A 144,179-nucleotide genomic window follows, 5' to 3' on the forward strand; every position below is an offset into this window, starting at 1 on the left:
CACCGAATTCGCCTGATGTGCAGCCGATGGAACATATGTGAGACGCTGTCTGGAGCCCGCTCCGCGTCCACAAGCACCCGGCCAGTGATTTACAGTAGCTGCATGTCCTGTGAGTAGGCTCTTATGGCACATCCCTCAGGATTCCTGACACGCAGAATAGCAGCTATATTGCTCTCCAAAGGTAGATCAACTCGGTATTAAGTAGGTGATTATTACGTTTCGGATCCTCAGTGTGTAACATAATTATTTCTAAGTGTTGGATTCCCGTTTGATGTATGACCTCGTATGTCGTGGGTGATGAATATAAATAAGGTCCAGTGACTGGTTATATGGAAGAGATGTCCATAAGCTTCCCAGAATAAATAAATTTAACTGCCGAGAAACCACTTTGATGGGAAGATTGCATGTGTAGGTCCATACGATCATGTTTCGTTCTGTGCGGGTTCTCCATTGTTGTTGCTGTTGCTGCTGTCGTCGTCTTCGTCTTAAGGGGTAACACCACTGGAGATTTTTCGAAAAATCATTTTTATTGGCTTAAAACGTGCTTTGGATCTTCCAAAACATGAGGCAAAAAGTCTAATTCCTGAAAAATTTGTTCTATAGAATTTTGAGGTCCTCCTCTAGTGCCTTACATGACCCGACGCGGCCTTCCTGCACCAACTCGATACCCCTGTAGTGTCTGGGTATAGTTAGAAGCATTTCAAAACAATAATTAGTTACCTCGGCGTCAGCAAGCATCAGTACCTGTACGAAAAAGACAATTCTTTCGCTTCGAATCTTGATTTTTGTGTGCAGTATTGATTTTGGATACAATTTTTGTGATTTTATAGCTTACAGTTTTGTCTCTCAAGTATTAGTGAGTAGTAAGGAAATGTTCTAGGGCAGAAAAGGTACGAACACTCGGCGTCGATGTAGTATGTCATCACAGCATGCAAAAAAAGAAATGAAGTAATTGTAGACAACACAACACCCAGTCCACGGGCGGAGAAAATCTCCAACCCGGCCGGGAATCGAACACGGGACCGCTGCATGGGAGGAAAGCACGTTTTTGTTCTATATTGTTAGTTGAATTTGTCCAGGGCGGACGTCCGATGACACCCGTTCAGGTAGTTCGTTGATCCGTTCCCTCAGTTTTTTTATTACAGAGCTAATCCAATCAGCAAAGCAGGCGGACGTAGCATGCAAAGAATAGATATGAGACTGAGAGCAGTTCAGAAGGAGTCAGTTGCCTCTGCTAAGAAACTGAAAGACAGTGACCAAAATTTTGATATGAATTATGAGTTGAGCTAAAGGACTACAAATTTTCTTGCCGTTCACTCTGTTATTTCGCAACACCTGGAATGTAAAACGTGCAATGCGGACATCACATTGCAAGAAGGATGTCCTCAAGGCTTAGGCTTCATAGTAACTGCTGCTTGTCCATACAGTCCAGTGTCCAGAAGTTGGTATACCAAGTAGTAAGTTTGTACGGAGCGCATATTAAATCAACAGTCGAATCGTCCTAGCAGTGTGCCTGCTTGGAATAGGGCTAAATGGAATTGTTAAGCTATGTGCGTTCACGGAATTGCCACGACCGATACTTCAATCGTTCTGTGATAAACTCTTCAATATGATTTCGATCGCAACGGCAACAGTACGACAGATCAGCCCTGGTAAGAGTTTTCTAAAAGTAGAATTTTTTTCATCTGTTCATGTCTATAACACATTTCAAAACTTCAGGCGCGTTTTTCTTGGAATATGATCTTTCAAAACGGCATGCACCATGATTCCAACAATTTTCAGACTTTTTTATGAAAATTTAACCAAAACTTTGAAATAACATTTTAAAGAACCACTTACTGATTTTCAATTACTTAATTTAAACAATTTTTATTAAGAAATGACTTTTTTTTGAAAATTGAACGACTTCTTTCAATCACTCGCCAGTTGCACAAAAATCAATATTTTTGAGATCCCCTATGTGGTTTCCTAGCTACACTCAAGTAGATTAGATACATCTTTTGCATTTTCCAGATTCAAATTGGCACCACTTATAGTGTCTGTCGCAAATCACCACAAATTCAATGTGCCTCGGGTGAGTTTCTACAGGCTCACCATTTTGTAATATTTTTCGACATTCTGTTTCCCTTTCACACAAGACTATTCTCCAGACCAATATCTTCAGAAAAGACTTCCTGCCAATTTGACTTACGTTCGATGTTACCAAATTTCTCTTTTTCAACAATGCTTTTCAAACTATTGGGAGTCTGAATTTCATACTCTTTCTATTTCAGCCGTCACAAATGTCATATACCAATTTTAGTGTTTCATTTGATAATCTTCATCCCTCAGCGTTAACTGACTTGAGTTCGACCTTATTACGTTACCCTGGTTCTACCGTTGTTGACGTTAATCTTACAACCGCTTTCCAACACACTATCCAAATCCTTTGCCTTCTCTGATAGAATTACAGTGTTATCGGCTTAGTTTTAATTTCTTCCCCCTGGACTTTAACTCCATTCCAAAAGTCCTCCTTTGTTTCATTTGCTGCTTACTCAGTCAATGATAGGCTACAACCCTGTTTCACTCCCTTCTCAAATTCTGTTTTCCTTTCATGCCCTTCGACTTTCACGATTGCAGTCTAGCTTCTGTACTAGTTGCATACAACCTTTCACTTCCTGTGTTTTATCCCTCCTACGCTCATAATTTCAGCGTATTCCCGTCAACACTGTTTAAAATATTCTTGAAATCTACAAACGTTCTAGACGTAGGTTCGCCTTTCCTCAGTCAGTCTTCTAATATCACGCATAAAGTCAGTATTGCCTCTCGAGTTCGTACATCTTTCTGGACCTCAATACGATATTCCTCTATGTCGGATTCTGCATGTTTTCCTTTCTTCTGTGCGTAATTCGTATCACTATATCGCAATCATAACTTACTAAACAGATAGTACGGTAATATTCACATCTTTCAGCACCTCACTATTTTGAAGTTTGAGTTATTACATTTATCTCAAAGTATGGGGATATTTTGCCTGTTCATAACTCTTGCACACCAGGTGGAATAATTCTGTCATGGCTGGCTCTGGCGTGAGTATCAGTAGCTGTGAGGGAACGTTCTCCACTCCAGGGGACCTATTTCGGCTTTGGCCGTTCAGTGCTGTCAAATTATTCTCGCAGTATTATATCCCCATCTCATCTTCATCTAATTTGGCTTTCCTATCCATAATATTGTCTACAAGTTCGCTTCTCTTGTACAGCTCCCCTGTGTATGGGGTGGTTATAATTAAATTTCCGCTACCAGAGCCAGTGTAGACGGGAAACTATTTACCGTACATGTACCCAGCTTTACAGGAAAGTTTTTGTTTTTACTGACACTCAGCCATCTCACTATTGGAATGTCAATTATGACGATACAAACGTAAGGGAAACACAATACCCAGTCCCATAGCGAAGGAAATCTCCGACAAGGAATGTTGTTCAGACTAGGGACGGGACGGCGAGGCGCGGTGACTCGACTGCACTGGGAATTCTTCAAGTTTCCAGTTCTCAAGCTATTATTCAGAAGTTCACAGGAAGCCGCGCCGCGGCACGTGTCGACTACATGCGCCGGGGTTGTTATCTGAAGTGAATGCTGACACTACACAAACACGCTCGCGGCTGGCTGTGCTCGTAACTCATATGTCTCCGGTTTCATTCGAATGAAGTTGTGATTCAAATCAACATGCAAACACGAAAACGAACGTCACGGGACTGGCAATACTTTACGGAGAACGGAGGTAACGCTTGTTGCAACATCTCTTTTAAAAAGCTCCGTAATGTTTCAAAAAATATAACAGGCATGATTAGAGAGCTTAAATTACCCAATTTATCGAGCAATAAAACACCGACGTCCATGCGTATAGAGGCTCGTTATTCTAGAAAAGCGAGTCAGACAAAATATCCGGGTATCTATGTTATACATTTAAATCGCACAAAAATGAATTCCGTCAAAAAGGTTGGATAGTGCGCCAAGCAGTCCGCCAAAATCAGATTTTTTATATCGGAGTCCGATAACATACAAAATACCCCAAAATCAAAGGCATCCAAGCTTTTACACGGTACGATAGGTTATATTACTGGACTAATTTTCGAGAAAAACTTAGATCCTTCCAGGAACACTGATCTAAATCTTACGTTTCGCTTCATAGAGGGAAGTAAACGGCAACAAGAACTAGATGTAGCACTAGTGGCCATAGTAAAGCACTATTTTCAAACACTCTTAACGGTAGAGGGGACTGGTTTTCACGTTTTGTTACACTGCTGGACCCAAAATTTTCCCTACATAATCGAAAAAAATTATACCACATGACTGAAGAAAATTATCAGAAAGAGACTGTAAACTTGAAAGTGAGAGACTAACCTGTTTCTTTAACGATCGATATTTGGACCTCACTGAATTGTGAGGCACGTATGGCTATAACTTGTCATTTCGTTAACGGTAATTGGGCCCTGAAAGCTTTAGTCCTGTAGACAGTCTGTTCCCCAGAAAAGCATACAACGCTAAATACCGAATGGTTATAATTGGAGTGCAGTTACCCACGGGGGTCCAGTGTGAACTGTAATTATTGTATGGCAGTGACAGTTGGTAGATACGCTAATGCGTTAATGCTGAACCGATTTACCGCCGGAAAAATATGAGTTTCAGTTTTGGCCACCAGGTGCAAATCTGGCGCTGTAAACTGCATGCATGATGGTATAGCATCCACGCTGATATTTGACAAGCCTTAACGTGTGTGAACAGATTGGCTATCGAGAAGAGAGATTGTGTTTTATTAGTGAAACTGTTTTATGTGAACGGCAGCAATTACAGTGCAGCACAGAGTATCGCAGAATGAAAGGTCTGAGGAGACGCCAGATTTCATTAAACGCTTAATGATGGTAGTGAAGTTAATAAACGTTAGAGAGCTTGCTGTGGCACCTGGAAGAGGATGGCGCCCTATTCTTGTGGAAGTTATTGACGATATTGCTGTTGCTTTAACAGACCATGTAGCACGTGCCTTCGGGAGTGCTAGTGCTGGTACAGTATCACGAGAGTTGTCTATCCCGTACTCAGCAATATGTAAAGTTTTGCGGTCTGTTCTACAATGGTGACCGGACAACATTAAGACGGTGCAGCAACTGAAAACTCTCGATCGGCAGCAGTGCTCTGAATTTGCTCTTCGGTTTCTGGCATGGAAGCTTATGACATGTGATCCGGTAACATTCTTTGAAGTGACGAGGCACATTTTACACGACAAGGTGCAGTAAATACACAGATGTGCCGAATCTGGGGTACTGTTAAAATCCGCTTGTTCCACTCGCCATATGTGACTGTAATGTGGATTCGTAAGCTCCTTTCTTCTCGATTCGTTATTTTTTTGGAGAATATACCCAGAGGCCTGTGAGGTGTACCACGACGTCTGCACGTTATCGACACCTCCTTGTGCACCATATGGTTAATGCTTCGGAAGAGCGCAGCTGGTGTTTAATGCAGTAGGAGGCTCACCTAACGAAAGATTTGTTTAATGCAATCTTCCGCGAACCTGTTATCTACAGCGGTTTCCAAACGCATGGGCTGCTGGATCACTAGATGTGTCCACGTGAATTTTTACTCTGGATCTATCTAAAATAGACGCGTTTACCGGGGAAATGTTCGGTCTCTACCTGATCTGAAGGCCAGTATAAAGGAACACATTTCTCAGATTCCACCAGAACCGTTGCGACGACCTGTTTATCACGTCGTTTTACGGATGCACCATCTAGTCGACGTCTCCGGGCTCATACTGAACCAATTGTATAGGGGATGGTTAATCATAAACCAACATTAAGAGTCTCTCACTTGTTTAACGTTTCGCCGGCAGATGTGGCCGTGCGGTTCTAGGCGCTTCAGTCCGGAACCGCGCTGCTGCTACGGTCGCAGGTTCGAATCCTGCCTCGGGCATGGACGTGTGTGATGTCCTTAGGTTAGTTAGGTTTAAGTAGCTATAAGTCTAGGGGACTGATGACCTCAGATGTTAAGTTCCATAGTGCTCAGAGCCTTTTGAACCATTTTCTTTAACGTTTCCAGCCCACGTCTCGTTCCTAATCCATATGTAAACATTTCTGTATGTCTTTCTTGCATTCACAGCGCCAGATTTGCGCTTGGTAGACAAAAATGAAACTATTTTCTTTAGGATAACTCGATTCCACATTAACGCATTATAATATTTACCAAGTTTCGGTGCCATACTATAATTACAGCACACACTGGACTTCTGTGCGTCACTGCACTTCAGTTATAACCACTAAGTACTAGGGAGGCGTTAGATAACGTGGTTTCAAAATGGAGCATCGAAAACAAAATGGTATGCATCACAACTGACAATGCCAGTAACATGACGGCAGCCGTAAAGCTTATTCACAGTGGTAGCAGAGATATGCAACAGGTGTCTTGTTAAGCAGTGTGAAAAGTTCTTTCAATAGTAACGGTGAGCTCGGCATTGTGTGGGAAAATTCCAGAAGGATGGTCAGTTACTTTAAAACTTTCTAATGAAGAAACCTGTACATCAGTTAATTCAGGAAACCGAAACCCGAAGAAATTGTACGTTTTATGTACTACAACGCCCACTGGAGCAACAGGAACGCTTTGCACCCGTTCGTCATCTTTGTAGTCAGGTGTTCAGAACGTCATACTGGACGAGTGGCGAATTTTGTACGAATGTTTACGTGTGCTGGAGCCTTTTGAATTGATAACACGTAATATCTCAACTGAAAACTATACCTCTCTTTCGAAAATTCTTCGAATAATCAGATAGCTAATACGAATTTTTTTGCAAAGTAAAGTGCGTTACCATAACATCTATATCTACATCTACATTCATACTCCGCAAGCCACCTGACGGTGTGTGGCGGAGGGTACCCTGAGTACCTCTATCGGTCCTCCCTTATATTTCGGTCTCGTATTGTTCGTGGAAAGAAGCGCAAGAGTTACAGCAGCATCTACACAACTCACTACTAGCCAGGTTAGTATGCAGAGTATATGTAGTTGCTACCGTGCTCGACACAAGATTCAAAAATTTGCCATTTACGAATCCCATTCATTAAAACAAATCCGTTGCAGGCCTAATTGCAGAGTGCACGCACGTGACGGTGACCTCAAGACCTACTCATTCACCCTTTAGCGACATTAGCAACGAGTGTCATTTGGAGCGAAACGCCAGTAATTCCTTATTGACTTCTTACGATGAAGAACTTTCCAGTAAAAATCTAGAAAAATAGCGGCTGTGGTAATGTAGACCTGTAGGTCTACCGATATGTGCAGGAACCGTACCTACAACGCAAAAAAATACTATACAGTTTTGGAAGGAAAATGAGAATAGTTACTCAGGTCCAGCTGTTGTGACAAAAAAAAAAATATTTCGCAATACCTGCAACTTCTGTTACCAGTGAGAGAATATTTTGTAAAACAGGACTACTTATAAACAAACACTGAAGCAGTCTAAAAGGCTAATTGGTTAATAGATATATATTTATAAACAAAAATCGATGGCAGTAACGGGAAGTAAAAATGCGCTATGAAGAACTATAGTTTTTTTTATTTCTGCAATAAGTAATTGTTTGCCAGCAGTTTCTGGGTATAACAGCTTATAGCAACGGCTCCCAACCCATGGGCCGCGGCGCACTTGTGGGTCGTATGGTCACCGGGCTGTGAGCACCGGCCGAAACCGAAGACAAGATAAAAATTTTCGGGAGCTTTTTTCTTTTGAAACATGGTTGCTTAGTTCAGTGGCCGTTTACAGATTAAAGTTAAAGCAATTACAGCCCTCGGTCAAAAAATTTAAGTCTTACATTTTGTGACCGAGGGCTGTTATTGCTTTAACTTTAATTATACGGAGCTTCAGGTGTTTCAGTTATCAGTCGTCAAGGTCAGAGAGTAGAGAATGAAAAAAGAGCTGAAACACCCTCCCGCAAGGGTATGGTCCATTCTGTCATGTCGAACCTACGCAGTTTTCTTGGATCAAAAGAAGCTGCTAAGAAGGACTTCCAGTATTTTATTTATTAATGTTGAAAATTACCAATGACGTGTGCCACCAGAAGTGTACCTCCCTGCAGACTGCGCTACGGAGCTGGCGCGCGACCTTGGCTGGCTGCTCGTGGCGTACACTCGTAACGTGCCACAATCCGATCGTAATTTGTCGCTTTGGTATTTTCTCGGACACAAGCGTCCACAAGAACGACTCAATTTAATTTTGATCTTTTAATATCCTCACGCAAGAAGAAGGAAGGGCGGTTGGTGTTTGACCACGGCTAAGATTATGATAGATGGAACTTTGCTCGGATTTCTTACTGCTGGAGGGGAAGGAAGCGACCATGGCCATTTCGAGCAATCGTCCCATAATTTGCATTGGAGTGACCTGCGTGACCGCAGAAAACCGGTATGTGGTTAGTCGACCCGAGAATTGAACCCAGGTCTCTCGAATGCACTACACCACTTCTCCCAGTCCCTGTGGTGATATTACTGAATTAATAGTCACTGAGACACTTGGTGGACTTTTCGAGAAACTAACTATCTGAACAGGCCTTTTCATCTTTACTTTTTTTGGAATATGAGTACAGGATTAGATTAAATGTATTCATTTTTCAATCTTTCTTGCACAGTATGTTTTACTAATGAAGCCTACTGATACACGCTCGCGCACAAGCGCATATTACATGTACAGGGTGATTTTTTCCACAGTGTGCTAACTCTAGGATTTGATCGATCAGAGGATAAGGAACAAAAGCCTCTAATGAACATATCTCTGGAAATGCATGATTTCCATTCTAGAGACCATTTATTCAATCGTACAGTGTTACAGAGACTGCGGTTTAATACGTGCTGCACCATGCAGCCACAGTTATAGTATGTATTAAATATGGTTTCCATGTGCCTCAACGCATGCGTGTACGCGCCGTAGAATGGTCTGTCTCACACGTTCACATCGGCCAGTGTCAAAGGCAGCATGAATACGCTACTCCAGTGTTTCACATCAGGAATGGGCTCTGCATCCACGATACTTTTGAGACTGCCCCATAACCAGAAATCGCATGGGTTGAGATCTGGTGAACGAGCAGGCCATGCAACTGGACCCCACGTCCGATCCATCGACCAAGGAAGACACGACTGAGATGCGTCCGGACGTTAACGGCGAAGTGGGCTGGAGCACCATCATGTAGCAGCCACATAACCCTTCGGACCGTCAATTGCACACCTACCAGCAGGAGAGGCAAATTCACCCGCAAGAAACGCCGATAGTTCCGGCCTGTTAAGCGACGCGGAAGGAAGACTGGTCCCAAAATACGGTCGCCAATTATCCTGGCCCACACATTCTGGCTGCACCGATGCTGATGATTCGCTGCCACCATACCATGGGGTTTGGCTCTGACCACTATGGGACTTAACATCTATGGTCATCAGTCCCCTAGAACTTAGAACTACTTAAACCTAACTAACCTAAGGACAGCACACAACACCCAGTCATCACGAGTCAGAGAAAATCCCTGACCCCGCCGGGAATCGAACCCGGGAACCCGGGCGTGGGAAGCGAGAACGCTACCGCACGACCACGAGCTGCGGACACCATGGGGTTTCTCCATACTATCCCACAGATGACTCAAATGAAAGCTGAAGAATCACTCAGCGTAAACGGGGCCACATTTGTGAATAGGATGGATGACACAAATCCTTGAACCGTGGTTGTCTGGTGAAGAAACCAGTGGCAAAACTTTGTCGCTAGTGAGCCCTGCACAAGCTATAAGTGATAAAGGTAGTAATAATTGTCATGGAGAATGTTCCACACGGCCATCTGGGTTATCCTGCACTGACGGGCAAGCTGCCCGGTACTGACACATCTTTCGCCTTCCTCAGTGTTAATCACATTTTCCTCCAAGTCTGATGTCCGAATATCTCGGGTACGTCCTTCACGATTCTGTCTCAGACAAATGGCGAAACACTGTTGCAAGCATTGAATGCTGTGTTTGTTGTCGGCGGGGATAGGTCTCCTGCCCGCTGCCCGTTGCCATTTGCCTTTCCGTAAAGCTACGTTTTCCTAGCTGCAGGAATCTGTCGCAGCGTGCTGCGGAATACGCTCGTGTCTTCCGCTGTGGGATGCTGGTCACATGGTGCTGCGTGAAACGTTGTGCGTCACAGAACCTAAAAAAACGAAAAAAAATTTTTTTAGAAATTGGCAACTGCACCTGATAGAGTGATACGAGAAATACCTCCTGATAACTTTTTTTAACTCAATGAAAATTTTGTGCTATTGGAATAGATACATATTTATGATTTTAAGAAAAGTTGATTTTTCGCGCTACTCGATATTTATCACGCCATATCTCCTAAACTAAGTGTCGTACAACAGCACAATTTTATAGTTGCCTTCAGTAGCATATGTCGATAACATCTGAAAAAATTCTCGCACATTGAGTCGGTAATAGTGAAGTAATAAATTAAAATGTAACGTCTGACGCGGAACTTTTACCAAACCAACGTCCAAAATTTAGTAAATAACAAACTGTTTCCCGTTACATTTTTTGTGGAGGGTGAAAGCGAGAAAAAGTTTCAGAAAGGTTCGAAATAGTTTAGACGACAGCAGTTTCGTGCGGTTCGCTGGCGCGACGCTATTTCCAGCTCACTGCGAGGAGCTTTCTGCTAGGCCCGGGGCAGTGCAACACGACAGTAGCAGCGGAGACAGTAAAGGATAAACACATAGCGCACTGCTCGCGCTAAAAACTTCATTTTGGCACTCCGAAAGTACATGGAAGTTAGGGAAGAGGAGGAGGACTCTATGTCATATGAAAGAGTACTCAGGAAGCACAATGTAGTGAGACGTATGTTCTTGCATCGTGAAGAAGAAGCATATAAATTTTTAGTTACAAAACATTTGTTCGACGATGCGTAGAAGTTTATGGCATTTTTCAGATTCACACTCAACCAGTTTCATTATTTTCTTTCGTTAACTGAAGACAAACTGAGAAGTAATTCCTGTAACAGAGTGGCAAAATGTTTTATATTGGACATAATAAAAAACATTTACATCATCATCATACTCCACAATCCACCTAATGGCGTGTGGCGGAGGGTACGTTCTCTACCACTATCTCATTCCTCCAACCCTGTTGCACTCGCGAATAGTTTTATTCATTTTTCTTCCGATTTCTGACAAAATTAAGTCTTTTTCCACTCGACGTCGACCATATTCCACAAAATTTGCTTTTCGAAAACCAGTTCGATAAGTTGTTTATCTTCTGAGGCAGAGAAGCGGTCAGCTGACATTTGTGGTGATTGTTTCTATAACAACTCTGTTAAAATTTGTCTGTTGCTGCCTGTGCGCTCGAATAAAACAGTGGAGCTGTCGTTTCGCTGCTGCCCAATTCAACTACACCCGTTCCTCTGGCCTAGTAAACCGATGAGACGTGCGGGACAGACTCCTCCTGAAGTACGCAAACGTTTCTCTCAGGTGGAGCCCGCTGCTCCTCCACATTGTCCGCACCGTAGGAAAACGGTCTCATATGTTTGCATTGTAGAGGGGATGTTGGACGAGGATGGAAACTGTCAGGATGCGCCGTATTAAAACTCGTCCGAGTTTCCCAAGTGATTTATTATTTCCAGCTAAAGAGCCCCCGTTCCTCTCGGTCTGCATCACTGGATCCTGCAATGCTGAGGACACCACTTTGCTGTCTGCGAAATGGCTTGGTGAGGAATGGCTGCCTCAGCGACGTGTGCATTGCCCTGCAGTATGTCAGCCTTGTATGGCTGCGCAGTTGTGACGACGTCAGGATGCGTCTGCAGTCGACTCAGTGGTCTTCGTCCCTACCGCCAAAACGACCTGCTGAGAAGCGGCAAGGCGGCCCACGGCGTGATTCCTTGCCAGCGTGGCTAAGATCACGGTGACAACAAGCGCCTGCGATCCGGAGTCCGAATCTGCGGCCCTCGCCTCGGGATGCCTCCAGCGTGTGTTGGGAGCCAAAACGACTGCCCGCACTAGCGAGCCATCGCGTGGTCTGCCGCTGGCTGCCTGCGGACCACGCATTGGCCTGAGAGGGTCGAACCAGAGACGTGCCGTGGACTGGAATGCTGGTGCCCCATCTGCTGCTGCGCGTAGCCGGTGGTGTGACACGCCCCGCCGTCCAGGAGACCTTTCACACTTGAATGCCTTATTAGTGAACTGGCGCCTATTTTTACATGGCTGTCCGTCTCTGTTTTGCTAACGCGCCGCTCCAAGTCACGTACCCATAACACCTAGGTTGGGCCACTGGGCCCCTTCTAAAATGGTTCAAATGGCTCTGAGCACTATGGGACTCAACTGCTGAGGTCATTAGTCCCCTAGAACTTAGAACTAGTTAAACCTAACTAACCTAAGGACATCACAAACATCCATGCCCGAGGCAGGATTCGAACCTGCGACCGTAGCGGTCTTGCGGTTCCAGACTGCAGCGCCTTTAGCCGCACGGCCACTTCGGCCGGCGGGCCCCTTCTGCCTGTAACATGCGCCATGCAAACCTCTGCATTTACTGTTTTCAGCAGGTCTACGTCCCTGTGGCTTCCATTCTACTTCGCAACCGCTGGAAGCGTAACTTACTGTCAACAGGCCCGCGCCTGGCTGTAACTTGTGCACTCCGAAATATTGCACCGAAGCTAACCTTCTCCCATCTTAAACGGTATTGCTACAGCATTGTGCGAGTCAGCAGCGGGGTTTCGCACGCATTTTACACAGCATTCTGTGGGAAATTCCCGCATCTAGGAAATCGTAGCTTAAGTAAACACTATGTCGGCAAGCTCCCGATTCGAATAGGGAACCATTGTTACTGGGTCTAAGCTTTTTCTTACAAAATCTTGACCACCCTAAATAACTGTTCGTCCAGATGCAAATTACAAAATGTTTCAAGCAAATATTCTTTAGCAGTCAGGGGGACATCAGTCAGCATCATTGCCTTCGTTGTAGCTTTGTATTTTTACAAAATATTAACAGCGGTATAACTTTTTTAAATGGCACCCTGTATTTTTCATTCGGTAATTCATTTCCTCTCCTAAAGACTTATTCAAAACTGTATCGTAGTGTACCATTCACTGAAACACAACGTTATTAATTGTATAACACAACATTGATCTTGAAACTCCCAATGCTTTACTGCAGGTACATCAATGTACTGATATTGACGGAGAACAAATGTAAACATAAGTAGAATGCACACCCATCACTCTGTCAACCATCATCATTTGCAGAATTGTGAGAGTAGAATGTACACCAACGAAGAGAAGGTAGAAATGCTGCTCATCTATAGGTAATGTAAGTTGGCAGCATAGTACTTGCAATTTTGTTTTCTTATGTACAGATACATTTAGTACAATAGTTTAGTCCTTTTAAATACTGTTGTGTAGAGTATGTAAAGGCTGTCTTTCCTGCAAACTGCATCGACTTAACGTTTCTTTTATTATTGTTGTTGTTGTTGAAGGTAGGCGAAATGCTACGCAAGCAGTGGAACTGTACAGAGAGCGATATCCTGACAAGAACCCACCTTCCGGATGGATGGTTTTTCGTCTTGTTGCGACGTTTCAGGAAACAGGAAGTTTCAACCCACGACAACGCAATCGCCGTAGCACTCGCACCGAAGTTACTGTTCTCGGATCCGTTGCAATGAATCCACATGTGAGCACACGACAGCTTGAACACGAGATTGGCATTCCTAAAACCAGTGTACATCGTATTCTTACAAATCACTTGTTCCATCCTTACCATGTGCACCTACATCAAGAATTGCATGGGAATGCTTTCCAGAATCGTGTACAGTTCTGTCAGTGGGCACGGCGGCAAATCCTCGCCAACCCGAACTTATACTCCAATGTTCTACTTAGCGATGATTGTTCCTTCTCAAACAAAGGACAGGTAAATACAAGGAACATGCATTATTGGTCCGCGACAACCCACGATGGCTTAGACAGGTGGAACATCAGCGTCAATGGAGAGTTAACGTATGGTCTGGGATGTTTGGTACTACAATTATTGGCCCTTATTTCATCTGTGGTAGTCTAAACTTCACAGCGTATGCCAAATTCCTCAGACGAATTCTTCCTCCTCTTCTGGATAAAAAAAAAAAATCGTGTGACTGGGGCCTCCCGTCGTGTAGACTATTCGTCGGGCCGGCCAGAGTGGCCGAACGGTTAAAGGCGCTACAGTCTGGAACCGCACGACCGCTACGGTCGCAGGTTCGAATCCTGCCTCGGGCATGGATGTGTGTGATGTCCTTAGGTTAGTTAGGTTTAAGTAGTTCTGAGTTCTAGGGGACTTATGACCACAGCAGTTGAGTCCCATAGTGCTCACAGCCATTTGAACCATTTTGAACCATTCGTCTGGTGCAAGTCTTTCGATTTGACGCCACTTCGGCGATTTGCGTGTCGATGGGGATGAAACGATGATGATTAGGACAACACAACACCCAGCCCTTGAGCGGAGAAAATCTCCGACTGAGCCGGGAATCTCGCCCTGGCCCCTTAGGATTGACATTCTGTAGCGCTGACCACTCAGCTACTGGGGTGGACCTCTTCTGGATGAAGTACCGCTAAAAATGCTTATGTGGTATCAACACGATGGATGTCCAGCACATAATGCCTTGCGTGCACGTCGTGTTCTGAACCGAAAGTATCCTGCCAGATGGATTGGTCGAGGAGGAACAGTAACTTGGCCTGCTGGGTTTCCTGATTTAAATCCTCTCGCTGCATTAAAGACGTTGTCTATCGCGATATTCCAACAAGTCCAGAGGACATGCAGGAACATATCGTGCTTGCTTGTAATTCTCTTCAGTAGGCAGCACTGGAAGCAGTAATTCTTTCATTCAACGAGTGCACCAGTGTATCGGTGTCCAGGGTCACACCTCTGAGTACCTTTGAATGTTCTACTCCTTGGCAATGATACAGATGAGTGAAAGTCAAATTTGTGTTATGTTTTTACTTGGTTTTGATTTGTTTTCTGAAACTCCAGCAAGTGGACGAGTTTGTGATCCCAGGCTCAAAGTCAGTGTTGTGTTATGTAATTAATAACGTGGCGTTTCAGTGAATGGTACACTGATCCATTTTTGAATAGGTCTTTAGGAGAGAAAATCAATTACTTAATAAAGAATACAGGGTGCCATTTAAAAAAGTCATACCGTTGTTCGTATCTTTGTAAAAATAAAGCTACAACGAAGGGAATCTTCTTGATTGATGTGTCCCTGACGGCTAAAGAACATTTGCTTGAAACATTTTGTAATTTGCATGTGGGTGATCAAGATAAATGGGACACCCGGTATAATCATAGTTACTGGGGTCTAACCATTTTTACAAAGTAGGTGGTCCGCAGATCTAAAAAATTTTGGAACTGCTGAGTTACAGCATCTCTCTTTTTAGAAAGTGTAGATACGTGCAGAATGCGTGATTGTTTTGAAGTAAAAATTGTATGATTTTTGTTTCTGGGATACATACTTCTAGTTCAGTAAAAATTACTAAAGGTAATACACTTAGAGCCAATGCAGGAATTGCAATTTCGAATTCTTCCTTGCACTTATGAAGATAACGATTACGACTGCTCTAGCTCAACGCTTCGTTGTTCAGCAGTTCGTGCAGTCTGTCAGTGTGTAGCAACGTCGTTAATTTCTCGACAGTGCCCGAGAAATTCGCGAGAATTTACCTTAACGTCGTGCGTTTCTCGAGTGCGATCACAGCGCATCCCTAGTTCAGACTGTGCGCTTCAGTATTTGCATTGTTAGTGGTAGTAGTGTCATGACTTGCCGTTAGGCGTCGGTACTGTTGTGGCGATATGGGGTTGAAACACAAGCATCAATGTGCGTTACAGTTGCTGACAGCCAACGTGGGTCTGGACAAGGCGAGCTAGTCTCTACTCGTAAAGCTGTTTTATCAAAGCTCTTCGCAAATATCGACGCACGAAAGAAATACAGGGAGTTCCTCTTCTGCACCGGTGTTGAAGAACCTGATTCGGAAGTTCGCATGAACTGGCGATTTTCGAATTGCTCCTGGGAAAAGCCGACGTCAAATTAAGCCATAGGCTGTTGAAAAAAGTTCAAATGGCTCTGAGCACTATGGGACTTTACTTCTAAGGTCATCAGTCCCCTTGAACTTAGAACTACTTAAACCTAACTAACCTAAGGACATCACACACATCCACACCCGAGGCAGGATTAGAACCTGCGACCGTAGCGGTCGCGCGGTTCCAGACTGTAGCGCGTAGAACCGCTCGGCCACCCCGTTCGGCAGGCTGTTGAAGTTATTATTGCTGTAACTGAGAATGCTGGACGCAATATGCGACCTTCAAGCAGTGCACGAGCTGTGTCACGACAGTTGCACATTTCATGACCCACCGTTGTGTCGGGCAGTATGAGAGCAATCTGAAGCTCAAGGTTGTCGCGGATGCAGATGGTTGTCACACTGAGTAACGTTTGTAACCTGGAACGTAAACATGGTACTCAATTAAAGAATGTTGAAATGTGTTTCTTTCAGTGATTTATTGGTTATTCTCTTCTGCTTGTCCATAAAAATGTTTCCACAAAGTTTAATTGTCGTACGATCACTCGGTTTTTCATGGGGGTCCTCTCAAGTAGCGAAAGTTTAATTATAACCACCCCTACTCTTCCACTTTTCAGCCCCCCTCCTTTCCTGTCAACCTGAGCTCTTGATATTTTTACATTCGCTTCTCTGCTTTCCGAAGGTCGTCTTTAGTTTCCTATATGCTGTATCTTTCACTTTGTCATACATGCTTCTACATACTAGCGTTTCTTCTCCGACGTTTTATACCGCAATGAAATAAAGCTTATCTTTCCACAGTGTATGAAATCTCGTGTGACACCCGATTATATATTATGACAAAACTGAAATGAATTCAGTATTAACAAGGAAAGGGTGGTACAGGCAGGTGAGAAAATACGATCAGGCTTCGTTAATGTTGTAGGGAAGAAGTTTATTATTTGTACAGTACGCTACACAGAGAGTTAGACGTCGCGCACAGCGTTGTACTGCGCACGGCCCTTCACGCCGAGCCCGGTGACTCGCCAGGTGCAGCCGGCCAGCGGCTGCTGCGCCACTTCCTCGTCGCTAAGGCCAGAGCGGGATGACGTCACGTACAGCTGGTCGAGGTCGGGGCCGCCCCACGACACGGACGTGGGCCGCTGCACCGGCAGGTCCAGCTTGAACTCTACTTTCCCAGTCCGCGGGTCCATTCGGATCACCTACACAAGCACCCAAAGGATTAGTCAATACGGGGGATGGCCACAGAGGGCACTCCTACTGCACTATGTATATTGAATTCGCTAGCAACCGTTTAGCGGCTTTATTAAAAATAAATACGACCGAAGGAAGTTCAAATGGCTCTGAGCACCATGGGACTTAACATCTGAGGTCATCAGTCCCCTAGAACTTAGAAGTACTTAAACCTAACTAACCTAAGGACATCACACACATCCATGCCTGAGGCAGGATTCGAACCTGCGACCGTAGCGGTCGCGTGGTTCCAGACTGAAGCGCCTAGAACCGCTCGGCCACACCGGCCGGCCGATAACTCTTTCTACCAGCAATATCAACGTCTTTGCAACTGCGTTGTGTTACGATGAAGAATGAATAAAAGCAAATGAGGGTCACGATGAACTTCTAAAGTCACACTAACCAATGGGATACATATAATGGGTCCGATAAATTTCCATCCTCGTTTAAAGCATAGTGACAAACATGAGGGTAAGACAGTGCTGGAACTAATTTCTGGCGACAGATTATTGTCTACATTTCAACCACTAACTACAAGAATACCTATCTTGTTACCGCAAAGCTATCTTTCGAGACACAGCAGGTTCATCCTCAGACGATGAGGTACAATACGTTTTATACAATGTGCAGCTAGTCGCTGGGATCGCAGATATACTGGGCAGTTAGTGTAGTTGTAAGTACGGCGCTTAAAAGCTCTCCAATACACACCAGCGTGGAAAAAAGTAATGGCTCCGAGCACTATGGGACTTAACATCTTAGGTCATCAGTCCCCTAGAACTTAGAATTACTTAAACCTAACTAACCTAAGGACATCACACACATCCATGCCCGAGGCAGGATTAGAACCTGCGACCGTAGCAGCAGCGCGGTTCCGGAGTGAAGCGCCTAGAACCGCTCGGCCACAACGGCCGGCGATTTAGGTGAGTCTTAGGTATGATGCAGAGGGACCTGTCTTGAGTACCTGGCCAACAGCTTTTTCGTGCGACTGCCCCGAGTTTCCGCCAGAATCTGAAGTTTTATGCGTATCTCCTTTACCTGTAACATTAGTCACGCCAGCGGGTGTAGTGCTGCGAATAAGGTTCACGACTGCCGCAATGATGATCCAGGTTCAGACTGTTGTGTACGACTTCGTACACAACGGTAAGGAGAGGTGAGCAACAGAGAGGGGGGGGAGCAGTCGTCGTAGGAAAGCTGGACATGAAGAGAAATGATTAGCGAACAAGCTAACACAGTTAACAGAAGATTTACGTAACTTGTATTTTTCCAAGTGTACGAAGACGTATTACAAATAATCCAGCAAGAAACAGAGTCAACCTGATACCATAGCAACAAGGATAAGGCTCTCTGACCTAAAGTACGAACGATGGTGTCGGAGTTGCGAATAGTGTTACGTGTACGAGTGGGTTGTGTAGCTGCCACCTCATATGTCGTGGTGACAGACGAAACTCGCAGTCCAGGGCCGCTGCAGCGGGCTTGCACCATCACGTCCGCCGGATCCCGCACGACCGTTATCGGCGTCTGACGGAAACTTGCTGTTCCGTTGCCAAATTTGAGACGCCCATACATTGGTATAAACACATGGTACCACACAGACCGTGCCCGTGTATTTTTTTTCTTCAATTTCATTGTACAGAATATCATTAAATAGCGTAGCAAAATTACTCAAAAATAGTCATTTTCGCCGTAGTAATTTCATTATCAAATCAGTCATTACGGCAGATTTTCTTCAAATGTTTAGTCCGCAGATGATTAAGAGATTGAAAGAATTGATTATGAGGTACAAGAAATTAATGAGGAAGTTAAAGAGGATGATACATTTATTGTGAAGGGTAACTAGAGCTCGATATTACGAGAAGAAAGAACAGGAGAACAAGGAAAAATAGGAGAATACGGACAGGGTAAAACGAGTGAAAGAGGAAGCCACATGGGAGAATTTTGTACAGAGCATAATTAAATCATCGCTAACACTTGGTTCAAGTATCAAGACGTAGGGTTGTGAACGTGATGGAAGAGGCCTGCAAATACTGCAGAGTTACAGATTGATTATTAAATGGCGAGAGATGTATTGAAACCAAATTTTCAACCGTAAGACAGATTTAGGGGAAACGTGAGCTCTGACCATAGTTTGTTGTTTATAAACTGTAGACTGAAATTGAAATTGCAAAAAGATTGGAAATTAATGAGATGATAAATGGATAAAGTGAAGAACAAGAGGTTGTTGAAGGTTTCAGTAGGAGCGTTAGGCAACGACTGACTGAAATTGGGAACAAGAACTTAATAGAAGGCAAATGAGTAACTTCGAGAGATGAAATAGAAAAGGCAGCAGAGGATCACAATGGCAAAAAAAACTAGGTCTAGTAAAAATCCTTTGATAACAAAGATATTGAATTCAATTTAAGAAAGGATAAGTTATAAAAATGCAGTAAATGAGTCAAGCGAAAGGGAATACAGATGTCTAAACTATGAGGTTAATAGAAAGTACACGGTGGCTAATCATGAATGAGTAGAGAGCAAATGCAAGACTGTAGAAGCATGCAGAATTATCAGAAGATGGGTGCTGCCTATAGTAAAAGATACCTTTGGAGAAAAGAGAAGCAACCGTATGAATATTGAGAGCTCAGATGCAAAGCCAGTACTAAGCAAAGATGGGAGATGTGAAAGGTAGAAGGAATATGCAATGGTTGTCAGAAACAGTCTGAAAACCTTAGGTTGTTTCACGGGAAGTTGTGCTAAGAAGTAACCGTTAAGGAAAAATTCGATACACTGCCCCGTTTCCGAGTTATATAGCATTGAAGTTAGCCAATGAGGTCGCTGCGCGCGTAAATTCAAGGAGTTGCACGAACAAAATGCGGCAATGCGCAGAAATCTTTGGTCCATGAGTCACCAATTATTCAAATGCTCATGCTTTTAATAGCTTCCATTTTCGGGAGTGGTAAGTTAGGTTTGAGGAAATCAAACGAAGAACAAGTTTGGCAACACTGTCTGGCAGGTTGCTTGAAATTCGCCCGCGCGACAATCTGATTGGTTAACTTCATTGCTAAATAATTCGGTAACGGAGCGAAGTATCGAATTTTTTTTTCTTAACAATTATGTCCCATCACTAACTCCCCTGAAACATCCTTACAAGCTTTTCAGACTGTTCTGACTAGCCTGTATAGATGGTTTACGTATGGGGAACAGACCTGAGGACAATGTTGTAAAAACAGAAGTCCAAGCAGGTTTGCATGGAATGCGAGAAGACTGACAGGGCACTCAAATGCCTAACTGGAAACAAGGCCCCTGGAGTAGACGACATTATATCAGAATTATTAAGATCATTAGAAGATTATTCCACCTAGTGTGCAAGATTCATGAGACAGGCGAAACGGCTTCACACTTCAGGAAGAATACAAGAACTCCAATTCCAAGAAAGACAGGTACTGACAGGTGTGAATACTACCGAACCACCAGTGCAATAAGACAATACTGGCACTACAACTTACATAAGAAGTTAGGTTGAAGGTGGGCAAAGAAACCTGGCTGCAGTTACAATGATGACACAATACATTATGACTACCTGCTTAATAGCTTGTTTGTCCGTCTTTCCAACAAAATACATCACTGATTCTGCGTATCAGGACTCCGACAGTTAATTTGTGGGTCATGTAATTCAGTAAATAACGGGACGCTCACATGCGTATGTGGTGATGGCGCCCGATAGAGACGCAGATGGAATCCGGAGAATTTGCATCAGGCAAATTCGGTCTGCAACACATCAACGTGAGTTCACTATTGCTCCTCAAACCACTGTAGCACGGTTCTGGCTCCGAGACACGGACAATTATACTGCTGAAAAATGTCATCGCCGTCGGGGAAGACATCAAGCACGATTGGATGCAGGTCCCACGCAAGCGGAGGAGATCGTCCCTCACAACGTAACACTGCTCCCACCATCCTGCGTCCGTGGCGCGCTGCACGCCTCGAGCCGCCATTCACCTCGATGGCTGTGTATGTGGAGGCGACCATCGACCTAGTGTAGCAAAAATTTGATTCACCCGAAGAGCCGACGCGTTCCCATTGTTCGACGGTAGAAATCCGATGGTCCTGTGCCCACTGCAGTCGTAATTGGCGATGCCGTTGGGTCAACATGTGAATACGTAGGGGTGGCCTGCCGCGGACCTACGTGTTCAACAATGAACGATACACCCGAAGAGCCGACACGTTTCCATTGACCGACGGACGAATCCTGATGGTCCTGTGCCCACTGCAATAGTGATTTAAGATGTCCTTGGGCCTTGTTCGACGATGTACGATGAACGGTGTGATCCGAAACACTTGTGCATGCACACCAGCACAATGGTCTTTCGGCAGAGATGCCACAGATCACCATTCATCCTGCTTTACAGAGCAAACAAGTCTCCGTACCTCACGTTCCTTGGAGTGGTTCAGAAGGGAATGAGGCAGTGTCGTAGCGTTCCATAGCCATATTTTGGGAGTTCAGCACAGTGAATTTTGTGTACAACATAACCACATATAAACTGCAAGCATGGGGACGCGTAGGGGAGTAATTTTCTGACCTTCAGAACATTATGACTTTAGGCTGAGCTGTGGAACTCGCTTTCGATCTATCTAACTTCTACCACAGATCTCGACCATTTCTACTTCTCTTAAGGAACTTACTGTTTCATGCAAATATTGGCAAGGTAAACAGGCATGTACAACTAAAAAATTATAACAATTCTTTATTTTTTCTGTTTAATAACTGACGCCCTACAAGTAATCAAAGTAGTACAAAGGGTTGCGTGAGGTGAGACTTGGTGCAGTATATGCTCCAGTCTATAGCTCACACCTATGATAAAATGTCATATATTAATGGATTTTAATTTGTTTAGGATACGTTATGTAATATATAAATTCGACGGGAGTTACTTATATCCCAGGCATTTGACTACTGCCATGACAGGTAGTTCTTACAGCCCAAGCTTCAACATCTACTTGTAATAATTTCTGTGGCGCTGAAGAGTCCAACTGGAAATGTTCTTGATAGAATATCCAAACTAATTTAATCCATGTGTATGTGCTACCAAAATATGGCTGTAGCCACCGTCTTTAGGTCACCAGGAAGAGAACTATTCATTGTACACGTACGAAGGATGTCTGTGTAGGTTAGAAGTGGGTACCGTAAGATTTTCGTTTAACGAAGCCTTTCGGGAAATGATTCCCATTTTCAAGTTTGTTTTCTTTTTCAAATGGTTCAAATGGCTCTGAGCACTATGGGACTCAACTGCTGTGGTTATAAGTCCCCTAGAACTTAGAACTACTTAAACCTAACTAACCTAAGGACAGCACACAACACCCAGCCATCACGAGGCAGAGAAAATCCCTGACCCCGCCGGGAATCGAACCCGGGAACCCGGGCGTGGGAAGCGAGAACGCTACCGCACGACCACGAGATGCGGGCTGTTTTCTTTTTGTACCATGCCGTTTTTACATAATGTGTTCGATATATGCATTACGTAAAAATCGCGTAGTACAAAGAGAAAAAACCCTGAAAATGGGAACCATTTTCTCAAATGCGTTGTGTAAAATATGAAGAAAAGAAAATCGTGAAAGGTAGCAGAAAAAATATTTATAAACAAAACCCATGTTTTCACAGTGGGAAGCTTTCAAAAAAACATTTATAATGGACTAAATCAATAACTTACAGTGTGCCATACTATTCTGTTCACCTCACATTTCCCATGACCTATGGAGCTTGGAAACAGTTTTCAGCAGCTAGGGGCCTAAGGAATAAATGCATATCGCTTTCTGAAAACAAGTAGTTATAACTGTCAGTGTATGATTCTTAGAGACGCTGAGATCTTTCTTTATGTGTTAGGTTCAGTTTCTGTGACACTCTCATTGCAGTCTAAAAAACCAGATCCTTTTAAAAACGTCCTTCCTTACGTCCTTCGATGTCCGTTTACACACACTGCATATATCAAAACAATTTTCCAGTATCTATCACTCAGCTGTGCTGCAAGTTATCGTATTGTGCAATGAAGCAGGTTGCTAGTACTTTAGCAACGAACGTAAGCTGTGCACTTTATACATTGACAGCTGAAAACGCGTTATTTTACGATTTTTTTTTGCTATAACACATTTTTCTCCCAGGATGCCTATCCTTATCACTGTTTCTGAACTGCAAATTTCACAGCGAAAATTGTGCGGTGATTCTACAGTTTTGAACTTTGAACTTCACTTGCAAAATGGTTCAAATGGCTCTGAGCACTATGGGACTCAACGTCTGAGGCCATTAGTCCTCTCGAACTTAGAACTAGTTAAACCTAACTAACCTAAGGACATCACACACATCCATGCCCGAGGCAGGATTAAACCTACGACCGTAGCGGTCTAACCGCACGGCGACTTCGGCCGGCCTTCACTTGCACCTCTAATCAGATTGGTCTATTGTCTTTAACTGCAATCGCGTGTGATTTATGACTCCAGAGTGGACAAAGTGGTACAGTATGATCACACAATTACTTGTGAGGTACAGAGCACAAATCCAAGCCCCGGAACTTCAATTTTTTTCCTAGTTTCTTAAATAGTTCGTTCAATGAGGCCCTAGTAGTTTTCATTTTCCATACCTGACAGGATTTAAACTTTCTTACCAATTTGCTAACGACGCGAACAAAAGCTGAGTTTGGTTACCTACATTTAAACAATACGCCAAGCACCTGTCGTTAATATGATTTCTTCGACCTTAAAACTTAGCCGCCCCCCCCCCCCCAAAAAAAAGTGCAGTAAAATAATCAGTGCTATTATTATCAGTTTCCCTTCAACTCTTCTCGTACGCCGTGATGAACGTAACTGGTTTCTATTCGAAGGATAGGAATAGAGTTTTAAGAATATTATTTTTCTAAGTACTATGCCCCTGAGAAAGCCGTCAAGACATGCGTTGACAAAAGTTTTGCAACAAAAATCAGTCTGTCATGGTCAGTGGTTGATATTCTGTGATACGAAGTGATAAAACGAATATATCTATAAAACACTGGGATATCCATGCTTAGAAATTTCTACGGATATTCACAAGCACTTATGTGGATAATATTCGTGCCAAAGCATTTTACGAAATTTATCTGAAGTAAATATAAAATTTTATCTTAGCATGCATTTCAAAGTCAATACAGTATTGACTCCAAATTAAAAAATGTACCCAGCTGCTGCTCTTACCAACAGTTGAATATAAATATACTCTCCCTGAAGAAGGAGAGGGTCATACGAGAGACAGAATGTGGTCCTACGAAATATTTTCATTCAGTTAAGGTACTCACGCGCCAGCCATTGAAGAGTGCGATCCACAGTTTCCCTTCACTGTCAATGGTCATGCCGTCCATTACACCCTCAATTCCGGCTTCGGTTATGTTGAAAACAATCCTCCTGTTACCTGCAACATTAATGAAAAATAAATTTATTATCCATCCCAACGTATTCGGCATATGAACGAATGAAACAATTGGAGTAAAAATAACATTACATACCGCCTACAAAAAAGGAACAGAAAATTTAGGGAGAGAACTGAAGACATTTAAGGTTTTTCCGTCTTCAGTTTATTCTAACCCATGATGGAAAAGAAACTCTAGGTTTGTCTTAAGTTGTTTTAAAATAATTAATATGATTTATGTAAATTTGGCGTAAAATATTTGAAACTTATGAAGACACACGTAACGGCACAGAAACTTCTCAAACGTCAAATGCACACATTTCCAGCGTGGAACAATATAGCTAAAATTATTAATACATTTATTTTACTGACCGCCGCTAACAAGGAACTCCTTGAGTGTGAAGTCGCAAAAGGCCAATGATGTTTATGGCAACATTGGCTGCTAATGGCAACAGGGCACGTGACTGGAGATATTCAAATGTGAGCACAGCACGAGGATATGGAGCGTAGTCGTTCTGCTTAATCGAATAATAGCTCACAACAGTGTTACAGTGGTAGTGGTGTTAATACAAAGCAGAGCAATGGCAGCGATATAAAAAGCAAATATTGCTTTATATCTATAACAAAAGTTTCGAAAGTTGACATTTCGTCAGAAAGGAATTCGATGAATTTCGCAGAGTTAGAAAGAAGTGGCAGATGAAATATTAGGGTTTCTGTAAGATGAGTCAGTGGAATGTGTGGTGTCATATACGCTGGACTGTGCGGACAATATACATGAGTAGTACAATGATGACGAACGTGCTTACACACACACACACACACACACACACACACACACACACACACACACACACACAAAACAACAACACAACGTCTTTGGAAGGGAATACGCAATAAAATAAGAACTAGCATTTTTCACGTAAGCATGGACATGTAGTGGTTCATGGTATTATTAATTGTCTCTTTTACTATAAACATGGTAGACTGTCAAAATTAGGCAGCCTACACTCGATGTTTATTACGCACGAGATTTATTACTTTTCCACGTCGATTTCACACATTTCAGAGAATTTTTCTTTTCTAGGGTTCCGTACCTGACGAAATCGTAACCCTTATACACTGAAGCGCCAAAGAAACTGGTATAGGCATGCGGATTAAAATAAAGAGCTATGTAAACAGGTAGAATACTGCGCTGTGGTCGGCACCGCCTATATAGTACAAGTGCCTGGCGCAGTTGTTAGATCGGTTACTGCTGCTGCAATGGCAGGTTATCAAGATTTAAGTGAGTTTGAAGGTGGTGTTATAGTCGGTGCACGAGCGATGGGACACAGCATGCCGAGACACCGATGAAGTGGGGATTTTCCTGTACGACCACTTCAAGAGTGTACCTTGTGTATCAGGAGTCAGGTACAACATCAAATCTCCGACATTGCTGCGGCCGGGAAAGATCTTACAAGAACGGAACCAATGACGAATGAAGAGAATCGTTCAACGAGACAGAAGTGCAAGCATTCCGCAAATTGCTGCAGATTTCAATGCTGGGTCATCAACAAGTGTCAGCGTGCGAACTTTTCAACGAAACATCATCGATATGGGCTTTCGGAGCCCAATGCCCACTCGTGTACCATTGATGACTGCAAAGCTCTACGCCTCGCCTGGGTCCATCAATACCGACATTGGACTCTTGATGACTGGAAACATGTTGCCTGATCGGGCGAGACTCGTTTCAACACGTATCGAGCGGATGGTCGTGTATGGGTATGGAGACAACTTCATGAATCCATGGACCATGCATATCAGCAGGGGACTGTTCAAGCAGGTGGAGACTTATGGTGTGGGGCGTGTGCAAATGGTTCAAATGGCTCTGAGCACTATGGGACTTAACTTCTGAGGTCATCAGTCCCCTAGAACTTAGAACTACTTAAACCCAACTAACCTAAGGGCATCGCACACATCCATGCTCGAGGCAGGATTCGAACCTGCGACCGTAGCGGTCACGCGGTTCCAGACTGTAGCGCTTAGAACCGCTCGGCCACACCGGCCGGAGGACGTGTGCAGTTGGAGTGATATGGGACCTCTGATACGTCCAGATACGACTCTGACAGGTGACAGGTAAGTAAGCATTCTGTCTGATCACCTGCATCCATTCATGTCCATTGTGCATTCCGAAGGACTTGGGCAATTCCAGCAGGACAATGCGACACCCCACAGGTCCAGAATTGCTACAGAGTGACTCCAGGAACACTCTTCTGAGTTTAAACACTTGTGCTTGCCACCAAACTCCCCAGAGATGAACATTATTGAGCGTATCTGGCATGCCTTGCAAGGTGCTGTTCAGAAGAGTTCTCAGTCCCTCGTACTCTTACGGATTTATGGACATCCCAGCAGGATAAATGGTATCAATTCCCTCCAGCACTACTTCGGACATTAGTCGAGTCCATGGCGCGTCGTGTTGCGGCACTTCTGCGTGCTAGCGGGGGCCCTACACGATATTAGGCAGGTTTTCCAATTTCTTTGGCTCTTCTCTGTATTATCACTTTGCTGTCCGTCCGTCCGTCTGTATCTGTCCATCTGTCTGTCCGTCCGTCTGTTAAGATCTATTTATGTCAGAAACCGGCAGAGTTATCAAGTTAAAATTTATGCCAAATAGAAAGGTCTGCGGTCCCTTGGCGGTATAAAAGATTCAAGATCCTAAGTACATGGAAACAAAAAATAAGGCCGTCTGTTAAGGCCCCTTTTTCTCAGGAACGAGCAGAGGTATTAAGCTGAAATTCATATATAACACTATGGTCTACGGTTCCTTGGCAGTATAAAAAATTTAACCCTTATCAGTGCAATCAAAGAATATGGCCATGTATGTCTCATATTTTGATACTCGAAAACTCACTCATCAAAACCTACAGTTGAACTAAATATATACATAATTAAGTTTGTATAGAACCCTCAGACCCCGAGTACTACTCGCATATGTCCGGTTCTTGATGAAGCGAGGAATCCGTGAATAATCAGTGTAAAGCCGGGAAACAACGGTTCTTGGTCATAGGATCCTATGTACAGTAATAGTCTACAGCTGTTCACCGTCATTACTGTGATTCGAGAATGCCCCACATGTCTGCGACTTGAGAAAAATTCTGATTATTGTCCACTTATGCATAGAAGAATTATTAAATTACGAAGGACTTCTAATTAAGTATCACTTACTGATGTTGCCAGTATCGACGTCGTAGTCGTACGCAGCAATGACGTAGCTGGAAGTGTCTGAGTAGTACATGACGTTGCCGTCCCAGGCAATCCCGTTGGACACAGAGACGGGTGACACCTTTGGGACAGCTGTGCGGGAGTCTGTGTCCAGCAGGTAGAGGGTAGCCTGATCCGGCGTCACTTCGCCAACAACCGGCTCTGGGCCCATCGTGCCTGTGGTAAGAAAATCATCATCGCAGTGGGAGCAAAAGAGTACCAACAGTATCTGTAGTATAACACGCAGTACAGTTTTCGGGTTGAACACTTGCAAAAAAGTCTTATGCGCTAATATGTTAAAGGAAAGTTTCAACCACTAGTTTCATTACAGCATAAATTTGACACACAATAGAAAGAATTAAAGTCTGTTACCATCTGGACGGAAACTTAGCTGCAGATTTAATTCCACATTTTTCGAAAGCGTTAAGTACCATGGATCAGTCTATCATCTTCATAACTGAGTGGCGAATGCCACAGCATTCTGATAGTTTCGTCGAATCTAGACGATTTCAGAGTTGCAAAAAAGAACCAACTGAAGATATGTTTACTTGATTCTAACAACAGTCGTATTATTGAAGTGCAGCCCTGGAGCCCTCTATTCACAGTTAACACATACCTGCTGTGGTAGAATGGACGGCTAATGGGTACACAACACGATCACCTCAGTTGGCATAGTTGGTAATTTAGACAGCACTGCTACATTCCTTACGTGTTGAGACCGGTCTCTTTGGCCTATCCACGACGTCTCCGTGACGTTATCTCTCAGCAAAATAACGCAAAACCACGTTTTGCCCATGAAAGAACTCCGCACCACGATACAAAAGGTGTTCTACTGCTGCCCTGACCAGCACGTTTGCCAGATCTGTCTCCCACTGAAAACATTTTATCATAGGTTGCCGAGAAACTGCCACGCCACTATTCGCCAGCGGCTGCAGTTGGTTACATCTGTTATAGAGTTGAAACAACATGAAATGGCGTACCCCTATTTGTCATTCAAGCTCAGAACGACTTGATGACAAGCAGGGCTAGAGTCATAGTCGTTTGCAGAGATCACAGCTGTGTGTAGTAAATTTATCACGCTGTGTACCCCAAATCCCCTACAGAATTACACTGTCCAGTCACATTAATATGACCTCTTATCAAATGCCTGAATAATCACCTTTTGCAGCGCTTACCGCTAAGAAGCGTTATGGAAGGTACCGACAGCGATGTGGAGCCCTGCCGACTCCAGGGCCGTGGCCAGCTGCGCTAGGTTCCTCGGTTGCATTGCCCAGCTGGTAGATGTCATCGTGCTGGGAAGAGTCGAACTGCATGTAGGGGTGGGCGTGGTCACCTAGGATAGATCCATGCTTGCGTTGATCACTTGTGCCTTCCAGAGTGACATCACTGAGGGAATGCCGCGACAACATTCCTCAGACAACAACGCTCTCTCATCCAGCCTGGTATGCTTTCTAACGTTTCACGCCGTACACGCCAACGACCATCTGTCCGATGGAGTATAAAACGTGATTGAGTGAAAAGGCCACCTGTCGCCACTCAGTGGACGTCCAGTTGCGTTCGTTCCAGTGAACAGCAGTCAGCAGTCTACATGGTTCCTTGACCAGGCGCCTGATGTGGAGGCCCATTCGCCGCAATGATCCGGAACAGTTGTTGAGGTGACACTGTTGGTAGCTGCTTGGTTCATCTGGACGGTCAGTTGCTCAACAGCTGCTCGTCTGTTCGCCGGTACTCGTCTCCGCAGCGGTCTTTCACCCCTGTCATCTATGCTCCGTGGTGCACCACAAGTAGCCTTGGCGCATGTTTTGAATAGCACCATTTTGCCATACACAATATATTTTAACCACAGCGGCACGCAAACAGTTTACAAACTTAGCCGTTTCGGAAATGTTTGCACCCTTGGCCCGAAAGTCAATGATCACCCCTTCGGGGCGTCAGATAAATCGCTTCGTCTCCGCATTACGACACCGACTGCTCTGTTCGTCGCGTCCCGCCGACACGCTTTATACACCCTACGCTGCTAATACTGCTACCTTACAACTGTGAGTAATTATTGCACGTCGACGTCGGACATATGCGATGGTCATATTAATGTGATTGGACCGTGTAATAATGCATTCTTACTGATATAATGTATACAAACAATTAGTAAACTTCCTAGTACTGCAGTTTTAGCTGCCAGCAGTATAGTTATGTCGAAACTGAAAACAAGCGTCGAAGATAATCATTGTACTTGCTGCCAGTTACATGAAACAGGTAAGTCATTGGAATAGCTGTTATATTAATGTCCGCTAATGGGGGAAGACTATCGTAGTACTTCCTAAAAAGACTAATTTTTATTTTGGAAGTATATTCAGACACTTCTTGACTACTTATGTTTTAGAGAAGTTTGCAAAACTTCTAAAGACGATTGCGGGCTGTCAATAGCACCAAGCTGAGAGTCGCTACTACGGTGTAACCCGCCATAAAAGAACAGGCAGGTAGCGAGGTTCTCGCTGTCAGCCGCCCATCGAATCATACTCACCTGCCCAGACGCGCCCACGGATGTCAGCCTTGCCGTCGTTGAAGCGGTTTCCCGGCTTGTCCTCTTCCACGGTGTCTATCTCCTCCAGGCTAGAGGGCGTCTCGCTGACTCCATCCCAAGTCATCACTGCCAGCGTGTGCGACACAGTAACCAGGAACTTGTCATTCGAGTCACGCAATGGTATAACCAGCGTTACGCTGTTTGCTGTAATACATACGATCAGACATTTAATGATGCGCTACTTCAATAACGAGAGTTCATTTCAGGGAAATTGTTACTGAGTTAAGAACGTAAATGCTCCTGAAACAGACGAAATTGTAGGCAACCTGCCTGACGACATTTTTAATTTTTACTTTATATCTTTTAAGATTTTTCGGTTTCCATGAGGCCATTGAGCCAAATCCACTGGTTCATATAACACTTACGGCATCACATAAGCAACAGCATAAAAATAGGACGATTTTCATGCGATAAAGTGAAAATGAAACTCTACAGACTATCTCCTATTCTAGGTAAGAGATGTAGCCATGTTTCGGATCTAGTCTTTCGAGATTTATTCCATACGCACAATTTAAAATATTTATTCGAAACGCATAAATCATTTCTGTATCATCTTCGCTACGGCTATCATTTGATTACCTTATTCTTACTAATATTCTAAACACTGTTCGAATTCTACGAAACGCTTGACTAACTCCATCTCTCAGATTACCCGCATTGCTCACTGAAGTGGTATAAACGCAAAATCTTGTCTTTCCCTGGCAGAGACGGTCATGAGTGATACGTAGAAACAAAGATTAGAGTCATTCTTCTGTTTGTGGATGTGAAGTGCTACGTAAGTAGTGTGGGATGGTGTAATTTAGCGCAGAAAGAAACAGGACGTACCCAACGACATGTAATCATCAAAAATGGTTCAAATGGCTCTGAGCACTATGGGACTTAATTTCTGAAGTCACCAGTCCCCTAGAACTTAGAACTACTTAAACCGAACTAACCTAAGGACATCACACACATCCATGCCCGAGGCAGGAGTCGAACCTGCGACCGTAGCGGTCACGCTGTTCCAAATTGTAGCACCTAGAACCGCTCGGCGACTCCGGCCGGCATATAATCATCAACAGAGCCGTGAATATGGACTGAAATAACAGAATTAAAACAATAATATACTGTACATTTACTGGAAAGTGACTTTCAATAGTGTTCATCCAATGGATAGTTTACTTTGGTAAAGATCTGGTTCTCCGGAACATTTTCCAAGCTACACAAAGTGTGGATAATGCAGTGCAGTGTTTCGCACAGACTGTCTCATACTGAGATTTAATAGTCTTAATATAGATTTAGAATAGATAATTCTAGATAGATAAATCTTAAAAATAGATTTAATAGAGATATTAATTGTCTGTTAAAGTATCAACAGAGAGCCACATTAACTGCGTTTATTTGAACAGTCAATTAGTTTTCCTTTAAATTGGGCACGTAGCTTTGCATCATGTCTACAGCCAGTCCTAGCGCCTATGTGCCAGTTATATTGAAATGTACATCCAGGGTGACTGGAAAGAGCAACATGATCACATGCCGCAGACAAGTGTAATTTAAGCACCGGTCATAACATCTTCATCGTGATACTTACTGCGGGGCAGCACGCTACTATTTGGTGAACTAACTTCCCGCAAAAACCTTAATAAACAGTGTGTGAACACCCACCGAGTGAAATCCTGTCTGCTTACACACATCACATAGTAATTTATACGACGGCGAGCTGAAAAGTGATGTCTAGGGATTTTTTATGCCAAAACTCTCAAAGGCTTTTCAATAGAACAACCTTTGTTAGTATTCTACATATTTATGCTACATGTCTACTGATTTATTTCTCAACATAATCACGCTGGCGACGAACAAGATTCTCCCAGTGTGAGTCCAGTTGTTGATATCTTCACTGTAGAATGTTTGACTTTTTGACGGAGCCACAACCTCATCTCTTCTTGTACCGCTTCATCACTATCAAAGGTAAGTCCTCGAATGTTTTCTTTAAGTTTCGGATACAGATGAAACTTGAATGGGTCCAAGTCGGGACTGTATGGAGGTTGATCAATGACAGTGAATCCAAGGCGTCGGACTGTTTCAGGTGTCGCAGCGCTTGTGTGTGTTCTGGTATTGTCATGTTGAAGGAGAGGGTGCTCCTTGTGTGGACAAGTTATTTGAATTCGAAACCCTATTACAGCACGCTACTTCTAACACACAGACAGCCGGCCGCGGTGGCCGTGCGGTTCTAGGCGCTGCAGTCCAGAACCGCGGGACTGCTACGGTCGCAGGTTCGAATCCTGCCTCGGGCATGGATGTGTGTGATGTCCTTAGGTTAGTTAGGTTTAAGTAGTTCTAAGTTATAGGGGACTGATGACCTAAGATGTTAAGTCCCATAGTGCTCAGAGCCATTTGAACCATTTGAACACACAGACACAGTTAGATTACACACCGCGCTAGAATTCAGAGCCCTCTAACGGTAGAGGGTTGCAAATATGAAGACATGAAGAATAAAGATGTAGAATGTGGATAACGTATAATTTATTTAAAAATCTTAAGACTTTTCACATACAAAATTCTGAGGCATTACGTTTCAGCACGCCTTGTGTGCAGGCTGCACAAACTGCACATGTTATTCATACTAGATGTGTTTCCACTGTCCGCCTGCTTAGCTGGATGGTAACGTGCTCGCTTCCTATGCGAGCGGGCTCGGGTTCGATTTCCAGCCGGAGATTTTCTCGTGGACTGGGTGTTGTGTTCTCCTCATCACCGGCGCGCAAGTCGCCCAATGTGACGTCGAATTAAGACTTGCCCTTGGCGGTCGAACTTCCCCGAATAGCCCCATCCAGGCCAAAGATACGATACGCTTATTTCATTTTTTTTCTTTTTGTGAGTTTCCACTGACTGTCTACTACGTTCTTCCTATTCTGCTTTCAAACAAGCATATGAGCAATGAGCAATGAGACAGCTTTAGGCCAGTACTCTTACGGGTTTGTGCACTTACTGTTTTAGGGAAACAGGTGTTCCTAACGTTGACCATGAAGGCTGCGTGTGTAAGGTATCATTTCAGGATATTTGTGCTCACGTTCGATAAGTGTGAAATCCAAGCAAGTATATACACACAGAGTTTGTCGTTATATCTCAGTATGAAGTACAAATATGATTCTTATCTGACACAGAAGTTGGCTATGGAATAGGTTAGCTATAAAAGATCTTTGATCAAACTGTGCCTGATAACTGTGGTGTTACACTACTCAGTTAAAATAATATTAATTTGCAAATTAATGTTGTCACATGGTACAGTATTTCTAAGCAGAATCTTTGGAGATAAGTCACGAGGAGAACACGGCAAGTGCCATAACCCGATTTCCCAGTAACTTCGCTCAGTGAAAGAGGAGTCAGATCAAGCGAAAATGTCTCTCGGTATATTCGCAGATACTCGACCGCTTCTGAGAGGACGAAGGACAAAGTTTTCAAGGTACTTTATGTGCCTTTCAGCTAGCGATAGAAACGGCCGAAATCGTGGGACAGTGGGTAGCGTTGGGGCTGCGCAGTTTTGCGCTCCGTGTTCGAAAACCGATTATTGTATTTATTTATTTTCTTTTATTTATTAACTTCATTTATCTGCTCACGTCTGCAGAAGATTACTACAAGAATGTTTCTTATCAAGTTAGGGTATGCAAAGTAGTTACATTAAGTGAAAAATTACTACTGAGTTTCACAATGTGTCATTATATGGTTATTTGCGGGGGTTACAATCTTTTTAAATTTTCATGCCCTTATGTTTCATTCTTATATAAATTCTTATATTAGTTCTTATATTTTATTCTTCAGGAAGATTTGGTGTATTCGCTTGGGAGCTACCGATTGTAGAAACCTCGGAAACACAGGAATTCGAAACACCACAAGCATCGCGCGAAGGCAGATTTGCCAAAGTGACATTTCAGCGTACGAATGCCACTAAGATTACTGATGACTTTCCGCGCTGTCAACAGTTCCTCAGCAAACCACTCATAATAGGTCACTTTACCGAAAATTGGCGCATTCAATTGATTATGACTCAAGATATACTGCAGGAATGTCACCGAAAACAATTTCTAATAATTTTATCATTTGTATATTTATTTATTTTTTAAATTCAGTCACCGGACGTACAATTAGCAGATGAGTAACGAGAGCGTTACTCCAATGTACATCGGAAATACTTGTGTATTAATCTTCTATGAACATGGGTAGATAAATGAAAAAAATAAAAATAGGGTTTCGAAGACGGGTCGCAAAACTGTGAAACCGCGACGCTAGCCACTGTGACAACGCTTTGTTGAAATATGTACTCGCTAAAAGGTAGATAAAGCACCTCGAACACTTCGAACATCGTTTTCTCAGAAATGGTTGATTGTCTACGAATAACTCGAGGCACGTGTTCCTTATTTTAAGCCCTCTTCCAGCTAGCGAAGTTTCTGGGAAATCAGGTTGTGGCATTTGCCGTGTTCTCCTCGTCAGTGATAGAAGTAAAGTGATAGGAAGTTTGATTTTAAATTATCTTACTGACTGGCAGGCCCTTAACAGATGAAGAGTCGTTTCGTCTGCTATCATTCCCTACGACAGTGCTGAAAACCGGGAAAGAAGACGGACAATTTGTCAAGGCGTGCATAGCACTACGTCTTCTTAATTCTCGCTACATAAAATGGATACATACAGGCCTAGACATTTCTGGTCATCATCATCGTCATTATTTATTGCATTAACGGGTCTTTAAGGTCTACAGCAAGAAACAAAAGAAATAACCTCTCTACCAAAGGAGAATATATATATATATATATATATATATATATATATATATATATATATATATATATATATTATGAAAGAACATATTACAGTAAAAAGGAGGCATGTCAGTCACAACAGAGGAAATACCTACTGCAGATGATAACCCATTTTTGCCAGTCTCCAGCTTCATCTTCCACTGTTGTCGGCCTCACTTCTTTAATGATTGTTAACAGTCGATCCTTCCATCGCGTACTTGGACGTCCTCTTGGGCGCTTTCTTGCAGGCTGAGAAGAGAGGACTCGGCATGGGAGAGCTCTATCAGCTCGACGGATATGCTCAAATCACTGTAGCCTCTTATGCCCTAATAATCGGCCAATGTGTCACTTTCCAAACCGTTGGTATAGGTCTTCTTTCGTTCTTGATTTCCATTTACCTTCCATGATACTGTATCACCCAGGTTTCATAACTATATAAAATTACCCGGCGTACTAGTGTCATGCACAGCTGGATCTTATACTTCTTTCATATCTGTGGAATAATACATGATACCTAATTGTTGTCGTCTGATAACACTATCCACTACACTACCCGGGCCGTCAGTGGCACACGTTTCCTTATGGTAGGTTAATTTGTAGCGGTATCTAACGGAGCAAATGTCATAATATTTTATGCTTTACCTGTGACATTTTTTATCCGCAGAGGACGTTATTATTTCAGAATCGTTCAGAATTCAGCGCTCAGCACTCGTCGCTTAAAGTCTCTACGCCTTGCAGCTGTTTCTTTAATCGTCAAGACGAGTGGTTCAAATGGCTCGAAGCACTATGGGACTTAACATCTGAGGTCATCAGTCCCCTAGACTTAGACCTACTTAAACCTAACTAACCTAAGGCCATCACACACATCCATGCCCGAAGCAGGATTCGAACCTGCGACCGTAGCAGTAGCACGGTTCCGGACTGAAGCGCCTAGAACCGCTCTGTCACAGCGGCTGGCCAAGTCGAGTGCAGATTCACTCCCTAGATTATGTTTTTTTAAAGATATATGCAAATATTACGCGTGATAGAACTCAAGCTTACCAGACCATTTATCTGCGGCATGACAACAGCTGGAACCAAATTTGTGATCACGATGTTTAGATGGGTTTCTTGAGAGATGAACTCGATAATGATTGAGGCATCACCACGTGACACTCAATGGAAGAATTATTGTGCGGAGGACGATCTCATTTTCCATAGTACTAAGTTGTTGGCTAAACGCTAATGAAGTTGCCGTGATCTATTTGTGAAAACTGCGATTCCGTCCAGTCCAGAAGTGTTACAGAAAGGGATTCAGCTGAGCAGTTCATCTCAAATATTTCCGGAACAGTTTACGATATCTTAGTTTTTTTTTCACCCACATGAATTGTGAGGAAGTCCTAATCAAACCGTGGTCAGGGGTTTTCTCTGCCTCGTGATGACTGGTTGTTGTGTGATGTCCTTAGGTTAGTTAGGTTTAAGTAGTTCTAAGTTCTAGGGGACTGATGACCATAGATGTTAAGTCCCATAGTGCTCAGAGCCATTTTGAACCTAATCAAACAAGGTATAGGGTCTGTTCATAGCTATTGTAATTACAGAAATATCTATACTCTAATGATTTCTGATATTAGTATTGTAGAATTCAATGGCGTTTCACTCTTTACATTCCGTTTACTAGTTTCGGGATATTTACAGCTTAGAATTTATCTGTTTTAAACTCGAGCTGCTGCTCATAATGCACCTGTTAGTTTTCGAGAAATTGCGAGTGCCTCTGGAATAAGGTAGCGCAACGTTGTTCGCTCTTTGCGCGCAAACAATTTCAATACACGTCATGTGTCACTTCTCCGACACGTACGAGAAAGACAGACCGCAGCGCGTACGACACGTAGGTAGGCCTGAGCTCGCTCGGTTGCTCATCTCAGCAGAGAAACTACGTTTCTACACTTGTTAACTCTTAACTCGGTGTGTACGTACAAACGATAATTGCATCTTCTACTGGAATCTGCTAATACGGAGTCTTACTGTCATTAGTCCTACAATGATCGGAAGTCCATAGGCCTACTTATAATTTGTTACGGTTGTACTGGGGCGCGATAAAATTAAAATCATGCCAAAATCATTGTTAGTTGCATAAGGCACCAGCCCTTGTATGAAATGAGGACTGTTAAGCACCGGCCGGTGTGGCCGAGCGGTTCTAGGCGCTACAGTCTGAAACCGCGCGACCGCTACGGTCGCATGTTCGAATCCTGCCTCGGGCATGGATGTGTGTGATGTCCTTTGGTTAGTTACGTTTAAGTAGTTCTAATTCTAGGGGACTGATGACCTCAGAAGTTGAGTCCCATAGTGCTCAGAGCCATTTGAACCATTTTGAACTGTTAAGCAGAAGAGACTAAACGCTGTAAACAAGCTATTATACCATTTATATCGAGTCTTCTGTTGTACTACCGTTAGTCAGAAAGACTCCATAACCGCAGGTTCCAGAATAAAATGCAATTATTGTTAGTACGTACAAGCCCAGCTGCGAGGTAAAATGTTTAGAAACACATTTCGTCTGCTGAACTGAGCGAGCGAGAGATTGTAATGGGATCCTTATATTAGGAGAGGAAATTTTACTGTGCAGGTGAAGGTCACTGGTGAGAATTATAAACTGTAAAGCAAAACGAGTTTCCGGCTCGAAATTTAAATCTCTCACAATTTTTGCCTTCGGCCAGGAGTCTCGAATGCGCCCGGGTACAGTCTTTTGAGGTACTGAACCATATGTTTTGTGGGAGTCACTAGTATTGAAGATCCTTTTGGATCACAATGAAGTCCTTAGGCAGACGGCATATAATGAATCTCTAAAGTTTGCTGTGCGCTGCCCTGTTCCTGAATGAAGGAAATTGGCGTACATCGGCAGCACTCACGTTTATCAAAAGTAATGTGCAAGTGTACTCAGTGGTCAATACGTCAAACGCAGGTTGAGGAATCTTGCCAACAAGTGCACTGTAGTATGACTAACGTGGGTTCCAAACGGACTGGCTCAGAGCATGGTGTAACCGGGACTAAACTCCCCCTCAAATCGAAAACCTGACAATTGACCGAATGATCACCGACTGACAGAAGGCTACGATATGCGTAGCTTTCAGCTGCAGCGTGGAAATAACCAAGCGCGCAGAAACACATATTAGAAATAGGTTACTTCTGGTAGACGCCACAGGAGAACCACATCAGGCGTATGATGCCTTACGTCCCAAGTACCAGTTAAGCTATAAACCGACGTGGAAATTTTCTGTATGGAAAGCGTACGCGGTTTTGGAAGCCAAGGATGCTGGAGGGCTTCAGATCCGGAGACGTGGAATGTGACTAAAGGATTGCCTCCATGATCTGAATATTTAGTTAAGCAGTATGAGTCTGTTTTACGTATTAAGGGTTGTGTTGTTATTACAGCGTAAATGAACTGGATGGTAGCAGTTGAGTATATTTTGATAGCGATTCGTATCTATCTGGTGACTGCTCACGCGTGCCCCTAGCCACAAAACGCCTGTAATTTTATATCAGCTGCTGCTAGCACGCATTATCTGTACACTGAAAGTTATTGCAGACAGCGATGCTGCTCTTCTTTTCCCGTACCGCACTTCAGAATACTCTCAATGCGGAAGGATATGGACACATTTTACAGTATTGTGTACTGCGTACAGTAGAAGAATAATTCGGAAACAATGATTATATCGGTATGATAACGCAACCTGTCCAAAAAGAGCATCAGTGAGGCAATAATCGTCGACAGTAACATTCCTGAAATGGACTGGCCTACAGAGAGTCCCACCTTGAATCCTACGGGACACCTTTGGGTTGAGTTAGAGTATCAAATTCTATCCATTCCCCAGCATCCACCATCACTATGTTCTCTGGTTTCAGCGCTTGAGGAGGAATGGACTTATATTCCTCCACAAACACAAAGACATATCACCGGAAGTGTCTTCAGCAAAGTTCAACCCGTCATAGACTGTACACATCGCATATTGAGAGGAGTAGGACGTTAAACGGGCCGACTTGGAGCAGGGGAGGCACCACATGGCATTTTAATTTCCACTGGCTACACTTTTACAAATAAATTCATAAAACTTTTTCAGCATGACCTGGAAGAATTTAGGATTCACATTCATAGGAACGGAAGTTCAAAAAAATAGCAAAATAATTTTTTTTACATGCGAAATTTCATCATTTTTTCACTAACTATTGGCTGCATTTGTTGCTGTAGGTACACTTTTCTTCAATAGTAAGAGAGATTCTTCGACGAATTTTGCACATTATACAAACCATACCTACAGGTGTGTGAAACTCTAGAATTTATTAAGTAATGAAAAAATGCATAAGCTGTTACATTTTAAACATCATGTTTACAAAAAACTCAAATTTTATAATGAATTATCTCAATTTTCACCACAGTTTTTATTAGATTTGGAAAATTCTAGAGTTTTGCATTAAGGAGATTGTGTTTAATAAGCATACCACGTTTGAAAGTAATAGGATATCAACCCGCCCTGCTAGCCGCTCGGTCTAACGCGCTGCTTCCCGAGTGGGAAGGCGTGCCGGTACCCTGCACGAATCCGCCCGGCGGATTAGTGTCGAGGTCCGGTGTGCCGGCCAGCCTGCGGATGGCTTTTAAGGCGGTTTTCCATCTACCTCGGTGAATGCGGGCCGGTTCCCCTCATTCCACCTCAGCTACACTGTTTCGGCGATTGCTGCACAAACACCGTTTCCACGTACGCGTACACTATAATTATTTTACTACACGAACATTTGGGGCTACACTAGTCTGGTGTTAGACGTTCCCGGAGGGGTCCACTGGGAGCCGAACCGCACAATATCCCTGGGTTCGGTGTGGGACGGCGGTGGGGTGGGTGGACTGATGTGGCCTATTGTGGGGCTGTGAACCACTGAGGGTTACGGTGGAACGAAGCCTCTCCGTCGTTCCTAGGTCCACTCTTTAATATATACATACAATAGAATATTTATTTTGGATGATACATATACGTAAGTACAGAAATTTGTGTTTTGCGGAAAATGGCCATTAAAGTTTCTGCTGTTGGCATTAATTTAGAACTGTCCAGCAACATAAGCAGGTTCTTTTTCATTTTCTAAATCAGTTTTCTTACTTTTTACAGTCATATGATGCGCTCTTATTGATTTTATCACCTCCAAAAATGATTTATCTGCTTGCACTACACGCTCTCTGTCTACCGCATACAAAGCTTTGGCGCAGTTCACTCTGGGCTCAGTTCCCATTTTCTCGAAAACATATTTCATGCTTTGCACACCATCATTAAAACATGAAACTGCATCATAAACACCAATAGCAAATGCATTTTGTCCCACAAAAATGGTTTCTGGCAGTCTTTCCCACACACACATTGGTTAAAACTTTCATTTGGGTTTTGGGTACCATAACATTTCCAATTTTAACTGAGACAGTATGTTAACATCAACAGTAATATTAGACGAACCTTCAGATTCACAGCCTCCATTTTCATTAGCACCAAAAACAAGTCTCCTTCTTGAAGAACTCGGCGGTGGTTTGTTTACCGGCTCTGAGAGGTGGCAGTCTTGAGCCGCTGGTGTAACATTTGTCGTAGCACCCTTTAATGTGTGTCTGTTGCCCTGGTGACGTTGTTTACGGTTGAAGCAACGAATTCTAGGCATACTGTGCGATAATATTGCACAAACGAACACAAAACAACACAGCCAAATGAAAATCCTTTCTAAATTCACAACACCAAACTTCAAGCCTTTCAAAACAGAGAACAAACAGAATCGGCGATTTAAACAATGCACGTCGATAGCAGCAGAGAAAGTATCGATATCAATAGTCCTTTATTTCACGTATAACAATCTCTGGTGCAAATATAAATATTCGAATTCTACAGAGCGAAATACACTTACGTATGACAGAAGAATGCTGTGCAAAGGGGTGTGGCGCTGCATCTTCATACACTTAAGACCAAATAACGTACCTTATAATATCTCAAATATGTATGTTCTATACATCGAACTATTCAGGAATATGTGCGCTACTAAATAGGCATATTTCGGAAAAACCGATTTTTTTTTTAATTTTTGACGTCCTGCCCTCGTTAATGTCCGGTTATAGGTGCCAGGATACTTTTGACCACATAGTGTGTCGACAATCTCTCTTCTCTCCAAACACAAATAGAATTTAAAAAAGGCAGCATCCTGGTACAAAGTAACGTTCACTTTTCGCTGTGAGGTGTCTTATAGAGTATCTGTTGATGTAAATGTCATTAAATTTATATAAAATTAGCTTACTTATCACGAGATGGGTACTCACGAAGCTCGACTTTGTAGTCCTTGCCGGATTCGGGATCGTAGCGGTGGACGTATTTCCCGGCGATATCGACGAAGTAGAGCTGCTGATTTTCGACGTTCCAGTGCGGACCCTCGCCGTGTGTGGCGGGGCTGGTCACCGTCGTGGCAACGACTCCCTCCTTCGTGGGCTCGTGATGGTGGCCTCTCTGATGCTGCGACCGGCGAACGTGTTGCGGCCGCGGGAGGTGAGCCGCGCCACTAAAAACAGCCATCACACGCTTCTCACAGTATCTGCCCGTCATTTAACGTGTAATCCATTCCAAAGTCATTAACGACCAATTTCTCTAAATTACTAAGACTGATTTACACACTTAGACTAAGGTGGCAGAAGTCATGGGATTTCGTGTAGGATCTCCTTTTGCCCGGCGTAGTACAGAAACTCCACGTGGCAGGCATGGACTCAGCAAGTCGTTGGAAGTCCTCTGCAGAAATACTGAGCCATTCTACCTCTACAGCCGTCCATAATTGCGAAAGTGTTGCCGGTTTAGGATTTTGTGCACGAACTGACCTCTCGATTATGTCCCATAAATGTTCGATGGGATTCATGTCGGGCGATCTGGGTGGCCAAATCATTAGCTCGAACTATCGAGAACGTTCTTCAAACCAGTCGCGAACAACTGTGGTGCGGTGACATAGCACATTGTCATCCATAAAAATTCCACCGTTGTTTGGGAACATGAAGTCCACGAGTGGCTGCGAATGGTCTCCAAGCAGCCGAACATCCAGAGGACCCAGTTAATTCCATGCAAACACAGCCTACACTATTACGGAACCACCACCACCTTGCACAGTGCCTTTTTGATAAAGCAGCTCTTACCAACTGAAATCGGGACTCATCATACCAGGCGACGGTTTTCCAGTCGCGTAGCGTCCAACCGATGTGACATTGTCACAAGACAAAAAAGGCGCTGCGTTCCATTTCGTGCTGTTATCAAGGGCACTCGCGTCGGTCATCTGCTGCCGTAGCCCACTAATGCCAAATTTCGCAGCGCTGTACTAAAGGATGTGTATGTCTTACGTCCCACATTGATTTCTGCAGTTATTTCGAGCAGTGTTGTTTGTACGTTAGTACTGACATTTCTACGTAAACGCCGAGGCTGTAGTTGGTCGTTAAGTGAAGGCCGTCGGCCACTGCGTTGTCCGCGCTGAGAGGTAAAGCTAGAAATTTGGTATTCTCGGAATACTGAATTTTCTGACGATTTCCTAAACTGAATGTCACATGCGTCTAGCTCCGACTACCATTCCGCGTTCGAAGTCTGTCGACTCCCTTCGTGCGGCCAACGTAGATCCCGCAGAGTGGTTGGAGGATCACGTCGTTCATAAACAGCACTTTTCAATCTATCCCAGGCATGTTTGACATATCAGGTCTGGAGAACATGCTGGCCACTCTAGTCGAGCGATGTCATTATCCTGAAGGAAGCCATTCGCAAGATACGCACAATGTGGGCGCGAATTGTCGTCCATGAAGACGAGTGCCTCGCCAATATGCTGCCCATATGGTTGCACTATCGGTCGGAGGATGGAATTCACGTATCGTACAGCTCTTACGGCGGCTTCCGTGACCACCAGAGGCGTACGTCGGCCCCACACAATGTAATCCCAAAACAGCAGGGAACCTCCACCTTGCTGCACTCGCTGGACAGTGTATCTAAGGCGTTCAGCCTGATCGAGTTGCCTCCAAACACGTCTCCGACAATTGTCTCGTTGAAGGCACATGCGACACTCATCGGTGAAGAGAACGTGATGCCAATCCTGAGCGGTCCATTCGGCCTGTTGTTGGGCCCATCTGTACCGTGCTTCATGGTGTATTGGTTGCAAAGATGGACCTCGCCACGGACGTCAGGAGTGAAGTTGCGCATCATGCAGCTTCTTGCGCACAGTTTGAGTCGTAGCACGACGTTCTGTGACTGCACGAAAAACATTGTTCAATATGGTGGCGTTGCTGTCAGGGTTCCTCCGAGCCTTAATCCGTTGGTAGTGCTCATCCACTGCAGTAGTAGCCCTTGGGAGGCCTGAGCGATTCATGTCATCGACAGTTCCTGTCTCTCTGTATCTCCTCCATGTCCGAACAACATCGCTTTGGTTCACTCCTAGATGCCTGGACACTTCCCTTGTTGAGAGCCCTTCCTGGCACAAAGTAACAATGCGGACGTGATCGACACGCAGTATTGACCGTCTGGGCATGGTTGTACTACAAACAACACGAGCCATGTACCTCCTTCCTGGTGGAATGACAGGAACTGATTGGCTGTAGGAACCCCTCTGTCTAATAGGCGCTGCTCATGCATGGTTGTTTACATCATTGGGCGGGTTTAGTGACATCTCTGAACAGTCAAAGGGACTGCGTCTGTGATACAATATCCACAGTCAACGTCTATCTTCAGGAGTTCTGGGAACTGGGGTGATGCAAAACTTTTTTCGATGTGTGTATTAGGCCTGAGGCAGATAATTGCTCCTTGAACGGAGAAGAAATCCAACCGCTGTTAGTGGAGTACAGTTGTTGAGATACCAGTTGTTAGTCAACATAGGTCTTGTTTCACACCTTCGTAAACTGGTTAAATAGGCGCAACGATGCGTGAGATGAAACAGATTAAGACACTAAGTCAGGTTACTATGAAATAACTGTTTAATGCACTATGATGATCTAGCACACCATAATTAGCTGCAGTGAAAACAAACTGATGTGTAATCACTGTACACAAAACGTACAGAATTATTCTATTCCTCTATGTCAACAACAGCGGGTATGATTGGAAATTGTAGTAACACTCAATAGTTAATTTCAAAGGGTAGTTATTACCACAGTCAGAGTAAGTTAATGTCCCTATTGAACATATCAGTCGCAGGAGAGCGAAACACTTATCTGAAGCCTTTTAAATTTCCAGATATGGTTTCCTAATCAAAGTAATACCTACCAACCGTTATGTACAAGACCTTGGAGGATTTAGCAACAACTTCTATACATCATAACAAAACTTATAATTCGGTACGCCGAAACAAAATTCAAATCTTCCCGCTTACTGATAAATCACTTCAGCAGTGAAGTCAACAAATGAAACAACTATTAATACACGAATGACACTACGACAGTAATTTTTAATGAACGAACACAATTGCAGAAATACCTGTTTATTTTTTGTGGTATTGGACAACTCCGACCAACAACGTATTAGTGAGCGAACTACCTCTTTCCGCAGTGGTTCAAATGGTTCAAATGGCTCTGAGCACTATGGGACTTAACAGCTATGGTCATCCGTCCCCTAGAACTTAGAACTACTTAAACCTAACTAACCTAAGGACATCACACACAACCATGCCCGAGGCAGGATTCGAACCTGCGACCGTCCGCAGTGGTGGTACGCAGCCTGGCAGCAATGTCCGTCTCAGTTTTTTCCTCAAGCGGTCTAGGAACCTAAATCTGGATGGTCAGATGGGGATTTTAACTGATGCCCTTCCGAATGCGAAGGAAGAAAGAAAGGAAGGAAAATGAGACTTTAACATACCATCGACGAAGTCATGAGAGACGGAGCAAAAGGAAGGATGTGGAAGGAAACTGGCCATGTCCTTTCGTAGTAACCATATCAGCAATTCGGATGACTAATTCAATTTTGTATCTTTGTGGTTCTGTGGGCGCTATGGAAAACATAACGAAAGCTGAATGTTTGCCTGTGAATCACTGTGGGAACAATTTTTCGGCAAATGATTAACGAATTAACGGGATAGAATTAAACATAAGTTATTTTTGAGGGAAGGGGGAGGAAATAACACTTTGTAATATTTCGAACACGTGAGTTTTCATGTTGCTGGCTTCTGATTCTGGAACACTGATGCATTTTAAAATTCACCGAAATTTTTTTTGTAACTTGTAGCACAATTTGTATTGAATACTGATCCTGGGGAATAGTGTTGGATGCTAGAACTGAGTACTCAGCGAGACGTAAAACATGAAGTATGGTAATTATAGTACAAATCACAGTCGGGCACTATAACATAAATGCCCATTATCCATTTTCCACAAAGTTCATTAGCGCTCTTTGCGTGGCGCGATATTAATCTTGATCTCTGAATTTACGAATGTGTTGTTAACCATTAGGTCAAAGCTAAATATTTGTGACAAGCAAGAATATGAACATCATTGCTGCTCGATTTCGTCGTAGCAATGTAAATTGTGCTCTTAGGTTCCTGCCTGAGCACACCCTTGGAAATCGCGACATATCTGAATAAACACCAAAGTATTTCTAACAAACTAGGATACAAACAACTTGGTTGTCGTTTCATCACGACGTATTCGGAATGAACAGCAAAGTATTTGTAACAAGCTAGAATACAAACACCATTGCTTGTCGTTTCACTTGCAGAAGTTTCATGCTTCGTTTTTTAATCTGACTGAAGTGACAAAATCGAAGAAACTCGTTCCTGAGGGACCACGCCCTTGTAAGGAAATAACGAGCATACTTCTATTACATGAATAAGAACGAACCAAACCTGTTAAAAACGCGAAAAAGTGAACGTACTTTCTATGATACCATAACCACATTACTCTAGCCACAAGACTGTCATTCGCAACCAAATTTTTTCCTAAAGACTGTTTATGTTTGGATTTCGTAGACGCTCTTTATGGCCGATGTGTCGTTACCTGACATTTAATTGCAATAAATCGCACCAAGAGTGACGTTCGTGATAAATTTTCGATGGACCAGTCCACTTATTGCTATAATACGCAAGTTTTAATACAGAACCAATAGAATATGATGACATCAAACACGGAGTGTCCGAAATAGCAAGCGAACTAGGTCACGTCACCCGACCTGAACGCCGTGAATTGTTATTAATTATTCTTGTTTGGGGACGAGTTAACTGTAACTATAACTGTTACATCAATACACAGTGTACGCCCCTCTGGTGGCAACACAGGCGAATACTCTCGCATGCTAACGATCGTAAAGATGCCGAATGGTATCCTGGAGAATAAATAAGTTCCCGCTTTATCATATACCATAGGTGTTCAATTGGCGAGAAATGTGGTGATCTTACTGGCGATGGCAGTAATTGTACTCCGCGAAGAACACGTTAAGTCGCAGCAACTGTATGTGAATGTGAACTGTCCTGTTGCAAAAGCACGTCATCTTCATGTCGAAGAAATGGCAGTATATGGGGCTAATAGCCCGCGAAATGTAGTGGGTACTCGTTACTGCAGCGTAAGGAGCAACAGCAAATGTGACCGCGAGTAGTAACTGGTGGCCACCCGACCTGAAGCCTGGGATGGGGCCTGTGTGTAATGGGTGAATGCACTGTGGAATAGGCAGCTCAACAGTTCGACACCGTACACGTGTACGTCCATAACTCGCTTATAGATAGAACCAACTGTCATCACTGAAGACAACAGAGCGCCATTCCACTCTCCATCAACTCTGTCACGACACCAGAGTAGGCATGATCGTCGGTTTCGTGGTGGCGGTGGTACCCTGGCCAGAGCCACAGGTGATTTTAATCCAGCTGCAAGCATATGATTCCCAGTGGTCTCTGATGACACGGCAGGTGCAACATGTGCTCAGATTTCGTCCCTGCATAATGTTCGGTCGGTCACCGCTGCCAGCACAATGCGTCACTCTTAACGTGTTTCTGTACTACACCGCAGTTCAGCGCCTGGTGTGCGGGTGTGGAAATCTTCCACAGTTCACTGAAAGCAGCGACACACCACCGATACGTTGTGCCCAAAACCTGGAACAATCCGTCCATACGTCCATCCAGCGATACCTTTCATTGGCTGAAGTCCTCTAACTGGAGTACGTACTCGTAGGTGTTACATGATTATACCCTACAATGAATGTTTCACACGTTGCTCACCTCTAATCTCAGCTTACACAGTCACAACAGAAGGTGTTCATTCAAGCCTCCTGAGCGCCATCTGATTGCCGATGAGCGTGGCAAACTACAATCTCGCAGTATGCACATATAAGGGGCGATCAAAAAGTTTCCGTCTGCGGGTTTGCTGCGCCGTAGACGCAACGGAGTGAGACTCCACTGCTGGTATACGAGCACCGACATACAGGCAAGGGATTAGTGTGGCACTCTTGTCTCTCCAGCATGCGTGTGGTAAATGTGGATATGTGAACTAAGGCGACGGTATTACCAAATGCAGTTCTCTGTGACAGGTTATACGGCCACCAGAACGCAGAGTGTCGCTAGCGTTTAATGTTGTTACCAGGCCTGCTAGTGTAAATAAGGCGTGTGGACAGTGTCTCACTGAGTGACCCCTGAAGGACACCGAGATGCCGCGTACTCATGAGGGGCTGTGTTATCAGCACTTGACACAGTTTCAAAAGTGCCTCATTGTGGGTCTCCATTTGGGTCACTGATCGAATCATGCAATATCCATATCTGTGTGGCATTCGAATGTGACAGTGGCCCAGTGTTGGCCTGCATGGGATCATGAGCCCAGGAATATTCGTCGTCAAGGTTCCGGTCGACTACGACTGACTACGCATGGGGGGTTCTTCGTGATGTATCCAAGCACATCGTAGCCCCTCACATCTTCGACTACCGCCCTAAAACAAGTAATGGACTCCTTGCAACATTTTGTCATCCCCTACTAACGGTCGGAGATTAGCAGCAGCAACACTAGGGAATTACTGTCCCAGCCGGCCGCGGTGGTCTAGCGGTTCTGGCGCTGCAGTCCGGAACCGCGTGACTGCTACGGTCGCAGGTTCGAATCCTGCCTCGGGCATGGGTGTGTGTGATGTCCTTAGGTTAGTTAAGTTTAAGTAGTTCTAAGTTCTAGGGGACTTATGACCTAAGATGTTGAGTCCCATAGTGCTCAGAGCCAATTACTGTCCCATGATTAAGCTGCCTTGACCACCGGAACACACGCGGCTGCTCTTGGAGCGGAGCCGTGACAGGGAAACATGACTGCTAATGTGTGGCGTCGCACTATGTTCAGCGATGAATAGTGGTTCTTCACTACCCTGGATGACCATCATCGGTGACCATGACGGCGACCTTGGCAGAGGTCCCTTTCTTTCAATGTTTTGGTAAGATACAACGCTGTTATTCCTGCGTCAAGGTGTGTGGAGCCGTTGGTTATGACTTCAGGTCACAAATGGTGATGATTGAGGGTACTGTACAGGTAGAACGGGACGTCACAGGCGTCCTGTGACCTCATGTGTTATCTCTCATGTAACTGTATCTTTGTGCCATTTTTCAATAGGACAACGATCGCCCACACGTGGTACGTCTCTGAACTGTCTGCGTGATGTTGAGGTATTCCTGCGATCAGTAAGATCCCAGGATCTGTCCCAAAATCTTGGACGTCACCTCAGTGCCAGTCTGAGTATCTAGGATATTAAGTACACTAGTGGCCATTAAAATTGCTTCACCACGAAGATGACGTGCTACAGACGCAAAATTAAACCGACAGGAAGAAGATGCTGTGATATGCAAATGATAAACTTTTCAGAGCATTCACACAAGGTTGGCGCCGGTGACGACACCTACAACGTGCTGACATGAGGACAGTTTCCAACTGATTTCTCATACACAAATAGCAGTTGACTGGCGTTGCCTGGTGAAACGTTGTTGTGATGCCTCGTGTAAGGAGGAGAAATGCGTATCATCACGTATCTGACTTCGATAAAGGTCGGATTGTAGCCTATCCCGATGCGGTTTATCGTATCGCGACATTGCTGCTCGCGTTGGTCGAGATCCAATGACTGTTAGCAGAATATGGAATCGGTGGGTTCAAGAGGGTAATATGGAACACCGTGCTGGATCCCAATGGCCTCGTATCACTAGCAGTCGAGATGACAGGCATCTTATACGCATGGCTGTAACGGATCGCCGGCCGCGGTGGCCGTGCGGTTCTAGGCGCTTCAGTCCAGAACCGCGTGCCAGCTACGGTCGCAGTTTCGAATCCTGCCTCGGGCATGGATGTGTGTGATGTCCTTAGGTTAGTTAGGTGTAAGTACGTCTAAGTTCTAGGGGACTGATGACCCAAGATGTTAAGTCCAATAGTGCTCAGAGCCATTTGAACCATTTTGTAACGGATCATGCATCACGTCTCGATCCCTGAGTCAACAGATGGGGACGTTTGCAAGGCAACAACCATCTGCACGAACAGTTTGACGACTTTTACAGCAGCATGGACTATCAGCTCGGAGACCATGGCTGCGGTTACTCTTGATGCTGCATCACAGACAGGAGCTCCTGCAATGGTGTACTCAATGACGAACCTGGGTGCGCGAATGGTAAAACGTCATTTTTTCGAATGATCCAGGTTCTGTTTACAGCATCATGGTGATCGCATCCGTGTTTGGCTACAACGCGGTGAATGCACATTGGAAGCCTGTATTTCTCATCTCCATACTGGCATATCACCCTGCGTGATGGTATGGGGTGCCATTGGTTATACGTCTGTCACCTCTTGTTCGCATTGACAGCACTTTGAACAGTGGACGTTACATTTCAGATGTGTTACGACCCGTGGCTCTACCCTTCATTCGATCGCTGCGAAACCCTACAGTTCAGCAGGATAATACACGACCACTTGTTTCAGGTCCTGTACGGGCCTTTCTGGATACAGAAAATGTTGGGCTGCTGCCCTGGCCAGCACATTCTCGAGATCTCTCACCAATTGAAAACGTCTGGTCAATGGTGGCCGAGCAACTGGCTCGTCACAATACGCCAGTCAGTACTCTTGATGAACTGTGGTATCGTGTTGAAGCTGCATGGTCAGCTGTACCTGTACACGCCGTCCAAGCTCTGTTTGACGCAATGCCCAGGCATATCAAGGCCGTTATTACGGCCAGAGGTGGTTGTTATGGGTACTGATTTCTCAGGATCTATGCACCCAAATTGTGTGAAAATGTAATCACATGTTAGTTCCAGTATAATATATTTGTCCAATGAATACCCATTTATCATCTGCATATCTTCTTGGTGTAGCAATTTTAATAGCCAGTGGTGTATCAGTTGCGACAGTTGTGAGCCACCTTGCCTCAGGACAGAATACGATAGCTATAGAGCTTCCCATGCCCTACACAAATACCTAATAACCTCGCACGGGAGGCAAAGGAAGCCACACGTCAGACAAGGCTATGGAAACGTTTTCTTTATAGATATGATATACAGCACGTATTATACACATAAGCACTGACGTGCAGATAATTTGCGTATAGTCCAGTCACAAAAATTGTTAGGTTAAGAAACATAATAAACTACAATTGGCAAGCAAGCTTAATCAACCAGGGCGAATCTTTCACTATGCACCAGAGTGTACACTTTTTAACACTTCCTGACGTGATGAGTCTCGAGTGCCAGATCATCACTCGTACCCAGTCCATTGCCGTCGCGCAGGTAATGCTCTTGCCTACTGAAATATCCTGGCAAGGTTGGCATAACTGAAGCTGAGAACAAGGTCGTATTTCGCACCTGAATGGCTATGAAAGGAAGAGCAATGACCACGAAGCGCAGAGATGATGGTATGAGTTCCAGCCCAGCACATAGCTTAAATCTGATGAACATTTAAGAAGATGGAGGTAGAATTATAATTTTCCCTGTATACATTTCACACAAGAAACAACATAGTGTGATACAACAAATAGATGGATATGGAAACTGGGCAAAAGCAAGACGAGTAAATGAAAAGGAGCCACATACCTTCCTCCCCCACTTCCATCCCTCCCCCCCCCCCTCGTCCCCGCGTCCCATTCACAAATATAAAATAAATCCTATGGACCAGTCTCACTGAAGAATACTGAAAATACTAAACAGCGCCAAGCCCAAAATGGCGACGCATTATCATATTTGAACAGCTGGAAATTGACACGAATAATCGAGAAGTTCCAGTATTTCACTATACCTACCATCCTTTCTCCTCAAACAAGACGTTTGATCGGACTCCTTCATATCTCCACCATTTTCACGTTAAATAAGGAATTGTTGTACGGCTCGCGGGCCCTATACAAATATTCTCATCTAAAGTTATTTCATCGGTTTGTGTGTGTGTCAGTTTGTTTGCTTATTCGATCAAAGAAATTTAATTTTCTTCAGCAACGCTTAGAGAAGCCCGTGTCCGTGTCGAAAAATTTCGAATTCTTTATCTGAGATCGAACCGAGGACCACGTCAGTTACCAGCTCGAAAACACAGCTGAGGCTGTTTTCAGCTGACCTCGATCTGGTGTAGAGATCCGTCCGCTGCACAATCACGCCACATATGCAGGCCGGTTGTAATGCCCTCGGTGCGAGAAAACTGACGAGGTAACAAATTCGTGTGTCTACAGTCCCTCACAGCCTCCTCCATTCAGAACTCTGCTTACATCGAACTATACTACTTAAGGCATGGTTGCATCCGAGGAAGAGGCTGTATATTCAGTTTTTGTCATTTATATTATAACAGCTTAATATTTCAATCACATTTCACTGATATTCGTTCCCATTTTTGTTAATCGAATAATTTTCCTGTAAGATAAATCCATAATTACAGCACTAAAAGATGCAGTGCATTCGCGGCAGTCGCAGGACATCTGATATCATCGAACACTGTTTTGGTTGTTTGTTTCACAGCGTAGGAAGTCACAAAATTTTAATGTTATGGAGGGCAGTTACGCGATTTGACTCCATAGGCAGATAGTGGACGTGCCAATAGGCTCTCGTTCATTTGTGTTAACGCTATTTTCTCGTGAGAACTGTGAGAAAGTGCAATTTTGTCCCTGGTTGTCAGGTTAATAACAACAATATTTATCGTCTGTGACGTTTTAGTAGAAAGATGTAATTAACATAACAACCTTAGATATATATCTGATAGAATACGAAGTGTTAGCGTTTCTTCAGACGTTTGCTGCGTTAGTGTTAGAAAGCGCGGGATCATGGGCTGTATTGTGGGAGCCCAGTCAGGAGGAACAGATTTGCACTGGCAGCAGTGAAAGCGTAGGCAACGCTTCAGAGAGTCCATCGTGAATCAGGTATTTCCGGTATATTACACTTTTTATTCCGAACTACACTTTTACGTTCGATACTAGTGCACCTATGAGAATGTAGTTGAAAGGTCTCTGTTGGATTCCTTTCATGTTTAATTTCTCAAAATTGTTGTCTTTTAAGAAATAAATTCCTCTTCTAAATTTACTGTGGCGTTTCTGACTATCTGGGAGGAGACTGAGTAGTGGAACGTGTTACTTTTACACGTAAACAAGAACGATCCGTCACACTACTACACTTTAAAGCACAGTTTATATGTAATTCTTATATGTAATTCATGTCACACAGTCTCATACGGAACCTACATCCGCTTTCTTTTATATACTGTGTATGATAAGATACTGTCATCCCCCTTCCCTTCTGTGTGAGAGGATGAATGATCAAATGTGTTTGTAGCTGCATGCTTGAGGGTAGCAGACAAGGCTGTCTGCTAGAGAACAGTAGGACCAACGTTGAAACAGGTAGCTACGGTTCCTAAAAGCAGAGAGGTTTCCATTCTTAGTATGGTCCGGTCCGTCCCCTGTCATGTTGGTATAGGAAGCTGCCCCTCTGGCGCCTTCCGTTTGTCTTTGTGAGCGACTCTCAGGAGCACGCTGGGTAGTTCAGTAGTAGTCGGCAGTTGGAGTCCAGTGGTAGCGCAGGGCAGTCCAGCAGTAGCAGTCTGGCGGTAGCGAGCGTCTGAAATGGTAAGATCTCCGGCTAAGCGCGTGTCTGTTAAGTCCATAGGACAATGGATTTGTTAAGTTCAGGTTAACTGAGAATTTAATCATTTTATTTCGGGTTAGCTTTAAAATAGCTAAGGTTACCTTTAATTGCAGCGGAGTGTAATTCTCGTGTCCAGTTCAGATTAATTGGCGGTAGTTGCTTTGTTATTACTTTGTGAGTAAAGTGGAACCACGTGTTGGTCAGTAACTCTAAGTAAGATCAATCTTAAAGGCAAATGCTTGTGTGATTATAACGTATCGTCTTGAAAAGATTTTGAATATACCAACTTTTCTTTATGTTCAACCCACGTGGCGTGTACTTTGTGAGACCAGTACCACGTGCTTATATAACTGTTTGACCCATCAGGTTAATAGTAGGACGTTAGTAACCAGTTCGAGGTTTTTGTTTTGTAATTCGCTTTTTGATCTAATTTATTTTTATTATCTAAATTATTGCGGAGTTATACGCTTTCTGTAAACCAAGTTGACCACGTGAAGGGTAATTACAAGACGGACAGGATTGTGCTATGAAAGTAATCTCTGAATCTGTTTGTAGTGATTAACTTTCTCTTGCATGCGTTTCAATGTTCTTTGTGTGTTGTTTTATGAATGCAGTGTTGTATCCAGTCTCCCAATCTTGACTCCATATTTTATGTGTTCCGTAATATTCCAATCTCATAGTCTCACAATCGTAAATAAGGCACCAGCTCAGTTATAACTCACGTATAATATGCTGAAATTTCAATGAACAATCTTTAAAATAAATTTGGAAATATAAACTGATTTCTTTCTTTTTATTTAAATTCTCCTTTTATAGAGATATATTACCCGTTGTTGTATGACTGTAAAAGATTATAATCAATGTTAATCTGATTGGTAAGGTGGTAAACCTAGACTAGTTACCCAGTCGTGAAACAGTGGCCCAGTAAACACACGGTTAATCTCCCAAGACAGCTCACAGTTTTAAACCGCTTTCATGGTCTAATTAGCACTCGATTTCAGCATACCAAATTCAAGTCACAATCTTACGCTATTCAGCAAAGCAAATTAGAGTTAGACAATCTTTCACATGGCGACCCTGTTCTGTGATTCCGCTAGACTCTGGAATCTCTGAGACGTTAGATTGCAAGCGTTGAATAATCTTAATTTTTTTCCCTACAGCGCTCAAACAACTTTTGCGTTGTTTCCGAGCAGACGTTCAAAAGATTCACGGCGTTGTTGATCGGCGTTGCGTTGTTTGTCTTGTTTTGTTTTCTATATTTGTATGTTCTATATATGTGTGTTTTTTTTCTCTCGCTTGTAAATTCCACTGTTTCGATTAAACATAAAAATTTGTTTTGCGTGTAAAAAAAAAAAAAAAAAAAAAAAAAGTGCGTACTAGGTTGAGTATCTTTCGTGTGACTGTCGTAAATTTTGGGGGACACATTTATTGTGATTAGTGTGTTGCGTACTGGGTGTGAATTGCACTAATGCTGACACGTAACCAAGCTAAAAGTAAGCGGTCCGACAACTTAAGCAACATGGACCAAGGGGATAATTTGATTTCCAATATTAACGCGTCGGGCGGTTCCGAAAATGCAATGGGGAATACTTCAGACGAAATGCAAAACAGCACGAACGGCCTCACATCAGAGCCACAAATTAATGTGCCTCCAACTAACCAAATTGATTTGGCAGAACTCGTGAAAGCCTTATTACAACAAAATAAAGAATCGTTCCGAGAACAAAAAGAATTATCAGAAAAATTGTTCCGAGAACAAAAAGAATCCGAAAAATCGATCCGCGAGCTAGGCGAACAAATGACGCAGAAATCTGAAAAATCGATCCGCGAGCTAGGCGAACAAATAGACGAAAAATTAATCCAGCAGACAAATAAAGTTGACAAGTCGATGCAGAGAGTGTCCGATGATATCTCACAAAGAATAAACAATCTGGCAAGTGAAATAAAAAGTGACATTATGAAAGAATTAGGCCGTACATTTGAACAAATCGATGACCGTCTGCAAGTCCTAGAACAGAGCAAGCGCAGTGGCGAGGCCGAATCTAAAGAAAACGAAGAACGGCTACTTAGGAATTTCCAAGAGCTGAGAGAACAATGCCAAAGAGATCGTCAGCAGGTACTCTCGAGGGTCCAAGAGGCTGAAACGCATTGTCCCACGGCCGTTAGCAACACAATAGCGGACAACAGTTTAGCGATCCACGCGTTGGAACTGCAGGTCGAACAATTGAAGCAGACTGGGGCGGAGGACAAGAGACAAATAGATGAGAAGATCGCGGCATTAGCGGACATTGTAGGCACGATGAAGCTGACGGAAAGCGAGAACAATATCACACAGGTAGCGGCCGCAGAGACCGAAGAAGTGCGTTCGCTTCTTAAATTCCAGAAGGGACAGTTTGAAGTGAACAGACAGCACAAAGCTGTAACAGGCGATTTACAAGAACGCGTGGCGCATCTGGAAAACCGCATGGCGTGTGATTCCGAACTCGCCAATAGCAAGAAAAATAGCCGTACGAACAGTGCAGAGAGGGACTCCGGCCACGAGGGAGATTTTGACGACAGGGAAGAATGTAATTTAAGGGGCAGACATGAGATAAATAGAAACATTCAAGGGCCTCGCCAGGAGGAAATGCGGGGATTTGATTTCAAACATTTCCTTACGGTAAGAAAATTTGAGATATTCCGAAATTCTCAAAAAGGCATACATCCACGAGCATGGCTCGAGCAATTTGAGTTCTGTCTTCCTCCCGACTGGGCAAGTTCACATAAAATAGAGTATATGTGTGGCTATTTGGAAGGCGAACCGGCGAGTCGTATGAGGTCGGCAGCGCGTCACTGCAACTCCACTCGGGAGTTTCGACAAGCCTTTCTCTCCGCCTATTGGTCGGAAGCGGCACAAGATAGGGTCAAACATGGCATAATTATGCTGCCAAATTTGAACCAGTCTGGTTTCGGTAGCCCTGCACGCCTATTCGACCACATGCTGCAGGCAAATCAATTTTTATACGACCCATACGGACCTGCGGAACTAATTAGGATATGCATCACCAAATTGCCGATGCACTTGCGGCACGTCATTCTTGCGGGACGATGCAAAGAGGACGTGGAAACGTTTAAAACGCTTCTCCAAGAGATGGAATACAATACAGCAGAATGTCCGCCTAATCAGGCACAAAGTTATTACGGGGCTCAGCAGCGCGATCGCAGTCGTGGCCGTATTACTAATCAACGGCGTGACTGGTCGTCGCGACGCGAACGAAACAATAATCGAGACAGGCCGTATAGAAACTGGGGTAACAGTCGCGAACACAGGTGGAACAACAGAAATGATCGAGGACGTAGACAAGATCGTGAACGCTACAGGTACGGCAACCAGAATCGTTACTACGATGAACACGGTGGGAGTAGGATTGTAGGCGGAGCCCCACATGATGTTGAAATTCGGCCGGCCAATCCTAGACATAATCCAGTAAATGGAAATGAACGAAACCGGCAATGACAAATGATCAGCCCAGAAGGCGCCAATCGGAACAAATGAGCGACATGGCAAATGAGTACATAGGATTTATAGAGAGGAGAATGAATTGATTAGTTTAAATTTGTGGCGTATGAATTTTGAATAATATGTTAGTAAAAATAATGATAAAGATATTTTTATGTGATTGATTGAAGTGATGTTGTTAATTTGTTTTCTTTCCTTGTGCAATTAGGATTTAGTTTGATTCAAACGTAAAGATAAAAGGTTTCCTTGTGAACAAGTGAAATGCTTTTTTTTTGTGTCAATTGAAAAGAGTCGCTCCTGAGAGAAGCAAGATCGTTGCTGAAATTGCAAGAACTCAGGGGAATATCCGATCTGTGGGTATTATGGGTCTGGCAAACCCAGGTCCCCAGCTGTTAGTAGCCTTGTTTCCGATTTTCTGCTTTCAGTGCTACTATCTATCTATTACTATTCTATATCTGTCAGTATAAATGAGGATCTCTTACTATAGTATGCGTGCTGTATGAATATTTTAAGATAGGAGAACTCTGAGAAAGGAATGAGTAAGTTTGGAATCTGGAAAACCGGATGCGATAATACGATTGTTAACCAATTGGCTTCCCAATATGCGATGATATGTTAATATTGATGATATATGTTTTTTTTTCTTTATAGCTGAGTACGTAAAGTGCTGTCTGTGGATTTCGTAAGTATATTGATTCCCTTCAACGTGAAAGAAGAATTGTGGTTTGTGTAATTTACGTGGTTCTAAAATATTATTGTGGTAGTCAAATATGAGAAGTTTTTTTTCAGCAAATGGAGAATGGAACGGAAATATGGATCCTTTTTTGTAATCTTGATTGATGTTGAGCCAAAGCCTGAAAAATTATTCTGCGTGAATACTTGTCCCAGAAAAGCGACGTTTATGTGTTTTGTGTTTTGCTGATGCTGTGAGCATTACAGCCTACTGTTTTCGCTGGTGCGGGATGCACTGCAGCTTATATGGTTTGTACTGAGGAAGTTTCCCTCTTGAAGGTAGAGGATGATTAAATAATTTTGATTATGGGAACGAAGGAAAGCTTGGTTTAAGGTAATAAGGATGAAGCAAAACATTTGTCATTTATACTACAGGAGGATTCGGATCTTTTGTGTCTGTTGTAAGTTCAAATATGTAAAAGATGAAACTGTTTTACAGAATAGAGGTGACCACAATTTTGCCATTCATGAGAAATGAATCCAGAATAACCACCACAGGCGAAATAACTGATTTGAAGGCGAAAGGTAACGTAAAGAAGGAACGAAATCGAAGCAAAATGGGTAAGAAAATGTAATATAACCTGTATAATTAAAATATTTTACCTTCTCAGAGCCATCTGTGTGATTAAGTCTTGTAATAACGTAATTTTAGATGAAATTTTCTTACTGTTTTATGTGTGAATCTATGAGTATGACAAATGTATAATTGCGAGTCTCTTTTCAGGTGTGAGAACTGGTATAAATGTTTTTGCGTGTAAATAACCATTGTTTTTTTTTTTACTGTGTATGTTTAAGGAAAGTTTCTCCATATTTATCATGTGACAAGACGTAGGCAGCGAGCGTCAAGAAGAGTACGAAGTAAAAAAAATGTTGTAGTGGTATATACACGGTGTTGAAATAGCATTGAAGTAGCTTGTTGGATAATTAGTAGTGGATAGAAGTAGAATATTGAGTAATGCATGTTTAGGGGTAGTTAGTTTGTAGAATAGACAACAGGTGTGCATGTGTGTGTGTGTGTGTGTAAATAACATGCGAACCCTATGCTGTCCTGACCTATACTTGCGCAAGGCATAACCCTATTCATTGTAGTGAATTAATAAGTGGCATCTGATTTATTAAAACACAAGTGAACCACATTAGTGATGTGGATTTAAATATTATATTGTCAGTTCATTTAATTTTTATTTTTACATTGTAAAGTCATTTCACTTTTATTTTTTATATTGTCAAGTCATTTAACTTTTAATTTTATATTGTCGATTCATCTAACTTTGTTCTTAAAAATTGTGTTAAAAATTGTGAAAGACAATACTAAGTGGTATTATGTATGACATTGTGTAATCACATAAGAATGATGAAAAATTTCTGTGAATGCAGTTGAGAACGTGAAAGCGAACCGGCAAAACTCTTAAGAGACAGCGGGAGCAGCCGGCTAGTTGTAAACTGGCGGGTTTCCCAGCAGGACACGCTGTCAGCCAGGCCACTTCGGGAGCGCGGCCGACAACAAAAGAAGGATGGGACGCCGCAAACACTTTCCTTATACCTGCAGCTAATGGGCGGCCGCCCCGCGCGACCCTAGCTGAAGGGAATGACCTGAGATGGGCGAGCGGTCCACCGCGCGGAAATCCATCTCCTGGCAACGCACCTCACGCACGCGACCGTGACGAGACGGCCGCGGTGTAACAACACAAAGGGCGTGGAGCCTTTTGACAGGTACTGTCCAAAGAAACTTGCAGACGTCAACGACGCCTATCGACATTTCCTGACGGATGCCTACTGTCAAGCGACAGTAATTCATGGTTAGATGTTCTCTGGTCGCTAAGGGTGACACGAAGAAGAGCCATTGAAGTGTCATCCTTGCCCAGGAATATCAACCTGGCATGTCAATCGAGGATACTGCACGAATTTGACAATACAAACATGGAACAAAATCGAGATGTACGTGACACAAGAGAAACTTCATGAGAGGGCAGAGATGGCGGGATTGCACGCAACAGATGGACAAAAATCCCTACTGACAGCTGCGGCGACGAACCCCCTCCCCCTCCCCTTATATTGTGCCACGGAACAGTGTAACTAGTGAGTGTATCAGTGAACAGTGATTATACGGTTCTTAGTTCAATGCATATACGTGTGTTTCTGTCACAGAAACTTTGACTCGTGTGTTTTGCAGGGACTCGATTTATTGATGTTTATTAAACTCTGACTCTTGTATTTTGCAGGTGTTCTATATTTTTGTTTTGTTTTGAAACTTTGACTCTTGCATTTTGCAGGTGTTTTATTTATTGGTGTTTTGTTTTAGATGTTGACTATTGTACTGTTTTATTGATCAATGTTTGTTCTTGTGTTAGCTATTAGATTTGTGTTATTTTGTTTGGTAAATTCATTGCTGTGGCACTGCTTCCTTTATCAGTCAGATTGCTATTCATTCTCATTGGACTGTGATCGATTAGCCTTTGCATGGGGCATATTTATTGTGAGGAACCCCTTAAGGGTAACAATCACACAATTATTGTACTTTCAGTATAATGACACAGTGCTCATTGTTTGCTAACTAACTGAAATATTGTAGAGTGATTAAATTAGTGCCACATAGTTAGGTTAATCCTACAGATTATTAGTTTTATAAGATATAGAATTTTTTTGCGATAACCACTTAGTAAAACATGTTTTTTTTTTTTTGTCGATTTTTTGCCTTTTGCGAATTGTGCATTGTAATGTTCTACTTTATGATACTGATGTTATTTGATGTTCTTTTTTTTAATTGCTGTGGCACCTTTGCTATTTTCATAAATTTTGCCTGTTAATAAACAGTCATAAATTTGCCTGTGATCAGTTGGCTCTTGCAATGAGCAAATACTGGTGAACTCCATAAGGGTAACAACCAGAAATTGTTTTCATATTAATGACACAGGAACCATTGTTTTTACTTGCTGACCGATTTAGGTCTACATGATCTTTTAAATAGGTGTCACAGATTGTGTGTTTTTATTTTTCTCTCTTTGAAATTGGTAGATTGTAAAGATGTTTGAAATTATTGTGTTTTAGCAAGTAGCTGGTGACCTTTTGCCTTTTTTCTTTACACTTTTGGTTTAAGTAGGGTGTGAGAAGCCTGCTTGGGAATGTCCTAGCATGGCCAGAAAATTCCCTGCACAGTCTTTTCCCGGAGCGTTGGGGTTATGAAAGGTCTCTGTTGGATTCCTTTCATGTTTAATTTCTCAAAATTGTTGTCTTTTAAGAAATAAATTCCTCTTCTAAATTTACTGTGGCGTTTCTGACTATCTGGGAGGAGACTGAGTAGTGGAACGTGTTACTTTTACACGTAAACAAGAACGATCCGTCACACTACTACACTTTAAAGCACAGTTTATATGTAATTCTTATATGTAATTCATGTCACACAGTCTCATACGGAACCTACATCCGCTTTCTTTTATATACTGTGTATGATAAGATACTGTCATCCCCCTTCCCTTCTGTGTGAGAGGATGAATGATCAAATGTGTTTGTAGCTGCATGCTTGAGGGTAGCAGACAAGGCTGTCTGCTAGAGAACAGTAGGACCAACGTTGAAACAGGTAGCTACGGTTCCTAAAAGCAGAGAGGTTTCCATTCTTAGTATGGTCCGGTCCGTCCCCTGTCATGTTGGTATAGGAAGCTGCCCCTCTGGCGCCTTCCGTTTGTCTTTGTGAGCGACTCTCAGGAGCACGCTGGGTAGTTCAGTAGTAGTCGGCAGTTGGAGTCCAGTGGTAGCGCAGGGCAGTCCAGCAGTAGCAGTCTGGCGGTAGCGAGCGTCTGAAATGGTAAGATCTCCGGCTAAGCGCGTGTCTGTTAAGTCCATAGGACAATGGATTTGTTAAGTTCAGGTTAACTGAGAATTTAATCATTTTATTTCGGGTTAGCTTTAAAATAGCTAAGGTTACCTTTAATTGCAGCGGAGTGTAATTCTCGTGTCCAGTTCAGATTAATTGGCGGTAGTTGCTTTGTTATTACTTTGTGAGTAAAGTGGAACCACGTGTTGGTCAGTAACTCTAAGTAAGGTCAATCTTAAAGGCAAATGCTTGTGTGATTATAACGTATCGTCTTGAAAAGATTTTGAATATACCAACTTTTCTTTATGTTCAACCCACGTGGCGTGTACTTTGTGAGACCAGTACCACGTGCTTATATAACTGTTTGACCCATCAGGTTAATAGTAGGACGTTAGTAACCAGTTCGAGGTTTTTGTTTTGTAATTCGCTTTTTGATCTAATTTATTTTTATTATCTAAATTATTGCGGAGTTATACGCTTTCTGTAAACCAAGTTGACCACGTGAAGGGTAATTACAAGACGGACAGGATTGTGCTATGAAAGTAATCTCTGAATCTGTTTGTAGTGATTAACTTTCTCTTGCATGCGTTTCAATGTTCTTTGTGTGTTGTTTTATGAATGCAGTGTTGTATCCAGTCTCCCAATCTTGACTCCATATTTTATGTGTTCCGTAATATTCCAATCTCATAGTCTCACAATCGTAAATAAGGCACCAGCTCAGTTATAACTCACGTATAATATGCTGAAATTTCAATGAACAATCTTTAAAATAAATTTGGAAATATAAACTGATTTCTTTCTTTTTATTTAAATTCTCCTTTTATAGAGATATATTACCCGTTGTTGTATGACTGTAAAAGATTATAATCAATGTTAATCTGATTGGTAAGGTGGTAAACCTAGACTAGTTACCCAGTCGTGAAACAGTGGCCCAGTAAACACACGGTTAATCTCCCAAGACAGCTCACAGTTTTAAACCGCTTTCATGGTCTAATTAGCACTCGATTTCAGCATACCAAATTCAAGTCACAATCTTACGCTATTCAGCAAAGCAAATTAGAGTTAGACAATCTTTCATAGTAACTAATTATTTTCTAGAGGTGGCTGTGGGATCATTTACGAAATAGCTGCATTAAGTTTTCTGTGTGTGCACAGCATATTAAGTTTAGTTTTTTCTCCAGCTGCGTTTGCACTTCAGGTATACGTTCCTGGACCACGATGTCTAGAAATCTGCGTCTGGTCCAAAACCACTCTACATTTTCTGGTGCAATTTCACTCTCGGTTTATCAGGCTGCCTTTTTATCTATCCAACAGCGAATCAGTATTTGTCACATTTGTCAACACTTTCGCAAATTTCTTCATCCTTTTCTGTTTCAATTTTTTGTCTGTTTTCTTGCAATACATGTGCTAACTTTACTGTGTTATTTCTCACCGTCACCACACCAATTAACTTCTTGTATAGACTTGATCTTTCTGTTGTGCTGCCAATATTTTCGTAAGTATATCAATATCTTTATTCGCCAGCACCGTTTTTCCTGAGAAATTTATTGAACACGATGCTAGAACAGAAATCACTGTAATACCTATGTTCACAGACTTTCAGAGAACACAAGGAAGTTACTGAGACCCTTAAACTTACTAGGTAAAACAAATGCGTGAAAAAGACGTGTCATTCAGTATCACGCTCAGTAGTCAAGGAAATCAGTGTTGCCGGCCGCGGTGGTCTAGCGGTTCTAGGCGCTCAGTCCGGAACCGCGCGACCGCTACGGTCGCAGGTTCGAATCCTGCCTCGGGCATGGATGTGTGTGATGTCCTTTGGTTAGTTAGGTTTAAGTAGTTCTAAGTTCTAGGGGACTTATGACCACAGATGTTGGGTCCCATAATGCTCAGAGCCATTTGAACCATTTTTTTGAAATCAGTGTTGACGGAGATATCTCCCCTACGTAACAGATAAGCGGTTTCTTCACAAAGATGAGACTGATACTGGTCCTGTCGGATATCGGGAACGACGATGAATGAGAAGGCGTCTCAATTGGCTTGCATTTACTTCGAAGAAAACGATTTATTGACAAACATCCAACGTGGTTTCAGAAAATATCGTTCATGCGAAACACAACTAGCTCTTTATTATCACAAGTCAATGAGTGCTGCATACAGGGTATCTCAAACTGATTCCATATTTTTAGATTTCCAGAAGGTTTTTGGCATCGTTCCTCAAAAACGGCTTCTAATCAAACTACGAGTCTATGGAATATCGTCTCAATTGTGGGGCTGGCTACGTGATTTCCCATCAAGAAGGTCACATTTCGTAGTAACTGACGTAAGGTCATCGAATAAAACAGAAGTAATAGCTGGCGTTCGCCAAGGAACTCTTACAGGCCCTCTGCTCTCCATTATCTACAAAAACGATTTAGGAGAGAGTCCTCTTAAATTGTTTGCTGATAATGCTGTCATTTACCATGTAATGTCATCAGATGATCAAAGCCAATTGCAAAATGATTTAGATAAGATATCCGAATGGTAAGAAACGTGGCAATTGACTCTAAATAATGAAAGGTGTGAAGTCATCCACATGTGTACTACAAGGAATCTGGTAAACTACTGTTACACAATTAATAACAGACATCTAAAGACTGTAAATTCAAGTAAATACTTAGGGATTACAATTACGAATAACTTAATCTGGGAAAATCACATAGATAATGCGTAGGGGAAAGCCAATGAAAGACAGATACTTAGAAAATGCAACACGTCTACCGAAAAGACTGCTTATAATACGCTTGTCCAACCACATCTGGAGTACTGCTGTGCGATGTTGGATCCGCATCAGATAAGATTGACGGAGGACGTCGAAACAGTTCACAGAAGGACAGCTCGTTTTTTATAATCGCGAAATAGGGGAGAGGATGCCACGGATATGACACACGTATTATGATGGCAGTCATAAAAACTGCATTTTTCGCTGCAGCAGGACCTTCTCATGCAATTTCAGTCAACTACTTTCTCTTCCGAGTGTGAAAATATTTTGTTAGCCCCTACCTCCATAGGGAGAAATCATCATCATAATAAAATAAGGGAAATCAGAGCTCGCCCTGAAAGATTTAAGCGTTTCTTTTTCCCACGTGCTGTTCGAAAGTGGAACGTTAGAGAAATAGTTTGAATGTGGTTCGAGTAACCATCTGCCAGGTACTTAATTTTGAATTTCAGATTAAGATATTGATGTGTGCTTCGGCTGTTTCTCACGTTCCTGTAGACTAAAACTGGGCTTACTTTCCATCTCTTCCACGAACATCATTCGCTGAATACACTTAGGACGTCCTTCAGACAGGAGTTAAAATAGCCATATATGTTATCGAAGACTATTGGAGATATGACGCAAGATATTCCTTTGAAGAGTTTCAACCATAATCGCCGAGTAACAGTCCTTCTGTAGTTGCAAAAACTCTTATCTGCTGCTAAGTATGGAACAAATTTCTTTCTGGACGGTGAGCTCGTCGAAATATCATCTTGTAGCCTCGCGTCACAGGAACATTCATATGCGTTAGACATATCTTTCAAGAATGCTCTGCGACGTGAACAGCCAATATAATACCCAGATAAAATGTAAGAACACGCTTATACGTTATCATTGGTCTTCCTGCCGATGGATTCTGCTGTAAAATAACGTAGTAATTTGTAACTGGTTTTTATGTTTCCCGTCCCGTTTGTGGCAGTGCGAGAAGTCAAAGAATGATTTCTCAATAAAATATAACGTCCGCCCATTGCTTTTCTAGATACTGGACCTCGTAACTGGCTAGCATTAATCTGAAAATAATTTATCAGCATTCATTTACCTGCGCCAAATGGACCAGAGGGATCTCAAAGCTTCCCCGCACGAGAGCTCTATGCCTAACGGCCATAAGCGCTGAGGCATGATAGCTCCGTTCTCTTCTTGCTGTATCATTCCGAGTTTCCACAGTGAATGTTGTGTCACTTTTTCCCTTATGATCTGCGGTCTCGGCTCCAATAGTTATCACTCTTTCCTAGTAGTGACCTTGTTAGTAACTGTCTCTTACCAATCTCATAGCGATTGGCGATGGCGACGTAAGACGTTCAAATGGTCAGCATGTAGGCATGTGGAGGAGTGGCTTCAGTAGAAAAAAATGAAAGGGAATAAGGGAAAGAAAAGGAAAGATGCTTGCAGTTGCCGAAAGTGAAATAGTGTTCCGCGATTACCCTAAATGACTACATTCGAATGCAGACATGATTCATTCACCATCGCCCTCTACCCTAGATCCCAGCCACTTCTAGCCTTAACGTCGACGGGACGTTAATCACTAAGCTTGCTTCCTCATTCCCGCCGCAGAGTGTGCGATAGACGTATGTTTCTGACAGTCTGTCGAGCTGCCTATTAACATAGCAACGTGAATAGGACTCGTTCACCGCCACTGACCCTGGAGCGGACATAAGAACTCCTCAATCTCAGTACTGTAGTCACTTGCTGGAGGCTTTATTCCTTTGTTCTACTTCCAGTGTGCCGTCGCAGCAACTCGAATTCCTTGTAGTTAGCCTTGCCAGGTCTGACCTTCGGGGCGCCTCGCGCGTTCCCAACAATTACAAGTAGTGTACTTTCTCGCAGGTAGTGTTTGCGAAGTTTTTTTAAATTAAAGCCTAGGAAGAAACATTCGTATTCCACAGGCAGCAAAGAAGAGAACAACAGTTAGTTTCTGTATGCTTGCGGTTACTTTGATCTCCCAAGGAGTCTAAACATATTGCCATTCACAGTGCAGTGAAACAACTACTACTGTTAGTACAAGTATTGTCTAACACTTCTGGATGCACATACATGTTTGCTTATAAACTGTTAGCCGAGATCCTTGAACTGTCTTAAATGAAGAAATGTTCTGAACACAGAGAAACTCGGTAAAGAAATATCACGACTTAACATTCTTTCCGCAGAACGATAAGCTAACAACGTTGTTAGTAAGGTGTTTACCAAGCTTCGTTCGGAGAGGAGGAAAATCGCTTTTCTGAATGTGCAGTCATTCATATCGGAAGTTCCATCGACTCTTATCTTAACGGTGATTAATATTTCAATTGCTTCTTATCAGATGTTATCGAGATGGAACGTATCGTGCCACAGGAAAAAGAGATCTCTCAGAGCTTATTTCGTGAAAAAGTACGTTTAATAGTGTATAAAGAAACAACATACACTAACGTTAGTGGAAATTCCAACACCTAGTGGGAAGAGCCATAGTTTATTCAAACTCTGGGTAGATTTTAGGGATTTCACGTCATACTGAATTATCATAGTCAGAGGTTATGTAAACTTCCGTAATCTGAATAAATTCTGCATTGTCATCTACTTGATGTTTGGTATAAAACTGATTTCAGTCACATGTATCCTGCTTGGTGGGAAAATCTTTTACAAGTGCTAGTGCAGATTCTACAGATGCATGATTATAATTCTTTACATCCTCGTTCTACTACCACATGTATTGACATGACGTACGGTACGATTGCTTGAATCATGAGCCAACAAACGCAAAACGTTTTTTATCTTTTGGATAAATTAAAACAGATAGCTATGCCCGCCAAGAAGGCTATTCGGTAACCAAAGACCTTTTCATTGGGCAATACCAAGGCTGTAGTCCTTATGCTCGTCGTATATTCATTGTGTTACAGAGGTAGATGTGGTTGGTACGGTATACCCAACTAAAAACTCCCGGTGTTGAATCATGGTAGAGAGTATTTATTAGGCACTGGACTGACTTACAGCGAGCAGCGGAAAGTTGTGAAACAATCATGAATACAGTATCAATCTTCACCATACAGCGGAGTATGTGCTGTTTTGAAACCACGCAGCAAATTAAAACTGTGTGGTAGGATGTTCCTTTCATGATTATTATCTAATACCTCTGTACGACCAGTTTGGATTTATATTAACGTTGATAATTGCCGGAAAATCGAAGAATGGTTATTATTATGTTATAGTTAAAAGCCTCGACATTTGCGATGATTCTTGTTATAAAACGTATATTATTATGTGCTTAGATGGTATAAATGACTATAGCGATATTAGTGGTGATGAAACAAAAACTTAGTCTACTTTAAATCGTGTTACGTATCAGAATTTAGTTTACGTGCAGATCATGTCTGGAAAATAAGGAACTTAATACCTTTTCGGAACTGGGACCACGTATTTTATTCTACTATATCCAGAAGAAACAGCTTACGGCAGTGGTGCCATCCGCATCTGCACCGATCATGAGTTTTTAGTTTCAATTTTCCGATTTAGTGTTACTGGCAGTATATTATAATCACCTAATCAGAGAAAAATTTGAATCCGTGGAATAGCAGGACCATTGACAACTGACACACAAATCCTATTCGGTATTTATAATTACACACATAATCAGAAGAGTATGTTAGAACAGACCGTGCACTCTGCCACAAGCGAGGATATATTTTGATATCTGTATTGTGGACAGACACTCTCAGTTTTCACAATGCCAATTAATACACTACAAGTAACGCAATATTATAAGCAACGAAAACATTCTTCACGTTCTTCTTGTCTTCATAAGTTTCATTATGTTGTTAGCTTCTTTTTACGCTGTAGTCCAGAGTAAATCTGATGAAAAGCTTCCTTCGAAATTGAAGTTCGTTAAGTACAAATAAACTTATCGAGAAAAATCCTTACTTTAGGATTATACGCAATTTACGACGCAACACCATGGTCAAACAACGTCTATAAATGATAAATTTACTGGACATTTAAACCGGAGGCGTTTGGATAAAATTCATTTCCAACTTTCGTGATGTAAGTGTGTCTAAATGTTTCCTGGTGAATTCCGGAGTTCTTTAATTATTTACTTATTTTTAATCCTGATCCGACCTCTGAGTACAGGACTTGATACACACTGAGTTGGAGAAAATATTTGTTGTAACAGTTAGTAGTTGGCTAGAACGTCTCTAAAACGTAACTGTCATTTTATGTAAACGGTAAATAAATAATAAATTACATTCCCTAGTACAATATTTCCTACGAAGTAACACAGTAGAACGTGGTCGAATGGCTGAGGGTTTATTTTGCTGTTCAAAAAACATGATATTACGATCTAAATGACTTACCAGTATAATATTTTCTACGACCTGATTAGGAGGAATCTAATTAAATTGACGCCAGCAGGGGCTATGATCATCAATAGCCCACAGTGGTGCAGCGAAGTCGGCCGTGCCAGCTTACCACAAGGTGCAGAGGAGCAGGAGGTAGCCGACGAGCATGTTGGCGCGCTGCGGCGGGCGACTGGAGAATGCGGGCAGCGCCGAGCCTCGCGCTGCATAAAAGCGGCAGCGGGTTCCCCCACCTGCCGGCTATCGACGACGACGTGCTGCTAACCTCCGACCAATAACACGCCCGCACGTCCTTCCCTGTACACATGTCTTATTTGCGTCCGTGCTCGAGGTCAGAAAACCACAAACGGGCGGTAGTGCTGCAGCGAGGCGTACGTAGTTCGAGTCCTGAAAGTACATACACGCATACATATCCAGCGGTCACAGGCCCTGCAGACCACGCGCTGCATCCACAAACTGTCTACATTCCTTTCTGTTCTGTGCTCGGTTCCTCCATACGTCTTCAGTTTCCAGGGCTGTCAGGTCCTCCGCACGGTTGTCCATTCAGCGCTGCCTTCGGTCGTCTCATGGGGCTTGTGATGCTTAGTTTCTCCTCAAATGCTTTCTTCACCTGCCTTTCTTCTGACATACAGGCTACATGGCCTGTCCAATGGATTCTTTTGCTTCTCAGCTTTTGCAGTATTGTTGGTTGTTGCAGCAAGAGATAGATTATCTCATTCCTCCTTCTCCATTCTCCTTTATCTAAGATTAGTCCCAACACCTTCCTCATAACTCTTCTGTCAAATAGTAATAGTTGTTCCTTTCGCATTTTGTCATGCTTCAGGTTTCTCAACTGTGCATGGCTGCTGGGCATATTACTGTGTTATATACTCTCATCTTAGTATTCGCTGATATTGATTTTATGCTGAAATCTCCTTCAGGGAATACATGCATTTCATTCTCACTGGTATTCTTTTCTTGATGTCCATTTCTATGTTGTTGCTAGTAAACCGAGATCCCAAGTACTAGAACTGGTGCACTCTCTTGAACCTCATGCTATCTATCTCAAGAAATTCTTGCTGCTCTTGTATTCTTCCTAATTGCTTGAACTCCGTTTTGTCTTGATTCACCTTCAGTCCAACCTTCTGCGCGTAGTGGTCTATTTCCTGGTACATTTCTTTCAACATATAGATTGATTCACTTAGCAGTACTATATCATCTGCATATTCGAGACAATTGAAATTACCCTCCATCTATACTCCACCCCATTCCTGTTGCCTACATTCGCTTATAACTTTCTCAAAGATTACACTGAACAAAACACATGACAGAGCATCCCCTTTTCTGAGACCTGTCTCAATCTCGAACCTTTATGACGTGATTCCTCGGGAACGCACTGCTGGCCTTTATCGATCCATACAAGTCAGCACCATTCTAACTAGCTTCTCAGGGATTTTGAAGTCACGCAGTGCATTGCATAGGCTATTCCTGTGGATGCTGTCGTATGCACACTGAAAATCGACGAACAGACTATAGACGCTTTCATTATATTCCCGGTGTTTCTCAAACAATTGCCGGCCGTGGTGGTCTCGCGGTTCTAGGCGCGCAGTCCGGAACCGTGTGACTGCTACGGTCGCAGGTTCGAATCCTGCCTCGGGCATGGATGTGTGTGATGTCCTTAGGTTAGTTACGTTTAAGTAGTTCTAAGTTCTAGGGGACTGATGACCACAGCAGTTGAGTCCCATAGTGCTCAGAGCCATTTGAACCATTTTTCAAACAATTGTCTTAGGGTGAAAATGTGATCTGCGGTTTGATCAAAGGCCAGCGTGGTATTCCTGTATAACGTTCTCTGTGAATGATTGTAATTTTCTCAGGATTACGACAGCACCTTTTAGGTTACATTAAACAAGCTGATACCTCTGTAGTTGCCACATTCCGTTTTTCTTCCCTTCTTGTATATAGGGCACATTATGAAGATGCTTTGAACGACTCCCGGGATGCGTCGTTTTAGGCGTGTTCAGGGCTTGCGCACTACTGTTTAGTACCCCATTCATAATACTTAATTCATTACTGGGGCCAAAGAGAAAAATAAAGTGAAGGTGAAAGGCATTGTTTCCCATGCTGTCCTTGATACTCCATATATTTTTGCAGGTGGTATCGGGCATAATACGGCCATTCTTCTGGCACTGTCCCATTCTTCCATATCAACTGAATCAGTTTATATATATGTAAGCGCAAGCTCTCAACTCCTTTCTTGATTAATTCTCCTGTTATTCTGTCCTCTCATTGGGCCTTGTTGTTTCTGATGTTTCGATTGCAATTTTCACATCTTCTTTAGTCACTCCCCATTCTTCTTCATCTTTTCTTTCGAAGGAAATTTCATATTCGATGTATCGTAAACCAGTGAAGAAGATAAAAGTTCCTGATTATCAAACTCTGCCCCGGTTCACTGGTTTGTATTCCCTAGTGTAAGCAGTGTTCTACAGAACAGAACGTAAGGCAAAGTAATTTTTACTGTCACAACACGAGCACAGAGAAAGAACTTTGATCTCGGACTTCACTATGAGATATACACATCCCAGCCCTCATGAGGAATAGTAACCCACTTGAAATCGAAATAATCATGGTCGCAACACAAACCAAAATCTCGGGAAGATAGTGAAATTTCTGTGAATCAAAAGTAGAGCTGACATTAAAAATAATGAAATAGCTGATAGTTCAGTGAAAGCATGTGCTGAGATGGATATTACAAAAATAATTAAATGCACAAGCAAGAACAAAAGACCATTCTTTTCGGATGAGCGATAAGATTATGGAAAGAATAAGGTCAGTTACTGAAAAGTGGTTAAGGTAAATATTATCTGCATTGTAGAGGAACAGCCGGCCGAAGTGGCCGTGCGGTTAAAGGCGCAGCAGTCTGGAACCGCAAGACCGCTACGGTCGCAGGTTCGAATCCTGCCTCGGGCATGGATGTTTGTGTTGTCCTTAGGTTAGTTAGGTTTAACTAGTTCTAAGTTCTAGGGGACTAATGACCACGGCAGTTGAGTCCCATAGTGCTCAGAGCCATTTGATTTTGTAGAGGAACATACGATCGAATCCCTGCTTCTACACAGATAATTTAAAGTAATACTAAGTTCCACAATCCAAGGAATATGCAATCAGAAATCATTCCCCGGACCTCTTAAACGGAATGCATGTACAGACGACAAATCAAAACTGTTCACACGTCTTGATAAGCTCAGGTACCTTCGGTTGTATACAGCACGCACCAGTCGTAACGCAATACACACTGGCAATAGCGGCAGCACCACGTTTGGTAAGAAATGATGATTAAATCAAGACCCTAAGCTATCGACAGGCGTTGATATATATCAACGGGGACAGTTGAAAATGTGTGCCCCGACTGGGACTCGAACCCGGGACCTCCTGCTTACGTGGCAGAAGCTCTATCCATCTGAGCCACCGAGTGCACAGACGATAATGCGACTGCAAGAATTTATCCCTTGCATGCTCCGCGCGAGACCCACATTCACAACTTAATGTCCACACACTACATTAGTAGTGCCCCTGCCCATTAAACTCATTAATCGCCGCAGAAAATCTTACCGAGTCCCGTAAGAGTTCGGGCAATGCGTGTGCATTATGTAGGAAATGTGGGCCTCATTGGGAATGTGCAAGGGATAAATCCCTGCAGTCGCACTGTCCTCTGTGCCCCTGGTGGCTCAGATGGATAGAGCATCTGCCATGTAAAGAGGAGATACGGGGTTCGAGTCCCAGTCGGGGCACACATTTTCAGCTGTCCCCGTTGATGTATATCAACGCCTGTCGGCAGCGTAGGCTCTTGATTTAATTATCATTTCATTCTAAGAGAGCTGCATGGTCACCGATGGTATCTATTCTTTACGTGTGGTAAGGTCTCATGGGACCAAACTGCTGAGGTCATCGGTCCCTAGCACGAATTGTAACACACTATTAGCAGTGAATATTTTCCCTTCTTATTGTAACGATTTTACACATAGGTCTTTTTAATTATCCGTGATAGCGTATGACTACCGCATATTATTTTAATATGCATTATGACACCTTTATCTGTCTGAAACGTCTAGATGCTTCTGCCATGAAAAAATAATTTAGAGAAGATCTGTTTAGTTATGTGGAAGCCGGTTGGAAGCGTTTGAGGCTGTGGAAACGACTGAATTAATTAGGTAGGGTTCGCTTTTCCTCCATAATATATGTAACTTTATTGCTGGTTGATGTATTGCAAGCGTAATACAAATATAGTCGAAATACGCCAGCCATGATGCCAGGATGTCGCAGCATACACAAGTCACGAGAGGCAGCGTCCTGTCTCTCGTCCAGTGCGATGATTTCAGTGCACGTGAAGCGGCAGTGAGGTCCGTCGGTCAATCCCGCTGTGCCCGGAAGTCGAAAGTATTGGCGCGAGAAAGGGATAATTGGACTGCTTCGAGGACCGGCCTGACGAAACGGGTCGATGTCTCAGCAAGACAACGTGTTAGTTGACGCTGGTACGGAACGCCCGTTTTTAAATTCCGTCCAACTCAAGAATGAGACCAATTTCTCTGGAACAGTTCTCTACCGCTTACGGGATGCTGCCCTTCGAGCCCATAGGGCTACTAATTAAGTGGCCCTTTCTAATGATCAGAGACTTTATAGGCTTGTCTCCGCTGAATGGAATGTAGACCGTGACTGGCACCTCATCACAAAGGCGCACATATTATCGTTTGTAAGAGGTAGGGTGGGGGGTTAGACCTGGAGATGTGGTGTATTTTTGGTCTACATGCCACGGTGAGCATGTTGTGACCCACAGTATATTACACAATACTGACGTGGTGTAGGCCGCCACGCAGTCTCGTGCTGGGGGTGGATGTGATCAGATGGGACAGGGATATTAATCAAATTTATCGTTATCTCGCAGCGGATCAGTATGTGCACATCATGAGACATACTATGGCAAGGAATTTGAGGATGCGCTTTCTCAGTAGAGTGATCCAATTGCAGCTGGACGACTCACCAGCTCACACGAGGTGAATTCCTCAGCAACGGTTTTCACAACACGCTGACGTCGACCTGATCGACCGATTTCATCGAGTGCGTGACTTCAATCCGATTGAAAATATGTGGACCAAAATGAATCGTCACGTGAACATACACTGGCCGACACCGGCCCCAAACAGTCCTGACCAGCTGTGGGACGAGGTGTTGGGCACTTCCGAGAGTCTCGCAGACGATGTGACGTGTTTTCAGAGGCGGACCGCCTCCTTACCTGTCGTATGAGGCAGGTTATGGATGCCTATGATGAATGGACGTCACACTAGTCCCATTCCTAAAGAGAAACTTTCCTCGTTTCACATTACTACACTTTATATTACAAAATTTGATGCAACTGTTTGTTAATTGGAAATCTACGTGAAACAACTGTATTTTAAATACTCATGGTATTGCATACTAGGGATAAGCCATCTTGCACTATTAAACATAGGCTCATAGTTAAGCTGTTCGGTTTCAAGAACAATTCATAAGGCCGTACAAGCACGTACACACAAAAGAAAAAGGCCATTGTGGCCGAGTGGTTCTAGGCGCTTCAGTCCGCAACCACGTGGGTGCTACGGTCGCAGGTTCGAATCCTGCCTCGGGCATGTATGTGTCTGATGTCCTTAGTTTCGTTAGGTTTGCGTAGTTCTAAGTCTAGGGGTCTGATGACCTCATATGTTAAGTCACATAGTGCTTAAAGTCATTTTGAACTCAAAAAATTGAAATTTAACACATCTAAAATCAAAGATTCTCGACAATGTCTAGCTCTGTAATGGCGTTATTGTCACTGCTCTATGCCTCATTCAGTGTGAGAAATAAGTTCTGATACTTACCAACAGATCTGAGCACTTACTTTAATCAGAGTCCCCTCTCACGCGTTGTTGAGATCTCCCATAATGGGCACCTTCCTCTATACTTAAAATCATTTTCAGTAATAATAGTATCATTTGGGTATATTAAAAACAATTTCAAATGAGAATATAAGTAGTAATTTTCTCAAATTAAATTCTAATTGCAGTAAGGTAAAGCGAGGTGCATTCCGTCGTCTGGCGTCTCAAGTTTCATACCTATTTTTCTCGAGAATTAAGGAGTAACGAAGCATAATTTCAGTTGGAAAACCATATACCGCATTAATCGTTTCAGCTAAAACGTCCTTGAATTTTAGTAGCTGCTAATCTCTTTCGTATCATTACTACGCGTCCACCCTAATTATACTAAATATTGTCTGACTGAAATTAGATGTCTTATTTAGACCCATTACGCCGAACAGTTGAACTTATTTTTTCCGGCATTTTTGTTGCTTTATTTCGAGACCACAATTTATGAGACCATCGTTTAACATTTATTCTCTCTTACTAAATTTCATCTTAATGATTTTTTTTCTACTATATCTGTTTCCTGTTGTGTCTATTGCTTCTGTGAATTGTTTCATGCGTACAGAAAAAACTTTCTCTTCGTTTAATTAACTTGTCCCTGACTGTTATCGAAACTGAGTGCTAGTGTAGTTTAGTGTTCCAGATTAAAAGAGGAAAGCGATTGTTGTTGAGTTTCGCGCTTACATCTGAGGGCCTACTTTGAAAATAATTTGCATAATAATTCGACCAGTGGAAAAATGCCCTCATCGGATCACAATAAAGGTTAATATGCTCCTGTTTTAAAACACTCTGATTGAAAAGTAGGATACCATCTGCCTCATTCTACCTTCCTCAGAATCTTTAAGAATTTTCACAAAAACTTGGCATGCGAACATATTCGCGCTCTTCTTAACATGCAACCCCATTCTCACTTCAACAAGCTTCCCTAACTGTAACTCTCTCACACCCACTAGTCCATCGCTGTACGCCGCTCATGTCCATCCACTCCCTCAATTTCTCATCCTCACTTCCTCATTCAGCTCAATTTATTGCCACCATACCTTTGTGTCTCTCTATTTGTCACTGTCTCCTGTTTCACAGACTCAGTCTCTCTGTCTTGCTACTACTGTCTCCTCTCACTCTGTCCTCCTATTGCTCTCTCTTACTGCGAATAGCACGTTCATTCCTTCCCACAGCTGCTGTGTCTCCTCACTGTCGCTTTCTCTCTCTTCCTCTTTGTCACTGTCATAGACTCTGTCTCATTATCACTGGCTCTCACCCACTTCCACTTTCTCCTTCTCTTTATTCCTGTCCAACTGGCACTGCCTCCTTCACATATTTCCTAACACTGTTCTGTCACTGTCAGCTATGTTCCACTGTCACTGCGTCCCTCTCTTTCTCTTACACTGTCACTGTCTCCTTAGCTCTTTATATACCACAACCACTGTCTGTCTTCCAGTATTTATTAGCTTTACGTCTCTTTCCCACTGCCATTGTCTTCTTCTCCCTCAGCACAAAAAAGCGCAAATATGTTCGCATGCCACAATATTTCGAAAATCCTTTAAACATGCTCAGGAAGGAGGTGGAATGAGACAGCTGGTACCCCACTTTCTGGTCAGGGTCTTTTAAATTAGGAGCATATTAACCTTCCCTGTGCTCAGATAGTAGCAAAAAAAATGGTTCAAATGGCTCTGAGCACTATGGGACTTAACTTCTAAGGTCATCAGTCCCCTAGAACTTAGAACTACTTAAACCTAACTAACCTAAGGACATCACACACATCCATGCCCGAGGCAGGATTCGAACCTGCGACCGTAGCGGTCACGCGGTTCCAGACTGTAGCGCCTTTAACCGCTTGGCCACACCGGCCGGCTCAGATAGTAGCATTTTTCCACCGGTTAACCCTGTTTTCGCTGCTACGGCGGGTCATGTCACTCGTATGAAAAGAACTTTATGGTCAGTAAGGTTTTGATAGTTTACTTTTGTGAACAGGAATAGCTCGAAACTAATTTTATACCTCATATTGAAGTTTACGTGCACAAAAATTTTGCTTATGCTTCATTCCTATAATATAAGGTTCCCAGAACCCTTCTGATAACAATGGAGATACTTTATAGCCTATTTCTCCTACCTTTTCGCCTCACTCCGGATATTGTATGCGTATTTTACGTGTACAAGTTGGATAACTTTGAAGCTCGGAAAACGATAAAGATATAAAGAACATTTTTAAGGTTATTCGAGATCGGGATCTTAGGAATGTACAGTAAACATTTAATCTGTGTTCTGTGAATAGCCGTCTTGGAATCTGCATTTTGGTTTTGGTACCCAAAAACCATGTTCTTCGGGTTTTCTCAAAAACAGCCAATGACTCTATGGTATCTCCATAAGCCCCTTACGGCGAACTATAGACCACATCTAATGCTAAAACAAATAATGTCTCCGAGGAAAGTCGGCCTATGTCATATCTTTGTGCTACGTTCTTTGTACCAAGTACCAGTTGTATAGCACATGCTGGAAGCTGCAAAGTTTCGTAATCACAATGTACACGCATACATATCCTGTAACAGTGAGAGATGAGGTACCAAATGACCATCACAATGGAAACAGACAGATGGATATCAACAACAAAAGCCGCCCATACTGTCACAGTAAGTTAAAAACTAAATTTTGGATTCAAATCGGCAGATAAACAATACTCATGGCGATGAATTAAAGTATGTTGCAGCTTCTTGTCACTGAGAGAGCACCAAGCATTAGGCTTTAAATAGACCTGTTACTTCCCGTACCCTGAAAAGGTTTGAAATCTTGTTCATGGCATGAATAAATAACTATTTCAAAAAAGTTACTGGCTGCAGTTTTATGTATTTATAAAGAACCAACTGATGTGCTCCATTGGGCTAAGATGATGAAAGCATGTAACTTTTAAAGTTCGTCATTGTACTTCATGATAGTTACAGTAAAACGTTCCTCCTGTTGGCTAAACAAATAATTCCTAGTTCAAAGTTCTCCAAAACATTTGACCCTATCTTTCTATAACCAATGAACCCGTTTTTGTGCATGACGTTTCGGGACATACTAGGTAACGCATGTTGCCGCATGCGTACCGATTAATTACTCTCTTCTAAATTTGTAATACGGATTTCGTAAATGATGAAGTTTTGCTAAAAATGTGATCGGTCTGAAGTCACTCACTGCTATAAGACGAATGCCCCTAAAATAACTTGGGTGCATTTTGTATTAATTTTATTTTTATTTTTCTAATACAATTTTTGCAAGCTCGTACTACAATAAATTTCACAAAAACTACAAAAATATAATCCAGTGTTGTACTCATCAAGACAAGAAAAGCTATCACAGAAAGGCTGTTCGGTGTTACCACTGCAGGGACATAAAAGTCATTGGTCATATGGCGGGATCAAACTTTGATCCTACGTGTGAAGACCGGGCACTTTGAATCGCCATTCTGATCTTCGCGGACTGGTTTCAATGCCATTTGTGTCCAGGTTTAGTCCATGTGTGTAGGTTTTTTTATGACATGACCTTCGCTGCTCGGGCACAGTCGCGGTACGGCTCTCGCTTCAAGTTTGTCTTTCCGAAGGTTTGGTTTCCGGTTTACTCCGCAATCATTTCCTGGTTTGTCCTGTGCTTTTCCGCTCTCTGTTTTTTCCAGTTCAGCTTCTCGCATCTGTGAGTGAGCCACTTGCCCCATTCTCAGCACTTCATTCCTGGTTGCTCCAGATGACAAGGAAGGGACTCTCCTGCGATACTGTTTAGTACTTTGTAACAAATTTTGTCTTGAATACTGACTAGAACTCAAATGTTGCTACATTAATTAAAAAGAAATGAATTCAGGGTTCCTGTTGCCATAGAAATGAAATTCTTCCATACATTCCTCAGAAAATATACCATGTTTTTAAGGTACCAAATGGCTCTGAGCACTATGGGACTTAACATCTGAGGTCATCAGCCCCTAGAACCTAGAACTACTTATATCTAACTAACCTAAGGAAATCACACACATCTATGCCCGAGGCAGGATTCGAACCTGCGACCGTAGCGGTCGCGCGGTTCCAGACTGTAGCGCCTAGAACCGCTCGGCCACCCCGTCCGGCAAGGTACTAAAAATGTGGTATGCACCCATAGATAAAAAGGCTTTCTGATAATTTAAGCAAAGTTCTTACGCAAACATAAAATAATATTGAGGTTATAAATCTTTTTTAAGGATCAACTGACGATATTAAGTCTCTAAATGAGCCCGCGTACATGTTATGGCACTTTATCTGTAAAAGTCCATCTTGATCACATAAATTATACATTTCAGAATTATTGTTTTCACCCATTGCCGTCTTCAGATTATAAAAATATTGTGACGTCAGTATCGACGTCAAAATCTATATTCTAGTCACATAGTAAGTGCTCATAGTAAGTGCTTTCTTTTAAGATTGGCCTGTTTCTGTATAAAATTTCTTCTATTGTGCTAGGGGAAAATAAGATGGAACTATATACATAAACGGCGCTCATTTTAGTGTCACTTTTCGTTAAGAACAACCGGTAAATACACACCTATCACTACTCTCCATCTTTTATGTTAAGAGATTTTCCCATACTCTTGCATGATGTCGTACTGAAATTCCTGTAGTGACTTGCTCTTTCTTCCCAAACAGAATTCACGGAATTTACTCATTAACCAATAAGGTGACCGTTCTGTTCTGAGTTGGGTAAGCCACCTCGTCGGAACTAAAAGTTCCTCCAAAACTTTATTTTTGCTTGATGTGGTTCATAATGTGAAGCTTGTGCTTTGTCCATTGCCATATCTCGTTTGCTGCGTAGCTAGTAAAACAAGGAAGTATAGAATCAGTCTGCTGACAGTTCAAGCATTTGTCAGTATTTGACAAGCAGATCCTGAATAGACGTCCGTTTGTAGTTATGGTGGTGTATAAAGTTCAATACCACATAGTTTTCATGTTTTAAGGTAAGGTTTTGACATCAGTATTTTACCAAACCCTATGCGAAGCGGTTGTGTGGAAGTATTTCTCTAATTTTCATGTACATTTATCATCTGCCAGCACATTACAGACTTCCTTTATTGTGCAGCTCCTCACCCTTCGCATATAGCTGTTCTTAATCATATATGTTTTAATTTGTGGTAACTTTATGGCTGACCATACCTGGCGCCCGGTTTTCTGGAGGTTTCACTGCATTAACAACGTACGCTGTGAGATTTCCGTGTCTTGATGTTAGTGCTCTGCATTTGTTTCTAACGCTGGTGAGTCCCAAATCACCTTTTGTTTCAAGTAGGGTCGTGGTTGGGTTTCAACAATAAGGATACGCCCTCTTCATATGAACCACGCAAGAACAGAGTCAAGACCGTGAACTACGTATACAGTGACGCTAACACCTGATTCGGACCGCACCTAGCGCTGCCGATCAAATCACTAATAAATATCTCGCGACCGCTGTCGACTTCCTGTACTCCAATGTACAGCGTTTAATTGGCGTTAATTTCAATTGTTGTCTCTAGTACGTCTCGCTGGTATGATAATATGTTGCCGCCATAGCCCAACATGGGCGAAAGTGTTGCCACAATTTGTAACGTGTCTGTACATGCCTAGAATGTCCAGTGTGGAACTTAAGGAGGGGACCACGCATACTCGTCATTACCGATTTCGTCAAAATTTAAGGTATACCCAGGGCTTAGTTATAAGTCAAGGTGACGGGAGTGGGAGCTCCAAATGGTCAAGCGTTTAGAGACAATTTTAATTTTGTTAAAGGTATTGCCCACTACGTGCTAGAGAAGTACGTGCCTAGCAAAAATATAGGGGAGGGAAAGGATCCACGTTGGTACAACAAACATAATAGGAAGTTGCTGAGGAAGCAGAGAATTTTGCACGGTCGTTTTATGCATAGTCACTACCCCGCTGACAAACAGACATTATGCGAACTGAAAGCAGCTGTCAAAAGGTCAATGAGAGATTCTTTTAACGAATTTTAAAGCAATATTTTATCTACAGGTTCTAAAAATAACCTCAAAAAATTTTGGTCGTACATAAAATCTATGAACACTGCAAATAATTCTATTTCATTACACGGTAGTAACAGACCAATTAAGGTTATTGTAATGAGAGTATTTGTACTGAGAGCTCAAAAAATACTTATCACTTGATTCCTAAACATGTTGGGTTACTTCCCTGGGTGGCTTGTGCGAGGCAAGCATCGGAGGACGCGGCACACGGCATTTCCGGTTGGGGGCTGCACCTCCCTGAATTCTGAGGGGCTTGTACAATAGGCTTAAGCACCTGGCAGAACGATTGATTTCGGTCGAGTTTCGCGTATTGTATGCAGGATGAAATGACCTGCGAGACGTCAGAGTGTCGCCGCAGTTTATGTGTTTACCGTTCCGGCGCGTCCGGAACGAAGATTCATGGCACCGACTGACTGCATTGTCCTCTTGATTCTGAGAATACTTGTGGATCGTGCCCTGCTGGGTGCTACTGTCTGGCGCCGGACTGCCGGTGGTCTAGGCAGGTTGTTTTCAGTGCCCTCACCTGAATAGCAGACGCATGATTGGCCAACTTAAACTGAGGTTAGTTGACGTCATAAAGGCCTGCTCGATATTGGAGGGAACGGTCCCTATTGGCGCGAATGATTTTCCGAGGCAGTATGGGGGAATGTTGGAATCAGCACTGAATGCTGATTCGCTGTTTTTGGAGGAGAGTAGGGAGTTGAACAATGCTGGCTTCGCTCTTGCATCGCATCACAGAGAGGGATTCAGGATCTGATCTTCGTTGAAGTCGCAGTCTTGCGACTTGGTCGCTCTTTTTCGGAAGAACTTAGAATTCTCGGATAGCCTTAGAGGGCCAGGGGTTGACACACAGTTGCTGCACAGCAGAAGTCGGCGCCTACATCATCAGGACGCTGACTACCGACGACGTGCTGCAGATTTCAGTACTGGTACAGTATTTTGCGGATACGGCATTGTAGGACCTTATCAATTTTATACTGAATCCCTCAGCAGCACGCAACCTCGCATTGCTACAAGTCCACCTCGCTTGTTTCTCCATGTGATACTATTTGAGCACTCACTACTAATTTCCATACTGCTATATAGTCAGAAGATTAATATTTGATTCATTAGGACCTCCAGTCATTATCGTCGATCTATTGTATCACAGACAGTACGAGCCCCTTGTTCTCGAGCCAACTCTTATTCTCATAATATCTCAGTACACGCTATCCTTTATCCTACTGTTTGTGTCGATAATCATGTGCATTTATGTTCTGATATATAATAAATCTTATTGTAATATTTAATCCGCATAACATTTCGTAGATATATGCAGAATCCCATTTCCTGTTGTTTATTATGATAAAGTTCTCTTTTTTCTGAGTAGATTAAAATTTCTATTAAATTATTGTGAGTGTGCACTCCATATTTTAACAACTAGCAAGGTCCACCATCATTTTCTTCCTTTACCGTTGTGCCTATAATTAATTAGGTGGTAGATAAGGAGGGGGTCGAGTGCATTTCTCGTTCTACATCTACATCTACATGATTACTCTGCAATTCACATTGAAGTGCTTGGCAGAGGGTTCATTGAACCAAAATCACACAGCGCGCGGGAAAAACGAACACCCAAACCTTTCTCTTATTTTATTTTGATGATCATTCCTACCTAAGTAGGTTGGGCTCAATAAAATATTTTCGCATTCGGAAGAGAAAGTTGGTGACTGAAATTTCGTAAATAGATCTCGCCGTGACGAAAAACGTCTTGGCTTTAATGACTTCCATCCCAACTCGCGTATCATATCTGCCACACTCTCTCCCCTATTACGTGATAATACAAAACGAGCTGCCTTTTTTGCACCGTTTCGATGTCCTCAGTCAATCCCACATGGTAAGGATCCCACACCGCGCAGCAATATTCTAACAGAGGACGAACGAGTGTAGTGTAAGCTGTCTCTTTAGTGGACTTGTTGCATCTTCCCCACAATATTATCTATGTGGTCTTTCCAACTGAAGTTGTTCGTGATTTTAACACCCAGGTACTTACTTGAATTGACAGCCTTGAGAATTGTACTATTATCGAGTAATCGAATTCCAACGGATTTCTTTTGGAACTCATGTGGATCACCTCACACTTTTCGTTATTTAGCGTCAACTGCCACCTGCCACACCATACAGCAATCTTTTCTAAATCGATTTGCAACTGATACTGGTCTTCGGATGACCTTACTAGACGGTAAATTACAGCATCATCTTCGAACAACCTAAGAGAACTGCTCAGATTGTCACCCAGGTCATTTATATGGATCAGGAACAGCAGAGGTCCCAGGACGCTTCCCTGGGGAACACTTCAGTTTTACTCGATGATTTTCCGTCTATTACTACGAACTGCGACCTTCCTGACAGGAAATCACGAATCCAGTCGCACAACTGAGACGATACCCCATAGGCCCGCAGCTTGATTAGAAGTCGCTTGTGAGGAACGGTGTCAAAAGCTTTCCGGAAATCTAGAAATACGGAATCAACTTGAGATCCCCTGTCGGTAGCGGCCATTACTTCGTACGAATAAAGAGTTAGCTGCGTTGCACAAGAACGATGTTTTCTGAAACCATGCTGATTACGTATCAATAGATCGTTCCCTTCGAGGTGATTCATAATGTTTGAATACAGTATATGCTCCAAAACCCCACTGCAAACCGACGTCAATGATATAGGTCTGTAGTTCGATGGATTACTCCTACTACCCTTCTTAAACACTGGTGCGACCTGCGCAATTTTCCAATCTGTAGGTACAGATCTATCGGTGAGCGAGCGGTTGTATATGATTGCTAAGTATGGAGCTATTGTATCAGCGTAATCTGAAAGGAACCTAATTGGTATACAATCTGGACCTGAAGACTTGCCCGTATCAAGCGATTTGAGTTGCTTCGCAACCCCTATGGTATCTACTTCTAAGAAACTCATGCTAGCATCTGTTCGTGTTTCAAATTCTGGAATATTCCATTCGTCTTCCCTGGTGGAGGAATTTCGGAAAACTGCGTTCAAGAACTCCGCTTTAGCGGCACAGTCGTCGGTAACAGTACCATCGGCACTGCGCAGCGAAGGTATTGACTGCGTCTTGCCGCTTGTGTACTTTGCATACGACCAGAATTTCTTCGGACTTTCTACCAAATTTCGAGACGATGTTTCGTTGTGGAACCTATTAAAGGCACCTCGCCTTGAAGTTCGTGCCAAATTTCGCGCGTCTGTAAATTTTAGCCAATCTTCAGGATTTCGCGTTCTTCTGAACTTCGCATGATTTTTCCGTTGCCTCTGCAACAGCGTTCGGATCTGTTTTGTGTACCATGGGGGATCAGTTCCATCTCTTACCAATTTATTAGGTATGAATCTCTCAATTGCTGCTGCTACTATATCTTTGAATTTGAGCCACATCTCTTCTATATTTGCATAGCCAGTTCGGAAGGAATGGAGATTGTCTCTTAGGAAGGCTTCTAGTGACACTTTATCCACTTTTTTAAATAAAATTATTTTGCGTTTGTATCTGGTGGGTTTGGAAGAAACGGTATTGAGCCTAGCTACAACGACCTTGTGATCACTAATCCCTGTATCAGTCATGATGCTCTCTATTAGCTCTGGATTGTTTGTGGCTAAGAGGTCAAGTGTGTTTTCGCAACCATTTACAATTCGCGTGGGTTCGTGGACTAACTGCTCGAAATAACTTTCGGAGAAAGCATTTAGGACAATCTCGGAAGATGTTTTCTGCCTACCACCGGTTTTGAACAAGTATTTTTGCCAACATATCGAGGGAAGTTTGAAGTCCCCACCAACTATAACCGTATGAGTGGGGTATTTATTTGTTACGAGACTCAAATTTTCTCTGAACTGTTCAGCAACTATATCATCGGAGTCTGGGGGTCGGTAGAAGGAGCCAATTATTAACTTAGTTCGGCTGTTAAGTATAACCTCCACCCATACCAATTCGCACGGAGTATCTACTTCGACTTCACTACAAGATAAACCACTACTGGCAGACACAAACACTCCACCACCAATTCTGCCTAATCTGTCTTTCCTGAACACCGTCTGAGACTTCGTAAAAATTTCTGCAGAACTTATGTCAGGCTTTAGCCAGCTTTCTGTACCTATAACGATTTCAGCTCTTGTGCTTTCTATTAGCGCTTGAAGCTCAGGGACTTTCCCAGCACAACTATAACAATTTACAACTACAATTCCGACTGTTCCTTGATCCAAGTTCGTCCTGTATTTGCCATGCACCCTTTGAGATTGCAGCCCATTCCGTACTTTGAAACGTCCCCTTTTTTGAACAATTATATACAGGACTGTGCTTAACCTGACACACAATATTTTTTTTTGCGCAACGCAATCTGACTTTCAAAAATCCCTACAAAAGAATGGCCCTGACTAACATTAAACTATACGTTTCACAAATCACTTACCTCACAAAAATCTTGGTTTCTCCCACTACTGCAATACAGCTAGCGCCACTACTGCCAGCTAAATAAAAGATTCAAACTATGGAAGGCACTAACTACTGATAGGGATAGTTAGCAAATGAAAGATATTAATAGAGAACAAACAATGTATTTACCTTGATATATATATATATATATATATATATATATATATATATATATATATATATATATATACATACATAGAGAGAGAGAGAGAGAGAGAGAGAGAGAGAGAGAGCAGTTCATGACAAATTTCAAAACTCCGCCATCTCTCTCCCCACATCCACCACTGCTGGCGGCTCACCTCCAACTGCCAACGCTACGCGCTGTTCACAGCCAGCTGCCTAGCACTACAATGGCGAGTATTACAACAATGCGAAGCAGCCACAGACTGCACACAGCACAGCCAGTGATTTTCATACAGAGGTGGCGTTACCAATAAAAAAACCTAAACAACCTACTTACATAGCCCCCATGCTACCCACAAAAATTTTTACAAATTTTTTTGGGCACTGGCCAATACATATGTTAAAATTTTTTTCACAATTACAATAACAAAGAAATCAAATGCACACACTTATTGATACAATGTTGGTCAAAAGCTAAAATTTTCTCACAGTCCATAAAAAGACAGTCCTGATCGTTGAATTGCAGTGTTTTTCTCAAAGACTGAGCAGTAAAAGACAATGCACACAGACGTAGTGGATTTCCATGCAGTCTTTAAGAAGTATCGTTGTCCTTCCAACGGAAAGACAGTGCTGACTCTCGACATGCAGACAGGTCATGGGCCACAACAGAGCAAACCCACAGCGGAGTCAGTCGAAGTTTTGAAGAGTATTGGTGGGTAGGTCATCACAGAGCAGACCCACTGTAGTCCTGGTAGAGATTACGGTATTGGTGGGCCACCAAAGATGCAGACCCACTGTAGTCCTTGTAGAGACGGCCAGCAGCCATCTGTTGCTAATGTGCAGGTGCACAATCACCATCGAAGAGTCTTGCGGACAATATAGCAAGTCCATAAACCACCACTTGTGCACTCACAAAGTTTTTTAATTGTCCTTAGAACCAGCAATGCTGTTAACCAGTCCCTTGCTGAATTATTAACACACGTGCAAACACTAACAGTCCCTACTTCTCACATATTGTCCATATACTATGACCAATAGAAACGTGTGCAGTGAAATGTAACTTACAAGTTACTTAATTTGATGACCTGGTGTCAATTACAATTTTATAACAGAAGAATACAATTACAAAGGTATAAAATACATCATTAAAGAACATAACAATACAGATAACATTTGTAGTACAGGTTTTACAATAGAATAGAAATAAACATATACATCAGTGTCACAGGAATTATGACATAAGTACATACATGAAAGATCAGAATAACTTTTGGAATATCAACTTCACGCATGAGCATTACAACAAAACAGAACAAATAATGTCTAAACATCTTTACAAAGAAAATAACATATTATTAATGCAAATTATATTTGAGGATAACAGTATTCCTCATCATAGTGAATGTAGCTTAGTCTTAGAAGAAGAAAAAATTCTATGGAACTACACAGAGACAGGAAGAAAACAAATACACAAGGGTACACAAACACATAGTGGGATAACACAAAAGGAAAGGACAGGGTTTGTTTTCAGTGTAACATTTGGTACTGCAGTCCAACCCAAAACTTCATTCCATAGATCTTTCGTCTTATTTCAACATTTGTTTCCACCAAAAAAATCCTATTCAAGCATGCTTTCTGTATATATATGTTCACAAATCCCTACAAAAGAATGGCCCTGACTAACATTAAACTATACGTTTCACAAATCACTTACCTCACAAAAATCTTGGTTTCTCCCACTACTGCAATACAGCTAGCGCCACTACTGCCAGCTAAATAAAAGATTCAAACTATGGAAGGCACTAACTACTGATAGGGATAGTTAGCAAATGAAAGATATTAATAGAGAACAGTTCATGACAAATTTCAAAACTCCGCCATCTCTCTCCCCACATCCACCACTGCTGGCGGCTCACCTCCAACTGCCAACGCTACGCGCTGTTCACAGCCAGCTGCCTAGCACTACAATGGCGACTATTACAACAATGCAAAGCAGCCACAGACTGCACACAGCACAGCCAGTGATTTTCATACAGAGGTGGCGTTACCAATAAAAAAACCTAAACAACCTACTTACAACTTTCCCGAGGCCTTCTAACCCAAAAAACCACCCAGTCCACGCCACACAGCCTCCGCTACCCGTGTAGCCGGCAGCTGAGTGTAGTGAACTCCTGACCTATTCAGCGGAACCCGAAACCCCACCACCCTATAGCGCAAGTCAAGAAATCTGCAGCCAACACGGTCGCAAAACCGTCTGAGCCTCTGATTCAGACCCTTCACCCGGCTCTGCACCAAAGGTCCGCAGTAGGTTCTGTCAACGATGCTGCAGATGGTGAGCTCTGCCTTCATCTCGTAAGCAAGACCGGCAGCCTTCACCAAATAAGATAGCCGCTGGAATCCAGAGAGAATTTCCTCAGATCCAAAGCGACACACGTCATTAGTGCCGACATGTGCCACCACCTGCTCTTCATGGCATCCGGAAGGACCCTTTCCACATCAGGAATGACTCCACCCGGAATGCACACGGAGTGCACACTGGATTTCTTCCCCTCCTTAGCCGCCATATCCCTAAGGAGCTCCATTACGCGCCTAACATTGGAGTTCCCAACTACCAATAAGCCCACCCTCATGCAAAATTCGTCTGAATTAAAGAGATACAAACTCTTCTCCACCCTAGCACCTCGCACGGTCTATGATACAGTTTTTGTTTTGGCAAAAAACCTAAATCCAATAGAAATTTATCGTGAACTCTGCGAAGTGTACGGAAAAAACGTAATGAGTGAATGTTTCGTTCGGAAACGTGCATTCGGTTTAAAAATGGCCGAACCAACGTTCATGGTAAAGAGAAGTGTGGACGCCCGAGAATTGTGACTGCCGATCTTGTCGCTAAAGTTCATGAAACGCTTCGTGAAAACCGTCGCTTCCCAATAACGGAGCTTTCGGTTTTTTTTTCCACAAGTTTCATGGACTTTGTTGTTTGAAATTGTTACTCAAAAGCTAGGCTACCACAAATTTTGCGCACGATGGGTGCCCAAAATGCTTGCAGAGCACCATAAAGAACAGCGAATTGGAGCAATGATGACATTTCTGGAGGCCTACCACAAACATGGTGATTCATTACTGGATCGAATCGTAACCGGTGACGAGACTTGCCTGAAACACGTCAATTGTGAGACAAAGTTACAGTGCATGGAGTGGGGCTACACAAGATGTTTGCAAACCTTGTCAGCAAAGAAGTTGATGGTGACAGTGTTTTGGGATAGGCAAGGTGTTCTTATTATTGATTTTATCGAACGTGGAGCAACCATAAATTCTGCCCGGTACTGTCAAACTTTGCACAGCCTCAAAATAGCAGTTCGTGTAAGACACTGCAGTCATGGACTGTGCGGCTGGTCCCGGCGAAGGTTAGAGTCCTCCCTTGGGCATGGGTGTGTGTGTTTGCCCTTAGGATAATTTAGGTTAAGTAGTGTGTAAGCTTAGGGACCGATGACCTTAGCAGTTAAGTCCCATAAGATTTCACACACATTTGAACATTTGAACAGAATAGCAGTTCAAAACAAACGCCGAGGAAAGCTGACGTACAAAATTTGGTTTTTGCACGACAATGCCCGATCGCACACTGCAAACCGGACTGAAGAAGTCCCTAATTCATTCAAAAGGGAAATTTTCCCTCATGCGCCCTACAGCCTCGATCTTGCACCAAGCGACTTCCACTTGTTTCCCTAGATGAAGAACTGGCTTGCAACGCAGCGCTTTGATGACGACGCGGAACTCCAGGCGGGCGTGACTCACTGGCTGAAGTCTCAGGCGTCAGAAATTTACGACGGAGGTCTTTCAAAGCTTGTCCACCGCTATGATAAGTGCCTCAATGTGTTTGGTGACTATGTGGAAAAATAGTATGTCAGTCACTCTTTGAGATGTTTATAATAAAATGTATTTCTTGTACATAGTTTTTTTTTTTTTTTTAGTGCCAAAACGTTCCCTACTTTCTGAACAACCCTTCTCCAATCGCTCGCTCGACGGAAGATCCATACCCAAAGTCTGGAAAGTTGCACAGACCACACGAATATTCAAGAAAGGTAGTAGGAGTAATCCACTAAATTACAGGCCCAAATCATTAACATCGATATCCAGCAGCATTTTGGAACATATATTGTTTTCGAGTATTATGAATTACCTCTAAGAGAACGGTCTATTGACACACAGTCAGCGAGGATTTAGAAAACATAATTCTTGTTAAACACAACTATCTCTTTACACACACGAAATGTTGAGTCTTACTGACAAGGAATTTCAAATTGATTCCGTGTTTCTAGATTTCCTCAAGGCTTTTGACACTGTGCCACACAAGCGGCTTGTAGTGAAATTGTGTGTTTATGGAATATCGTGTCAGTTATGTGACTAGATTCGTAACTTCCTGTTAGAGAGGTTACAGCTCGTAGCTATTGACAGAGTCATCGGGTAAAAAAGAAGTGATTTCTGGCGTTCCTCGAGGTAGAGTTATAGGCCCTCTGCTGCTTCTTAATCTACATAAAGGATTTAGATCACAATCTGAGTAGCCATCTCAGATTTTTTTGTATGGTGCGACAATTAGTAATTGACCCTAAATAATGAAGCGTGAGGTTATCCATATAAGTGTTAAAAGGAATCCATTAAGCTTCATTTATTCGATAAATCAGTTAAATCTAAATGCCGTAAATTCAACTAAATACATGGCAATTACAATTACGAGCAACTGAAATTAGAAATAACACATAGAAAATGTTTTGGGAAGGCAAAGCAAAGACTGAATTTTATTGGTAGAACATTTAGAAAATGTAGCAGATCTATTAAATGGACTAGCTATACTACGCTTGTGCGTCCTCTTTTGGAGTACTGGTGCGCGGTCTGGGATCCTTACAAGATAGAATTAACGGAGTACATCGAGAAAGTTCAATGAAGAACAGCACGTTTTGTATTACCGCTAAACAGGAGAGATAGTGTCACTGACGTGAGACGGGGTTTGGTGTGGACATCATTAAAACAAAGGCGTTTTTCTTTGCGTCGGAATCATCTCACGAAATTTCAATCACCAACTTTCTCCTCCGAATGCGAAAATATTTTTTTGACGCTGACCCACATAGAAAGAAACGATCATCATAATAAAATAAGGGAAATCAGAGCTCGCACGGAAAGAAACAGATAGGAGTTAGTTTTTTCCGAATGCTGTTCGAGAGTGGAATAATAGACAATTGTGAAAGAGTATCGATGAACCCTCTGCCAGCCACTGAAGTGTGATTTGCAGAGTATCGATGCAGATGTAGATGTAGATGGAGATGCATATAGGCGGTTGTCACATTAATGTGATTGGACCTTGTATTTAATATTGCGGTGCGGCATTTTTCGGTCGACGCGAGTCTCTTCAGTTGGGCAGAATCATGGTGATAGCGCTGTTTACCTTTCACTATTTGTGGGTGGTATAAAGGAAGTTCACAGGTTCATGTGCACAAAAAGAGGCAATCTAGCGACCTGTCCTGAGAAGCCTTTAAAAATGAATGGGAATGGCAGAAGAGAGGGATGAAAATTCCCAAGGTCGATTATGCAGTCATATAATCGATGGACATTGCAAAGTTGCTATGAAGCCTCTTACAACACCTGGCACAAAAATTTAAATATTTAGTTAACAGTAACAGTTCAAAACATTACGCTGATCGACAGAAGGGATTCATGATTCTGTACATCTGTGCTAAATTTACAGTCATGGAGCTTGTGAACAAATTGGTGATGCGAATAGTAAATTTTCTGAAGTCGCATTCATTAATCCACTGCCAGATGCAAGAGTTTTCGATGGAATTGGACGAAAAGCATGGGGACTTTATATAGTAGTGCAAAGTAAGTTAGTTAAGTCAAGGGGCATGCGTGGAACGATTTTTCCGTTTGAAGCTCGCTACTGTTGAGTTTATGAAGGAAAAAGTAGTGCGAGAACGAAAATTCGATCATCCAAGATGGATTACAGTCATTCCATTTTAACTGGACTTGACTGCACACTGCACACAGAAAAATATTGCAAGGTGAGAAACAACTTATTTCTGATTTATTGGGGATGCATTTAAAAAGAAAATTGCATAGTAAAGGCGATACATTCTGGCAGAAAACACAGTGCAGTTGCCTAAACTCACTGGCAACAAAGAATATGCCGGTTTCTAAGAATTCACTGTGACCTTGAAGAAATTACAAGGATATTTTCTAAATGCTTTGAGGACACTGCCAGTTTTGCACCTGTTTTCGAGACCTTTTGCTGTTGTAGTTGAAGGCGCACCTGTGCATGTGCAGATGGAACTGACTGACCTGCAATGTAGTTCCCGTTTTAAAGACAAATTCTTTTACGTTACAACTATCCAGTTGGTCCATATTGTTTTCCTCAGGAATAGTTTCCACGTCTCAATAACGAGTACACAAAGGTGATAAAATGTTTCACTCAAAGTATGTGTGTGAATGGCCTTTCTTCGATTATGGAACAAAATAAATCTCAATTATGTAGTAACATGAGTGCGAAAAGCTGTGATATTTTCCGCATCTGTCCGTACGCCAACAGTTTGTACCAGATATAAACTATATTATGTCTTCAGTGCGCCAAAAATATTTAAGTAATACTGAAAATTAAGTTCATTTGTGATCTATGTTGTTGAGAAATATGAACCTGAAACAAAGTCGAATGCAATAGGACTGTATTACCATCTAAATATGGTGTGTTTGAGGTTTTCTTATCTTTCCCCTCCTTACGCTCATACAGGGTGGCGTGCCGGTGGGAGAAGTGTGCAACTAGTTTGAGCGCTATGGCACGAGAGCCAGGGCAATGCTTGAAAACAGAAAGATCGGCCGCCCCTGCTGTACATATCAGCGAGAAGGTCATGCAGTCAGTGAGTTGGGTGCAAAGTCGTGCTTGCCAAAGCACGTGGAGGGGGGAGGCAAGGAGTTTGACTTCACAGGCGATGGCAGCTGAACAGCTGTATGGACCCAGCATGGAACTGTTAGACTACCACTGTAGGAGACCACTTCTGCTAATTCAGCAGCATCAGACTCGCTACGAATAGCAGGGCCGCAGCTAACAGCAGCAGAGTCCAGGTGTGGCAGTTAATCTCAGTTAATTGATCCATGCATATTTGTGAATTGTGAAATGGCGTGCACCACCCCCCCCCCCCACCCCCGCCCCGGGAGCTGCTGGTTGTCCGTTTTGCCAAGCCATCGATTCCCATCAAGTGATTCACAACAGAGCCACGGCTCGGACGTGAAGCAATCAGGTAAGTCATACGCCAGCAGCTCTGTTTTTCTGCTGTGTCGACGACATTACAACTCTGGTTCTTTTGCGGGGCCAGACTATGTTGTAAACGAGTCCCTAGCATTACTCAAGATGACGTCTTTATTTTATTCAGCCAAGCAACCTAAATTAGTTGCGACCAAGCAAATAATTCTGTCATACTGAATAAAACTTCAGACAGTCGTCCATTTCTGATGCGCAACAAGCATTAAAATCTTAAGAACGAGCAAATGAATATCTAGACGTTTAGGCTTTTAACTGTAGTTATAAGCATAAAATTTTGTTAACATTAAGCTTCCAAAACAGCTTATGATTCATATACGTAATGATGAAAGCTGTTAGGTTGTTAATTGGTAAAGTACAACACTGTGGATCGAATGGCCGCTGGTTCGATTCATGGTTAATTCAAGGATTTTTATCTGTACCTGATCACTTCTTTCATCTCTAGCAATGTTTGTTGATGTGAATAATGCCGAGTATCACCGTATTTCGGAATCCATGTTGAATTGTAGGCCCCCTGTAACTGCTTCGGTAAGCCCGTTCTTCGGTAGAAGAAAGGTAACGGAATACCACCTCCAATAGGACAATGCCTAGTATAGCACTGTTGTATTTAACGCTATCTTCGAATTTACGTCTGCTGTAGTTCACTTACAAGTAGACCCGTGAGTGCCAGTTGTCAAGTTTATTCTTTAGCACGGCTCATTGGAAAGTTTTGTGTTAACAGATATGACAGGAAAAATATTAGCTGCTCATGACTCGCTATGTGCATCAGTAGGACGACAGAATTCGAATGTCCGGGAAGTGGAGAGATCAACCTTCTATGTTATCTCTGTATTATACTACAAAATATGGACGTAGTAGACATCCGAGAAATGTTCAAATAAACGATAAACTTGCACCATGAACACCGAATGAAAAATGATCGGCCACAGTGATCACAAAGGTTCGCACCATCAAAATCGAAGACGAACTCCTCGGGAGTTACAAACCGTACAGGACGTACAGCTAGGTATCCACTGTTTAAGAATGCATATAGACTCATATTGATGTAACGAGGTGATGAGAACTGATGGAATGTGGTGACATGCACACGAATGCGAAACAATCTGTCGTGGAACTTATCTTAAAACTGGCCATCCTTTAAGGCGTAGCTGCACATAGTGGAATAATATGATTTATAAGCACGTAAAAAACAAATATCCAAAGGCTGAACTTGTCCAGTGGTTTCAGGTGTTATTAACTGCAATTTCACGCACTTTTCAGGACGAACAGTTTGCTTTAGATGAATATGATTTTTGTACGTAGATCAGGAATCAGACAAAAGCTATTGACCAATAGCAGTGCTCATATTATAGTTGTAATTCTCTTGCGCCCATTTTCCCACCTTTGCCTGCTGTGACACTAATATTCTCTACTGCCCTAGCAAAATCACACCCGCGCGAAATAATCATACGGGGCAGAGCACCTCCAACTTCTCGCAGCACAGTTAATAACTTTCCAACTAATTTATCATCCAGATTAACAGCAGTATATGAGTGCTTTAAAACATTGATGTTAGTTGATCTTCATACAATCCTCATGGTGCTTCTAATTCCCATGGTTCCTTTCGTATGCATTTCCTCTTCAAATCGCGATGGGTCGGAGTTGAAAACAAATTACTTGCTGGACGATGGGATAAGTTTGTCTATCTCATCTACAAATATTCGGGCTGATTCCACAGCTTGCTGTGCATCGTTAAGTTGACGCTTTGTTTGAAATTTCGTTATCTAACTTCCAATACCGCAGCACTGTTTAAAGTTATACAGCCATACACTGCTTCTCTTGAAATCACTCTTATCTACCTCGCCCACAATTTGATGTGTATAACGTAACGTAGGAGGTCACTATCATGAACATCCTGTAAATTGTACCGAGCATCCTTGAAACGCGAAAACGCCAGTTTTTGTAACAAGTGCACCTTGTCCTAACTTGAATATCCGTAGTTCTTCCTATCCATCACACGGTCATACGGTTGCGGACATATCCGAAAACTGTTCATAATTGCTTTATTTACTATGGTGGAGATGATCTTCCATGTGCGTGATTATGTTTAGTACCCGCTCCTTGGACCACGATCGTCATTTGCTACGTTTTCCTGGAGCCGGGATTTGTGGCTCCCGGTCCGTTAAGGATGGTGAACTACATCAATATCACATGTCCTTGTTAAGCACGTATCGTCATCAGTGTACTCTTCGTGTACATTGTCCGCACAGTCGAGCGTATACGACACCGCACATTCCACTGACTCATCTTGTTGAAACGCTATTATTTTATCTGCCACTTCTTTCTCGTTCTGCGAAATTCTTTGGGTTGTTTTCTGACGAATTGTCAACTTCGGCAACTGTTGTTGTGGATATAATGTAATGTTTGCTTTGTTTATCGTTGCTTTGCTCTGCTTTGTATCAACACATCTAGCACTATATCACTGTTGTGAGTTTCTCGTCGACGAAGAAATTCAATTACGATCCGTAGGCTTATAGTGTGTTCAACATTGGATACCTCCAGTCCCGCCTGTTGTCGCCGTTAGCACCCAATATAGTGGTTTCGTGGTACGCAGTACATGGGGCATCGAATGTCGTAAACATCATTGGCCTTCTGGGATCTCGCACTCAAGGGATTTCTTGTTAGTAATGATGAATTACTGTATCAGCATCGACCTATATTGTGGTCTGCTTGTTTGAGATAAACGACGTTTATTTCTGTGAACCTTCAAAGTAAGCTAAATGTGAAGCATGAAATTGTTGGATTAACGTATTTTTTTTTTGTTACTCCAGGCTTTATATCACTCATGAGATCTAAATATGTAGTAATTTCTTTCACCTCTAAAAATGACACTTTTTCATAAATCTTCAAATTTATTTCCATGTATTTGTGTCACTAATTGATGATTCTTCATAATCGTCACCCGTGACAGCCTCATCAAATGCAAAAATTTTCCACTACAGGTATTGATAGCGTTTTACTCCTCTTTGAGGAATTCTACGGCTACCTTTAGAGCATTGATTTTTGCCTGCTTGTTGATGATCTCCAGCATAAATCGTTTTCATACGTCCGCAAGAGTCGACGGCTTTCAACTAATTGCCTTATTTTTCCGTGGTTTTATCGCTAAACAGTTATCTATTATACGGTTCACAAACAAGTTCACAATCTGTGATCCAAAAGTTTTTGAATCATAACTGGAACAAAACTGATCATTTTTCGTAATTTAACAAAAACAATTAGTCTTTATCGCGAATTGGGTTCATATTTCTGATAACCGGTTTCAATAGCAGGAAGACCATCTTCAGACCAGTTTTCAGCTCTGATAATAACAGGGTATGGCAGGAATAATCAGCTATTCACTCTGCATAGCATTAAGTAAGCAACATCGTTACAAAATAGAAATACTACAATGTGCGTGTACCCATTGGTGACAAGTCAATTGCTGGGTAGCACAGGAATGCTGCGAGTTATGAAGACAGAGCTCGAGCCATCGTTCCGTGCGTGTATAGTTGAAAAACGATTGAACATTACGACACAAAAAATAGCGGGTGTGTGAGTACAGAAATGTCATATAGTACATGTGTACAAATATGATGTTAGTTATAATAGACAGTTACACTCAAATTATATTTAAAATAACTGAAAAAGAGATTAAATGTTAGAGAATCGTAATTAGAGGCTGAAACATGATGAGCTGCCCTCTGTGCGCCATAGATGACACTAATATTTAGTGCAAGTCTTGCCAAAGATTGCAGGATAATCAATACGGACACCGAAGCTGAGTTGGGCAGGACGCTGCTGGTTACCATGGGGACGGACGATCGATACAGCCGCCGCCCACGCGGTAACACGACGCAGCTGGCAGCACGTGGAATGAAGTGTGTTCCGCTGCATACCCGTGGTTTCGTTATGAAACATTTGTACGCACATGAGGACAGTGAATTACTCCCAGATGAAGATTAATATTTAAAAAGTTTTAAAAATTAATTTTAAAAAACTGATTTCAAAGTCTTAAATGTGACTGCAATTCAGCAACTGTTCGACAGTAAACCAAATGAGGCTCATAAAGAAATTTCTTTATTGAAACAAATAGCAAGAATAAACGATTACAGTGCTGGCGTGGTTGACACAATATTGAATAAGGTGTCACAGCCGGTAATGTAATAACGGACTTGAAATCTGCGGCCAACTGTGATCCTGCTGTATAAGCGAATGGGTTAGTACTGTTTCTCATTTTTAGGCCAATATTAGCATCCATATAGCTTTATTCTTAGCCTTTTCGACACATGCTGCGTGTAATGTTTTTGAACCTATTTGAATCTGGGATTTGTTGGCTGCTCTGCTTCATCTACTGATTGTCAGCTTCTTCATTGCTAACCGGTAGTTTTGTACAGTTCAACAATAAGGCTTTAATAAATTTTAGTTCATGTTGACAGCTTTTCAATTCTGTTTTTTACTGTTAATAGCACTTTTTACTACGTGCATCGCGAAATGTCTTCGCATTGTGACTCTGTTATAGGATTATTCTCAGATTCCATTTTTACACGCACTTTTATACCTGTTTAATTTTTATATCGCTTTAAAAATGGTTCAAATGGCTCTGAGCACTATGGGACTCAACTGCTGTGGTCATAAGGCCCCTAGAACTTAGAACTACTTAAACCTAACTAACCTAAGGACAGCACACAACACCCAGCCATCACGAGGCAGAGAAAATCCCTGACCCCGCCGGGAATCGAACCCGGGAACCCGAGCGTGGGAAGCGAGAACGCTACCGCACGACCACGAGATGCTGGCTATATCGCTTTAAATTAGCTGTGGCGTTACATAAGGCATGATTTCCGTTTTCTGTTTGGATGTACAAAAGCCATCCAGTCGAGTCCGAGCACATTCCTTGTGCACATAATTCAGCGCTGGAAGGGGTGGCCGTGCGGTTCTAGGCGCTACAGTCTGGAACAGCGCGACCGCTACGGTGGCAGGTTCGAATCCTGCCTCGGGCATGGATGTGTCTGATGTCATTAGGTTAGTCAGGTTTAAGTAGTCCTAAGTTCTAGGGGACTGATGACCTTAGAAGTTAAATCCCATAGTGCTCAGAGCCATTTAAACCATAATTCAGCGGTCCTCTGCATGTAGCTTTCCTTACCGATATACTCATAGGTTTGGACAGTTGATTTCTTTTTTTATATGAATACTGCTACAATCCAACGCCATCATTGTGTTTTATTGTATATGGGGTGGTCCATTGATCGTGACCGGGCAAAATATCTAACGAAATAGGCGTCAAACGAAACTTGTCTAGCTTGAAGGGGGAAACCAGATGGCGCTATGGTTGGCCCGCGAGATGGCGCTGCCATAGTGCAAACGGATATCAACAGCATTTTTTAAAAATAGGAACCCCCATTTTTATTACATATTCGTGTAGTACGTAAAGATATATAAATGTTTTAGTTGGACCACTTTTTTTGCTTTGTGATAGATGGCGCTGTAATAGTCACAAACGTGTAAGTACGTGGTATCACCTAACATTCCGTCAGTGCGGACGGTATTTCCTTCGTGATACATTATCCGTGTTAAAATGGAACGTTTACCAATTGCGGAAAAGGTCGATATTGTGTTGATGTGTGGCTATTGTGATCAAAATGCCCAACGGGCGTGTGCTATGTATGCTGCTCGGTATCCTGGACGACATCATCCAAGTGCCCGGATCGTTCGCCGGATAGTTACGTTATTTAAGGAAACAGGAAGTGTTCAGCCACATGTGAAACGTCAGCCACGACCTGTAACAAATGATGATGCCCAAGTAGGTATTTTAGCTGCTGTCGCGGCTAATCCGCACATCATTAGCAGACAAATTGCGCGAAAATCGGGAATCTCAAAAACGTCGGTGTTGAGAATGCTACATCAACATCGATTGCACCCGTACCATATTTCTATGCACCAGGAACTGCACGGCGACGGCTTTCAACGTCGTGTACAGTTCTGCCAATGGGCACAAGAGAAATTACGGGACGGTGACAGATTTTTTGCACAACCCGCCAGGTTAGCCGAGAGAGCTAATGCGCTGCTTCTTGGACTCGGGTAGGCGTGCCGGCCCCGGATCGAATCCGCCCGCCGGATTAACGACGAGGGCCGGTGTGCCGGCCAGCCTGGATGTGGTTTTTAGGCGGTTATCCACATCCCTCTAGGTGAATACCGGCCTGGTCCCCACGTTCCGCCTCAGTTACACGCCTCACAGACATTTGAAACACATCCGACATCTGCACTTTTCCATGTTTTACACTAGACATAGACAGATGGGGTACTCTGATTCCTTCCTGGGGGCGGGGGGGGGGGGGGGTTTGGAGTGTGGCGGCAGGAAGGGCATCCGGCCACCCCTTCAAATTAACATGCCAATTCCGATTTAACCACGCCAACCCCTCGCAAAATGCCGGAAAAAGGCACAAGCGATAGATAGACAAATTTTTTGTACGCGTTCTATTTAGCGACGAAGCGTCATTCACCAACAGCGGTAACGTAAACAGGCATAAATGGTTCAAATGGGGACTTAACATCTGAGGTCATCAGTGCCCTAGAACTTAGAACTGCTTAAACCTAACTAACCTAAGGACATCAGACACATCCATGCCCGAGGAAGGATTCGAACCTGCGACCGTAGCGGTCGCGCGGTTCCAAACTGAAGCGCCTAGAACCGCTCGGCCACACCGGCTGGCTACACCGGCATAATACACTCCTGGAAATTGAAATAAGAACACCGTGAATTCATTGTCCCAGGAAGGGGAAACTTTATTGACACATTCCTGGGGTCAGATACATCACATGATCACACTGACAGAACCACAGGCACATAGACACAGGGGCAACAGAGCATGCACAATGTCGGCACTAGTACAGTGTATATCCACCTTTCGCAGCAATGCAGGCTGCTATTCTCCCATGGAGACGATCGTAGAGATGCTGGATGTAGTCCTGTGGAACGGCTTGCCATGCCATTTCCACCTGGCGCCTCAGTTGGACCAGCGTTCGTGCTGGACGTGCAGACCGCGTGAGACGACGCTTCATCCAGTCCGAAACATGCTCAGTGGGGGACAGATCCGGAGATCTTGCTGGCCAGGGTAGTTGACTTACACTTTCTAGAGCACGTTGGGTGGCACGGGATACATGCGGACGTGCATTGTCCTGTTGGAACAGCAAGTTCCCTTGCCGGTCTAGGAATGGTAGAACGATGGGTTCGATGACGGTTTGGATGTACCGTGCACTATTCAGTGTCCCCTCGACGATCACCACTGGTGTACGGCCAGTGTAGGAGATCGCTCCCCACACCATGATGCCGGGTGTTGGCCCTGTGTGCCTCGGTCGTATGCAGTCCTGATTGTGGCGCTCACCTGCACGGCGCCAAACACGCATACGACCATCATTGGCACCAAGGCAGAAGCGACTCTCATCGCTGAAGACGACACGTCTCCATTCGTCCCTCCATTCACGCCTGTCGCGACACCACTGGAGGCGGGCTGCACGATGTTGGGGCGTGAGCGGAAGACGGCCTAATGGTGTGCGGGACCGTAGCCCAGCTTCATGGAGACGGTTGCGAATGGTCCTCGCCGATACCCCACGAGCAACAGTGTCCCTAATTTGCTGGGAAGTAGCGGTGCGGTCCCCTACGGCACTGCGTAGGATCCTACGGTCTTGGCGTGCATCCGTGCGTCGCTGCGGTCCGGTCCCAGGTCGACGGGCACGTGCACCTTCCGCTGACCACTGGCGACAACATCGATGTACTGTGGAGACCTCACGCCCCACGTGTTGAGCAATTCGGCGGTACGTCCACCCGGCCTCCCGCATGCCCACTATACGCCCTCGCTCAAAGTCCGTCAACTGCACATACGGTTCACGTCCACGCTGTCGCGGCATGCTACCAGTGTTAAAGACTGCGATGGAGCTCCGTATGCCACGGCAAACTGGCTGACACTGACGGCGGCGGTGCACAAATGCTGCGCAGCTAGCGCCATTCGACGGCCAACACCGCGGTTCCTGGTGTGTCCGCTGTGCCGTGCGTGTGATCATTGCTTGTGCAGCTCTCTCGCAGTGTCCGGAGCAAGTATGGTGGGTCTGACACACCGGTGTCAATGTGTTCTTTTTTCCATTTCCAGGAGTGTATGAACTATTGAACGATGGCTGCAACAAGTGATACATCAGCGACCTTGGCGGGTTAATGTATGGTGCGGCATTATGGGAGGAAGGATAATTGGCCCCCATTTTATCGATGGCAATCTAAATGGTGCAATGTATGCTGATTTCCTACGTAATGTTCAACCGATGTTACTACAAGATGTTTCACTGCATGACAAAATGGATATGTACTTCCAACATGATGGATGTCGGGCACATAGCTCGCTTGCGGTTGAAGCGGTACTGAATAACATATTTCATGACAGGTGGATTGGTCGTAGAAGCACCATACCAAGGCCCGCACGTTCACCGGATCTGTCGTCACCGGATCTGTCGTCCCCGGATTTCTTTCTGTGGGAAAAGTTGAAGGATATTTGCTGTCGTGATCCATCTACAACGCCTGACAACATGCGTCAGCGCATTGTCAATGCATGTGCGAACATTACGGAAGGCGAACTACTCGCTGTTGAGACGAATGTCGTTACACGTATTGCCAAATGCATTGAGGTTAACGGACATCATTTTGAGCATTTATTGCATTTATGTGGTATTTACAGTTAATCACGCTGTAACAGCATGCGTTCTCAGAAATGATAAGTTCACGAAGGTACATGTATCACATTGGAACAACCGAAATAAAATTTTCAAACGTACCTACGTACTATATTTTAATTTAAAAAACCTACCTGTTGCCAGCTGTTCGTCTAAAATTGTGAGCCATATGTTTGTGACTATTACAGCGCCATCTATCCCAAAGCGAAAAAAGTGGTCCAGCTAAAACATTAATATTTCTTTACGTACTACACGAAGTTGTAATAAAAAATGGGGGTTCCTATTTTTAAAAAAAGCACAGTTGTTATCCGTTTGACCTATGGCAGCGCCATCTAGCGGGCCAACCATAGCGCCATCTGGTTTCCTCCTTCAAGCTAGTCAAGTTTTGTTCTTTGTAGTTTTTTTGTTTGACGGTTATTTCGTGAGATATTTGGCCCGGTCATGATCAATGGACCACCCTGTATATGTCAACTTTAACTTCTACAAGAGCCTTACGTTAATGCTCTACCACACTTGGGATCTAAACTTAACATCTGAAATGGTATCTTGCTACAGTAGTAAACTACGGCTTGAGATTTTTTTGTTCTACATCTACATCTACATCTACATTTATACTCCGCAAGCCACCCAACGGTGTGTGGCGGAGGGCACTTTACGTGCCACTGTCATTACCTCCCTTTCCTGTTCCAGTCGCGTATGGTTCGCGGGAAGAACGACTGTCTGAAAGCCTCCGTGCGCGCTCTAATCTCTCTAATTTTACATTCGTGATCTCCTCGGGAGGTATAAGTAGGGGGAAGCAATATATTCGATACCTCATCCAGAAACGCACCCTCTTGAAACCTGGCGAGCAAGCTACACCGCGATACAGAGCGCCTCTCTTGCAGAGTCTGCCACTTGAGTTTGTTAAACATCTCCGTAACGCTATCATGGTTACCAAATAACCCTGTGACGAAACGTGCCGCTCGTCTTTGGATCTTCTCTATCTCCTCCGTCAACCCGATCTGGTACGGATCCCACACTGATGAGCAATACTCAAGTATAGGTCGAACGAGTGTTTTGTAAGCCACCTCCTTTGTTGATGGACTACATTTTCTAAGCACTCTCCCAATGAATCTCAACCTGGTACCCGCCTTACCAACAAATAATTTTATATGATCATTCCACTTCAAATCGTTCCGCACGCATACTCCCAGATATTTTACAGAAGTAACTGCTACCAGTGTTTGTTCCGCTATCATATAATCATACAATAAAGGATCCTTCTTTCTATGTATTCGCAATACATTACATTTGTCTATGTTAAGGGACATCTAAAGATGAATGTCTCATGTGACAAGAGCCATTTGGCTTCATTCAGTGTACAATATCGGCATGTGACGTAACAAGTGAGTACGCTTATATTACAATTTTTTTGTCTACAGCTGCTACTTTGTTATGTTTAAAATATTTTTGTAACCACTAATGTAAGTTTTAGGGTCCATTACACCTTCTGAAGAAAATTAACTTTATAACCATCAATACTTGCTCAAGGGTTCCAATAAACCTTTATTTGCAACTCGTTCGTTGATGTATCCAGCCTCTCCAAGTTTATTTAAAAAGAGTGGAACTAACGTCAGTCAAGAAGTTCCTTGAGCTGATTGGCAATAACTTAAAGGTATTAGTAGCTCACAAAATAATATATCAGAACTAGATTCGAAGAAATGAAGGAGTATAGCACTGCTACTTGTTATACAGTATAGAAGAATGCCTTTTTTGAAAAAGATATATATTATTATGTATTGGTGCACAAGCAAAAACATGCTAAATGTGAACACAAGTGTTACGATAAAGCTATGTTGAAGTAAGTCGTGAAATCTCAAAGTAATCAGAAAGTTGATAAAATAAGAGCAGTAAAGACATTATGGAAAATGTTCAAATGTGTGTGAAACTTATGGGACTTAGCTGCTAAGGTCATCAGTCCCTAAGCTTACACACTACTTAACCTAAATGAGTCAGAGGACAAACACACACACCCATGCCCGACTCGAACCACCGCCGGGACCAGCCGTACAGTCCATGACTGCAGCGCCTTAGATCGCTAGGCTAAGCCCGCGCGGTTAAGAACAGCGTCAAATAGATCGCAAGAACGTTTTTCTTAAGAATCGATTTATTCATTCAGTAGTCTTTGTGGTCGAAATGTTCTTCTTTAAAATTGATTTATTCATTCAGTAGTCTTTGTGGCCGACTTTTGAATTGATTGTAAATCTCAATTTCCTTAAGGGCCTTAATAAAAGAGCTCTAGCAGCGTTATATTTACATTGTCTTTGATTGTCCCCACTGACCGTTTACTTCGTAAAAGATATTGTTCAAATAGGGACTTATTGCATACAACTCAAGTAGTATGTTCCTTAAAGTGAATATAGAAGTTGCGGCCTGCCTGCCCTATGTATTGCTTATCACAGTCACTACACATAGAATTGTAAATAACAGGCAATAAAATCTGTTACGGTGGTTGCCTACTGTATGTTTCAATTTTTTTCTGAAGAGAATCTCTAATAACGTAACTGATAATGTCCTTATTCCTAAATAATCTAAATATTTTGTCTGATACGTGGCTCGCATACATCATACTGACAAAACTGAGTCTTACTGTTGATGGTATATTTGGAGGTTCTCATTTCATCTTATTCAATATTGCGTAAACCTCGTCACCACTGTAATCGTTTATTCTTGCTATTTGTTTCAAGACAAAAATTTCTTTTTGAGTTTCATTAGGCTCTAGCGGTAGCTTTAACACTCCGCGAATCGTAGAAGTGAAATTGCTTTTTTATATTTATATGAATGGCAAGATTTGGCCTTAGCCTGCAGCTGACAATAGGTATCTCTCATCGAGTTCGATGGCTCTGCGCCTCGGCTCCGCGCGTCATCAGTGGGTACCCATGATGTACAATGAGGGATATACCGGAACTATCGTTCAGAGCAATAAAGTGTAGTAAACATGGGCTCTAAAATGTATACCTTATGAGTTATGAGGACTTCTTCATCGTCGATACTGTGAAACACTCTCTTCCACAGATCTCTTCTTCTGAACACGTGCTCACGGCTATTAAGGTATGCATTTTAGAGATCATGTTTACTAGACCATTTTGTTCCGAATGATCGTTCCCCTCATATCTCTGAATACTGACCACCGTGTATTCAACACGTATTTTTGGTTCCAATGGCTCTGAGCATTATGGGACTTAACATCTGAGGTCATCAGTCCCCTAGAACTTGGAACTACTTAAACCTAGCTAATCTAAGGACATCACACACATCCATGCCCGAGGTACGATTCGAACCTGCGACCGTAGCAGTCACGCGGTTCCGGACTGAAGCGCCTAGAGGCGCTCGGCCACAGCGGCCGGCACATATTTTTGTTTTGTAACTATGTTGCTTACTTAATGCTATGTAAGGTGAATAGCTGCATTATTCCTGGCCTGACTCGTTAATTTCAGAATTAGATACTGGTCTGATGATTATCTTTATATGACTGAAACCAGTTTACAGAATAAGAAACACCATTTGCGATCTAGACGAACCGTATTCGTTAAAACAGTGTTATAAATTTGATACACGAATAATGAATTTTCAAAATTGTTGAGGCTTTCGTGGCCACTTGTTGACAAACTGCCTATTGGCTTCTGTCTCGGGTTCTTCGGCCGACGTTCATCTAATGATTTTTCTGACGTTTCGCCAGCACGAGTGGCTGGCATTGTCAAAGCTTCACCCTCCATTGCCGGTGGTGAACTGGAGCCGAGCTCGCGGGCGCAAGCTATATGTACCTGGCGCGCCAACGTCCGAGGGCTTCTCCGCGGTCATTTCCGGTGCGGTTCTCCTCTTGCTACCTGCGACGGTCGTTCGCTGCAGTACGGGAAGCCAGGATCCGTTGACCTTAAGGCTTTCCTCTTTCTTGTTCAAACTGTTCGCGTGTTTTTGTATTTCTACAGCTTCTCTGAACAAGCGCGTGTGATAGTGCTTCTCTACAGCCAGAAGTTCCGTGTCGGCGAATTTTATTACATGGTCGGTCTCATTCAGTGCGTGCTCTGCCACGGCCGATTTCTCCACCTGCCCCAACCTGCAATGTCGCTTATGCTCTTTGATCCTGGTGTTAATGGATCGTCCAGTCATTCCGACATAAACTTTTCCGCATGTGCATGGTATGCGGTATATTCCCGACATTGCAAGTGGGTCTCTTTTCTCCTTCGCCGATCTAAGACACTCTTTGATCTTCCTTGTCGGTTTGAAGATCGTCTTTACGCCATGTTTGCGCAATATACGGCCGATTCTGTCCGTCACTCTGGGAATGTATGGCAGAAAGGCCGTACCCGACAATTCTTTTTCCGGTTCCTTACTTCGCCGAGGGTTGGGCTCTGTTACACTTCTAATATAATTTGTGGAGTAACCATTGCTCCTCAGGACAGTTTCCAGGTGATGCATTTCTCGTTTGAGGTGTTGCGGCTCACATATTCGTCCTGCTCTCGTTACGAGCGTACTAATCATGCCTCTTTTCTGGCTCGGGTGGTGGTTTGACAGTTTGTGCAGGTATCGGTCCGTGTGAGTCGGTTTTCGATACACGCTGTGTCCCAGATCTTCGCCGTCCCTTGTGACGAGAACATCTAGAAATGGCAGTTTCTTGTCCTTTTCTACTTCCATGGTAAATGTTATGTTGGCATGGAGGCTGTTCAAGTGTCTTAGGAAGTCACTGAGCTGTTCTTCACCATGGCTCCACACCACGAAAGTATCATCGACGTACCTGTACCACACCTTAGGTTTGCAAGTCGCCGAGTCCAGTGCCTGTGCTTCGAATTGTTCCATGAAGAAGTTGGCCACCACTGGACTGAGAGGACTACCCATGGCGACGCCTTCCAGCTGTTCGTAGAAATCGCCATTCCACGTGAAATAGCTCGTGGTGAGACATGTATGGAAGAGCTTTCTGATGTCTAGCGGAAAAATGGAACCGATGTGCTCCAGAGCGTCACTGAGTGGCACTTTCGTAAATAACGAAACAACATCAAAGCTGACCAGGATGTCGTTTGGTGCAAGTTTCAGTTTCTTCAGCTTCTCAATGAAATGTCCTGAGTCCTTAATGTATGTGTCGGACTTCCCCACGTGTGGCTGGAGCAGAGAGGCCAAGTGTTTTGCCAGTTTATATGTCGGTGATCCAGGAGCGCTAACGATCGGTCTCAGTGGAACGTTGTTCTTATGGATCTTGGGTAATCCATACAGCCGAGGTGGTAGGGCTTCTGTGTTGCGCAGGTTTCTCTGTATGTCCGCCGGCAGAGAAGACGCCTTGATTAATCGATTCGTATTCCGTGTGATACGTTGCGTCGGATCTGCGCTTAGTTTTCGGTACGTCGTCGGATCTAATAGGTCTCGGATCTTTTGCTCATAATCTTCGGTCTTCATTACGACGGTCGCATTCCCCTTATCGGCAGGCAGTACCAATATACTCTTGTCGGCGTTGAGATTCTTAATGGCTTGTACCTCTTCTTTCTTCAGGTTGCAAGCTGGTGGTTTTGCTCGGCATCGAGACGACTGGGACAAGATTGACAGCATCACTCACAGGAGCATGCAGAACGAACTCGAGCGCTGCACCGATCGACAGAAGAAAAAGTTTGAAAGATGCCGGAAGCACACCGACAAGGCGACTCCCGACATGTCACACACAGTGGTCAACCTCACTGAACGACAATTGACCGAAGAGGAAGTGTCTGTTCTTCAAAAAGGAGGGAATTTCGCTATCATCCCGAGAACTATACCTATGGAGGACATCATTGCCAACACCGAAGCAGCCATTCGTACCCTTCCTTGTGAAAGGGCAGAGGAAATACGCACGGAAACAGCCAGGATACTGCGCCGAGCAAAACCACCAGCTTGCAACCTGAAGAAAGAAGAGGTACAAGCCATTAAGAATCTCAACGCCGACAAGAGTATATTGGTACTGCCTGCCGATAAGGGGAATGCGACCGTCGTAATGAAGACCGAAGATTATGAGCAAAAGATCCGAGACCTATTAGATCCGACGACGTACCGAAAACTAAGCGCAGATCCGACGCAACGTATCACACGGAATACGAATCGATTAATCAAGGCGTCTTCTCTGCCGGCGGACATACAGAGAAACCTGCGCAACACAGAAGCCCTACCACCTCGGCTGTATGGATTACCCAAGATCCATAAGAACAACGTTCCACTGAGACCGATCGTTAGCGCTCCTGGATCACCGACATATAAACTGGCAAAACACTTGGCCTCTCTGCTCCAGCCACACGTGGGGAAGTCCGACACATACATTAAGGACTCAGGACATTTCATTGAGAAGCTGAAGAAACTGAAACTTGCACCAAACGACATCCTGGTCAGCTTTGATGTTGTTTCGTTATTTACGAAAGTGCCACTCAGTGACGCTCTGGAGCACATCGGTTCCATTTTTCCGCTAGACATCAGAAAGCTCTTCCATACATGTCTCACCACGAGCTATTTCACGTGGAATGGCGATTTCTACGAACAGCTGGAAGGCGTCGCCATGGGTAGTCCTCTCAGTCCAGTGGTGGCCAACTTCTTCATGGAACAATTCGAAGCACAGGCACTGGACTCGGCGACTTGCAAACCTAAGGTGTGGTACAGGTACGTCGATGATACTTTCGTGGTGTGGAGCCATGGTGAAGAACAGCTCAGTGACTTCCTAAGACACTTGAACAGCCTCCATGCCAACATAACATTTACCATGGAAGTAGAAAAGGACAAGAAACTGCCATTTCTAGATGTTCTCGTCACAAGGGACGGCGAAGATCTGGGACACAGCGTGTATCGAAAACCGACTCACACGGACCGATACCTGCACAAACTGTCAAACCACCACCCGAGCCAGAAAAGAGGCATGATTAGTACGCTCGTAACGAGAGCAGGACGAATATGTGAGCCGCAACACCTCAAACGAGAAATGCATCACCGGGAAACTGTCCTGAGGAGCAATGGTTACTCCACAAATTATATTGGAAGTGTAACAGAGCCCAACCCTCGGCGAAGTAAGGAACCGGAAAAAGAATTGTCGGGTACGGCCTTTCTGCCATACATTCCCAGAGTGACGGACAGAATCGGCCGTATATTGCGCAAACATGGCGTAAAGACGATCTTGCCGGCCGAAGTGGCCGCGCGGTTCTGGCGCTGCAGTCTGGAACCGCGAGACCGCTACGGTCGCAGGTTCGAATCCTGCCTCGGGCATGGATGTGTGTGATGTCCTTAGGTTAGTTAGGTTTAACTAGTTCTAAGTTCTAGGGGACTAATGACCTCAGCAGTTGAGTCCCATAGTGCTCAGAGCCATTTGAACCATTTGAAAGACGATCTTCAAACCGACAAGGAAGATCAAAGAGTGTCTTAGATCGGCGAAGGAGAAAAGAGACCCACTTGCAATGTCGGGAATATACCGCATACCATGCACATGCGGAAAAGTTTATGTCGGAATGACTGGACGATCCATTAACACCAGGATCAAAGAGCATAAGCGACATTGCAGGTTGGGGCAGGTGGAGAAATCGGCCGTGGCAGAGCACGCACTGAATGAGACCGACCATGTAATAAAATTCGCCGACACGGAACTTCTGGCTGTAGAGAAGCACTATCACACGCGCTTGTTCAGAGAAGCTGTAGAAATACAAAAACACGCGAACAGTTTGAACAAGAAAGAGGAAAGCCTTAAGGTCAACGGATCCTGGCTTCCCGTACTGCAGCGAACGACCGTCGCAGGTAGCAAGAGGAGAACCGCACCGGAAATGACCGCGGAGAAGCCCTCGGACGTTGGCGCGCCAGGTACATATAGCTTGCGCCCGCGAGCTCGGCTCCAGTTCACCACCGGCAATGGAGGGTGAAGCTTTGACAATGCCAGCCACTCGTGCTGGAGAAACGTCAGAAAAATCATTAGATGAACGTCGGCCGAAGAACCCGAGACAGAAGCCAATAGGCAGTTTGTCAATGAATTTTCACTCGGATTCTCTTGTCTCTGAATTCATTCACGTTGGGATATGACCTTTACGTTACTCAACAGCAGAATGAGCACTGCAGGACCAGGTAACCCCAATAGTACACAGTTAGTAAGCAGCTAACTGCGATACTGTTTTCTCGTCCTTGTGTACCAACATATGAAACAGTTTGTTATGTGTGCAGATAGGTTTAAGAATCTTATTTTGTACGTTCTCAGACGTATATGAGTCATTTTAGCGTAATAATATATTTACAGTTACATTTGAAAGCAAACGATCATGTGTTTGAGAATTTACGGCGCGCGATAATTGGACAAAATCTTAAAAGCTTTATCTTATTTTCAGCAATATAATAAACTCCTACTTTTTTCTTTAGTTCAAATAGAAAAAATTCTTGAGCAACCTAGATTTATCGACTACTTTCTGATCAACACAATTAGTTGTCTCCTAAACAAGTTCCTAAGCTAAAACCTTGAAGTGTCTGAATATTTTTGTATTCATTATATTTATAGCACATGACACAGTTAATCCGCTCCGGCTATAGCTTGAGTACCTTGGTTCTTTGAGAGAGTGACCCTCTCTAACTGAATCTCAGAGCACGTTACCGTTGAGCAAACAACGATATCTGCCTCCGCGAGAGGAAGTGGTGTGGTTTGTGCCGATAAAAGGTATATATAGCGCAAACAAAACAACAGATGATTAATCTGACTGGTTAGTCAAGCCTGTTTATTGTGCCAGTTCCTGATACAACGGAACTCAAATCGCCTCAGAATAAACACCTTACTGAGGTTTACAGTTGCCTCATCATATCGGTCTGAACCATCACGTCGTTCCAGAGATAGCAATATATTCTGGCCGGGTCCCTCAGATCATAAAGAGATATACTAGTCTGGGCTACATTGAAAGATTTTATAGGCCATTTTTGGGTATAGGGAGTCGGTTCAACATATTTTAGAGTGACACCTGCATCGATCTGTTTGTAATGCTGGAGTGGTCTCATTACTAGCCTGCTGGTAAGACACATCGTTGATAAAAGCCATAATTATATTTAAAATATTGTTGACAAGGTAGTTCCCAACATCACTCTTTTGGTTGAGTCTGTGAAATTGTGGTGGGTGGGGATCAGTGCCATTGGAGAGAGAGGGAAGCAGAGTTCTGGTGGGTGCAACTGGTCACGTGGAACAATGCTTTAGTGTGTCCTCTATGTTCCATAGAATTTACAAGTTGCTAACGGTGTAGTTTGGCATGCTGTATGAGAGGAGGGGGCGGCGGTATCGGGGGTAAAAGGACTGGAACAACCGCTCCTGACGTCTGCGGCATTGTCGTCATGGCATCGGTTGCTTGTTGCGGATCGTAGGTTGATATTTGCATTGAGATGCTGTTGAATTGGAAGGGGTGGGAATTCTGCACCCTGGTTCGTAGTTTTTTGGGGAGAAGTAACTGCATTATTGTAAGGTCTGTCTTAAATCACTTATCGTAAGGTGATATTATAGAGAGAATTAATTTTGTTAGTTCCTCGTGTTTGAGACACACTGGGCAGGTTCGACATAGGGCACTGTGCCCACCGGTAAAGTGAATATATGTTGCTTGACTGCCTCACACAGACATCACTACTGTGTGGGTATGCGCAGTACGCACTTCTTGTATTACTTTTGCACTGTTTGCTGCAATGTCCAAATCGCAAAAAGTTACAGTATTGTAAGACGGAGGGTACAGACAGGTCGACTGGATAGCGAGCTCCATGAGTATAACCAAACTGTGAGAACGTCTGTGATTTAAATGTCGCAGCACAAACTGGAGACGGCTTTGTTACCTTTTGCCCATTCAGATTATAATTTTGATAAATCTGCTGATGGCAATAAGTTTGCAGCAACACATCATTTCCGGTAGTAATTCGTTCAGAGGTTTCGACATTATTGATCACGTCTTGTTTAGTAGTGAAGACCTTCGAAATATAGTCCTCCAAATTTGTCACGTCTGTCAAAGAGTTTTGAGCCAAGTAACTGGCAGGTAATCCTGACACAGTCTCAACTTTCACACGGTTTTTCTCTGTCACCGTAATATTGACTATACGTTTCAATAACTCACATTCCTCTCTGCCTAGTTTTTTTCTCGTGCCACAGGCTGGAACCTGCCTGTGTTGCTGTTTCTGCTTTCAACAAATAAGATGAAATGCCCTTTGTCGGTAGTTGCGTATATGTTAGCAGCACAACTTACTTGTTGGTGGGAGATAGTACCTTCTTGAGTGGCGTCGACACGTAGCTCTCTCTCCACTTTGTCTCCTTGGTCGCCTGCTTCCTCCTCCGTGCGGTGCCATTGGCGTTTCAGCGAGGGCTACACGTCTGTTGCTGCAGCTGCGTCGACAGTTGGAACATGTTTGTATGTGTCTGCGTTGTGCGACGCGATGACTGCGTCGCTAATCACTTCTCTGATGCGTGCATGAAGTGCACCAGTATCCACTGCGACACTGTGTGGCTGCTTTTGTGAGGAGCAGGGGGGCTGCAATCGCCACCGCCCATGGTAGTGATCGCAGTGTAGAAAAAGTTTTAACGATTTCGCAAAGCCTACGAAACTTTATCGAATACCGGAACGAATGATCACTGTTTACACTGCGCGAACACGAGCCGGTTAACAAGTGTTTACACACGCTGAGTGCACCGATGTTCACATTTCCGTGTCCCAGAGCGAACTGACAAAGGACTTTGCAACCCTCGACGTCAACATGGCGTTTCCGACCACAGATACTTCAGTCGCACATATTTCGACTTTCAAAGAAAGGCGCAACAGTGGGGGAGGCTCTGATCCGAAATACAACTGTGTAAAACTGGTTGGTCGGAAGTGCCACGGTACCTGTAGCTCCTACAAAAAGGGTCGGAAACTCCACGGTCCGAAAGTCCAAGGAGCCGAATTATACGCATTAAAAAGGAAAATTCAAAAATGAAAACATCAACAGTAATATCAAAACATCGCATGAAGTATACACCAGCCTATACACTGACTCCAAAATCGGTTTTGACCTCGACTACATTCTGTCTAAACTACACACACTGTGCACTACTGTTTCAGCGAAAAGCATTTTATGATCTACTTATATTCTCCGTCTATAAACATTATTAGCGCCTATACCCAGAACCATAGGTAGGTGCATCTTTTAAGTCATTACGAAAGGAGAAAGAGAAAGATATTACCGCACAATCACAGTTAAGCAGTAACAGATAGCTCTAATATTTTGTTTGAATAATAATGGTTAATGTGTCTCCCAAATAATGACATATGCACAGCAGTGGCAATTTTCTCGTAAGAATGAAAAACTAAGCTTCGAAATTTAATATCCTGGGCATATGCAGTAAGTAAAATCAGTGAAGGAGCAGCTGAAAGACTGCCAATTAGTGGAACATACAAGCAGGTGGACTATTAAATTTAATCAGTAATTACTCAGTCCATGAGCACTTCATGTCGGAGATACGTCATAACGTTTTCACTAGCTTTCACTAACCTTTATACGTAAAAAGAGGAAAATAGTTGACTCTCCTCATGAATTTGTGTATAGCCGACCATTGGGTATCTCGCCCATATTGTTATTCCATGAGAAACGCCATGGATTTAGTACAATCGTTTCAATGCCTATCTGAGACACAATTTCTCTACATTTATCTAAGAACATTTCCCGTGAAGAACGTCACTCTCTTCCAAAAATTCGGACTAACTTCCGTCAGAAGGTACTGTACATCACATTACGGATAAGACTGTGATGAACAGCTTAACTGAAAACTTTTCTGGGTGAATTGCAGCACTTGTGCGTAATAGAAAAACAGGTCGCATGAAAGTTCCGCTGAGAAAATATGTAGTGTTTTCCGGCATTTCAAAACAAATAGAATTCTTCTGTTCGTCGCTCTTACAGTTGATTTAACATATATTATATCGCTTCATAACGTCGGCATTATTTATTCAACATACGGTATCAAGATCCTTATTCCTGTCGCCGTAATGACGGGAGTTTCTCATATCCCTTACCTGGCTTTTATGCGCACTGAACTGTCATCCTGTCTAATGCGTTCTGGATTTCCCTATAATTATGTAGTAACTACACATTCTTTCAGACAATAGAGTCAGCTGGGAACAGTCTCTAAATATTGCCCACTGGGGCTGACTTTGGTACTATCAACACAGCTCTCGAGCACGCCTCCCCCTCGCCGTCAGTGTAGACATCTACGAGGGCTATTCCGAAAGTAAGGTCCGATAGGTCGCGAAATGGAAACCACGGTAAAAATCAAAAATGTTTTATTTGCAACAGTTAGATACACCTTGCAGCTACTTATCTCCATAGTCGCCGACCCGACTTAGACGTGCATCGTAGCGTTGTACCAACTTTCCCATACCCTCGCTATAGAAGGCAGCCGCCAGTGCTCTCCGCCAATTCTCTACGCTGGCCTACGGCTCGTTGTCTTGTGCCGAAATGTTGTCTTCATAACCAGCGGTTCATGTGACCTGAGCTGAAACTCAGAGGGAGACAATTACGGGCTGTATTGTGGGTAATCTCACATTTCCATTTGAAAACGATGCAGGAGCATCTTCATTGCCCCTGCAGAATGCGGCTGAGAATTGTCTTGAAGACGAAACAGCACGACAGTTATGTAATGTTAGCTGCATAGCTTCAGGGGAAATTTCTCACCAGGCCCCCGTACTTGGCGGCAGACACTATTTTCTAGACATCTTTACGCACTCACTGCGAGCTCAGAAATGAGAAGAGCGACGTGATGCTAACTGGGGTTCTACTAGAGACACTACCCAACACATCTGTGCAAAGCTTTATCGGATTTTCATAGTCGTTTCCATTTCGTGACCGATCGGACCTTACTTTCGGAATAGCCCTCGTAGCTACTAGTTGAGAGTGCGATACGACGTCTAACTTCTTCTGGAAATTTAAGGACACGCTATTTACATAGTCATCAGCACCCATACATTGCGAGATTTGTGTGTGTGTGAACTAGCTGTATTTCACAGGAATTTGGTTTCCTGAATCATTGTTAACATAGTTTGCTGCTGCATATTTTTCCCTAGTTGAAATAAGAAGCTTCCTCAAAATTCAAAATTTCCTTGAAGCGCTTTTTACTTCCATTTGTACGAGCGCGAGTTTGTGGTGAGAAAAAGGAGCAATGACTATGACGATTATGCGTGACGAAACCCGGCATCATTCAGATTACTGCACATTTGTTTCAATCTGTCAGAAATTTTATCACCTCAGGAAAAAGTTATAACTGAAATATTTATAATGCGTGGAGCGGCTTGCCTAGTAACTTCGTCGATAGCAAAAGTGATGGCATTTGGTAGTGGTCTTGATCTGAGTATTACTACGGACCACATGAAGATGTTTCGTTACAGCGTACACTTCAGCGAAGGATTTATTCTCAAGCATACTCGCCCTTTAAAATGTGGAGCGGGCGACATTCCATGAACTGGGGTGTCAAACTAACTGACCCCATAGATTGTCCGCCCCGATAGCTGAGTGGCAAGTCGGCTCTTAGCTGTGTTGTGAAGCGGACGCGCGCGGGGCTCTCTGCGTCGCTCCGCAATAGGGCCGTGTCAACTCGCGCGAGTAGTGCTATTGCAGTGTAATTGTTGGATTGTTTTGGGGGAAGAGACCAAACAGCGAGGTCATCGGTCTCATCGGGTTAGGGAAGGAAGTCGGCCGCGCCCTTTCAAAGGAACCATCCCAGCATTTGCCTGGAGCGATGTAGGGAAATCACGGAAAACCTAAATCAGGATGGCCGGACGCGGGATTGAACCGTCGTACTCCCGAATGCGAGTCCAGTGCAGTGTAAACAGATCACCTAGAATGGCGATGGCGCTTTCTTATAGAAAGGCCACGATTAAAGTAACGTTCGATGCCCAGTACGCACGACCTAAGGCATACGAAGTAGAGCGTTTCCTGCGTGAAGTAATGCACGTCGATCCACAGTAACTAATCGGTATGCATCTTTCGATTATCTCCAGTACAGTTTACATGAAACTTGTAGATGAAGCAGCGTGCGAACCACTTCTTCGACGTTCCTCTGATGGGTATCGTTTCCACCACTCGGACGGCAACGTGGGTGTAGTGACTGTCGACCGTTCAGGACTCGGCGTTCGGAACATACGAATCTTCGAACTGCCGTTTGAAGTTCCGGCCACGCTTGTCGTGAACGTGCTGCGGCCTTACGGGCAAGTATTAAGTCACGTGGAAGAAAAGTGGCATACGTTAAAGACGTATCCTGTACTGAATGGAGTACGTCAGGTGCGAATCGAACTGCGTAAGCACATCCCATCGTACGTGACCGTTGGTGGCTGTCGAGCGATCGTCAATTATGACGGTCAACCGCGGACTTGCTGAGGGTGCGGGCAGGGAGGGCAAGTACGCTCTGAATGCCTGCAGCGACGCCTAGTCTTGATACCACGTGCAGACACGACGCCTACATCGCAACCGACAACGCTACCTCTTACATACGTTGAATCACCGAGGAACATGTCGGACGCGCACATAGTTCCATTACAGTTGCCGACTCCCGCGGTCCCGGTTTCTGCGCCCACGACGTCGTGTTCGACAGTAGCGACTACGTCTGCACCCCAGCCGTGTGAGGAAAGAGAGCATCAACAAGTTGATTCGAGGACGCGTAAGATGCCTTCTGTTTGCCGTGAACCACAGGGCGCAGACACGCTTTCTCGCAAGCAGAAGTCGCCCAAGCGACGAAAGAAGAGAAGGCTGTCTGCAGAAAATGATTCTCGAGATTGTGACACGTTGCAGGAGGATGAGGAAAATCCATCTGCGGCCAGGGCTGTGGACCTGACACCAACGGTTCCTGGTTAGCTGCTGGCAACTTCCGCCCAAGGACAAAGCCGAGTTGACGATGCTCACCTCACCGACGAGCCCCTGGCGATTTTGCGGCTAAGACATCGTAAGAACGTCATGCGTCGCCTAACGTACCACATCTTGAGCTTGGTGATTGGGCGTCCGAGATGGAGATGGAAAGAATGATATCAGACTCGAGTGACAACCAGATGCCCGCGGCCGGCGGAACGTCCGACGGACATCATGTCTCAACCGATCAATCTAATTCTATGTGATTACTCTGCTATTCACAATGAAGTGCCTGGCAGAGGGTTCAATGAACCACCTTCAAGTTGTCTCTCTACCGTTCCACTCTCGAACAGCAGGCGGGAAAAACGAGCACTTAAAAGTTTTCTGTGCGAGCCCTGATTTCTCTTATTTTATCGTGATGATCATTTCTCCCTATGTAGGTGGATGCCAACAGAATGTTTTCGCAATCGGAGGAGAAAACTCGTGATTGAAACTTCATGAGAAGATCCCGTCGCAACGAAAAACGCCTTTGTTTTAATGATTGCCACTCCAGTTCACGTATCATGTCTGTGACATTATCTCTCCGATTTCGCGATAATACAAAACGAGCAGCCCTTCTTTGTTCTTTTTCGATGTCATCCGTCAGTCCCACCTAATGCGGATCCCACACCGCACAGCAATATTCCAGAATAGGGCGGACAAGAGTGGTGTAAGCAGACTCTTTAGTAGACCTGTTGCCAATGAATAGCAGTCTTTGGTTTGCTCTACCCACAATATTATCTATGTGATCGTTCCAATTTAGGTTATTTGTGGTTGTAGTCCCTAAGTATTTAGTTGAATTTACAGTCTTCAGATTTGTGCGACTTATCGCGTAATCCAAATTTAGCTGATTTCCTTTAGTACTCATGTGAATAACTTCACACTTTTCCTTATTCAGGGTCAATTTCAACTTTTCGCACCATACAGATATCTTATCTAAATCATTTTGCAAGTCGTTTTGATCATCTGATGACTTCACAAGACGGTAAATGACAGCATCATCTGCAAACAATCAAAGACGGCTACTCAGATTGTCTCCTACGTCGTTAATATAGATCAGGACAAATAGAAGGCCTATAACACTTCCTTGGGGAAAGCAGGATATTACTTGTGTTACACTCGATGATTTTCCGTCTATTACTACGAACTGTGACCTTTCCGACAGGAAATCACGAATCCAGTCGCACAACTGAGGCGATACTCCGTAGGCATGCAGTTTGGTTAGAAGACGCTTGTGAGGAACGGTGTCGAAAGCCTTCTGGAAATTTAAAAATATGGAATCAATTTGACATCCCCTGTCGATATCACTTATTACTTAAAGAGTATAAAGAGCTTGTTGTGTTTCACAAGAACGATATTTTCTGAAACCGTGCTGACTATGTGTCAATAAATCGCTTTCTTCGAGGTACTTCATAATTTTCGGATACAGTATATGTTCCAAAACCCTACTGCAAATCGACGTTAGTGATATAGGCCTGTAATTCAGCGGATTACTCCTACTTCCCTTTTTGAGTATTGGTGTAACTTGAGCAATTTTCCAGTCTTTAGGTACGGATCTTTCTGTGAGAGAGCGGTTGTATATAATTGCTAAATATGGAGCTATTTTATCAGAATTCTCTGAGAGGGACCTGACTGGTATACAATCTGGACCGGAGGCCTTGCCTTTATTGAGTGATTGAAGCTGCTTTGTTACACCGAGGATATCTACTTCTATGTTTCTCATCTTGGTAGTTATTCTTGATTGGAATTCAGGAATATTAACTTCGTCTTCTTTGGTGAAGGAGTTTCGGAAAACCGTGTTTAATAACTCTGCTTTAGTGGCACTGTCATCAGTGACTTCGCCGTTGTTATCGCGCAGTGAAGGTATTGATTGCGTCTTGCCACTGGTGTGCTTTATGTATGACCAGAATCTCTTTGGGTTTTCTGCCAGATTTTGAGACAGAATTTCGTTGTGGAAATTATTAAAAGCATCTCGCATTAAAGTATGCGCCATATTTCGAACTTCTGTAAAACTTTGCCAATCTTGGGGATTTTGCGTTCTTTTAAATTTGGGATTCTTTTTTCGTTGCTTCTGCAACAACGATCTGACTCGTTTCGTGTACTATGGGGTATCGGTACCATCACTTATTAATTTATGTGGTATATATCTCTCGATTGCTGTCAATACTATCTCTTTGAAAGCATTCTACAACTTTTCTACACTTACATGATCAGATCGGAAGGAGTGAAGACTGTCTCTTAAAGAGGCGTTAAGAGCATTTTCATCAGCTTTTTTGAATAGGTATACTTTGCGTTTTTTTATGGTTGTAGGTTTTACGGTATTCAGCCTAGCAGCAACTGCCTTGTGGTCGCTAATCCCTGTATTCGTCACAGTACTCACTATTTGTCCAGGAGTATTTCTTGCTAAAGGGTCAAGTATGCTTTCGCAACCATTTAGGCTTCGAGTGGGCTCATGAACTAATTGTTCAAAATAATTTTCTGAGTAAACATTCAGTACAATTTCGGATGACGTTTTATGCCTGCCGCCGGCTTTAAACGTATAATTTTTCAGCATATCGAGGGTAGATTAAAGTCACCACCGACTATAATTGTATGAGCGGGGTACTTATTTGAAATGAGACTCAAGTTTTCTTTGAACTGTTCAGCAACTATATTTTCTGAATCGGAGGGTCGGTAAAACGATCCAGTTAATAGTGTAGTCCGATTGTCAGGTATAACCTCTACCCATACTATTTCACACGAACTATCTACTTCAATTTCGCTACAAGGCAAACTACCTGTGACAGCAATAAATACTCCACCACCAACGGTATTTAATCTATCCTTTCTGAACACTGTTAGATCGTTTGAAAAAATTTCGGCTGAACTTACTTCCGGCTTTAGCCAGTTCTCTGTACCTATAACTATTTGAGCTTGAGTGCTCTCTATTAGGGCTTGGAGCTCTGGTTCTTTCCCAGCACAGCTACGACAATTTACAACTACAATACCAATCGTTTCTACAACTACCTTACTGCGTTTTACCTGCCCACTTTTAGACGAACGCCCATTCTGTAGTTCCCTGAGACCCTCTAACCTAAAAAATCGCCCAGTCCCTTCCACGCAGCCCCCGCTACCCGTGTAGCCGCCTCCTGTATATAGTGGACTCCTGACCTGTTAAGGGGAACCGGGAAACCCACCACCCGATGGCGCAATTCAAGGAATCTGCAGCCGGTGCGGGTGACAGGGAAGGTCGGACGGACGATGTGGCGCAGTCAGGCTTAATGGACTGCAGGATACGTCATCGTACTATCAAATGACCCAGGTGTATCGGATAGGTACAGTCAATGTCAACGGCATTAGCTCCACGATCAAAATTCAGTTGTTAAAGGACATGATTCGAGGGCCGTACATTGATACCGTGTTTCTTCAAGAGGTACGGCCTGATCTGCTCATGGATGTTTATTGGTTACGCGTCTTACGTCAACCCAACTTCCGACGGTGGTGGTTGTACGGCCATACTACTATTCGATGGCATCAAACCAACGGATAATCAGTTTTTGCCATCAGCGGCCGGCCGGAGTGGCCGAGTGGTTCTAGGCGCTAGTCTGGAACTGCGCGACCGCTACGGTCGCAGGTTCAAATCCTGCCTCGAGCATGGATGTGTTTGATGTTCTTAGATTAGTTAGGTTTAAGTAGTTCTAAGTTCTAGGGGACTTATGACCTCAGAAGTTGAGTCCCATAGTGCTCAGAGCCATTTGAACCTTTTTTTTTTTTTTTGCCATCAGCGAGAGGCACTGCACTCACCATCGGTGCAGTCTGTCTTGTGAATCTGTATGACCCGTCTGGTACTGCGAAGTGTCGAGAGCAAACACTCTATTACTCCACTGAGGCAGCTCCATTGTTTCAAGGCGCTACAGACCACCTGGTGGTGGGCGGGGACTTAAACAGCGTCTTACGACCTGAGGATCAGATCCCTCACCATGTCCCATGTCCAGCCCTACATGCTACGGTCAGAGATATCGCTTTTCATGATAAATGGACGCTAATCCACGGTGATCGACGCGGATATACACACTTCACCAGCCACTCGGCCAGCAGGTTGGACAGGATTTATGTCTCCCGAGGTCTTCGGGCACCAACTGTCGGTGCTGAGCTGTGGCCCCCTGCATTCGCAGACCATCGGGCCTTCATCTGCACCGTGACTCTGCCACGACAACAGACTAGCCGTAGTAGGGACCTTGGACTCTTAACGTTAACATTCTCCGGGAAGAGGCTTGCCGTGTAGCCGTCACTGATGCCTGACACAAATGTGAGCGACGACGTCATACCTATGATTACACGACACGATGGTGGACATACTGCTTCAAACCAGCTCTTCGATGCACGCTCATGGCATATGGACGAGACAGGGCGCTTTGGCTCTGATCCACCTCTGAGTTTTACTACATGGTCTTGCGGGAACTAGCGTCTCAACCACCTTCGCCAGAGCGCCAAATGGCCGTCCACCGGACACAGGCACGGCTTCTGCATATCACGGCTGACAGATTGGATGGCACGCGGGTTCGATCGAGACTGCAAGCTTCCATCCCAGAGGAACGTGCCTCCCTTTATCATATCGTCAGAGAACGGAGACACTGTAGGAGACGACTCATCACGGCAGTTATTTCTGCGGATGGGCAACGCGCAGAGACACACACCACCATATCCCGTGCCCTCACAAATTATTAGCGCACTCTCTATCTACCAGATCAACGGCGTGACAACGACATTGAGGACATCCTGCACGACCTGCCACGCTCGGGTAGAGCGCAAGGCGACGCCACATTCTTGGAGGCCGTCAGGTGAGAAGAAATGTGCACGCCCCTCTCAAGGAGGCCGTGCGGTTCTAGGCGCTACAGTCTGGAGCCGAGCAACCGCTACGGTCGCAGGTTCGAATCCTGCCTCGGGCATGGATGTGTTTGTTGTCCTTAGGTTAGTTAGGTTTAAGTAGTTCTAAGTTCTAGGCGACTAATGACCTCAGAAGTTAAGTCACATAGTGCTCAGAGCCATTTGAACCATTTTGAACCTCTCGAGGGGCGCGAGAAACAAATCACCTGGACCTGATGGCCTTCCTCTAGAATTTTATAGCACCTTTCTGACCTGATGGAGGAAGTTTAGCGGCAGATGTGCTGCGAACTCCTGGATCTGGACTTCCGCCCCCCCCCCCCCCCCACTCCCCGAATTTTTGGCGGGCATGATCATCGCTGTGCCAAAAACAAAGGGGGTGGGGGGGGGGGGGGTGCAGAGCAGACCGTAAGACTTCCGGCAGCTGACGTTATTGAATTCTTATTACAAGGTGTTTGCCCGCATTCTTCGTGCTCGCTTCCTCACTATTGTCAAAGATACCATTCATGCAGTCCAAACATGTCTGGGAGGTGGCAGTAATATACACACGGCGTTAATCTATTACAGAGATGTGGTGGCGCTCATGTCGACATGCCGCTTAGAAGGCGCCCTCGTTGACCTAGACCACGCATTTCACCGAGTTGAGCACCATTTCTTGCAGGCTGTCTTAGAGAAAATGGGACTGTCCTCAATATCGGCAGGTGTGGTTATCCGTCTCATCCACGGAGCCCCTTCCACAGTTCTGGTCAATGGCTACCGCTCGCCACCGTTCACTATTGAGCGCTCAATGCGACAAGGATGTCCCCTGTCAGCCTTTCTCTTCGCCGTCGCCTCGAGCCTGCACTTTATGGTCTACGACAGCGTTTGGAGGCCATTCGCCTCCGCGATGTGCATTTTAAATGTTGTGCTTATGTGGACGATGTAGTATTCTTGGCGATGTCAGCAGAAGATACATGTACGGCGATCACGTGGCTTCAGCAATGCGGAAAGGTGGCCGGGAGCTGCATCAGCCTGCGAAAGTCGCACTACATGGATGTGGGCAATGGACTACAAAGGAGTACGCCATTTCCCGTTACCAAAGTCCCGGCGCTGAAGTGTTTGGGAGTGACCTTCCATCGGAACGTGCAGCGTACAGCAGCATACACATATCGCAGACTACTTAATGTGATCTGCACGCAAGTTAGCCTCCATAACTTTCGAACACTTGACTTCACCATGTGGGTACATTTTGTCAACGCCTACCTCGCTCCGAAACTTAACCATTACACACACGTTCTCCCGATGGCCGCTACGGTCGCTGCCAAGTTCCAGGCGGCCCTCGATCGTTTCGTCAGCGAGGGTAGGGTGTTCAAGAACCGTTACGAGACGCTAACGTTGCCCACACACGCAGGCGGCATTGGAATGATAAACATGCACGACAGGGCGCGCGCCTCTTCCTGCGGACGATGCATCGCCAACGTACTTCGGACAAGGCTACCCTCCCCCTACTGGACATATCACACCAGCACTGTGTCACATTCGCACCCATCTGGTCGACATATCTGTTGTACGTCTTGCCGCCCACGCGGGATCCTAGCACCAAGAACTTCTACTGCTACTTTCAACGGACGCTACCTGCTACGTACTTCGGACAAGGCTACCCTCCCCCTACTGGACATATCACACCAGCACTGTGTCACATTCGCACCCATCTGGTCGACATATCTGTTGTACGTCTTGCCACCCACGCGGGATCCTAGCACCAAGAACTTCTACTGCTACTTTCAACGGACGCTACCTGCTAATGTGGTTGAACGTCGACATCCGGCGGTTGGCTGGAGACGGGTGTGGAGTAACACCCTCACCTCTCCTTCCCACCACGGTAAGGGCCCTGTGGTATATGATAACGAATGAAAAATTCCCCACCCGACAACGTTTATACATGATCCATCTTGCCGTGGATCCTCTCTGCCCCAGGTGTGCCGCTGTCGACACCGACATGGGCCGTTTCATTTGTGGTAAGGCTACCGACTGCTGGCTCCTCACACGGCGCATGTTGGCATTGTTGCTGCGACGGACAGTTCAGTCCGTAGAGCCCACCGAGCTGATTCTTCCAGATGTCACTTACTTCCCTACCACTCGTCATAACGCCACGGTGTGGGTTAAGGATATGGCATTGGCATACTTTTTAAATGAGAGCGTTGCAGGTTTGTTAGATTTCTGGCTTTATTTAACAAGAAACTACACGATTTCACGGCGTAATGCGTCGTATGGTACGCTCTTTGCGAATTACCTGGGGTCGTCGTTTACACGCCCTCCAGACGATTGGGGTGTACCAGATGTGAGAAGAGACAAGAGAGATTGCACATGATGGACTGATGAGAGACATCAACGGTAATTATAAGGTGTTTCACCCTCGCTAAACGAGAAGATGAACAGGACATCCCGCCGTCTGGGCCGGTCGAGGTGGCCGTGCGGTTCTAGGCGCTCCAGTCCGGAGCCGCGCTGCTGCTACAGTCGCAGGTTCGAATCCTGCCTCGGGCATGGGTGTGTGTGATGTCCTTAGGTTAGTTACGTTTAAGTAGTTCTAAGTTCTAGGGGACTAATAACCACAGCAGTTGAGTCCCATAGTGCTCAGAGCCAACCCCGCCGTCTGGCTGCTGTGGACACACCCGAAAAAAGGAAAAATAGAACAAAAATATTACAAATAAATACATAAGAACAAAATGAGCAACAAATAAAATATAATAAAGTATTGCACCCTTCCCTTTCTCCTTTTTTTAATAAAATATTCAGAGGCATATTTAATTTTTGTTCGTGGGCGGACCTGAAGTGGTGGAGCACGACCGTCCTAGTAAGCTTTAGGATGAAAGTGGCGGTGGCACTAGCTTTGTTTTTGTTTTTTGGTTAGATAGTTTTCTGGGGGTAGTATGAGTGATAGGGGCCATATATATATATATATATATATATATATATATATATATATATATATATATATATATATATATATATATATATATACACTCCTGGAAATGGAAAAAAGAACACATTGACACCGGTGTGTCAGACCCACCATACTTGCTCCGGACACTGCGAGAGGGCTGTACAAGCAATGATCACACGCACGGCACAGCGGACACACCAGGAACCGCGGTGTTGGCCGTCGAATGGCGCTAGCTGCGCAGCATTTGTGCACCGCCGCCGTCAGTGTCAGCCAGTTTGCCGTGGCATACGGAGCTCCATCGCAGTCTTTAACACTGGTAGCATGCCGCGACAGCGTGGACGTGAACCGTATGTGCAGTGACGGACTTTGAGCAAGGGCGTATAGTGGGCATGCGCGAGGCCGGATGGACGTACCGCCGAATTGCTCAACACGTGGGGCGTGAGGTCTCCACAGTACATCGATGTTGTCGCCAGTGGTCGGCGGAAGGTGCACGTGCCCGTCGACCTGGGACCGGACCGCAGCGACGCACGGATGCACGCCAAGACCGTAGGATCCTACGCAGTGCCGTAGGGGACCGCACCGCCACTTCCCAGCAAATTAGGGACACTGTTACTCCTGGGGTATCGGCGAGGACCATTCGCAACCGTCTCCATGAAGCTGGGCTACGGTCCCGCACACCGTTAGGCCGTCTTCCGCTCACGCCCCAACATCGTGCAGCCCGCCTCCAGTGGTGTCGCGACAGGCGTGAATGGAGGGACGAATGGAGACGTGTCGTCTTCAGCGATGAGAGTCGCTTCTGCCTTGGTGCCAATGATGGTCGTATGCGTGTTTGGCGCCGTGCAGGTGAGCGCCACAATCAGGACTGCATACGACCGAGGCACACAGGGCCAACACCCGGCATCATGGTGTGGGGAGCGATCTCCTACACTGGCCGTACACCACTGGTGATCGTCGAGGGGACACTGAATAGTGCACGGTACATCCAAACCGTCATCGAACCCATCGTTCTACCATTCCTAGACCGGCAAGGGAACTTGCTGTTCCAACAGGACAATGCACGTCCGCATGTATCCCGTGCCACCCAACGTGCTCTAGAAGGTGTAAGTCAACTACCCTGGCAAGCAAGATCTCCGGATCTGTCCCCCATTGAGCATGTTTGGGACTGGATGAAGCGTCGTCTCACGCGGTCTGCACGTCCAGCACGAACGCTGGTCCAACTGAGGCGCCAGGTGGAAATGGCATGGCAAGCCGTTCCACAGGACTACATCCAGCATCTCTACGATCGTCTCCATGGGAGAATAGCAGCCTGCATTGCTGCGAAAGGTGGATATACACTGTACTAGTGCCGACATTGTGCATGCTCTGTTGCCTGTGTCTATGTGCCTGTGGTTCTGTCAGTGTGATCATGTGATGTATCTGACCCCAGGAATGTGTCACTAAAGTTTCCCCTTCCTGGGACAATGAATTCACGGTGTTCTTATTTCAATTTCCAGGACTGTAGTTCGCTCACAAACAGCCATTTTATTAACAGTGATCTGATCGCGCTGGTTGTTCATTCAGTCGATTCAGTCGTTGAATGTTATAAAATAAGGGGAATATTTTCAGGCCATTAACCATTTTACGATTGCAGTAGGATATAAAACAGGATATATATATAGAAAATAAAAAGAAAAAACAAGAAACAAAAATGAAAAATAAAAAAGGAAAAACAAAAATAAAATAAAATAAATAAAAAAGTGGTCAGCGTGTCGGATTGCCGTCCTACGGGCACGGGTTCGATTCCCGACTGGGTCGGGGATTTTCTCCGCTCAGAGACTGGGCGGATTTCATTGATAACAAATCGCGAACGGATTTTCAATGTCTTAGTTCCATGTTGATTGTAAACTGAAATTATTTTAACTATACAGCAAACTTGAAGTAGAGTCTATTCATATCGGTAATTTATACACAGTTTTGGAAAATCTCTGAAAATATTGTGCCTCAGTCACAGCCAATGTGTCATTCGAATGATCGAATGGTAAACTACAGGATGAAAAATCTGTCCCTCTACTAATACGGGTGGGAAAGTGATTTCAACATTTCAAGAATCAATTCTCAGTGATTGCTGCAATTGAAGATTTAACTTCTAAAAAATCTGACTCTCTCATAAGCGATTGAAACAGAATTAATGAACATGTAATCGTATACATAGTAGTAACTCTTAAATTGTTATGAAACATAACCTTATGCACATAGCTTCATCAATCCTCAGTCTGTTTTCGCTTTTTTTAGTCTTCATACTTAAGATTTTCATTCACGGAAACCGTCATTATATACTATTCATTCGTTCGATAGTCTTGCAGTTATTTCTAGAGGAGCCATACCAGAACAACTGTTCTAAGTATACTGATCAAAACAAATGGTTGGATACATATTATTCTCAGATCTTTACAGCGTATTTTAATTCACTTTTGAATTGCGACAAATGTGGTGTATATCGTTTCTCATAATCTCTGGACATTTGTTGAAAATATCATCAGCAGAATTTGATTCCTTCTTGAAAGAGGGTAGTTCCTAGTACACCACAATTATTAATATATGATTATTTCAGCTGCAAGTTCGAATTGTTCATCAAACCCTTCTTGTAAACCGCCCTACCTAGGTTCACCCTACACCAAGCAGTAAGATAACCACATTTTGGTTAGGTCATCCTAGTACATAATGTTTAAATCCTCCTGTATCTCCATACGTTAGGTAACCTGCTTTGTATATCATATACATTCATCCTAATACTTGAAGTCAAAACCTGAACGTCTTCGCTACTACCGACTTTTAGGTATCTAATATTTCATATAAATTATGACTCCAGCATTAACCCCATAGCAATAAAGGGGGGAAATGTTGCATTGCTCTTAAAGCTTCGTAAAGTGTACTAATCCAAATTTTTTGAAAGGAAGTCATAATTTATAGGTTATGCGTTAGTTAATTACAATTATTAGATCTGTAATATTACATGGCAAATTAAGTACTAAATATCCTGTTTTATACCCTACTGCAATCGTAAAATGGTTAATGGCCTGAAAATATTCCCCTTATTTTATAACATTCAACGACTGAATGAACAACCAGCGCGATCAGATCACTGTTAATAAAATGTCTATTTGTGAGCGAACTTTGGTAGCGCAACAGAATGTTTAAAGAGTCCGTTAATACGTGTTTAATATAAGACGAAATTATATCCAAATTCTTCAGCCATCCTAATAAAACCTACAAGTGTGGCTGCGTCTTTTCTTGTAGGAAAGATATCTGCAGTGCAGATAGGACTTCTTCTTGTGTGGCTTAATGCCTAATAACAAAGCAATGGATTGCTGAAATGTGACATCTCTAAATCTTAATGGTTTTAATAAGTGTCCCACAGTTCTCTGCCACTCGTGACTTACCTTAATTGGGCTGAAAATTGTCTAGAAAAGTAGTAAATATTTCATCTGTTGAACGTAGTTGACAGTGGCATGAAATGTGCTGAGGGCAGACCGTTTACAGTAAGCTGTACTCCATCTGTCCCCACTCAGAGTAAAAGCTAATCGATCACATGTGTCATTGACAAATAATAGATCCTAAACTTAAAGTATGATTTCACGAGAAAATGATGCATTAGAGATTTCAATTTAATTTCAGTTATTACCCAAAGTAAACATGAAATTCGTATACCATAGAGTTATATGCTCACAATCGGAAAACGTGGCTTTTGCAAATACCACACATTCACAAAAGTAGAAGAGAGCCCAATATCGGATAAGATTGCTCAAATCGTTCGCCTTAAGGTATAATTACTGTTTTTGAGAGGATAATTTAAATAACACCATTTGTTTTGCGTACACTGAAGCTTTAGTTATTAAACTATCAACCAGCTTCCACACGAATACAATCATCTTTCCTCAAAATGAGTTTTAAACCTTCTTCAAACCTATACGATTAAGGCACCTGGTTTCCTAATCCGTACCCCCTATAGCCTAAGTCGCACTTAGAATAGGATGTCAGCGACGACATAATAAATCCATGGAATGATGTAACAAAACATCACGATAAACAATTACAAACCATAAACATAACGTTAATTCATTACTTAAAAGTAATGAATTTATGCATAGGAAACAGAATAAAAATTCTTAACAACTTAAATTCCTCAAACTGGCATATCGAAAATCATTTGGTCTGAAAGCAGATATCACGGAAATACATTTTAATTTTACTTTCCACACCAGTGCATAGGTCATGTACCCAACCTTTACATTTCGTACACTGAATCATATCTTCTTCTCGGCGTTCCTTATGCAGATGACATAACCAGTTCACACTGTCCTTCACTTTGTTATTCTTATTAAAATGGTCATAAACCTGTCGCTTTTTATACAGGGTGGTCCATTGATATCTGATTGACCTATGGCAGCACCATCTAGCGGGCCAACCATACAGCCATCTGGTTTCCCCCTTGAAGCTAGACGAGTTTCTTTCTTTGCAGTTTTTTCGTTTGATGCTTATTTCGTGTGATATTTGACCCGGTCACGATCAATGGACCACCCTGTAGGCTTATGCACAGGTTTCCTCTTTTTACTTTCCTTCTCTTTGGCCTCTATTTCCTCTCTTTAAGGACTATATGTTAATTCTATTGTTGGTTGGTTGTTTCGTACTTTCCTGCTGTTATACACGAGATAGGAGATAAAGTGTTTAAGTAAAACTTTATTTGTTGACTGTTAATTTTAGCAACTGTTGCAATGTTGTTTTCGGATCCACTTTTTTGAGACGTAGTAGAAGGTCCAAACTCATCACTGAGTGGTGTTGCAACGTTAGGCGGCTTCCCAGATATTCGAGTAGTTGCTTCCATTCGATCAGCCCATTCTTGGTCTGATTGATCAACAATATGTACAGTAATAGCTATAAAGTCCCCTTCTTTGACGACGTTCCTATTGCATGGCTACAAGTCCGTTGCCTTAAAACCGTTTAGTGCTATGCCCACACAAAACTATCTGGGTTATGCATTACCCACGTTTTATGACACCGCCAGGACTCGAACGTAGCCACGAAGACGCAGCTTCCTTCTAGCCGTGTTTTAAAGAACGCTATATCTAATGGCTCTAGACGATGAGACGTGTGAGCAGGAAATTATAACACGGTTATACCATAGTCACAAACCATCTCAATTGCTTATAAGTTTTTGGTGCGTGGGCTATGTCCACCCAGTAAGAGCAAAATTTGATTCTGTTTCTATTTCCTACGTTTGTAAATTCTGTGAACTGTTGTAGCCATATGACAAACAATTCTGATTTGTCAAGTACCCAAATCCTCTGTCTGGAGGAACTTCCCTTTTTAAGACATCACTCGTTCTGCTGTGCTAGCCGGCCGATGTGGCCGTGCGGTTAAAGGCGCTTCAGTCTGGAACCGCGTGACCGCTACGGTCGCAGGTTCGAATCCTGCCTCGGGCATGGATGTGTGTGATGTCCTTAGGTTAGTTAGGTTTAATTAGTTCTAAGTTCTAGGCGACTGATGACCTCAGAAGTTAAGTCGCATAGTGCTCAGAGCCATTTGAACCATTTTTTGCTGTGCTTAAATATTTATATCGGAGGTAATACATCGCCTGCTGCATCCATTGGACCTACATGTGTCGTTGTAAGACCCCTTTCTCCACTCCTGATTACTCCCACTTGATGTTTGCCTTTTCAGCTTTTCGGACAATTACTTTAGACGGTTTGTGAACTGCGGATACTGCAGTTTCATCCATGTTATATATCTGGTCAGCAATAAAGTTATTTCATCTAGTACTTTCTCATATTTGTCAAAAAACTCATTGAAAGGGTCCTGTAGCCACCTTTCATTGCCAACTCTCGTAGTGGTCAAGTCGGCAAAGAGGTTTCCGCTACTTGTGAGAAATCCACCTGCGTTAGGTTGGTGGTGAAAATGGCATCCTGGGGTTTTCCGGTCCACGCGGAGCGTGGAAGAGGCTGGAGAAGCGGGAGGCAGTCTGCCGCCGGTACGGGAAGCGTACACAGCTGTGCTCCAGTCGAAGAAGGGTGAGTTGGACTGACCGCGTGGCGCGTTGTCACATAGAGAGGGGAGCTTTTAGCTTTTGGTCTCGAATTTCGTCTTATAAAGATTTATTTGCTGGGTTGCAGCAGGGAATGCAAGGCTTTTGTAGACTTTCAGTTTGATTCCCAATGCAGTCTTGACTTTGATCCGTGAGAGGAACGCAGCACAAAGGAGTTGCATATGTTGAAGTGCCCTCGGTTCAGTGTGAATGTTTATGTGCCTACAACTGTGTGTGTATGCTTCTAATCTTTTCCGGATCTTGGTAATTTTTGTGTATTTGTGAATTTTCTTTGTCTCATGTGATTAAAATTTGGCCACGGTCCATAGAAATTGTCTCCGCGGACCGAGTGGGCACGCGAGTCTGTCATGAAACGTGTAGTATTTCACAAGCAATTGTACATAGTTAGCATGCAACAGCAGTCTATAGATGCACTACATCAATGTTTTAAGAAATAAATAATTTTGCCTTCAATCTTATATTGTGTACCGATGTTACGTCGCCGTTACCTTCGCCATTTACCTTGTAGTTTTCCTTGTTGGCCCACCTATAGCGTTTCCATGTGCACAGGTGTAGTGATTAGTGTCCCTTTTTTTATCTGAAACAAATGCTCTGGAATAGATCGTGTTTTCACGAATCTTGCTGCAGGCTGCACTTACGCATGGTGTTCGCGCCCTCTTTACTTTACTCAATATTTGATTCACGGGAAGAATGCCTGGATCATATTAATAACTACATCCCATTCTTTATCAATGACTTTACAATGAATGTTCTTTTGTGAGTTTTTCTTATTAATAAATTAAGTAATTTTCCGACTCAGTGCTACCTCTTCTTTGTCGTGTGGCTAGAGTTGGTGGCGACCCTATCTTTTATATTGATTTCGGTGTCAAATAGCATTTTCTTATTCAAAGTGCGCGTGGCTCTTTTAGCTATCAGGATACATTCAAAGGGCGCTTCATGCTTCTTGCACATAGCGTCCTTTTATTCACGCCACTTACACATGGCTTACCCTGCTCACGGATTTCGGTAAACCAGAGATCTTCTGATGCGCAGTGAGGATTAGTTATTTTCGGTTTGATGTGCTAATTGGTATATTGTCTTTCTGTGATACAGAATTTACGTGTATTTATGATATAGGTGTGCATTTTCTTACATGTTTTATCTTGTATATGTATTACTGTATAGATATTGTGATTTAGTATTCAATTGTGTTACAAGTGCGGGTTGACTCTTGTCCTGTGGCGTGTATCGGTGTCATATAGTAAATCTTGGGTGCTTTGTGGGGACTGTGAGTCCATTAGGAGACTTTGGCATTATTCTTGTTGTATTTTGGAGCACGGAGTAACTATCCTTATGATGGAGACGCGTAGCTGTTCAGGGAGCCGCGATCGGAAAAACCTGCCAGACAATAACCCTGAACAAGGACGAGGTCAAAACGTCGAGTCCGACCAGGAACGAAACGCGGAAAACGCAAGTACAAGTGTTGTCAATCCTGAGCCCGCCGTAGTGATTTCGAATCATTCGATAGATGCAAATTCATTACAGGCTATGCTACGACAATTACTAGACAGTAATAGGAGACATATCAAGGAAGTGAATAAAAAACAAGCAGAAGAAAATAGGAGGCATATCGAGGAAGCGAATAAAAGATTGACTAGTGAAATAGTACAGGGTGTTGGGGAGAAACTGGCGATCATTGACCAACGCATCTCCGCCTTAGAAGAGGGGCACCAAGTCATTAGCAAGCAGGTGATGGAGCAAGAAGAAAGGTTCGCTGGGAATATACGGATACTAGCAGAACAATGCCAGAGTGAACAAGCGGCTCTTGAGTCCCGAGTAGGGCGAAATTCCGCCAGGGATCTCCGAGCGTTAGCAGAACAATGCCAGAGTGACCACGTGGATCTTGTGTCCCGAATAGAGGACACTGCGGCTAAGTGCCCGGTCCACCTTAGCGCGCAGGTAGAAACCCTCAGCCAGGCGATAATGGCTCTCGAGCGAGAGCAAGGGCTTATGCAAACAAAACAAGACAAGGACGAAGTCTTGCGTGACATCAAAGAGAAGTGGCATGATAAATCCCACGTGGCCATCAGGCAGTATTATATTATCCGGAATGGCATCCCATTTAAGAGGCGAGCTCTGGATGACTCCAGGTGGCTGTTAGCTATTCCGGAGGAACTGGTGAACAAGCTCGTGTGGAACGTGCATTTGAGCTACGGTCACTTTGGTGCGAGGAAATGCTTGGAGAAGCTGCGGGAAACCTGTTACTTTAATAATATGCTTCGGCGTATACGTAAAGTAATTAGGGTATGCAAGCCCTGTCAGCAAGCCAAGCCGCCCACTGTGTCGTTTGCCGCACCAATACACCCGATCGTTCCCAATAAACTCAGGGATCTCGCAGCAGTAGATCTATTCGGTCCGCTAGTGCGTTCTAGGAACGGATTTGCGTACATTTTTGTGGCAGTAGAGCTGACGTCAAAATTCGTCTGCCTCACCCCGCTGCGTAGGGCCACCGGGAAGGCAGTAGCTGCCGCGTTCGCAAATCACTTCTTACGGGAGGTTGGCACTGTGAAGCGTGTGATTTCGGACAACGGGCCACAATTCAGGTCACGTCACTGGGAGCATATGCTTCGGAGAAAGCGAGTGAAACCGATCTTTATCTCCCTTTTCTGCCCTTCAGCAAATCCTTGTGAAAGGTGGATGAAGGAGATTGGAAACTTGTGTAGGTTATACTGCCACCGTGACCACCGGACGTGGGACACGAAACTAGCCGGTTTCCAGAACATATTAAATGAGTTGCCAAATTCCTCGACGACGTTGCCACCGATTCTGGTCCTGAAAAACAAGGAGCCTCTGAGTAAAATAAAAGAGGTGGTTCCCTTGCCAGTAGAACCCAGGTTACGAAGATCTGCAATTGTGGAGCTTGCCCTGAAAAATATAAAGAGTGCCGCCGAGGCTCGGATAAGAACCTGCAGAAAGAAGGTGCGGAATATAACTTTTCACGTGGGCCAGAAAGTACTTGTACGCTCGCACAAGCTCTCTAATAAACGGGCTGGGTTGTCAAAGAAGTTCTTCTTCTTATTCAACGGGCCGTACAGAATCAAGCGGATTCCACATCCGAATGCGCTTGTAGTAGAAACACTCCGCTCTCGAAAGTCGAAGGGCCTGCACCACATCTCCAACGTAAAACCTTACATTGAATAAGAAGCAGAAGATCTTGCCCCTCGGAGGTCGGAATGACGTATTGCCCATATGCTTTTTCGCATTCATTCTTTTGTGAGTAAAATTACAGTGCATATTTTCCAGTGTTTTGATTCACTCTGGTGTGATTAAAATTAAAGTGTATATTTTCTGTGTATTGTAAAGGGTCCCCCAATATGTGTGTAGTTATTTCTTCCAGTCGAAGAAGGAAAGGAGTAGTGTTGTGCAGTTTCAAAACATCTGAATGTGAATGATTATGAGGCTCATATGAAGCGTCTCCTATTACAGTAAGATGGCTTTCGTTCTTTGATGACTAAAAAGGTATCGGGTGTGTTGGCGTGGCGAGTCAATGGTCGTAAGGTAATTCTTGATGATAAATTACAGTTTTAGCGTTCTTATTCCCCTTAGGTGAGCATGATTCAGTGAGATTTTTCAAATGTACTGCGATGTTAATGAAGCAACTTGGTGACTTGTAGGTGAAGGACTTGTGTATGAAGGGAGATTAATAGTGTTTGATTTTCAGAGTTGCCATCTTATAAGATATTTGGAAAGTGTAACTTGCCGTCACATACTACTAGGTACGGTTGAGGACACCAGGGTGTGAAACCCCAGAAGATGTATATGGAAACAGCTTATAAACTCAAGCAGCTTGATATTTAATAGAGAATCAATGCGACTACCTCCAAGCTAAAATAACATGACGTTAGGTGAGGACCCCTGGGGACATGTGGTGAGTAAGTGTGTAATCATTATGAGTATCTTATGATAGCAGTAAGTTGGGTACTCATGGCCATGGACAATGGATTTCTTTTGACAGTATTTTTTTATGTACTTATAGGACGAAGTGTTTATGTGTTTGCTAATAGGATAGGATGATTTTTATTTTCATTTTTATGCCCACTGACCTTTTGCGTTAGTCTGATGAATAGATGTTGAAACATTTACCATTCCAGATGTGACTTGAATGAACCTTCTGTGTCTCATTAATCATAACTTTTATTATGCAATGTCCATAGAAAAGAAGTCTCGGAAATTTTTCACAGATCAGCAAACATGTTCTGCAAACCTTGGAGGAGCAGTCAATGAACAACGATATGGGTATTGGTGTTGAAAGGAATATTTTGTTTATATGTGGGAATTGTAGTCGGGCTATATGGTGATGGTGACTAGTACGTGCTGTGTAGATTGTGTGTGAGAGCGTAGTTAGGAGCAGGTAGAGTTTTGTGTCTGTAGCTAGCAGCGGCGCCAAATCCTATCCAAATTCTGACCAAACCTTGTACAAGATCTACCCTGAATGATTGACAGCAGACGTAATGCTGGAACTATATTTTATAAAAAGGATTTTTTGTTTCTTTGAATATTGGTTATTTAATTTTCTTCATTGTTTTTTTATTAGTAATGTTAAGAAGGCCCTTTTTGTCAAGTTAATTTTGGGCACTATTCCATGTATTGATCAGGAATGAGAAACTCCGAAGATTTTGTGGTAATCTGTACATATGATATTTTGTAACGATCCCTGTGAGCGCAGTTCTTAAGTGGGTGCAAGGCCGCCTAGGGAGCCTCCGCATCAGAAAGCACAGGGCTTGGTCCACCGGCAGGCGTTGCCGAACCCTGGTATCAACGGCGAAGCAGTGATGCGGCGAGCGGTCACAGCTGTTTCCCCGTCAGAGGGGAGGGGATGCTGGTCTTCCCCCAGGCGCAGGCTCACACCGGAGCCCGCAGGCGTGTCACCACGGCAGCGCCAGCTGATGGCCGGCGTTCCACCCCATGCGCTAGTCATCTGACAAGCGAAAGGGAAAGTATGACGTACACCAGGCGAGGCCGCCGATCCCTGAGCGCCGCTAGTCCAGACGGCTGCTGCGGTGAGGTAACGCCCACTGCCCGGAGGGACGCGGGTCCCACCACTGACGCATCAGCTGAGACGGTGCAAAGAGGTGATAAGCGGGTCTCAAGCCCGACACCCGCACGAGTTTACGTCGACCTCGATGCGACGCAGAAGAGCGCGTGTCTCCCCATTGACACGACAGGAGACGGGGGCGTGTGTTGGTAAAACACATTCCTCCACAACACACGGACGACGACCGCCAAGCCGCCTTCTCGATGATGAGGCAGGGCCCACAAGTGGCGATGTCCTGCAAATCTGCAACACCGAACCATCCCACAGTATGGACGCAGAGGGTGGAAACGGGCACGAGGCAACGTCGCGGGGTGCTGTCTAGGATGAACAACCTGGGTTACAATGGACGTTACAATCAACGCCGCTGCGAACTCCCCAGTTCAGTGTTGTGGTCCCCTAGTAGCTTATCCTCCAAGTCGCCTTTAGAAGAGACGCCCACCCCAGCACCTAAAGAGAATACCCAGTGAAACAACCATGGGGCGAAACTGAAAAATGACAGCGTGTCAACGAGTTGATTTCTGGATGTGTTTTTGTACTCATGTCTTATTTTCCATAGGTGATTATTTACCAGCTGTCATACCATTTGGTTCATTAATGATTTTGTATCACTGTATTTGTTGTGAATATTGTATTTTGCACTTTGACTTGCATGTTTTTATATATGTCAGCACCAGATGATACTGCTTTGGTTCGTGATAATGATTTTGCATCATTGTATTTGTTTATATATTTATATATATTATGTACCTGTTCACCTATGTCTCTATGTTAACTTTTGATAATTGGTTAAAGCAATTTTAAAATAATATCTCATGGTTGTGGTCGTAGTAGGTCAGATGACATGATGTTAGCGTAGTATATCACGCTTAATTTAATTTGTTCTGTTTGCTTTGCGGACCGCATGAGGTCACAATTATTGACTAAGGTCAGATAAAGCTCACTTGGATATAAGAGATTAATCAACTCCTTTGTGCTGCTGTTTACTGTTGCAATTGTTACTCGTTAGGGTATGTTTGTTTCGAAGACTGTTGGCGAATCTCCTAGCATGGCGAGAAAATTCGCGGCACAGTCTTCTCCGGGACGTTTGGGGTGATGAAAGGGTCCTGTAGCCACCTTTCATTGCCAACTCTCGTAGTGGTCAAGTCGGCAAAGAGGTTTCCGCTACTTGTGAGAAATCCACCTGCGTTAGGTTGGTGGTGAAAATGGCATCCTGGGGTTTTCCGGTCCACGCGGAGCGTGGAAGAGGCTGGAGAAGCGGGAGGCAGTCTGCCGCCGGTACGGGAAGCGTACACAGCTGTGCTCCAGTCGAAGAAGGGTGAGTTGGACTGACCGCGTGGCGCGTTGTCACATAGAGAGGGGAGCTTTTAGCTTTTGGTCTCGAATTTCGTCTTATAAAGATTTATTTGCTGGGTTGCAGCAGGGAATGCAAGGCTTTTGTAGACTTTCAGTTTGATTCCCAATGCAGTCTTGACTTTGATCCGTGAGAGGAACGCAGCACAAAGGAGTCGCATATGTTGAAGTGCCCTCGGTTCAGTGTGAATGTTTATGTGCCTACAACTGTGTGTGTATGCTTCTAATCTTTTCCGGATCTTGGTAATTTTTGTGTATTTGTGAATTTTCTTTGTCTCATGTGATTAAAATTTGGCCACGGTCCATAGAAATTGTCTCCGCGGACCGAGTGGGCACGCGAGTCTGTCATGAAACGTGTAGTATTTCACAAGCAATTGTACATAGTTAGCATGCAACAGCAGTCTATAGATGCACTACATCAATGTTTTAAGGAATAAATAATTTTGCCTTCAATCTTATCTTGTGTACAGATGTTATGTCGCCGTTACCTTCGCCATTTACCTTGTAGTTTTCCTTGTTGGCCCACCTATAGCGTTTCCATGTGCACAGATGTAGTGATTAGTGTCCCTTTTTTTATCTGAAACAAATGCTCTGGAATAGATCGTGTTTTCACGAATCTTGCTGCAGGCTGCACTTACGCATGGTGTTCACGCCCTCTTTACTTTACTCAATATTTGATTCACGGGAAGAATGCCTGGATCATACTAATAACTACAGCCCATTCTTTATCAATGACTTTACAATGAATGTTCTTTTGTGAGTTTTTCTTATTAATAAATTAAGTAATTTTCCGACTCAGTGCTACCTCTTCTTTGTCGTGTGGCTAGAGTTGGTGGCGACCCTATCTTTTATATTGATTTCAGTGTCAAATAGTATTTTCTTATTCAAAGTGCGCGTGGCTCTTTTAGCTATCAGGATACATTCAAAGGGCGCTTCATGCTTCTTGCACATAGCGTCCTTTTATTCACGCCACTTACATCATTAACACGCTCTTTATTAAACCCCTTCCTTTGTGCCATCGATATTGCTTCGGAAACTCACAAGGAAAAAATGGGATGATTGATATAAACCCGTAATACCATTTTTTACTGGCTACCTTTTTTTCTTTATTGAAGCAATGCGGTAGATGATATTTCTCTGCAAGTTTGTTGCAAAGTATCCTTAATGTAATAGTTACTCCGAAGAAACTAGACTCCAAACAAATTATAGGCTCTGCTAATTCACGTTCCATCTCTCCTGTCATATCATTAGGTCTTCAAAATTTTGATGTTTTATTTAAGTCCATCAAATGAAGACGCAGTGAACGCTTTGACATATTATATGTCTACATGCTTCATTAAATCGAGTTTCACTGTTCCAATGTTTCAGCAATGCTTCGTCCATATCCTCTTGCTTCCACTTATTGTAAGGTCTCTTCGTCATATTGATTAGCTGAAACAAACAATTTGGTACTTAATTTCCATCAACGCCTGAGTCATACCTGTACGATTAAAGAATTACCTACAGGTACGACTTAGGCAGCGAGAAGTCTACCGTTTCAAACTAGACCTACAGGCATAACCTCAAAGCGTTCTATCGTTTGATTATGCTTAAATGAATAGCAGAGTACCACGAAAATAGACGTTATAAAATACATTTACTTTATCAATCATATCCTTCTCTGTTATTACTTACAAATGGGGGAGTGAATGCAATAAAAACAGCGAAGCAAAACTATTTGTAACTACGAGGGTCGTTCCGAAAGTAATTTTCTCGTGGTGACTTTGGATGTCCGCGCCAGATGTCGCTGATGTAGTGCTAATGCTCGAACCTTCCTCTTTCATTTACTGGTGGTTCCGTAGTTGGCTCTGAGCACTATGGGACTTAACATCTATGGTCATCAGTACCCTAGAACTTAGAACTAGTTAAACCTAATTAATCTAAGGACATCACACAACACCCAGCCATCACGAGGCAGAGAAAATCCCTGACCCCGCCGGGAATCGAACCCGGGAACCCGGGCGTGGGAAGCGAGAACGCTACCGCACGACCACGAGATGCGGGCTGGTTCCGTAGTTCCGCGGTAGTTAGTGCCAGCAGAGGAGTGTTCCAAAATGGAGTCTGATATGGACGCACCTATAAAATAGCAATGTGTGATTGAATTCCTCACTGCTGGAAAAAATTGCACCGACTGAAATCCATCGACGCTTGCTAAAGGTGTATGGAGCCGATAACATAGACGTGAGCAACGTGAGGCGTCGGCTATGGAATTTTCAAGGTGTGTGCGTGACAAGCCACGGCTCGGTCGACACTGCAGATCTGTCATCCCCGCAATGAAGAGCGTCTTGATCAACTCATCCGTGCGGATCGGCAGATAACGGCCACAGAACTGTGCACTAAGCTGAACGTCAGCTGTAATGCTTTGGAAACAATGTTGGAACATCTGGTTATTGCAAAGCCCCTGCGAGATGGATCCCGCGGATTCTTACAGCAGAACAAAAAACTCGTCAGATGGAAATCTGTCGGGACCTGCTGGACCAATATGAAGCTGAAGGTGACAATTTTCTGAGTAGCATCGTCAGCGGAGATTAGACGTGGTGTCACCACAACGAGCCAGAATTCAAAAGACAGGCCATAGAACGCAGACACGTAAATTGTCCGTCAAAGAAGAAATTCAAGACACAGCCGTCTGCAGGCAAAGTGATGCGCGCGGTCTTCTGGGATAGCCAGGGTGTGGTTCTTTTGGATGAAACTGTCTCTTGGAGAAACTGTCGACTCAGCACGCTACAAGACGACACTGACTAAGCCAAAGGCCCGAATTTCCAGGGTAAGACCAGAGAAGAGGACCAACTTTCACTTGCAACATGTTAACGCCAGGCCCCACACCAATTTTGCGACCCCTCAACTCATTCCATCTCTTTTGGCTTCTGAAAGATGGACTACATGGTGAACATCTTCAAGACTTGAATGCTGTTGTCAAAGATGTAAGGAAGTGGTTATCCTCAGCTGGTTCCGGTTTTTACAAGCGCGGCGTGCAGTCTCTGGTTCATCGTTGGCAAAAGTGCGTAACGAATGATGGTGACTGTGTGGAAAAATGAGAGCCTGTAGCTGAAATATTGCTCTATTTAGCTGTACTGCTGTGATTTATGTATCTCCTGTAGTTTCCATGAATAAAAATACGAGGCATTGCTTTCGGAACGACCCTCGTATTTTCCTGTCACGACAGTCAGCGGTCCGCTCACATGGTGTCGCTTAGCCGCACGACTATTTAATTCAATTTTAAATCACTTGATGTCGCATTTTGTAAACATGGGATCAGTTACTAGCGGGGTACAACTAATGCAACTTTAACCTACATTCACATTCGCGTAATCCTATTACACTGAGGTGACGAAAAGTCGTGAAATACCTCCTAGTATCATGTCGCACTTCCTTTGGCCCGGCGTAGAGGAGCAGCTCGACCTGGAATGGAATCAACAAGTTGTTGTAAGTCCTCTACACAAATATTCAGCCAAACAGCCTTTGTAGCCACCCATAATTGCGAAAGTGTTGCCGGTGCAGAGTTTTGTGCACAAACTGGCCTCTCAATTATGTCCCACAAATGCTCGATAGGATTCATGTCGGGCGATGTAGGTGGCCAAAACATTCATTCGAACTGTCTATAATGTTCTTCAAATCAATCACGAATAATTATAGCCCGGTTACATGTTCGAGAACATGAAGTCCATGAATGGCTACTAATGGTCTCCAAGTAGCGGAGCATAATAATTTCCAGTCAGTGATCGGTTCAACTGAACCAAAAGACCCAGCGCATGCCGCTTAAAAATTTCCTACACCAATATGAAGCCACCACTAGCTTGCACAGCATCTTGTTGACAACTTCCGTCTCTGGCCTCGTAAGATCTGAGCCACACTCTAACCCTACCATCAACTCTTATCAACTGAAATCGGGACTCATCTCACCAGGCCACGGTTTTGCAGTCGTCTAGGGTCCAATCGATATGGTCACATGCCCAGGACAGCAGCTGCAGGCGCTGTCGTGCTGTTAACAAAGGCACTCGTGTCGATCATCTGCTGCCATAGTCCATTAACCCCAGATTTGATCTGGCCGTCCTAACGGATACGGTTGTCGTACGTCCCACATTGCGGTTATTTCACGCAATGTTCCTTGTCTCTTAGTAATGACAACCCTACGCAAACGCCGCTGTTCTCGGTCGTTAAGTGACGGCCGTAGGTCACTGCGTTGTCTGTAGTGAGAGGTAATGTCTGAAATGTGGTATTTTCGGCACACTCTTGACACTGTGGATCTCGGCATACTGAATTTCTTAACGATTTCCGAAATGGAATGTTGCATGCGTCTAGCTCCAACTACCACTCCGTGTTGAAAGTCAGTTAGTTCCCGTAGTGCGGCGATAATTACATCAGCAACCTTTTCACATGAGTCACATAGCTCCGCCAAAGCACTGCTTTTTATACCTTGTGTACGCGGTACTATATATGTGCATATCGCTAGCCCATGACTTTTGCCACCTCAGTGTAAGGGGAATTATAACAATTTTCTTCTGTCATTCAGGTAGCTGTTGTTGTTCAGTTTCAAATGTGTTATATACCATTTCCAATCCATGATCAATTCAGTTGGAATAGAGGACCCACTCCATTCCATGTAAATACAACCCACACCATTATGGAGACACCACCTTCTTGCACGTTGCCTTGTTGACTACCTGGGACCATGGCATCGTGGAGTCTGCGCAATACTCGAACTCTATCATGAGTTCTTACCAACTGATATCTGGACTCATTTGACCAGGCCACGGTTTTTCATTAGCCTAGAGGTCCAACCGATATGGTCACGTGCCCAGGAGAAGCACTGCAGGTGATACCGTGCTGTTAACAAAGGCACTCGCGTCGGTCGTCTGCTGCCATAGCCCATTAACTCCAGATTTCTCCGCACTGCCATAAGAATTACGTTCCTCGTACGTCCCACATTGATTCCTGTGTTTACTTCAAGTAGTACTGCTTGTCTGTTAGCACTGACAACTCTACGCGAATGCAGCGGCTCTCGGTCGTTAAGTGAAGGCCGTAGCCGCTGCGTTGTCCGTGGTGAGAGGTAATGCTTGTAATTCGGTAGTTTCGGCACACTCTTGACACTTTGGATCTAGGGATATCGAATTCCCTAATGATTTCCGAAATGGAATAACCCATGCATCTTGCGCCGACTACCATTCCGCGTTCTGAGTCTGTTAATTCCAGTCATGCGGCCATAATCACGGCGGAAACCTTTTCACATGAATCACCTGAGTACAAATGACAGCTCCGTCAATGCACTGCCCTTTTATACCTAGTGTAAGCGATACTACCGCCATTTGAACATGTCATACTGCTATACCAAGACTTATGTCACCTCAGTGTAAATAAGTGGGAAGTAACCTGAAATTCAAATATTTTCACGAATTAATTAATGGGTGGCTGATACTTATCCTTTGTTAGGACAATGACTCGATTGCAAGAAAGAAATCTAGCCTTACGTACCTGGTTAAACAACTGCACCTGAGAAACTGTGTAAAATGTAGTCACACCAATGCTGGGCAGGCACGCGACACTGTCACCAAAATTTCTGAAGGCTTCAGCTGCGTAATGCCCATCTCAAGTCATTCACAAGACAACATGTCTGAACTTAAACTAATTCGTCGGCGTACATTGCGATGCACACAGCATCTTCAGCTCCGAGTGCAAAGAGGAAGGAAGGAATAATAAGTGTGCTTCGACCGTATACACGAGTGCCAAGCGAACTCGGATCTAGCTGTCTAGTGATCTGACGGTTGACAAGGTTCTGACTTTGAAGTACTCCATGCAGATATGCTGCTTAACTCATACCGAGGCTGCACAAGCAGACGTAAGCATGGACAATGTAAGTAATTCGCACTCACATAGTGACTCGTTGTCTGACAGATGTTGCTTTCAAGCCTTTTCCTTCGTCCTTCACGTCCAGTGTATTGTACGTAAAAAGCATTGTTAAGTTATTCCACTAGACATATTGATAATCATGACTTTGAAGCTATCTGCATTGATCCATAGCGTCCGTCTTTGCTGTTATTTCGTTCAGATTCTTTCAGTCTAGTTGCCGTATAAATGTTTTAATTTCTATAACGATAAATTATACGCAGGATTCAAACAAATTATTTTCTGACATTTAAAACTCAGAAATTTTGACACAGCTGATATCTGTGGATCTCCAGAGCAGTCTTTTTCTTTTTTTATGTTGTAACTATGACCTTGTTGCTAATTTGTTACCTCCGTTACTCTGCTGGCTTACACGTGCTAGAGATATCTGCTTGCATGCGTTGCCATTTTAACATCCGTTACGACACGATATCTCCTGTATTGTTCTCTAGCAGCACTACTAATTATGTCAGCTGATAGGATATATATTTCAAAATGCAGTGTCACGAAAATTAACTCTGTTTGTTGATAATATCCGTGTTATTGTGACAGGTTTTTATTTCAAATGTTTACCTCAGATATTTACTGCTTTACTTCGAGTGTTTGCGAACTGTTATTGATTATGTCTTTCAAATACCTATTTACAGCGTATTCAGAGACACACCAAAAGGCTTGTAAATGTGTTGCAGGGTAGGTTATGCTGATAAATAATTGTTACGAAAAAAATCGATAAACTGATCCGTTTCCGAGTTAATTAGCACTGAAGTTAGCCAATCAGGCCGTTGCGAGCACAAATTCAAGCGGCCAGCAGAGACGGTGTCGCCAAATGTTTCTTCCATTGGTTTTCTGAAACCGAGCAAGAGAGTGATACGAAAATTGGACATGGGACGGTAGTAAGGATCGAACCCCAGCCAAAGCCTGAACAGTCTCGTGCAGTATCATCTTTACTATGAGAACAACAGACACTCATTGCATCTGGCGGAGCTCTTGAATTTGTGCGCGCAACGGCGAATCGGCGGAACGTATCGAACATTTTTATTAGCAATCATTCCTCAGCGCAACCCACCGTGCATCACGTTACAAGCTGTTCAGACTATTCCTGACCATTCTGTATAGTAATCACTGTAAGTGTTCGTGGAGTCAGTCTAAAATACTTTTACAAACTTTAAGGATAGGTTACTCACTTCAAAATATCCAAGGAAAGTTATATAAGTATATGTTCGTAATCGTGGTTTATTAGCCAGATATACAAACATCCAGTAACAAAAGCTATAAAATTTACAATGTACTTACACATCTCCGGCCATCGTTATGCTACACCTGCTAAACTGTACTGTGAACAACTGCAAATGCTCACAAATTCCTCCTGCTTCGATGAAGCTTTTGACGATGCACTATCTCCCTATGGCTGACTGCGGATGGTTTTTCCATCTAAAAAATTATTTCCTGGAATATCTGCTCATTGTTAGTCGTAGTTGCGTGAACAAAGAATTCAAGTCTCTACAATTATGGAAAGCTATTGAGGATTTCAAGCATCTTCAATTACGTAAAGCTATTTAGTTCGTGTCTGGCGACCGTGAAGGGCATGGGAGAGGTGCGTCCACCTGGGATATTCAACCTAACAGATCGAAGATTATTGCTGGATGGAGGTGTAGCTCCATCGTGTATAAAACACGTAATAAGTCGTATATTTAGAGGTACTTCACTCAGAAGAGCTGTAAGAGAGTGCGTTGCCAAGCCACCACACACGTCACAAATAAAGCTATGTGATACATATTATAATGCTACAAGAACATCCCCAATAATACAGAGTGAAAAGTATTTAAACCGACAAACTGTGGGAGGTTGTAGGGGACATCAAAACAAATATTTTTCTCTAATGTCATTTTCTCCTATGAGGATTATTTAAACCGGTAGAGGCTGTATTACGCTCTTCAGTTGTTAGAGGCCGTATTACGATCTTTAGTTGTTAGAGGGCGTATTACGCTCTTCAGTTATAGGCAACTGCTGTCCACCAGTGTAGTAGTGCATTGGCTCTGTTTACTAACGGAGCGATACAGCTGGAGTGAGTACACTGAAGTGGTTGGAGCGCACTACGTAGCGCTCCACGACGGACGAGCTGTACAGCGGGTTCAT

At 43.5% G+C, this 144,179-nt stretch overlaps 1 protein-coding gene and 1 non-coding gene across 3 annotated transcripts; both read right to left on the minus strand.

Moving 5' to 3' along the window:
- Positions 1-16,942: 16,942 nt before the first annotated feature.
- On the minus strand, positions 16,943-68,685 carry LOC126248439 (regucalcin-like). 2 transcript variants are annotated; one of them, XM_049949417.1, is made up of 6 exons: positions 68,546-68,685; positions 41,562-41,797; positions 30,426-30,629; positions 27,869-28,081; positions 24,558-24,670; positions 16,943-17,231 (listed from the first exon to the last, which is right to left on the minus strand). In XM_049949417.1, the coding sequence occupies exons 1-6, from the start codon at positions 68,581-68,583 to the stop codon at positions 16,995-16,997; spliced, it is 1,041 nt and encodes a 346-aa protein (XP_049805374.1). In that variant the 5' UTR covers positions 68,584-68,685; the 3' UTR covers positions 16,943-16,994. The 2 variants fall into 2 exon arrangements, with proteins under 2 accessions (XP_049805374.1, XP_049805375.1); XM_049949418.1 differs by lacking the exon at positions 30,426-30,629.
- A 3,122-nt stretch (positions 68,686-71,807) lies between these two features.
- Positions 71,808-71,882, minus strand: Trnat-cgu (transfer RNA threonine (anticodon CGU)). Its single transcript has one exon. It is a non-coding gene; the product is annotated as a tRNA-Thr (tRNA).
- Positions 71,883-144,179: the final 72,297 nt, after the last annotated feature.

The sequence above is a fragment of the Schistocerca nitens genome, chromosome 3 (genome assembly GCF_023898315.1).
Source record: "Schistocerca nitens isolate TAMUIC-IGC-003100 chromosome 3, iqSchNite1.1, whole genome shotgun sequence".
Taxonomy (NCBI): Eukaryota; Metazoa; Arthropoda; class Insecta; order Orthoptera; family Acrididae; genus Schistocerca; species Schistocerca nitens.

What these genes read in the sequence shown, in the direction of transcription:
- LOC126248439 (XM_049949417.1), bottom strand. Translation starts at nt 68,583, where the DNA reads ATGCTCGTCGGCTACCTCCTGCTCCTCTGCACCTTGTG. An exon ending in CTGCTCCTCTGCACCTTGTG is followed by an intron (nt 41,798 to 68,545) that starts GTAAGCTGGCAC and finishes GGCTGTTTTTAG; the next exon opens with TGGCGCGGCTCACCTCCCGC. An exon ending in CCGTGGGCGCGTCTGGGCAG is followed by an intron (nt 28,082 to 30,425) that starts GTGAGTATGATT and finishes TTCTTACCACAG; the next exon opens with GCACGATGGGCCCAGAGCCG.